This window comes from Helianthus annuus, chromosome 17 (genome assembly GCF_002127325.2).
Source record: "Helianthus annuus cultivar XRQ/B chromosome 17, HanXRQr2.0-SUNRISE, whole genome shotgun sequence".
Classification (NCBI taxonomy): Eukaryota; Viridiplantae; Streptophyta; class Magnoliopsida; order Asterales; family Asteraceae; genus Helianthus; species Helianthus annuus.
This window is the reverse complement of record NC_035449.2, coordinates 161609751-161753929: the sequence shown is the minus strand read 5'-3', so window position 1 is coordinate 161753929 and position 144179 is coordinate 161609751. Positions and strand designations below refer to the sequence as shown.

Here is a 144179-nt window from a genome sequence, read left to right as displayed (position 1 = left end):
GGTGTGACCCACTGGAAGAGGAAATTTTTTTACGTTAAAGCCTGTGCGGTCTACGCCCATATGAATTTTCGGAACGTAAATGTGGGTGTTACTGGTGAGGATATTCCTGTTGCCACCGCACAGACTGTGGATTGGTTCTCTAGGCTGCGGCCTATTGAACTCAAGAAATTGGACAAAAATCAGCTGTGGGTGTTGCAAATGATGCTCAGTAGGCCGGATAGGAGGGCAAGGCCCGTTTTGCGGGAAAAAAGTGGTGGTAAGCCCTTTATTCTTGTGCGTTTGCTTGCTTCTTTATACTCTTTATTAATTTGCATTTGTTCTATCAGAGCAAGCGGTTGGCCTGTGGAGGATGTTTGTGCCAGATTTTGAGGGGAAGGTTGAGTTGGTTGCGTGTGGGGAACTGGAAGGTTTTAATTTGGATATTGTTGGCAATTTCCGCGTTCCCACGCATCAGATATTGAATGCACCCGTGCCGGAAGGCGAAGGTATCTTCTAAGATTTCCTTTTTTGCTTAGAGTTCCCCTTTGTAATGTGCTTGCCTGATTCTTCAAATGTAGGTATCCTTGGGGATTTAGGGAAGTTTGAAGTTAAAACCTTCCCTAAGAAGCATGTGGAGAAGAAACAGGTGAAGAAACCCGTGCGGGGTCGCGGTAAGGAGAAAACTGAGGGTTCTGCTGCCCCTCCGTTGGTGTCCTAAGCCGTAGGTACCTATCGTTCTTGTTACCGCAGATATACGGATTACGTGGTAGTATTTGACACCCTTGAGGGTTTGGGTGTTCCAGGTGGTGGTGCGGCTGTAGGTGGGACTGCTGCGGGTTCCACCGTTGCTGGTGAGAAGAGGAAACCGGAGCAGACAGCTGCTGGTGCTGGTGAAATGAAACGTCGGAAGCTACAGTCCAAAAGGACTGGTCCGACACAAAAGAAACCTGTGGTCACTGCTGGTAAGTGTGTAACTTTTGCAAGTTTTTTTGTATGCACGACTTGTTTTCTGATAGTTGGTGCTTTCTTTGTATTGCAGAACTGCAAGATGCAGGCTTTTCTATTTTTGACGCTCCTTCGTCTCCCCCGCATACCACGGCTGCGGATGCGGGTGTGCCGAAGGATTCTGCGGTACCGTTTATCAATGTGGTGCCTGATCCGACCGTGCAGGCGGAGAAAACGGTGGAGAAGGTTGCATCCCAGATTTTTGATACCGTTGATTCTTCTAACAACTTGATTTCTCCAAATGACGCTGATAATTTGGATCTACGGTTTTTTGATGCTGGGAAGCAAAAATCTGGTGCTGAGCCGCAGAAGTCTCCTGCTGGTGAGAAGGTTACTGGTTCTTCTTCTGGTGGTGCGGGTTATGATGGGCCTCCAATTCAGCCTGGAGAGTCTGAGCTGGAGTATTACTACCGCACCTATACCCCGGATCGGAGTACCAGCTATCATCGACCCCCCTGGACTGTTATGCAGGGGGATGATATTTCCAACGATCCTTCCGCTTGCAAGGAGATTCTGGGTGGCCTGGGCACCCCATTTGAAACTGATCATGCCCGTTCTGCGCTCCGTGAGCTGCGCATTAATCAACTTTCCACCATGCTTGTGGGAAGTTCCATAGTGGCGAATGCCATTTTGGAAGATTACAAGGTGTTAGGCCGCAGAGAGGAGGAAGCTGTGCGCTTGCGGGCCAAGGCGGAAGAGTTAGTGAGGGCTGCTCGTTCGGGTGCGGAGCAGCTTGAAAATGATAGGGCTGCTTTTGAGAAGCAGAAATAGACCGCGGAGTGGGCTGCGACTGCTGAGCTGAAACAGGTTCGTACTCTTGCTAAGTTACTTTCTGATGAACGCAAGAGTTGGAACGAAAAACTTTCCAATGAGCGCAAGACATGGAAAGAATCTTGGGCTAAACAGAATGAAAATCTGTTTCATGCTCGTCAGGAGTTGGCCAATCTGAAGGCCGCAAATGCTGCTTTGGCCAAGGAGAAGGCTGCGGCCGAGGCAGCTGCAGGCAGGGCTAAGGAGGATGAGGCCCGGACCGCTAAGGCTCTTGATGAAGCGAATGCTGACCGCACTCGTTTAAACCAGACCATTGTGAGCCTCCAGGTATGGTTTGCTTTTCCTGTTTTATTCTTCCTTTTGCCTTTCGAGAATGTTTACTAATTTTGTGCAAACTGCTTCTTGCTATTGAAAGGCTGAGGTTCAGACTCGCGAGGCTAAGCTCGCAGACATTATTGCCCGCGTGACTGTAGCGGAAGAGCGGGCGAATGAGGCTGTCGAAGCCAGAGATGCCCTGACCTCTTCGTTTAACCAGCTTGAGGCTGACCGTGAGTGGATGCGGAGTCACAGTATTGCACATGTAAGTATCCCGTGCCTTTGTATTTACTCGGATTAGCATGTGAATCTTATCGTTCTTTTGTTGCAGATTGTTCAAGCTATCATGGATGCGCCTGAGACCGCAACTGGCATAGACTTGATCAAGCAGCGTGCACGTGATGCTGGTTTTAAAGCTGGTTACAGCCTCTGCATCGGCCATATAAACATTTTGTCTAAAGGCGGCTACACTGATGAACGGTCCGGGTTTCGTGATGTGGACAACGAAGCGCTTCTTGATGCGGCCGTTGCATCCTTTTATGACATGTCTCTCTCTTCTGTGGAGAAGCTTGATGAATGCTTAGAGGCCGCGGATTATGTAGACCGGTTGCGGATGCTATATGCCGACGCGGAAGAGGGAAATACTGCTGGTAGCGGCCAAGATGGCGCGGGTACCAGTGGTACAAAATAGGACTTAGGTTGGCCTGCGTGCCCTTTTTTCCTCTTTGTATATGTTGGAACTTTATGTAAATCCATTGTGCACCGCGTGGGTGCCTGAATTTTTTGAATATAAAGTTTGTTGCTCAATTTGTACAAGTGTTTTTACTTCTTGCATGTTTGAACGTGTGTATGCGGGACTCTACCCATTGTGAATGGGGTTGAGTATACTCTATACCGTTGTCGTATGAGTATGCGTCAATTCCATTGCTTGCCTTGTTAGGTTTTAGGAATTGTGTAAGTTTTGTAAAAACTTGTGTGTCCGGAACTCTACCCATTGTGAATGGGGTTGAGTACACTCGATACCTTTGTCGTACGAGTATGAGTCAATTCCATCGTTTGCCCTGTTAGGGTTTAGGAATTGCGTAAGTTTTGTCAAAACTTGTGTACTTGGCCGGATACACTTAATGTTTTGCCTTTGCTGGCCTATTACAATATTTGTGTGTGGTTAGCACTTTGTGTGGGTATCGCGAATGAAGATTTTGCTAATCTGTTTTTGCGGATACCGCAAAGTGGAACACGCATTTGTAATAGCAGTAACAAACAATATTGCATTGAATTGCTCGTTTATTTATTTGCAAATGGCCTGCGGCCCGATAGGTTACATGAAAATGTAAAAAACATGGCTTACATGTAGCAGCGTCTAAGCTGTTGTGCATTCCATGTGCGTGCGATAGTTTCGCCTTCTAACGTTTGTAATTTATACGCGCCTCTGCCCAAGACCTCTTTGATGAGGTAGGGTCCTTCCCACTTGGGGGCGAGTTTTCCTGGGTGCTCAGCGTTAGATGCTTCGTTATCGCGCAGGACGTAGTCTCCCGGGTTAAATGTACAAACCCGCACGCGTGAATTGTAGTATTTTTCAAGCTTGGTTTTGTACTTGGCCTCATTGATGGCAGCGTTTTCGCGCCTTTCTTCTAGGAGGTCTAAGTCAAGTCTGTGTGCTTCATCGTTGGCTATTCTATTGATAGCCAACATTCGAGGTGAAGGAAGCTCTACTTCCGCGGGGATTACCGCTTCTGAGCCATAGACCAGGCTGAAGGGTGTCTCCCCGTTGCTTGTTTTTGGGCTTGTTCGGTGAGCCCATAAGATGCTTGGGAGTTCATCGACCCAGCCACGCCAGGCTGTTCCCAACCTTGCTTTGATGCCTTCGACTAGACTTTTATTGATACTCTCAACTTGGCCATTCCCTTGCGGGTGTGCCACAGAGGAGAATATGTGTTCAATGTGTAGTTCTTCTAGCCATTTTTGAAATTCGTCAGCAGCAAAGTTGGTGCCGTTATCGGTAAGATGCACATTGATAGACCGAAACGGCAGATGATGTGTTCCCAAATGAATTTCCTTGTTATCATAGTAGTGGTTGAGGCAAGTGGTTTTGCCTCTACCCATTTTGTGAAATAATCGACGGCTACTATGATAAATTTGACTGCGCCTGGTGCGTCTGGGAATGGTCCGACCACATCGATTGCCCATTTCTGAAAGGGCCATGCGGTGGTGACCGGAATCAAGTTGTTCTTGGGGCGCAAGGTCTTAGGGGCATGCCGTTGGCAATTGATACACTTGCGCAATTCTTTGACGGCATCTAGGTGCATGTCGGGCCAGTAATACCCAGCATTCATGATTTTAGCCCCTACCATGCGTGGTCCTGCGTGTATGCCGCATATTCCCTCGTGTATCTCTCTGATGAGGTATGTGGCATCTTGGGGGTCGACACAGCGTAGGAGTGGGCCCAGGTATAATTTACGATATAGGATACCGTCTGCCATTTGATAATGGCACGCTTTGTATTGCAACTTGCGTGCCTCTAACTTGCTTTCGGGAGTCACGGCTAATTGCAGGTATGCAATGATTGGTGTCATCCAGGATGTTGTACCGTATTGGATGACATTGACTTGGCGCAAGGGTACTGAGGGATTCTGCAGAATTTCAATGCGTATCTCCTTTGCCAAGTGTTGGAAGCTGGTGGACGCGAGTTTTGACAATGCGTCCGCGGATTTGTTTTCACTTCTGTTGATATGACGTATATTGAAGGAAGTGAATTTTGATTTTAGTTGCAAGGCTTACTCGAGGTAGAGGATCATGATGTCCCCTTTTGCGGTATAGTCACCGCGTACCTGACCTGCAACTAACAAGGAGTCGACGTGTGCTTCCAGATGTTGTACGCCGAGCTTAACTGCTAGACGTAGCCCTGCCAATAGAGCTTCATACTCTGCCTCGTTATTTGTGCTTTTGAAATCAAGGCGGATTGCATAGGTAAGCTCCTGGCCGTCGGGGCTGACGAGTCGCAGACCTGCCAGGACTTACCTTCTTCGTTGGACGCACCATCGGTAAAAAGTGCCCGTATTTCTGAAGAAGGTGGCGGTGGTGCAGGGTTTTGTTCTTGTTCGCATTCTTGGATGCGATTTGCCGGTACCTCGGCGACGAAATCTGCCAGGACTTGGCCTTTGATTGCGGGGCGCGGTTTGTAGTTTAGCGTGAGTGCGCCCAGCTCGATTGCCCATTTTGCTAACCTCCCAGAGATGTCAGATTTGGATAGGATCGGGCCAATCCTGTAGTTGGTTAACACTGTGATGACATGATTTGCGAAGTAACGTCGCAACCGTCTTGATGCGTGTACTAGTGCTAGTACCAACTTTTCCATTATTGAATATCTTCTTTCTGGGTCGTTGAGCATTTTGCTGATGTAGTAGATGGGTGTTTGAACTCCCTCCCGCTCCACTATTAGCACCGCACCCACCGCATTGTCTGCGGCGGATAGGTACAATATAAGTGGTTCATCTTTGCGTGGTGCGGTTAGAGTCGGGAGTTGTATCAAACACTCCTTCATTTCCCGGAAGGCATCCTCAGCCTCTGCGGTCCACTGGAATTGTTCTTTCTTTAGGCAGTTCCGCAGGGTCTTGATGAAAGGATAAGATTTAGCTGTATGGTTGGCTAAGAATCTATTTAGTGCGGCTAGCCTGCCAGCTAGTCGTTGCATCTCTTTCATCGTTGAAGGCGATGGCATGCGGTCGATCGCCTGAACTTTTTCCGGGTTTACCTTGAATCCATCTTTGGTTACGAGGAACCCAAGGAATTTGCCTTCTTCCATTCCAAACGAGCATTTCCCTAGATTGAGCTTCATATTGACGCTTCGCAGAGTTTGGAATGTTCTTTCGATATTAGTGAGCATGGTATCTTCTTCCATGCTCATGACGACCAGGTCGTCCATGTAGATTTCGACACTTTTGCTGATTTGCCCGCGAAAAGTGTCGTTCATCAGTTTTTGATAGGTTGCGCCCGCGTTGCGCAACCTGAACGGCATTTTTGTATAACAGTAATTTCCAGTAGGGCTGCGGAATGTCGTTTTGTCTTCGTCCTCGATTGCCATCTATACCTGGTGGTAGCCCTTGTAACAATCGAGGAAGCACTTCCATCGAAATGGCGCAAGGTTATCGACCTTTTCGTCAATTTTCGAAAGTGCGTAACAAACCTTGGGACAGGCTTTGTTGAGGTCTTTGTAATCGACACACATGGGCCAGCCCCCGGATGGTTTTTCTACCATGACCGGGTTGGACAACCAAGTCTGGTACTTGACCTCCCGCAGGATGCCTGCGGAGAGCAGTTCTTCAACCTGCTCACGCATCGCCTGGTTTTTGCGGATCCAAGGTGGCGTTGGCCTTGGATCACTGGCTTGATACCTGGTAAGGTATTCAAGAAATGTTGCGCAATGTCGTGTGGGACCCCGTTCATGTCTGCGGGTGCCCACGCAAAAATATCTTAGTTTCTGAAGAGCAGCTGCTTTAGGTGCGCTTTGGTGTTGGTGGACAAGGCGTGGCCCAATGTTACCTTTTGCTCTGGGTACTTTGCGTTGAGGACCCATTTTTCTGGTTGGTTGTTGGGAGTTGGCCTTGCTATCTTGGTCGGACGCAGTTCGTCCGACGTCATAACTTCGCGACGTGCATAGATTATCGCGACCCCTGTTTCGGTTTGGAAACCGATTGCAGAATGGGGTACGGACGTAATCATGTTGAAATCACCTTGGGATTCTCTCCCAAGGAGCACGTCATATTTGGAAGTATGAGGTAAAACCATGAAGTTTACCTCTTCTGTTCGTGTGTGCCTTCCGCTGGTAAAGCGCACAGGAAACGTAATTTGGCCCAGGGGAAAGACAGTTTCCCCTGCGAATCCGGCCAACGGGTAATCCACTGCTTGCAACCGATCTTTGTCTTCGTGATCGAACTGGTTGAAGCATTGCTCGTATATGATATCAGAAGTACTGCCCGGGTCGATGAATAATCGCTCGGTGCAGTAATGAGCTTGTTGGCCGGTGATAACGACGGCGCGCCTGTCGCGCGGACCGCCTCGGACTTTTGGGAAGACGACTTGCTCGTCTTTCCAGTCATTGTCCGGTCTTCTCACCGCCTTGTGCGGCCTTCCTTTGCCTCCATTGATCATATGGGTCAAGGCCACATACATGGTCCTTTTCCCGGAGGAGGTGCCCTCGCCATGGGGGGTGATGCGTTTGGTGGCTTTGTGTCCACCTGGCAACAAGTGTTGCAGCTTCCCCTCCTTTAGGGCTTGCTCAATCTCCAGCCGGAGACGGATGCAGTTATTTATTGTGTGGCCAGAGTCCTTATGATACTCACAGTAAAGAGTGAGTTCCTGATTTTTCTTGGACTTCATTGGTTGGGCCGGTCGCAGGGTCTGCGCATCCGTAAGGAGGACTTCGCTCGGCGACTTGGTGATCTCGGTCCAGTTGCGGTCCCGAGACTCTTTCTTTGACGCCCGGTTATCCTGTTGGGCGTTAATTGTTGCCCTTACGTCAAACTGATTGGTACGCGGGAAGTACGGTTTGGAATCGCTGCCGCGATTCCCTGCGTCCCAGTTACGCTTATTGTTGCGCTTGGGTTCGTAGCGGGAGGTCTGACCTCCCGCTTGGGGCGGCGCCTTTGTGAGGTGCGGTTTAAGTGACCGCTGAGTCTGGGCGTATGTCTTGACCGCGTCATGACATCCTCCCATTTTTTCGGCAGGCCGTCTTTGTCGGAGATAGTCATAACCATCTGTTCATCTCTGACGGCTTTGATGAAGTGGTTACGTGCCATTTGGTCGGCAACGTCGCCTATCTCCAGGCATTTTTATTGTATCGGACGACGAATGCTTCGAGAGATTCGTCGTCCCATCGCCAGATATTCATGACGTCCATCGTATCGCGTACGTGACGTCGTTGCTGGCTGAAATGTGCGAGGAACTTTGCATGTAGTTTCTCAAATGAGGCCAGTGACCCTACTGGCAAAGAATCGAACCAAGCCCTGGCCAGACCCGTCAGGGTCTGTGGGAAAAAATGACACCAGGTGGGCTCGTCCCACCTGCCGTTGCACCCTGCGCCCATGAAAATCTTCATGTGATCGTCCGGGTCGGACGAACCGTTGTATTTCCCAATGTTGAATGGGAATTTTGTGGTGGTGACATGGGCGTGTGCGATTCTTCGGCCGAATTTGGAGTTTTCGGTCGCGGCCCTTGGCCTGTAGGGTTGGTTCTCGGGGCGCTTTGCAGCGCGGAGGTATGTATTGCGGGGGTGAGTGGGAGGAGAATAGTTGCGTCCTCCCGATCTGCTGCTGGTGTCATGCGAATCCCCGCAATATGTATGGTCGTCCGGGTCGGTACGGCCATAACCTTCGTATTGGGGCAACGGTCCCAGCCGGCTTTGGATGCCGTAACCGCGGTGGACTGTGGATTGCCGCCTGTTATCGCCTTGGAGCCCCAGGCGGCTTTGTATTGGGCCTCTGGTGCGAGACCCATATGAGGAATCGTACTCATTTATTGTGCGGACCTCGCAGTAAGAGGATCCGCGGTCTTCACGTCTGCTTCTGGAGGCTGGACGTGAGGGTGCCCTGCCGTCATATTGTAAAATATGACCCGAAGGTGTGTGTGGTGCCGGGGTAGGCCCGGCTTGTATCTGCGCTTCAGCGCAAGCTCGGTTATATGTTGCGGCCAGCAGGGCTGCCTGCTGGTCATACCAGGTGTGAGGGTCCATGTCCGGAGGGATCACAGATGCGTACTGTGATAGGTCGTGTCCGAACGTTAGAGATGGACCCCTTTGCGTTGATGTGTCAATGTGGCCAGGATTTAGGTCTGGAGGGGCGGTCCCCGCATTGTCTGGGTTGGTGGGGTTTAGATTATCCCCGGTAGTGTTATGTATGGGATCTGACATGATCTTTTGAGAGAGAGAGGGATGGTACAAAAAAGTGCTTAAGAGTAGCGGTGGGCGCCAATGATGAAACAATGGTTAACCGGGCAGGGTTAACACACTGGTCTCGCCAAGAAGGGTTAATCCCTTCCTCTCGAGGATCGCTGGCTGGATCGCCTGCCGGTTGATCTCCTGCACAAGGAAACAAACCGTGACTCGTAACAAGGAGGAAGGGGTGGGGGGTGCTCCTTGTTACCACTCTCCGGCGTGAGAATCAGTAGTCTGCTTGGGAAGCAAAGTATGATAGTAGTAGTAATGAGAGAATTGTGAAGAGATACCTCATACCTGGTTTAGGGTTGGTATTTATAGCCGAGGAGTGAAGGAGGAGGTGGATGGATAGATGGACGGCATGCTGCACCTTTGCAGGTGTGTCAGACATGTCGGCCGGGGAGACGACGCCACGTAAGTCTGTCGCTTACGTAGACCTGACAGGCGGCTGCCATTGGTGCTACTTGCTCTGTGGTGTCAGTCCCACTTGATGAGTAGACAGGATGCGGTGCAGGCCGCATCGCTGTTCGCGATAACTGTAGATGTTCCCGCGTCTCAATCTTTGATCAAGAAATACGCGAGATGCGGTGCCAGGCCGCATCGTCGTCTGTGGTGACTGTTGCTGTTATCCAGCTTCCCTGTATTGATAGAAGTGTTCACTGGATGCGGTGCTAGGCCGCATCGCTGTGAATACTTCCGTTTTCATACACCAGATGCGGTGCCAGCCGCATCACTATACCGTTCTCATATTCCAGGTAAGTCCTCCTTCTTCATTGGGCAAATTGGATTCAATCACTGTGTCGGCGCGTTCCCGCACGGACACAGGTAGGTTGTTAGCTAGTGGGGGTTTTGATAAGGGTAATGGTCACTCGCGGTCGATGCTGACGCGAGATCTGGGACCATACCCCTTCAATATCTCAACCGAAAGTGAATTTCTTCATTGTGCAAGTCTTGTTGGACATTTTCGAGAACGGGAGCTTGTGTGGGAGGATCCGGCACCTAATCTGGAGATATTGCACGTCCATCTTTATTTATTAGCATATTGTGCAATATGATACATGCATATACTATGCTATGGATTGTTTTTATTCATCGCACGAACCGGTCGGTTTAGCATCTCCTATCTACCCTTTAAAACACCAAAAGCCCTCTCAACATCTTTACTTTCCGATTCTTGCAACTTCTTGAACGTCTTTTCTTTAACCTCGACAAGCTTTCACAAAAACAGACCATGATGGGTAGATACCATGCACAAGAAGATAGCCTCGTCTGTAATATATTCCGTTAACAAAAGATGGACAGAAGGGTGCAATACCATCTGTTACGCTTTGAAACAACGGCGATGTGTACAAAACATTGATGTCGTTGTTTGAACAAGCAAGACCAAAATATGAATGCCAAAACCATAAATCATTCGACGTCACCGCTTCAAGTATGATGGTTGGTCTTTTGATGTCACCCCTAACATACGCCCCTCGCAACTCTCTTGGACAATTTCTCCATTCGATATGTGTACAATCGATGCTACGGAGCATCCCTGGAAAATGTCATCTAGCCTCATACACGACGTAAATACGTGGGATGTCGTGTCTCGTTGGTTTACGTAGAAACTCTCTAGCATACAATTTAATGATCACGCTACAAAAGAATTGCAAACATTCACATGAAGTTCTGTCCAACATAGCTAAGTATTCATCAAATTGATCGGGTGGGTAATCTGTCGTTAGTTGGCGAACGACGGATGTGCATTTTTGTATCGGCGTGAAACTTCGTTTGCCCCTCCCTTCGTAACGTTCTTGAAACCATTCTTCGCTTGCTTCGATGTCTCCTAAAATCTTTAAAAATAAATGTTTTGGTAAACTAAATCGATCTCTAAACGTTTCAGCATTGTAGACCGGATTCTCCACAAAATAATCCTTCATTAACACTTCGTTGGCATGTATACGATCACGATCCACAATTTTCTTCTTTGGGCGGCTCGAACCTTCAAGTTCGTTATACGCCTTCTCGAAAAAATCAAGCGTGTCATTGTAGGAAGACGTAGAGCTATCGGTGTCCACCATTTTTAAAATTGTGCAAGATTGTATTTTTGTAGATGAAAAGGATTGTATTTTTTTTTTTGAGTTTGAAGATTGTATGTATATATATAGCATGGAACACAAGGTTTTTTTTTCTTATAAAACCTCCTCCCAACGGTAAAAAACAACGGTCATAATTCACACACAACGGTGACAAAATTCAAGTTTCACGCGTGATCATGGCAACGCGTTACAAAGTCCACACGTGGAAACATGGGCGGTGTATAACGGGCAATCACGAGTGATGGGATTCTTATAACGCGGCGCCAAAGTCCACGCGTGGAAACATGGGATTTTTATACTTATATGCATATGGAACATCGTTGAAACACATTTGATGATGCACGGGTGTGTAATCATAAGCAAGAACATATGCATACAATACATAATGAGTAAAACAATGGTGCCTTTAGTAAAGTAAATTGCAGTAAAAAAAACAATCTTATAAATCTTAAGATTTTGAAGAATTAGTATGAGAAGCAAGCCATGTCTCCACAGTGACCATTAGTTCTTCTGCCTTGTAAAGTGCCACTGAATGACCCGCACCCTGTGTCGCAATACATATATATCATTTAGTCATGTTTAGTGCTATTATTTTCATCTAATTTTTGTTAATCATACGGTTCTTGTATCTTACCTTAATGGTCACATATTTCAAAGAGTATTTAGCCTTTGAGTATGTCTTCTCATATCTACATACAAACAAGAGCAAATGTTGATAATCAAGACTCGATTTCTTGAAACGGAAAAAATGTTGCAAACTTCACGTTGAGATACAAAACAATCTATGCATAAACCATTTCTAGAAAATAGTATGATGAAATCTAAAACATTAGGAACTTGAACTCACCCGGCAACTTGAGTTCGAATGAACCATGGTTTCCATGGGCTCTTGACTCTAAGATTGAGACTATTTATCCACTGCTTTGTGCCCACATATGGAAATGTCATGTCATGATCACCACTGCAAAACAATTCAAGTATTTAACATACTTTCAAATAGACTATGATAGATTGAGAGAGGGGACAATAAAAAGATTACTTGATGATCAAGGCATGGCAGTTTTTGGTAGCAAGTTGTTTATAATAGGCCAAGCTACTGATGATATCATGGGAGTAATATATGGTGTCTGGTTTCCCAGTGGAGGCACTAATAGTCAAGTTGCGGAATTGAAACTTGTCCACTGTCCCCTGCACACTCAAAATACATACATTTAAATGTTAACATGATTACTATCGGTCGCTAATAATGTCTCAACCATTGTTAGGGATGACAATAGAACCCGAACCTGATAGGTAAACCCGAAACATTTGGGACGGGTATTTGGGTATGAGATTAGTTTTAAAAAAATTTCACGGGTATGATATGGATATGGGATTAGGTGATAACCAACCTAACTACCCGAAATCATATACCCGTTTACCCAAAATACATACTCGCTGAAAATTTTATTATTTTTATATTACCTCTGTTTTAGTCTAGTAGCTGTTCATTCTACCAGACTACCTGTTTTATTATGTGAAAACATGCTTTTTTATAAAATATGCATTCAATAATGTTATTAATATATTTTTTTTTAATTCTTCTAAGTATCAATATATCTTTGCTTATAGAATATGTATTTAATAATGCTAGTAATATATTTTTTATTCTTTTAAGTATAAATTTGTCTTTCAGATTTATATCATCGACAAAAGTTACATAATTTAGATATTTCAATTTATCTTTGAGATTTATATCATCATCAAAAGTTACATGACTTAGATATTTCATACATTTTATAGTGGTGATTAATATGTGTGTAATTTATCATATTCTAATTTGTTGTAGTTGTTAAAAACGTAAGATATGCGAATGCGACGTGATTATCAATACCTGTTTCATACCTAGCCCATTCCCATTCTGGAGCATTGTTATTTAATAGCCCATGCTAGATTAAAACAGATGGTCAACATACCTCACGAATGTGGAGAGCTTGTCGGACGGATTTCTTGTCTGCCCAAATATTAAAAAATGGATAAATGGATTCCTAGAGATAATTAATTATAGAAGAAATTACTAATCTAAGATGGATAAATGGATTCCTAGAGATAATTAATTATAGAAGAAATTACTAATCTAAGATATATGTAAAACGAGGGTAAAAAATTTAGGGTCTAGAGTTAAGTTTACTCGACAAATTAGTTTTGGATCTTGTGGATTGCAAACTGGCTCTAATATGTGATTTACGTTAACCCCAGCTATGCACTACAAATGAAAAGGTTTATAAGTTAGAAGCTACTCGTATATAATTATTATAAGAGGTGATCAAATACTACAAGTAAAATTCAAGGACATTAATCGATTATCTTACTTCATTTATCGGTAGAAGACTATTCAAACACAACGTATTATTTGGATCTACAAATACATATCTACCTCCGCAAGCTTCTCTCGCTGGCTGCAAAATCAAACAAAAGTATTGTCGAGATCCTCTTCTTATCAAACATTTAATGAGGCATGTCCCTTCTGCTCGTGATTTTCCCGCTTCTTACAAAGGAAGGAAACCTTAGTGGGTAAGGTAACTCTATCATTTGGGCTTGCTCATAATTCGGCCTGCATAAGGGTAACTCAAAGCAGGTAAAATGGGCTTTCACATTGGCCCGTCGTCAAGTCATCTTTAGTCCCTGGTTCTGAGACCCGAGGCTCATGATTCGGGGCTGAATCACAACTGTTCAAAAAAGGGGGTTTTCTTTCCTTTGAGCTCTGAGTGTGGGCCCGCTCCTGATCAGTTATAATTAGCCATTCTTACTAGCCATCATGCCGCCAGATACCTATTAGCGGGAGTTAATCCCTTAGAGACACGTGCCCTCTTTTTTGAATTTTGAAAGGACTCGTGATAGGACGGTTTTCTGCATGTCAGTTATCCTCTTTAAATACCTCCTACCCCTTCAAATCTCCTATCTAAACTTTCCGGTTCCTTCTCTTTTCCGTCACCATTCCTCTTGATCACCATTCTTTCTCCGATCGTCGTTCTTTTTCCGATTATGAGTCGCTCCGGCCGTTCTGTAATCAAGTCAGTCCTGACGGCAAAGGATTTGAGGTCTTTTGTCGAGACATTTGCCATCCCTGAACAGTTCTCCCCTAATTTGCCGGATCCTAATGAACCGGCGGTGTTTACGCCGGACGTGATTCCTCTTTATACCCTGGCTTTTTCCTCTTGCGGGGTTCGATATCCTCTCTCCTCTTTCAAAGTCAATCTGCTTCGTCATTTTGGGGTTCACTTCTCTCAGTTGCATCCCTTAGGGTGGATGAGAGTGGTGCACTTCGAATTGTCTTGTGCTGCTATTTCCGGTGAACCTTCCATTCCTTTGTTCTGTATGTTTTACAAGCTGATCTCCGATGGAGATTGGTTTACCTTTGCCAAGAGACAGAACAATGTGTCAAAACCCTGCTACTCCTTCATGCCGACTTCCACTTACCCGAAGGATTGGAAAAGTAGGTTTATTTTTGTCTCTGCTGCTATGATGTCGGAATCCGCTTTGCCTAGGGATGTTGATACCCCCATCTAAGATGTTGTTCCTTCCTTATCGGCGAATGAGACCGTTCAGTGGAAGCGTATGTATGAGAATCCTACCAGGGCTTTCACTTTTTCTGAGGGTATTTTGGCTATGGGGGGGGGGGGGGTTGAGTCCCTCTTACCCTGTTCGACCCAAAGCTTTCTTTGGTAAAAAAGGTATTTTTCCGTCTTGGATCTGCATTTGTTTGTTTTTGTTTCTTTGTATCTGTGTAGTCATCTTTAGTGCCTTTCTTTTGCAGAGTTGACTTTGTGGAGGTTGCTTCAGGGAGATTCCAAGGATGTGCAGTTTGTGGTTGATGGTGAAGTTGTTCCGGGTCTGAGACAGAGTGGGGTAGTGTCCGTTACCGGGGGATCTGCCCAAGCTGGGGGTTCTATCACCGTGGGGAGTGATGAGGGGAACCCTTCTGATGAGGAGGAAAGTTCCCCTGACCTTCCCCCTATTCAACATTCTGGTCAAAGTGATGATGAAGATTTGGAAATTCGTTTAGTTCGTAAGAGAAAATCTGCAAGTCCTCAGCCAGCCCCCGCTCCCCGTGATATTCGTCAAAGGCTCCGAAGTGCCAGTGGGCAAAAGCTCCCCGTTTCTTCAAAATCTGCTTCTGAGCGTCCCCCTGTTGTGGTCAAGGGTTCTTTGTCTAAACACCTGAGGTCTTCAAGTCTTGTGAGTGCACCTTTGCTGGTGGGTCTTTTCTTCTTCTCGTCCCCTTTTTTCTACCTTTGTCTTGTCTTTGATATACTTTTTCTTATTACGCAGGGGAGCTCTCAGGATCCCATAGAGATTCCTACTGGTCCTTCTTCTTCTCGTGTTCGGGATAAGGCTTCTGAGGTGGGCATAGCCCGTTTTTCCTCAGCTTTTGTGCTTTCACCTTCTCATGCTACTGGGACCAGTAAACCCACTCTCCTTGAAGGTCCCGCTCACCGATCCCCTCTGGCTCCTCTGTTTGCTGATGCTATCACTCTCACATATGTTCCCAAATGGAAAGTTTCTCATTCTTCAGTGATAGGGACTCCTGAGGCCGCTAGGGACTTTCTTACTCATGCTGTTCCTCCCTCCCATAAGTTTGTGAATTCCGCTTTGAGGGACGATCTTTTCGAGGATCAGTACAGCATGTCCCTTTGTGAGAGCTTTTTTAGGGGTGCTGGTATGTTGCAGAGGATTGATGATCTGAGAAGGGCGAATGAAGGACTCAAGGCTGAGCTTAAGGCTTCCCAATCTGTTGCTGCCGAACTTAGGTGCCAAGTGGTTGAAGCTGAGAGGAAGTTGCAGGAGGAGAAGGTATACAATCCTTCCTCCCCCCCTTTTTTATACACTGATCTTTTGTCAGGGGGCTGGAGCCATGCTGGAGAAGAAGGAGCGAGCCTGGGAGCAGGAGATGGCGGTGCTGGTGGGAGAGAAAGAAGAGTTGGCTGCTAAGTTGAAGTATTTGAAGGAGGTTGGCTCAGTTTCCCAGGAGCAACTTAACACCATGTATGCGGACTATGTGGTAACCTCTGATGATAATCAGCGGTTGGCAAAGGAAAAGCATTGGCTAATTACTGAAGGTTTTGGAGCCTTCCTTACCGCTGTTGCCCAGTCAGAGGATTTTAAGAGTGGTTTGGAAGAGATATACATGGCTTACCGGGATGTTGGCTACCAGGCCGGTCTGAAGGATGGTTATGCTTATTCTGCTCAGGGTCTAGGCAGGAAAGAGATTCCGCTGTATAACTCCAAAGCTAAGAAGAGATTGTCCAAGTTGGATGAGGAGTTTGGAAGCAAGACCCCTGTTATCCTGAAGAAAATCCTGGAGCATCCCTTAATATCGATTGACGAATTAAAAGCCCTGTTTTCCTCTGCTGGCCCTTCCTCTCCGCCATCTTTATCTGGGGGTGCCCTCGAGTGATTTCTGAACATTTACTTTCTTCGATATGGTTGTAACTTAACTAACTACTTTCCTCCGGATACTTTTGAACTTTTTGGTGTTTGGGAAGGGGGGCCTTTGTGTGGGGGTCCTTCTTAGTAGCTAATCATGTAATTTATGATCCTGTGTTGTTGCCCTGATATTTGCATGCTTTTGTTATGTTTGTTGTTTTGCAGGGGCTTTTGCTTAGGATCATGACGGTGTTCTTCCTGGGGACTTTTGAACCATTTTGCAAGAAGTTGAGCTTTGGTTCTTTTGGTTGAACATGTTGTGCTTTGTTGTTTTGTATTTCGGCCAAAGTTATTGAGGCTTTTCTTTGTACATTTGTTTTGTAAATGCATGAAACATGATTTCCTTTTGTAGTTTAGTTTACAAAGATATATTGTGTTTGTGGTTTGTCTAGTAAACACGGATTGTCTGTTCGAGGCCAATCACTGGACAAGTTTATAATGTGGGATTATGTCTTTGGTTTACTTTTTTGTCCGTTTTCTTTGGGTTAGCTAGACCCTTTTTGCCCCACGGCCGGGCTTTTGGCATGTTTGATATGCTTTGTACACGTGTGTTTGCCTGTTGATTAGGTTTTATGGTGTTTCCAGGCACGTCTGCCTAGGTATAAGACCTTCTATTTTGTCAAAAGAGGACATGCTAACTGCCCGTTTTTCATTTGCTTTTTTGGGGATTGAACCTCCCAGCACAGAATGTTACAAAAGATCCATCCTCGGGGGGAACCGCAGATTGATGGTTACATGTTACAAAAGTGGCTCTTGCCGTTTTTTCTAGGGGTAGACCCCTTACATGTGATATTTCCTAAGCTGCATGAGGTTCCATGTCCTGGGGACCTCCTTGCCTTCGAGTGTTTCCAATTTGCAGCTCCCTTTGCCGTTTGCCCATATGACTCGGTAAGGCCCCTCCCAGTTGGGGCCTAGCTTTCCGGTGCTCTCCTGTAGGCTGGCTTCATTTGCTCTTAGGACTAGATCCCCTGGGACGAGGTTGAGCTTTTTCATCCTGGCGTTGTAATAACTTTCCAGATGCCTCTTGTATTTAGCCTCCCTGATTGCTGCTATTTCTCTTCTTTCTTCCAAGAGATGGAAGTTCATCCTGAGGTCTTGCTCATTCTCCTCCTCCCGGAGCCTCATTCGGGCAGTTGGGGATCCTATCTCAGCTGGGATGACAGCTTCTGTCCCGTAGGTTAGGCTGAAAGGAGTCTCCCCATTGCAACTTTTAGGAGTGGTCCTATATGCCCATAACACGAATGGTAGTTCCTCCAGCCACCCTTTTTGTTTTTTCCCGAGTCTTCCCTTTATTCCCTTGATGACACTTTGGTTAGCTCTTTCTACCAATCCATTACTTTGGGCATGGGTGACAGAGGTAAATACTTGTTGAATGTGCATTTGCTCGCACCATGGCTTAAAAGGTCTTCCAGCAAATTGGACGCCATTATCACTCACCAGTTCCTTTGGGACCCCGTATCTGCAGATGATATTGTCTAATACAAACCGCCTCATCTGTTCCCCAGTTATTTTGCCAAGGGCCTCGCCTCGATCCACTTGGTAAAATAATCGATGGCCACTACCACATACTTGACCCCTCCTGGACCTTCCGGGAATGGCCTGATTATGTCGATATCCCACTTTTGGAAGGGCCAGGACGTTGAGACTGGTATCATGGGGTGTTTGTGTCGGTGGGTCATTGGTGCATGTACCTGGCAATTATCACACCTCTTGATCTCCTCGGATGCGGTTTCATACATTCGCGGCCAATAGAACCCCGCATTCATTGCCCTTGTTACTATCGTCCTTGGCCCCGAATGCATTCCACAAATCCCTTCATGCATTTCCCTAATCACATACTCAGCTTCCTTCATGTCAACACACTTCAGGGATGGGCCTAGGTATGACCTCCGGTATAGTTCCTCATCAACCAGCTCATATTGGAGGGCCCTTACCCTTACTTTCCTAGCTGCCCAGTCTCCCTCGGGCAATGTTCCGTCTCTGAGGAACTTTATGATCGGTGTCATCCATGTTTCCTGCACATTCTCAATCGCGGTTACCTCCTTCGTGCTGAGGGAAGGGGAGGTCAGGACTTCCACTTTGACTTCCCTTGCTAGGTGGTCGAATGCCACCGAGGCCAGCTTACTGAGGACATCAGATTTTCTGTTTCTTCCTCGGGGGATGTATTCTAATTTGAAAGTTTTGAATGCCTTAGCTGTTTCCTTTACTTTCGCCACGTACTGAGCCATGGTGTTGTCTTTGGCTTCATACTCTCCTTGATACTGTTTAAACACCAGTTGTGATCCGGTGCTAGTTTCCACATGCCTTGCTTTCATTTTTTGTGCCAGCCTCATTCCTACTAAAAGGGCCTCATATTCTGCAGTGTTGTTGGTGTTCTCGAAGTCCAGTCTTATGGCGTAGGTCAGCTCAATCCCTTCGGGGCTTATCAATGTGATGCCTGCTCCGCTCCCTTCTTCACTAGAGGCCCCGTCGGTGAGTAACTTCCACACAGCCTCGTCCTCCTTTTCTCTTTCTTCTCTCTCCAAGGCTTCCCATTTTAAAAGTTCCCTCTCTTCATCCTCAGGGACTTCTGCTAAAAAGTCGGCCAGTATCTGCCCCTTCATGGTTGTCCTGGGCTTAAACTCTAAAGAGTGTTCCCCCAGTTCCGCAGTCCATTTAGCCAATCGTCCTGCCAGCTCCGGCCTCCTGAGTACCTTTTGGAGAGGTTGATCAGTCATCAGGGTAATCTTGTGCCCTTGGAAGTACCTCCTGAGTCTCTGAGATGCGAAAACAAGGGCTAATGCTAGCTTCTCCAGGGGCAGATAGCGTTCCTCGAGGCCTTTAAGTGTTCTGCTGATGAAATATATGGGGATCTGCTTCCCTTCCCGTTCTACCATCATGACCGCACTTATAGTCGTTTTCGAGGCGGATAAATATAGGAGCAGGAGTTCCCCGGGTACTGAGGTGGCCAATGTTGGGAGCTTGCAGATGTAAGTTTTCATTTCTTGGAAGGCAGCCTCCGCTTCTGGAGTCCACTTGAACCTATCCGTTTGGAGGCAGTCCTTCAACACTTTCATGAAGGGGAGGGTCCTGTCGGCTACCTTTGATAAGAAACGGTTTAGTGCAATTAACCTCACGTTCAGTTGTTGAATATCTTTCAGGGACCTGGGGGATCGCATTTCAGCCACAGCTTGAGTTTTCTCCGGGTTAGCTTTGATTCCTCCTTTAGTGACCACCACTCCCAAGAATCTCCCTTCTTCCACCCCAAAAGAGCACTTTCCGGGGTTTAACTTCATATTCACATCTTGCATGGTGCGGAGGGTCTCTGCTATGTCGTCTATCATGGCCATTTCTATCATGCTTTTGATAACGATGTCATCAACATATACCTCCAGGTTCCTTCCCCGTTGCTCCATGAAAAGGGTGTTCATGAATATCTGATACGTGGCCCCAACGTTTTTAAGACCGAAGGGCATTTTGGTATAGCAAAATGTCCCTTCGTCTGTAATGAAGGCGGTTTTTTCTTCGTCCTCTATTGACATCTGGATCTGATGGTATCCTTTGTAGGCATCCAGGAAGCATTTCAGGGGGTACTAAGACAAAGAGTCCACCTGGACGTCTATTTCTGGGAGGGGGTAACAGTCCTTGGGACATGCTTTGTTTAGATCCTGGAAGTCAATGCACATCCTCCATCCCCCGTCTTTCTTTTGAACCATGACCGGGTTGGCGACCCAGGATGGGTACTTGACCTCCCTGACTATACCTGCTCTGAGCAGCTTTCTGGTTTCCTCACAAGCCGCTCTTCTTTTGTTGGGCCCCATGCTTCGTTTCTTTTGTTTCACTGGTTTTGCCCATGTGTATGTGTTGATTCGATGTTCGGTTAGGCTCCTGGAGATTCCTGTCATGTCCCCGTGTTGGAATGCAAATACATCTATGTTGAGGAGGAGCAGTTCCTTGAGAGCACTCTTGCATTTGTCGCTTAGGTGACTTCCCACCTTGACTGTTTGCTCTAGGAACCTGTCGCAAAGGACCCATTCCTCGACTCCCTCTTTCCGGGGCTTCTCGGATGCTTCCCCTTCGGATACTGAAGAAATTACTTCGTATGCGGATTTTACCCAAGCCAAGCCCTTCGGCGTTTGGAACACTAAAGCTCCATGGGGGGTGGATGTCTGCGCCTGTAAGTCCCCGATTCCAGGTCTTCCTAAGATTGCATTGTACTTTGAGGGTGCCCGGACCACTGTGAAGGTCAGGTTTATTGTTCGAACCCGATCCCCCACCGCAACTGTGAATGGGAGCCTGATTTTTCCCAGTGGGTGTGATACACTGTTGTTGAATCCCACTAATGGGATGGAGTCTTCTTCAAGCCGATCTCTTACATCTCTGTCAAATCTGAGGAAACAATGCTCATATATTACCTCGACACCAGAACCTCCATCCACGTATATTCGGGATACCTTGTGACCAGCTATTATGGACGAGATGTTGAGGGGAAGCCGTTGCACTTCGTTTTCTTCCAAGTGTGGCATAAGGATGGGCGCTTTCATGCTGTCCGGGGAGCCCAGGATTCTGGCTTTTACACTCCGGCTGGTATCGAATTCATTCCTCCTTCTAATCATATCAACATCTGCCCTCCCAGGCTCCCTTGCATCTCTTCCCTTGTGATCCCCTCCCCCCTCCTTAATTTCCTTAACCAAATGGGCCAGCCTTCCCGTTTTTACTGCGGCTTCTATCTCTCTCTTTAGATACATGCAGTCATCAGTTTTGTGTCCAAAACCTTTGTGGAATTGGTTGTGCCTTTGGCCCAGGTTTTATGGGAGGTGGCCTTGGGAAGGAGTTTTTACTCTCTCAGTGGACAATATCTCACTCGGGGTCTTGGTGAGAGGGGTGAAGTTATCAGAGTGTGGAGAGGTGCCTCTACCTTGAGGTCTATATGGCGAATATGAGGGCCTTGTTCTGTCATGCAACATTCTATCAACAGTGGGTTTTCTGGAGTAAGGTGTACCTTTGTCAGGAGGCTTTACAGCTGGGGTGACTCTTCGAGGTGTGACGTTCGTCTCCTTGGCTTTGCTAACTATGTCTTTTCCTCTGACAAAGGCTCTGACCCTGTCCATGAGGTTGTCAAATGAGTGGGGGAACTCCTCCCCCAGTTTCTCTTACAGCTGTGCATGTTTTAGCCCGTTTATGAAACTGTTGATCTTCATGACCTCCGGGACATCTTTGATGTTCATGCTCTCCTTGACAAATCTCTCCATGTATTGGTCTATTCGCTCATTGTCCCTCTGCCTTATGTGTAGAATCTCGTTTGGATTCTTGACCACTTTTCTCTGCTGACCAAAGTTCCTGAGGAACTTCTCGCTTAACTCTTCATAACTGTCGATTCCCCCCGGAGGGAGGCTGTCAAACCAGAGCCGGGCTCCTTCCGTCAGAGTTTGTACAAACATGTGGCACCATACAGGCATGGGCCATCGCCCAAGTTGTCCCGCTCCCCTGAAGGCATGGAGGTGATCTTCAGGGTCTCTTGTCCCGTCATAGCGGTCAAAGTTTGGGGGTAGCTTTGTCTTGGGGGGCATCGGTGCTTCTGCGAACCTCCGTGTGAACTTTGAGACCTCAGCTAAGTCCCGTGGCAGATAGGGTTGATCCAGGCCATCATCATTTTGGTTATCCTTTTCCTTTCCCTTTTCCTTTGACTTCTTTCCTGTGATGAGGTCTTCCCTTTCTTCCGAAGACATTTGTCTAAGGGCAGTCATGAATGTTTCCAGTGGGTCACCACTGTTGCTTTTGTTTTGAAGGTCTGTCCCTTCCTGGTTGGAGGGTGTGTCAAAGGAAAGCCTAGCCCTGAGGCTGTTGAGCTTTTCTTGTCTCTCTAAATCTTCGAGACATTTCGTTAACTTTTTTCTGTGCATGGCCACAAAATCTGGTTCTGGGTTTTCCACCTGGTTCTCGTTGTTTTCTTCATGAGTTATGTCTTCCACTGTAACCCTGCCAAGGTCATTTTGTGCCTTCTGGGTGATACGTGAGCTAGGTAGGGTTGCCATGTTGTTATCGGTGAGATAAGCTACTCTTAACGTCGGAGTTTGATGTGGGAACACCGGTCAGACTGGTGTCCCACGGATGGCGCCAATGTCGAATACCCAAATACCGGATGAGGTTAGATGGATCTTCGCTGACGTCAAGAGCCTTTACCTCCGCTACTGCAAAAGAACAAACCGTTAGCCTCGCCACGGAGGGCCTCGGAGGGGGGATCTGTGACCAAGCTCCGGCGTGAGAATAAGTAAACTTGCCGGAAAGGTAGAGGAGTTTATTCCGATGAGTGAGTTCACCGGAATGTTTCCTCGAAGGTGTGAATCAAATGAATGAGATATAAGTGTTTAATGAGTGGGAATATTGGTCGGAAGTAAATGTGGGAGTACTAAATGAGAGTGGAGTAAATGAGATGGTTTTTTTATCATACCTGTGATGCCTTTTATGGTTGTTCTTATATAATACCCTGCTCTTATCTTGTGTACAAGATATTTCACATAGGTGATCCAACGGATTCTGTGAGTTCTTGGGGGGTGCAGACACCTGTCTGACCCCTAACGGTAAGATGACCATCTTATTTAATGCTCTAGTCAGAGAGGTACACTCGCCAGCCGAGATCCTCTTCTTATCAAACATTAAATGAGGCCTGTCCCTTCTGCTCGTGATTTTCCCGCTTCTTACAAAGGAAGGAAACCTTAGTGGGCAAGGTAACTCTATCATTTGGGCTTGCTCATAATTGGGCCTGCATAAGGGTAACTCAATGCGGGTAAAATGGGCCTTCCCATTGGCCCGTCGTCAAGTATTGCATTAAACCAACGTATTAATACATTTTAGGGTAAATTGCATTTTACGTCCTTTAAGTTTCCGTAAAATTTCAAGCGTTGTCCTTTAACTAACAAAATTACAATGGATGTCCTTTATGTTCAAGTTTCTTTTTAGACGGTGTTCTTTATGTTTTAATTTCTTTACATTGGATGTCCTTTAACTAATCAAATTACAGTGTGGTAACCTTATACATGAAGTTCACCATTCAACAAAAAAATAACACGCAGCAGATTTAGCGACCTGATTTTGTTATACCAGCGGCGGTTTTATTAAATCCATGCTTTTGCCTCTCTTTCTAGTAGTTAATATATATATATATATATATATATATATATAGGGTAAGGATAGTGTAAAAAGGGCCTAAAGTGTGAGAAGTGTGAGAAGTGTATTATAACACTATATATAATACTATATAACACCATATAAACACCGTATAACAATATGTAACACCATATAATACCATATAACACTATGTAACACTATATATCATTATATAACAAATATAACACTATACATCTATCATAGACATGCTATCAGACAACCTATAGTGTTATATTTGTTATATAATGATATAATGATATATAGTGTTACATAGTGTTATATGGTATTATATGGTGTTACATATTGCTATACGGTGTTTATATGGTGTTACATAGTATTATATATAGTGTTATAATATACTTCTCACACTTTGAGCACTTTTTACAGGATCCTCTACCTATATATAGTGGAGGGTTCAAATGAGAACAAATTTTTTGTAAGAATAAAAAAGAACAAATTTCAACCAATAAGAATCCTTCATTTTACTTCATTTAATTTTTGTATTTAATATTAGTGTAAGGGTATATTGGTAAACTTAGATAGATCATTAATTGTTAGTCTACCTTTTTAATAGCTAGTAAATTAAATTTGTAACTTATTTTCAAAAAATATTTTTTTTTCAAAGAAAAAAAACAATTAATTTAAAGTGTAGGATAAATTACGAGGTGTGTAGGATGAATTACGAGTTGTGTAGGATAAATTTCAATATATGTAGGATAAATTTTCAAAACGTATAGGATAAATTTTGATGTGTGTAGGCAAAAAATTTAGTGTGAAGGACAATAGTCTTTATGACTAATTAATTAGTCAAAGATAATAATAAATGAGATGTAAGAAATACTATTTAATGTTTTACAATTGTACCTTTTGTTCTTTTTCTTCTCAATTTAATTTTCTTCTCAAATGAACCTCCCCTATATATATATATATATATATATATATATATATATATATATATATTAGTTAGAGTTTAAGTTTATGCTAATAGAGTGCTAATTAATAATAGATAACACCTTACAACCACTTGTACATATATATATATATATATATATATGAGATAAAGATCTGTTAGGAACCACCCTTTATTGCGAGAACCACGAGAACCAGTGTGAACACATGGCAAAATTGTAAATATATTGAATTCTAACAAAAACACACGGTGTCATAATTGTAAATATATGGTCTGTAACATAAACACGCGTTCCCCTGGTTTAGGGTTTCTTCATCACATTTGTTCCCAATCCACAATCTGCATCATCATGATCTACACTTTGATTGAGGTTCACGGCTATTCACGGCGGCTTACCGGCAGCACACATGAGTTTACGGTGGTTCTCGCGACATTAGACAACAGTGTATCCCACAAATTTCATCCCACAAATTTCATTGTTGGGGCATTCGGGATTATTGCTACATATGGCGTCCTCTGATTCATCCCGTGTTGAAATATGTCGTGTTGAACCTACCGCATCTGATGATACTAACCCACCAATCTCTGAATGTCATCCTCATACATCTGATACTACCTATCTTGGTGGTCCATCTGCTGCCAAACCCGTATATGCTACCAATCCAATTGAAAGTTGCAAAATTGTGTACACAACATTTGATAGTCGACTTTCCCTTCATGGATTTGAAATACCTACTCTTGATTCCATGTTAATACCAGCTAATGTTACGGTATCATCTGGGAATGCATCTGGGAATGTCAATATATCTGACCAATTGTTGTCGGCGATTGACACTACTTCGACTGGTACAACACCCACAAATACAGAACAACCTCAATTGTAGTTCATTCGGTTTGAGAATAAAGGTATCCCATGTCTATTTTGTGTAATTTGTATATTATTCAATGTTATACATGTTTAAAATATGTTCACATTCATATTATGTTGTCACTAATTAATAATCAACAATATATGCACATGTGCACTGTGTTAACTGAACCATATTATAAATTATGATACATTATAAATATATGCACATGTGCATGACGACGACAATTAATTTGTTATATTGTATATTAAATTACATTGCACATGTAATTTGTTAAATTTTCTTATTAAATTCACAGGAATGGTTACGGCTGTTATACATTTTACACCCAGTGGCACCCCATATTGGATACCTGAAGTTGCAGTCCATTCGATTTGTGACTAAAGGTATTATGTTGAGTGTAATTGATGTATATACTTTGTAAATGATATTATATTAAATGATATGCACATGTGCATTATATTTACTGTAAATGATGTTGTATTAAATTATATGCACATGTGCATTATGTTGATTGTAAATGATATTGTATTAAATTATATGCAAATGTGCATTATGTTGAAAATTAGACTATGTCGTTGATGTATGGATTCTGAACAAGCGCCTTATGGATGACTATCCAATTATGTACAGGATGGCAGCAAACAAAGGGGCTTAGGTGGCGGACAACTACAAAAAAAATAGGGGAGGTGACTGTGTGGGATTGGCAATGGAAGAACAATCCGATAACCGGGGAGGCATTGGTGGAGTTTATGTAGCTTTTGGCGTTGCTGAGAGACACCAGAATGAAGACGGTCAATATGGGTTGGGTTGGCACTCGGAAAAATAAGTCGACTTTCAATGTTAAACCCGTTAGATAGGATTTGTGTGTCACAAGCGGGGGCCCGTCGAGTGGCTTTGTAATGACCTAGAACGGTTGGGCTACACCTAAAGCCAATATGTTAGCATGGAAAGGCGTCGAAGGCAGGTTACCGACAAAGACATAGCTGTAAAAAAGGGGGATTTATATCAGCAACACATTGTGCCCGGTTTGCGGATATGAGCAATAAACTGTTGAACACATCCTCATTCCGTCCTTGATGTCGAAAACGCTATGGTGGATGGTCAGAGCATGGTCGGGAGTAAAAAATTTACATTCTTACTCAACAGTGGCATACATTATCTCTTTTTTCCTGGAAGCTGAATATTTCTAAGAAGAAGAAAAAGGCAGTCAACTGCATAGTGATGGTTACATTATGGATCATATGGTCGAGCAGAAATGAGAAGGTATTCAAAGTCGTGCAGTGTTCAAATGCTAGAAGACTGGAATAAGTCAATGAGTGTACTCTGTTGTGGATGAAAGTCATAGCCAAAATGGAGAATTTAGTGATTGAATAGTGGTACACCAGTGGTGTGAATGTAATAGAAAAATAGGAGTCTATATGTTTACTGTAAGTGTACTTCTCTAGTTCATGTCTAAAGTTATGCTTTGAATATATGGCATCTTGTTATGTTAAAAAAAAATGTCGTTATATATAAATTGATAATGCTCGTGTGCATTATGTTGATAATTACATTATGCACACATGCATTATATTGACAATTACATTATGTATACATTTGAAAAAATATAGGATGATAAGGGTGATGCAGACGAGAGAAAAATTCAAAAACTGTTCTAGAGACATACGAGAGACGGACGTCTATTTATCGGTTAACGTGATTCATACATTATACTACATACAATGAAACCCCAATTTGCCAACCTCAAAGACTTTTGTTTTGATTACGTTATAGTTGATAACGAGCTACAATTGTTCTTAGATGTTCAACCAGACGTCGCAAATTGACCAAACCCAAATTTATGATTCTTGAATTAACTATTTATGACGATAAACAAATTCCAATCAGTATTCACTTTGATTCTGTATTTTTTAGTTGTCATGATGTGGATTATCAAATTTACATTTTGATTATGCTTTTTAGTTGTTTTCATGTGCATTACCAAACTTAATGTGTTGACAGAAAGATTACTAATTTTGATGTGCAATATACATGTTCTAATAATGCTCATGTGCACCCATACATATTTTTTAACAACATACCAGCACGCTTTGATACGTATGTACATTGCTTTAATATACATAATACATCCTTTGATATACATAATACATCGACATATGATTACTAATTTTGAATAATGCACATGTGCATCCATACATAATTTATCCTATACAACTATTGTCAAACAAATATACCCACACCACATCAGTTAGTCACTTACTACTGCCCAAACAAAAAAAAAAGAAAAAAAGAAAAAAACAAACACTACGTGTTTCATGTCCTTGAATCATCCACATATAACATCCATAACATCATAGTGTCTGTTCCTTTTTCCAGTTGGTGAGCACACCCCATCGTTCCTATTGCTTCAACGCCTCTTCGTTTAACATCTGCTAAACTCTTTCATCTGTTAGTCCATGTACTTTTTTCCATCGATGATCTACAATGAGGATGTGTATCAACATTAATTTATGATCAACATATAAGATATGCACACATGCATCATTATATACATGTGAATAAACATTAAATACCTTAATAACCTATGTTGACAAACTATGCACATGTGCATATTAACATATTCTGTCAATCTACGCACATGTGCATAACTATATATCACACAATTATACCTTATTAACATATTCCAAGATGAAATACACGTTCTCATAACTGTATAACACACCAAAAAACACCTAAATAAAACTAAATACCGATTACAGATCATTGATGCATAGGTGAGACTCCTATTCAAAGTCATATACATCAACATTATCTACCTTGTTAAACTATTATTGCAAACTATGCACACGTGCATATTAACCTATTATAACAATTTATGCACATGTGCATAACTATATAGATCACAAATTTAGTTTATTATCCTGTTATGTGTAATCATATTCTGTCAAGCTATGCACATGTGCATAACTGTGTATCACACAATTATACCTAATCAACATGTTCTGTGTAAGCCTGTTCTGTCAGAAGCTGCAGTCTAAAAGGACTGGTCCGACTTAAAAGAAGCCTGCGGTCGCTGCTGGTAAGTATAACTGTTGCAAGTGTTTTGTAAGCACAACTTGTTTATTGATAGTTATTGCCTTGTTTGTATTGCAGAACCCCAAGATGCAGGATATTCTTTCTTTGATGCTCTGTTGTCTCCCTCGCATACCACAGCTGCGGATGCGTGGGTACCAAAGGAGCCTGCGGCACCTTCTGTTAAGGTGGTTCCTGATCCCACCGTGCAGGTGGAGAAAACGGTGGAGAAGACTGCGTCCCAGATTTTTGATACTGTGGATTCCTCCAACAACCTAATCAGTCCAAATGATGAAGGATTGGACTTGAGGTTTTCTGATGTTGGACCGCAAAAATCTGGGGCTGGACCGCAGAAGTCTCCCAGTGCTGAGAAGTTGTCTGATTCTGCGTCCGGAGGTGCGGGTTATGAAGGACCTCCAATTCAGCCTGGAGAGTCTGAGTTGGAATGGTACTACCGTACGTACACTCCGGGTCGGAGTACCAGTTATCATCGACCCCCCTGGGCTGTTATGCAGGGGGATGATATTTCTAATGATCCTTCTGCATACAAGAAAATTTTGGGTGGTCTGGGCACCCCATTTGAAGTTGAACGTGCCCGTTCCGCACCCCGTGAGCTGCGCATCAACCAACTTTCTACCATGTTAGTAGGAAGTTCCATAGTGGCGAACGTCATTCTGGAAGATTAAAAGGTGCTAGGCCGCAGGGAGGAGGAAGCTGTTCGCTTGCGGGCCGAAGCGGAAGAGTTGGTGAAGGCTGCTCGTGCGGGTGCGGACCAGCTTGAAAGGGACCGAGCTGCTTTTGAGAAGCAGAAACAGACCGCAGAATGGGCTGCAACTGCTGAGCTAAAACAGGTTCGTACTCTTGCCAAGTTACTTTCTGATGAACGCAAGAGTTGGAACGAAAAGTTTTCCAATGAGCGCAAGAAGTGGAAAGAATCTTGGGCTAAGCAGAATGACAATCTGTTTCGTGCTCGTCAGGAGTTGACAAATGCCAAGGCAGCGAACGCTGCTTTGGGCAAGGAGAAGGCTGCGGCTGAGGCGATTGCCGTTAAAGCCCAACAGGCGGAAGCCCGGGCTGCGAAAACACTTGAAGAGGCCAAAGAAGCGGGGGCTCGTGCTGCAAAGGCCCTTGAAGAGGCCAAAGAGAGGGAGAGCCGTGCTTCTAAGGCTCTTGAAGAAGCGGATGCTGAGTGCACCCGTTTGGATCGGGTTGTTGGCAGCCTTCAGGTATGATTTGTTTCTCCTGTTTTATCTTCCCTGCCCTTTGAGAATGTTTATTGATTTCATGTAAACTGTTTCTTGCTTTTGAAAGGCCGAGGTTCAGACCCAGGAGGTCAGGGTGGCGGACCTCACGGCCCGCGTGACTGTGGCGGAAGAGCGGGCAACTGCGGCTGTCGAGGCTAGAGATGCCTTGACCTCTTCGTTTAACCAGCTTGAGGCTGACCGTGAATGGATGCGGAGTCACGGTATTGCACATGTAAGTACTTTATGCATTTGTGGTTACTCGGATTAGCATGTGAATCTTATCATTCTTTTATTGCAGATTGTTCAGGCTATCATGGATGCGCCTGAAACCGCAACTGGTTTAGACTTGGTCAAACAACGTGCCCGCGATGCTGGTTTTAAAGATGGTTATAGCCGCTGTATTGGTCAAATAAACGTTATGTCCAAAGGCAGTTATAATGAAGAACGGTCCGGGTTTCGTGACGTGGACACCGAAGCATTCCTTAACGCGGCCGTTGCCTCCTTTTACGATACGTCTCTCTCTTGCGTGGAGAAGTTGGACGAATGTTTAGAGGCCGCGGATTATGTAGACCGGTTGCGGATGCTATATGCCGATGTAGAAGAGGAAAATCCTGCTGGTGGCGGCCAAGGTGGCGCGGGTACTAGTGGTTCAAAATAGGATTTAGGTTGGCCTGTGTGCCCCTTTTTTGTGTTCCTCTTGTATATGTTGGAAACTTTATGTAAATCCATTTATGCACCGCGTGGGTGCCTGAATTTTTTGAATATAAAGTTTGTTGTTCAATTTGTACAAGTGTTTTTACTTCTTGCATGATTGAACGTGTGTATGCAGGACTCTACCAATTGTGAATAGGGTTGAGTATACTCCATACCGTTGTTGTAGGAGTATGCGTTAATTCCATTGTTTGCCTTATTAGGGTTAGGAATTGTATAAGTTTTGTAAAAACTTGTCCGGAGCTCTACCCATTGTGAATGGGGTTGAGTATACTCCATACCTTTGTCGTATGAGTATGCGTCAATTCCATTGTTTACCTTATTAGGGTTTAGGAGTTGTATAGGTTTTGTAAAAACTTGTCCGGAGCTCTACCCATTGTGAATGGGGTTGATTATACTCCATACCTTTGTCGTATGAGTATGCGTCAATTCCATTGTTTACCTTATTAGGGTTTAGGAATTGTGTGAGTTTTGTAAAAACTTGTCTATCCAGCTGGATAGACACTTAATATTTTGCCTTTTGCAGGCCTATTACAATATTTGTGTGTGGTTAGCCCTTTGTGTGGGTATCGCGAATGAAGATTTTGCCAATCTGTTTTTGCGGATACCGCAAAGTGGAACACGCATTTGTACTAGTAGTAACAAACAATATTGCATTGAATTGCTCGTTTATTTATTTGCAAATGGCCTGCGGCCCGATAGGTTACATGAAAATGTAAAAACATGGCTTACATGTAACAGCGTCTAAGCTGTTGTGCATTCCATGTACGTGCGATAGGTTCGCCTTCTAACATTTGTAATTTATACGCCCCTTTACCCAAGACCTCATTGATGAGGTAGGGTCCTTCCCACTTGGGGGCAAGTTTCCCTGGGCGTTCAGCGTTAGATGCCTCGTTGTCGCGGAGGACGTAGTCTCCTGGGTTGAAAGTACAAACGCAGACACGTGAGTTGTAGTACTTTTCATGTTTGGATTTGTACTTGGCCTCGTTGATGGCCGCGTTCTCATGCCTTTCTTCCAAGAGGTCCAAGTCAATCCTGTGTTCCATACCGTTGTCTATTTTTTCAATAGCCAACATTCTGGGAGAAGGGATGCCTACTTACGCGGGGATCACTGCTTCTGAGCCATAAACCAAGCTGAAAGGTGTCTTCCCATTCCTTGTTTTTGGGCTTGTGCGGTGAGCCCATAAGATGCTTGGGAGTTCATCGACCCAGCCACGCTTGGCTGTTCCCAACCTTGCTCTGATGCCTTCGACTAGACTTTTGTTGATACTCTCAACCTGGCCATTCCCTTGCGGATGCGCCACAGATGAGAATATGTGTTCAATGTGTAGTTCTTCTAGCCACTTTTGAAATTCATCGGCAGCAAAGTTGGTGCCGTTATCGATAACGATGCACATTGGTAGACCGAAACGGCAGATGATGTGTTCCCAAATGAATTTCCTTGTTATCATATCAGTGGTTGAGGCGAGCGGTTTCGCCTCTACCCATTTTGTGAAGTAATCAACCGCTACTATGATAAATTTGACCGCACCTGGTGCGTCTGGGAAGGGTCCGACCACGTCGATAGCCCATTTTTGAAAGGGCCATGCGGTGGTGACTGGGACCAAGTTGTTCTTGGGGTGCAAAGTTTTTGGAGCATGTCGTTGACAGTTAATACATTTGTGCAACTCTTTGACGGCATCCAGGTGCATGCCGGGCCAGTAATACCCAGCATTCATGATCTTGGCCACTACCATGCGTGGTCCTGCGTGTATGCCACACATTCCCTCGTGTATCTCTCTGATAAAGTATGTGGCATCCTGGGGGTTGACGCATCGTAGGAGTGGCCCTAGGTATGATTTACGGTATAAGATACCGTCTCCCATTTGATAATGGCACGCTTTGTATTGTAGCTTGCGTGCCTCTGACTTGCTTTCAGGAGTCACACCTGATTGCAAATATGCAATAATTGGTGTCATCCAAGATGTTGTGCCGTATTGGATGACATTGACCTGGCGCAGGGGTACCGAAGGATTCTGCAAAATTTCGATGCGTATCTCCTTTGCCAGGTGTTGGAAGCTGGTTGATGCAAGTTTTGAGAATGCATCTGCGGATTTGTTTTCACTTCTGTTGATATGTTGGATATTGAATGAAGTGAACTTTGATGTTAGTTGCAGGGCTTGCTCGAGGTAGAGGATCATGATATCCCCCTTTGCGGCATAGTCGCCGCGCATCTGTCCTGCGACCAACAAAGAGTCGACATGTGCTTCCAAATGTTGCACGCCGAGTTTGACTGCTAAACGTAGTCCTGCCAGTAAAGCCTCATATTCTGCCTCGTTATTTGTGCTTTTGAAATCGAGGCAGATTGCGTATGTAAGTTCTTGGCCATCAGGGCTGACGAGTCGCAGACCCGCGCCTGCACCTTACTCGTTGGAGGCACCATCAGTAAAAAGTGCCCAAATCTCCGAGGAAGCTGGTGTTGGCGTAGGGTTTTGTGCTGCTTCGCATTCTTGAATGCGGTCAGCCGGTACCTCGGCGGCGAAATCAGATAAGACTTAGCCTTTAATCGCGGGGCGCGGTTTATAGTTCAGTGTATGCGCGCCCAGCTCGATTGCCCATTTTGCTAATCTCCCAGAAATGTCAGGTTTAGATAGGATCGGGCCGATCCTGTAATTGGTTAGCACCGTGATGATATGGTTCGCGAAGTAGCGTCGCAACCGTCTTGATGCGTGCACTAGTGCTAATACCAACTTTTCCATTATTGAATACCTTGTTATGGGTCGTTGAGCATCTTGCTGATGTAATAGATAGGCGTTTGAACCCCCTCCCGCTCCACTATCAGTACCGCACCTACCGCGTTGTCTGCGGCAGATAGGTATAATATGAGTGGTTCATCCTTGCGTGGTGCGGTTAGAGTTGGGAGTTGTATCAAACACTCATTCATTTCCCGGAAGGCATTTTCGGCCTCTGCGGTCCACTGGAATTGTTCTTTCTTTAAACAGTTCCGTAGGGTCTTGATGAAGGGATAGGACTTAGCTGCATGGTTGGCTAAGAATCTACTTAGTGCGGCTCGCCTACCGGCCAGCCGTTGCATTTCTTGCACCGTTGAAGGCGATGGCATGCGCTCGATCGCCTGCACCTTTTCCGGGTTTACCCTGAATCCATCTTTGGTTACGATGAATCTAAGGAATTTGCATTCTTCCATTCCAAACAAGCATTTCCCTGGATTGAGCTTTATGTTAACGCTTCACAAAGTTTGGAATGTTCGTTCAATATCAGTGAGCATGGTATCTTCCTCCATGCTCATGACGACTAGGTCGTCCATGTAGATTTCGACACTTTTGCTTATTTGCCCGCGGAAAGTGTCGTTTATCAGTTTTTGATAGGTTGCGCCCGCGTTGCGCAACCCAAACGACATTTTTGTATAGCAGTAATTCCCGGTGGGAGTGCGGAATGCCGTTTTGTCTTCATCCTCGATTGCCATCTGTACTTGGTGGTATCCTTTATAGCAATCGAGGAAACACTTCCATCTGAATGGTGCGAGGTTGTCGACTTTTTCGTCGATTTCCGGAAGTGCGTAACAATCCTTGGGACAGGCTTTGTTGAGATCTTTGTAATCGACGCACATGCGCCAGCCCCCGGATGGTTTTTCTACCATGACTGGATTGGACAACCAAGTCTGGTATTTAACTTCCCGCAGGATGCCTGCGGAGAGCAGTTCTTACACCTGCTCATGCATCGCCTGGTTTTTAGCGGATCCAAGGTGGCGTTGGCCTTGAATCACCGGCTTAATACCTGGCATGGTATTTAAGCAATGTTGCGCAATTTCACGCGAGACCCCAGTCATGTATGCGGGTGTCCACGCGAAAATGTTTTGGTTCCTGAAGAGAAGCTGCTTCAGGTGCGCTTTGGTGTTGGGGGACAAGGCGTGGCCCAACGTGACCTTTTGTTCTGGGTATCTCGCGTTGAGAACCCATTTTTCTGGTTGGTTGTTGGGGGTAGGCCTTGCTATCTTGGTCGGACGTATTTCGTCCGACATCATGACGTCTCTGCGTGCGTTGATTATCGCGACCCCTGTTTCGGTTGGGAAACCGACCGCAGAGTGGGGTACGGACGTAATCATATTGAAATCACCCTGGGATTCTCTCCCAAGGAGTACGTCATATTTGGAAGTATGAGGTAAAACCATGAAGTTTACCTCTACTGTTCGTGTGTGTCTTCCGCTGGTAAAACGCACATGGAACGTAATTTGGCTTAAGGGAAAGACAGTTTCCCCTACGAACCCGGCCAACGGGTAGTCCATTGCTTGCAACCGATCTTTGTCCTCCTGATCGAACTGGTTGAAGCTTTGCTCATAGATGATATCTGAAGTACTGTCCGGTTCGATGAATAGACGCTCGGTGCAGTAATGAGCCAGTTGGCCTGTAATAACGATGGCGTGTCTGTCGCGCGGGCCGCTTCGGACTTTTGGAAAGACTACTTGCTCGTCTTTCCAGTCATTGTCCGGTCTTTTCGCCACCTTGCGCGGTCTGCCTTTTCCTCCGTTCATCATGTGGGTTGAGGCCACATACATGGTCCTCTTCCCTGAGGAGGTGCCTTCGCCATGAGGGGTGATGCGCTTGGTGGGTTTCTGCCCACCTGGCAAAAGACGTTGCAGTTTCCCCTCTTTTAAGGCTCGTTCAATCTCCAGTCGGAGACTGATGCAGTTGTTTTTGGTGTGGCCCGAGTCCTTATGATACTCACAATAGAGAGTGAGATCCTGATTTTTCTTGGACTTCATTGGTTGGGCCGGTCGCAAGAGCTGTGTGTCCGTAAGAAGGACTTCACTTGGCGACACAGTGATCTCGGTCCAGTTGCGGTCCCGAGAATCTTTCTTTGGTGCTCGGTTGTCCCGTTGGGGATTATGGTTCCTTGGGTCAAACGGGTTGGTCCGCGGGAAGTATGGCTTGGAAATGATGTCGCGATTTCCAACGTCCCGGTTGCATTTATTGTTACGCTTGGACCCCTTGTGGGAGGTTTCGGCTTGGGGCTGTGCCTTTTACATATGCGGTTCAAGGGACCGCTGCGTCTGGGCGTATGTCTTGACTGCGGCCATGACATCTTCCCATTTTTTAGGCAAGCCCTCCTTGCCAGAGAGGGTCATAACCATCTGCCTGTCCCTGACGGCCTTTATTGTATCGGACGACGAATGCTTCTAGAGATTCGTCGTCCCTGCGCCAGATATTTATGACGTCTAATGAATCGCGTTCGTGACGTCGTTGCTGGCTGAAATGAGCGAGGAACTCTGCATGCAAGTCCTCGAATGAGGCCAGTGACGCTACTGGCAATGAATCGAACCTAGCCCTGGCTAAACCTGTGAGGGTCTGGGGGAAAAAATTGCACCAAGTGGGTTCATCCCACTGGCCATTGCATCCCGCGCCCATGAAAACGTTCATGTGGTCATCCGGGTCGGACGAACCGTTGTATTTCCCCACGTTGAATGGGAATTTTTTTTGTATTAACATGGGCGTGGGCAATTCGCGGGGTGAATTTGGAGTTTTCGGCCGCAGCTTTTGGCCTGTAAGGCTGGTTTTCAGGGCGCTTTGCAGCCCTGAGGTATATGTTGCGTGGATGAGTGGGAGGAATATAGTTGCGTCCTCCCGGTCTGCTGCTGGTGTTGTGCGAATCTAAGCAATATGTATGGTCGTCCGGGTCGGTACAGCCATAACCTTCATACTGGGGCAGCGGTCCCAGCCGGCTTTGGATGCCGGAACTACGGTGGACTGTGGATTGCCGCCTATTACCACCTTGGGGGCCTAGGCGGCTTTGTATTGGTACTCTGGTGCGGGACCCATATGAGGAGTCGTCCTCATTTAATGTGCGGACCTCATAGTAAGAGGATCCGCGGTCCTCACGCCTGCTTCTAGAGGCTGGACGTGAGGGTGCCCTGCCGTCGTATTGTAAAATACGACCCGCGGGTGTGGTTGGTGCCGGGGTAGACCCGGCCTGTATTTTCGCTTCAGCGCAAGCTCGGTAATATGTTGCGGCCAGCAGGGCGGCCTGCTGGTCATACCAGGTGTGAGGGTCCATGTCCGGAGGGATCACAGATGCGTACTGTGATAGGTCGTGTCCGAACGTTAGGGATGGACCCCTTTGCGTGGAGGTGCCAATGTGGCCCGGATTTGGGTTTGGGGGAGCTGTCCCCGCATTCCCTGGGTTGGTGGGGAGTAGATTATCCCCGGTAGTGTTGTTTTGGTAATCAGTCATGATTTTTTGAGAGGGAGAAGGATGGTTGAAAAAGTGCTAAGAGTAGCGGTGGGCGCCAATGATGAAACAATGGTTAACCGGGCAGGGTTAACTCACTGGTCTTGTCAAGAAGGGTTAATCCCTTCCTCTCGAGGATCGCTGGCTGGATCACCGGTGGGTTGATCTCCTGCACAAGGAAACAAACCGTGACTCGTAACAAGGAGAATGGGGTGGGGGGTGCTCCTTGTTACCACTCTCCGGCGTGAGAATCAGTAGTCTGCTTGGGAAGCAAAGTATGATAGTAGTAGTAGTGAGAGAGTTGTGAAGAGATACCTCAAACCTGGTTTGTGGTTGGTAATTATAGCCGAGGAGTGAAGGAGGAGGTGGATGGATAGACTGACGGCATGCTGCACCTTTGCAGGTGTGTCAGACATGTTGGCCGGGGAGGCGACGCCACGTCAGTCTGTTGCTTACGTAGTCCAGACAGGCGGCTGCCATTAGTGCTACTTGCTCTGTGGTGTCAGTCCCACTTGATGAGTAGACAGGATGCGGTGCAAGCCGCATCGCTGTCTGCAGTAACTGTAGATGTTCCCGCGTCTTACTCTTTTGTTTAAGAAATACGCGAGATGCGGTGCCAGGCCGCATCGTCGGCTGTCGTGACTGTTGCTGTTATCCAGCTTCTCTGTATTGATAGAAGTGTTCACTGGATGCGGTGCCAGGCTGCATCGCTGTGAATACTTCCGTTTTCATACACCAGATGCGGTGCCAGCCGCATCGCTATGCCGTTCTCATATTCCAGGTAAGCCCTCCTCCATCACTGGACAGATTGGATTCAGCCCCTGTGTCGATGCGTTCCCGCACGGACACAAGTGGTTTGTTAGCTAATGGGGGTTTTGATAAGGGTAATGGTCACTCGCGGTCGATGCTGACGCGAGATCTGGGACCATAACCCTTCAGGTCCTATTTATAGCCGGATGGTGAAGAAGGGAGGAGCAGCTGTGCCAGCTGTGGATGCGCGCCAGCTGTCCGACCAAGGTGAATATCCTCTTGGTCTGCTATGTCACGGCTGGTGTAGTGGTACACGTGGCGCGCTTACATTTGTCCATGCTGGAAACCTTGTACTGGTGTTGTCAGCTCTGCCCCCTGATTTGTCGCAGGCCTATGTGGCGTTCTGCGAGTGGTGACACGTGTTGTCTTTTTTGTCGGGTAGAGCATATTTGGTGCCACCTGCAGATCTTCCAGAAGTTTCTAGAGGCTTCTGGATTGCTTTGCTGATGTGGTCGCCATGTATGCTCAAAAAGTGGTGTGGTCCCTGCCATGTAGGCAGGGAATTGGGACCATACCTCTTCAAGCCCCCCAGTCCAGTGTGCCTTCTAGTTGAGTTGATCGTTTAGGAGGGATTCTGGACTTATAAGAGTAGTGGTGGAGTTTGGTGATTTAAAAAGGTTGAGCCAAACGGACGTGTCGCGCATGGGTTTTGGTACTTTATAAAAAGTGAGCCAAATGGACGCATGACGCATGGGTTTTGGCATTTGGTAAAAAGTGAGCCAAATGGACGCATGACACATGGGTTTTGGCCCTTTGTGAAAAGTGAGCCAAATGGACGCATGGCGCATGGGTTTTGGACCTTTGTAAAAAGTGAGCCAAATGGACGCATGGTGCATGGGTTTTGGCCCTTTGTGAAAAGTGAGCCAAATGGACGCATGGCGCATGGGTTTTGGCCCTTTGTCAAAAGTGAGCCAAATGGACGCATGGCGCATGGGTTTTGGCCCTTTGTAAAAAGTGAGCCAAATGGACGCATGGCGCATGTGTTTTGGCCCTTTGTAAAAAGGGAACCAAATGGACGCATGGCGCATGGGTTTTGGCCCTTTGTAAAAAGTGAGCCAAATGGACGCATGACGCATGGGTTTTGGCCTCTATTGTTTCCTTCTGATGGAAGTTTTGTGGACTTGGGGAAGATTTTGATGTGACTGTCTGATGTCCCTGTCTTATCGGAGGTGAACAGGCGCCTTTTCAGTTACTTTCTGTCACGTCGTCAGGCCCTGTTATCCATGCTTCCCGAAAAAAGAGGTGACGTCTTCTCTCTCTTCTGACGTGTCACTCCCTCTTTGCTTGCTTTTCCTGGACTCTGACGGTCCCTTATGAAATGTGCGCACATCATCTTTTCGCCTACGTCTCCAATTTATAAACACTCTTTGTTATATCTTGTGATGAACTCTTCTACACTTTCATGATCTTTCCGCCATATGTTTAAACAATCACCGGGATCTCTGGTTTGTCTTCGCTGCTGAGAGAAGTGTGCGAGGAACTTCTCTCGGAAGTCAATCCATGACTTGATTTTTCCCGCCGGCAGGCTGTCGAACCATATGCGCGCTGCGCCGACGAATGTTTGAGCGAACAGGTGGCACCAGGTTGGCAAGTTCCATTCACCTGTTGCTCCTGCGCCATTAAAAACTTGGAGGTGATCATCTGGGTATGTCAACCCGTTGTATTTACCCACGTTATGTGGTAATTTCGTTTTGTTAATGGCGGCTGTAGCGATCTCTCTGATGAATTTTGAATTTTCAGCCATGTCATCTGGACGATAGCTCAAGGTGTAATCATGTTTTGCTTTTAGGTTATACCCTGCGCGCTTGGACGGCTTGTATGCTTCATGCTCTGGATGGAGTCTGCTGAATACTGTGCTCTCCCCTTTGTATGTTGGGTCGTCTTCTTCTTCATCCCATTCTGTATTCATGTTGCGCGCGCCCAAACGAGCTTGGATCGGCCTTCTTTGCAAGTTAGAGTGTTGTACAAAATTGCTTTCTGTTTCACCATAAGTGTCGCGTGTGTCATGCGCGCTCGGTCTTCTGACATTTTGCACAGGTCCTTTCTCCGGAAGCAAGTTCCACTTGTTAGTCTGCTGAGTTGTATGTGTACTCAGAGACCTTGGTTGTGGGGTTACAAATGCTGACTGGTTAGCTTGTGCTTGGAGCAAAGCTTGTTGTGCGCTGAGCTGCGTATAAACGAGGTTTATGGACGCCATTTGTTCGGCATACCAGGAAGCCATAGTTTTTCCTTCGGGTAGCCCTAAAAGTGCAGAAAAATTGAGTTGTGCTTGTTCCGATGGAGCTGAGGGGCCGGCTCCATGGCTTGGTGTCTGCATTGGTGGAGGTGTTTGGTGTAACACCCCTGATGGAGTTTGGAAGGTGGCTCCATTTGTGGTTTGAGTGATGATCCTGGTTGGGGCTTGGAAAGTGGGTCCAGTTGTGGTTTGAGTCATTGTTCATTTGCCCCTCTTTGATGGTTTCGTTCAGTTGACCCCTTTGGACGTGTGCTGTGTCCGAAACGAGTTCAAAGGAAGAAACTTCTCCATCGACTGGGTGTGAAGGATTTTGTTCAGCCATTTCTGACGAGTGTTTTTCAAAAAGAAAAGAGATGAGATTGGTTTTGCAAAAAGCGGATGGCGCCAATGATGAAACACAGCAAAGCAATCCAGAAGCCTCTAGAAACTTCTGGAAAGCAATTCCCTGGCATGGACCACACCACTTTTTGAGCATACATGGCGACCACATCAGCAAAGCAATCCAGAAGCCTCTAGAAACTTCTGGAAGATCTGCAGGTGGCACCAAAGATGCTCTACCCGACAAAAAGGACAACACGTGTCACCACTCGCAGAACGCCACATAGGCCTGCGACAAATCAGGGGGCCGAGCTGACAACACTAGTACAAGGTTTCCAGCATGGACAAATGTAAGCGCGCCACGTGTACCACTACACCAGCCGTGACAGAGCAGACCAAGAGGATATTCCCCTTGGTCGGACAGCTGGCGCGCATCCACAACTGGCACAGCTGCTCCTCCCTTCTTCACCCTCCGGCTATAAATAGGACCCTTCATCATTCAGGTTCAGGATCTTTACTCTCCTCACTCACTCTATACACACACTGTTTTATTCTCTCAGAACAGTACTTATTCTCACGCCGGAGCCTGGTTAAGAGGGAAAACTCCCATCTCCCCCTCTTAACGAGACTAACGGTGTTACAATTTTACAGGATCCGAGCTATATCACGAGCAAGGAAAGAGATTGAACCCACAGAAGAATTAACCCCACAGATTAACCTGGGTGTTAACCTGTGTTTCATCAAAATCATAAATCCCACTGTCCATTTTGGTGCTGCGCACACCATCATATTGAGTTTTAGTCAACTTTAGAATTGATTAGATTTAAATTTTTAATCGTATAAACATGATTAGATCAATATAATATACTAAAAAATCATAAATGTTATATTATATACCAGTAATATTTTAAAAATCATAAATGTTATATTATATACCAGTAATATTTTATAATATAGTGAATAAACTAATATTTGAGAGATAATTTTAATAATAAGAACCCTTTGTGTTCCAACTTAAATTTATGTCTCCGATTAAAGGGTGTTTGAACATATCATAAGTAAAATTGACTATCCTCTCCAATTGTTATGTTCTATCCTCACGGGTCTATACTTAGAGCATCTACAACAATAATATTGGTTGGTCCAAACTAGAGACTACCTAATCTGCATGTCACATCATTTCAAACAACCACCATTTCAAACCCTCACTTTTTCCTCCAACAATAAACCACTCTAAACCTCCACCTCACACCCTACTTTTTACACTAAAAAAAGATTTAGTAGTGGGTACATAGTCCCTACAATTGCCACATGAGGTCGTCTGCTCAAGCAAACCACCCACCTCCGGACCACTCCTCCAACAAGGAGGTCCGTTTCCATGTCGGTCCGCTTTGCCAAACCGCATGGTGGACTTTGTGGATTATTTTCCTCTACAACGACTTGGAAATGAATAAATAAAAAATGATGGAAGTTGGAAGAAAACAATTTAAAATTTTGGACCAAAACCAAGGTAGAAGGAAAAAAATTTGTGTGAAATAGGACTTCTGGATAGACTTTTCTCTCACCTAAGAATACGCTAAACTATTATCTATCTAGATATATAGTGTATTCACCCATGAATATCTTAAAATAAGAGACCAAAGTAGTGTACTTGTAGCCTGTAGGCGACCTTAAACTATGATCAACATTTGCAAATAGTGTATTTAAAAGTGAATACATAGTAAATTGTCATTTTAGTCTATCTGGTTTGACCAGAAATGTCATATTGGCACTTCAGTCCAAATAGGTTTTTTTTCACATTTATGTCCCTGAGATTTCCCACCACAAGTAAACAGCCACCACCTATTACTGCCTACCACCGCCATCTGCCGTCACCCACGTCCGCCACCATCACACACCTCCACGACGGAGCTAAGGTTTCGAAGATTTGGATCCGACGATGGTGTTATTGGTGATAGTTGACGACCACGATAACATTGGTGATAGCCGACGACATCGCTAGGGTTTTGAAGACTTGGATCCAATGGTGGTGTTATTGGTGATAGCCGACGGCGCCGATGGCTGTTAAGGTTTCGGTGACATGGTAGAAACGTTACAAGGGCAATCAGAGTTAATATCTGTATTTTTTTAATTAACATTTTTGGTTTATCTATATCTATACTATATATAATGCATAAGACACAACCATTTTAGGATACCTAAAAGTTAAGAACTTTTTTGTTTTTGTTTTAATCCATATGTTACAACCTAAAAAATGAGGGTGTAGTCTTTCAAACACTAATTTTATTTTAATTTCCCCATTTTAATTACACTTTAATTCTCTCATCTTTAACAAAATTATAGATAATTAGTTGGTAGTTACATTTTATCTAAAAAAACTAACTACCACAACAATTTTTAAACCGTCATAATATTTTTGTACGTTAATATTTTTTTTAAATTACACCATAAAAATTTTATTCTCTTTAATTTGAGTATGGTATTGCTATAGTTTTTAATTAAAAAAAAACTGATATGTTACGTCATTGACAGTGTCTAAGAATGAACAATAACTGAATGGTTAAGCGATACTAAACCGAAAACAGACGAAACCGAACTAAAATCAACAAAAAACTGAATTAACTGAAAACCAATTAACCAAAATCTGAATTAACCAAAACCGGTTATCGAATTTTTGTGTACTCTCGTTTAACTAAAATTAACCGAACCGAATCATTCATATTAAACTACTATCATTTTTAATTGTCTCAAGTAGTACGTGTACACCAATATACACACTAAACTACTATCATTTTTTGTGTTCTTACAGAGAATACAAATTACACATTATGCTTGAAATCTATGTAGTGTATTTACCAATGAATAAGCCAAGTAACAACTTAGAAGTAGTATATTCATTTGTAATTAAACTAAAGTCTCATAATCGATGCACTAAAGCATCGTTTGTATAGTGACAACATGCCCACTACATGCACTTTTTTTCCTATTAGGGTAGTGAGTGTGCTATAAAGCTCATAGGGGCTTTATCACGTCACGTTAGCGATACGTATGCGTCACATAAGCGAGAAGTTTTATCGTTAGCTTGCACGGTATGATACAACGCCCCTTTAAAGCCCATATTTAAACAATATAAAAAAGGAAATACAACGCTCACATGTGTTTTTTTTTTTTTTTTTTTGGGGGGGGGGGGAGGGTAGGTTTTTGGGAGGTTTAAGTTTCGGGTTTTTGGGGGGTGGGATGGGGGGTTTAGGTTTTTAGGGGGTGGTTTTTCGTAGTGTTGCACATGTGTAATACTAATTATTATTTCAATTTTTTTTCGAGTTCTCCTATATATATATATTGAAAGTGTATTGTACATTTACCTTAACGTACGAACGTACGCAATCTCAAGTTCGCAAGTTATAACCCTAGAAATGAAATCTCACATGTGGTAAAAACCAGAAATCGCATGTTAAAAAAATTCGCATGTTAAAAAAAATTTCGCATGTTCAAAAAATCCAAAGTTGCATGTTAAAAAAAATCGCATGTTGATATTGAATTTCGTATGGACAGTACATTAAGGCAATTTGTACAATAACCGGCCTATACATATATATATATATATATATATATATATATATATATATATATATATATATATATATTCTTTTTTTTACTTTATTACAGCAAATTGTTTCTTTTAAATGTAATCCATCAAATAAATATCCAGTAATCGGTCAAAATTTTTATTTAGACTTTTTTAGTTTCAATATATTTAATGGCAAAAGATCAAATACAAATAATCTTAACATACTAAACATACAAATTAAAGGAAAACCCAAAAAGACAAGGTGACATTTTTGTAATTACCACCAACTATCAAAGTTACAACCAAAAATACCTAAAAAAACACAAATTTTTTTTTAACATTTTTTATTAAAAAATCGCTACATTTCGTTAGCAAAAAAAAAAAAAAAAAAAAAAAAAATTTTTTTTTTGCTGCTACTAAAAGTAGCGATTTTTTAATAAAAATGTTAAAAAAATAAAATAAAATAATTTGTGTGTTTTTTTTTATTTTTTTAGATTTTTTTAGGTTTTTTGGGGGGTTTAGTTTTTAGCATTTTAGCTTGGGTGGGGGGAGGGGTTAGGTTTTTTTTTAGGTTTTTGGGGGGGTGGGGCGGGGGGTTAGGTTTTTGGGGGTGGGGGGGAGGGGGGGGGGTAGGTTTTTTTTAGGTTTTTGGGGGGTGGGCGGGGGTTTAGGTTTTTTTTGGGGGTGGGGGGAGTGGTTAGGTTTTTTTAGGTATATTTGTAGAGTAACTTTGATAGTTATTGATAATTACAAAAATGTCACTTTGTCTTTTTTAGGTTTTCCTTCAATTTGTATGTTTAGTATGTTAAGATTATTTGTACAAGAACTTTACCCTATATTTAATACGTCATGCAGTTACACTATACACACGTTTTCTGTTTACGGACTTGTATATTAGTTTAGTTGATAAATATTACAAAAAAAGAGACAGGTTAATTCGTTACCTATCTGATAGAAGAAAGGAAGAATTGCAGAGGTTCCCGGACCTCCAGTGAGATAAAGAAGCAATGGATCTTTGTGTGGGTTTCTTTGAGATTCAACAAAGTAGTAGAACAGTTGCACTTCTTCCAGTTTTCCCACTCCAACATATCTTTCAACCATATGTACAAAATATAAATAGTCTCATCAAACACATATATAACAGAACTTAACTAGATCTTTTAAAATGCAATCTAACATATTCATAACATACCCAAGGGGATGTCATCGTGGTTAGGTAGCGTGCTTCACAACCAAAAGATTGAAAGTTCGAATTCTAGCCGGTGGCGGACCCAAGATATATTTTCAAGGTGTACGGATGAGGGGTTTAACTAGATTTTCAAGGGGCGCGGACGAGATTTTGCCCTATAAAAATACACTAAACTTTTTTTTCAAGGAGTGCGCCCGCCAGCCCACCCACCCCATTACTAGGTCCGCTCCTGATTCTACCATATGCAGATTGTGATTTATTTATTCAAAGAAAATCTGGAAGTTGTTGTTTTTAAAAAAAACAAATAACAAAATATAATACACTAGTAATTTTACACACCCAGGGGCGGACCCACATAGAGTGGGTCGGGGTTCACGGACCCCAATGTTTTTAAAAAAAATAGTATATCCGGTATGTTAAAATTCTGAAGGATCCCATAAAATTAATTAGGTGGACACCATAGCATCAATAGTCAAGTTGGTGTAGTGGTAAGCGGTAAGCCTCTTTGTTTGGTAACAAGTAGTCACAAGTTTGAATCTTGTACTGTTCAGTTAAAATTTTGAGTAAGGGTATGTTAGTAATTTTACATGGACTTAACGGTGAAAACTAACAGCCATCCACTCTAGGGATTATCCGAGTAACAACTTGACAAACCATGAGGAGCACGGGTGTAATTTCCAAAAGTTGGGGACTAAAGGTGAAATTTCACCAAATCACAGGGACTATGCGGGCATTTTACTCTAATGTATAACTTAAGTGGACCTTATAATAGTAAGAAAAAAAACAATAAGACCATGTGTAGTGGTTTGGGTGAATAAAGGCCCTATCCTTAGGCGTTTTCCGCCATGTGGTAGTACAGTCAGCAAGGGGCATTATTGGGCATTTTTTTTTAAATGGGTGTAGTGGAGATGTGGGCATTATATTAAAAAGGGGTGTAAAACAATTAAATAAAAAAACATCCAAAAAATGGTATTGGGCAAGCATAGGAAAGAATGCATGTGATTGGCCAAACAATTGGATGTTTGGCGTGGTTTAAAAAATGCCAGGGGGCTTTTTTTGAAAAAAAAAACGCTAGAAAACGCCAGTGGGGGTGGGGGTGAAGGTGGAGCATGATTGGGCGTGTTTAGGGGAAAAAACGCCCAAAATTATACCACTACGGATCGTCAAATAGTTGTCTTTTAATATGTCTGACCAAGGAATATTAAAGATCATATTGTATTTGTTGTTAACTAGGGGTATTCCTCCGCGCGATGCGCGGAAATTCGGTAAGTATCGATTCGGTTCGTTATGATTTTGGTACGGTACTAACACTCGATATATTGGCCGAAAGGAAAAAAAAGTCGTGCTAGGTCTAAAAGAGTGACGACACATTTTTAACATCTGTCAAGTAACGTAAAAACAGATGCTAGTGCCGATGATACATTTACCGGTACTGATGTCAGTGTCGGTTCGGTTCATCAATAACATATTGGGATTCATGTTATGAACAATCAAAGTTTAATAGCAGCGGGAATTATAATTAAAAATATTATTTTCAAACATCTTAAAAGTAAAAATTCTTTTGTATGTTTTTTATCAAACATGGAACTTCAGATATATGGTCTGTTAGCATAATATACAAAAATAGGTATATCAGTTCATGACATAAGTATGTTCATAAATTTATCTTTCACATGGTAAAAAGTAAAAACACATGTCTCTTAATTGAGGGATTTCATAGTCTAACTTTAGTAAAGGAAATAAAGATCGGTGTAAAAGAAGTAACATTTTTCTTTAAAAGAACAAAAATAATGCGAAATTTATTTTATTTTGTAATAATTTAGTTTTAATTTATGAAACCACAAAATTATCAAACCGAACAAATCTCATAATCTTTTACGCTCTGTTCCCGAGTTAATTTAATAAGGGATAAGAAAAGAAAGCAAAAGTGAGAAAGGAAAGGACGAGAAAGGAAAAAAAGATGTCTTTCCCACCGTTTCCTCCAAAATCGGAAGGAAAGAAAAATAAAGAATTTAGCCTAGTTTTCCTGTCACTTTCTTTCTTTTCCTTCCTTAAATGAAACTCGGGAACACGACATGTTTTATTTTCCTTTCTTTTCCTTCCTTAAATGAAACTCTGGAACACAAAATATTTTTACTTTCTCTTTGTTTCCTTTCCTTTCCTTCTGTTAGTAAACTCTGGAACACAGTGTTAGGGTACAAAAATTCATTTATTATATTCTCTCTTTAAAGTTGCCCTCTCTCCACCACCATCACCTACCACTACCACAATAGGTTCTACATCATTCAAAGATAAAAATCAAAGCTCTGTTTGTCTCCCTTTCTCTTTTATGAACATGTAATCCTAAAGGTTTTGGTCCACTTATTTTAATTTCGGTTTTGGGTTTTGTAATCTGAACGGGTTGTTGATTTCTTTATTTAATATGTGGTTGTAGCTTTCTTCCCTGCCTGAGAATATTTGTTGCATGTCCTAGATCGGGAACGAAGAAGGAGATTCGAGTGCAGAACCACCACGGTTATGGTTCCGATGACTTCATATGTTTAGCTCGGAAGCCGAAGAGAGGGAAAGTAGATGGTGGAGCGGCTGTAGTGGTGGTGGTTCCATCGTCGATGGTCGGCCGGACTGGAGGTGGTACAACGTTATGGGCTGGTTGTGGTGATGGTGGCCCGGAACTCAAAAAAGGTTGCACCACCATTCGCTGCCGCTTTTCGTTCTACGATCTTTCAACTTTTCCGATTCAGTTTCTTAGAGTATTGCATTTGATGGTGTAATTTCTAGAGAAAGAAAAATGAAAGAGAAAAGTGGATGATGGGGGAAAGATGATTTATGCCTACTCATTATGATGCTGTTGTGTGAAGTTGTAAAATGAGAAAACAACTGTGGCCAAAAGCTAAAAGATGAAAAGCCACTGGCGCAATCATACGATGTCTTTTGATATATATAATAATATATGTATATTTTATCAAAAAATATAGTAACACTTTCCTTAGCGTTCTCGTGTCATGACTTGATGACTTGTTTGTTAGGTGCTCCACCACATATTGGCTAGTCAACAAAAACTTTATCAACCTCTACAATATTTTGTTATAAATTATGACACTAATCCGGTTATGTTTAACTAAATATAGCTCAGAAAAATCCAAATAAGGGGTGTAATGCTTTGATACTTAGGAGTGCATATAAATTATGAATTAATTATACCATAAGATTCCTAATATTTTAACTTATAACGATTTTGCTATATCTATTAAAATGTACATATTTTAAAATGTGTGATTCAGCGTTAGGTGTGCCTGACATTGTGTAGGATCGTTTTGCGACCTATATGAGTCGTTCAGAGTTAACACAAAGTTGTTTTTTGAAAGGCGGAAACAATCTAGAATCAGTGATAGAAAGGTGTAGAAACAGAGAATTATACTTAAAACACGTTTCTCATTGATATTCAACTTGATTACACGGTGAAAATTGGGCAGCACTTTGTTACACACCAACTGATTTCGTACCAAATGAGAAACACAAGTCCCCTATTTATAGGCAGACTATTTCGCACGAAATGACAACATGTCATTTCGTACGAAATGACCAATGTTGATTTCGTACGAAATGAAAACATGTCATTTCGTGTGAAATCACTTACAAACACACATAAACTTACATTTTTGACATTTAGACCCCTATTACAAGCTATCAACATGACCTAGACTGTAGACGTAGGCTATAGACATTATGCACCAACAAACTCCCCATTGGATATTGTCGGAGTCTTCAGTCAGGTCTTCAAGGCTTTCTTCACAGCGACTTAAACTTTTCTTCTCTTGGCTTAGGCTTCTTCATCAGCAACTTCCTAAGCTTCTCATTCTCTTCAACCTTTTTCTTTTCTTCAGCAGCCATTCTTTGTACAACTGTATGCCTTAGCATGTTATCTTTATCTTCACAAGCTTTTCTTTCCTTCTCAGCCTTCAACGCTTCCTCTTTCTCAATCACTCGCCACTTAGACGACCATTTATGTAACAACTCTCACTAAAATCAATACTTAGGATGTTAATTATCTATTAAGGAAACCCTAATTAAGAAACCCAAGTAATTCTGCATAAACCCTAAAATTTTCAGAACAATCAGAATCAGGATCAGGGCCCCTAAAACTCAAGAGGGGTAAACCCTAGCCAACGATTATCCTTATAATTTGTTGTAGGATGAGAATTTCGTCGAATTATGACTCACCAAGGCTATGTTGGACACGAACCTACCCTACCCTAAAAAGTAACCCGTCGCGCCACGCGACATATGCACATCTCCCTGTCGCGACACGCGAGGGAGTCAATTTTTCAGTATAAATAGAGGGCTTTGGGACTTGAATTTGGGAGTTGGAACGACGTACAAATTCTATCTATACGTTGAGTTATTGTCTGATTACTCCAAAACACACACCAATCTCGAAACGCTGCTACGATTCAGGGTATTAATTCGATCGCTATTACGATTCAACGTCCGATCGATTGAAACTATCCAACGTATGATTAAGTGCTGCTCAAATTGAGTTTATACTTTGTTATTCGTCGTGATTTCAACTTGAATATTTGAGTATTATCCAATTTCGGACTATGCTCTGTTATTCGTTGTGAATCCGCTGAATTGTTATTGCACTTTGTTAATCGTTGTGAGGGTTTAATCTCGTGAATTGTCGTAACTGCTGTATTAGTTGCTACCCCAGTTCGTGTGCATCATTGCTTAAATTAGGTTATTAGGCTTATCAGTAGGCTAAACTCTATCCCATACCCTTACAATCAAAGAAGATAAGCAAACCAAGCAAAGCAAAAGCAAAGGTGAGTTCACAAACTTTCTACAAGGCACGGCCATCCTCCAGAGGTAGGATGCCACTCCACTAATCTTCGCACACATGCCTGTAGGGCCGCGACGCGATACGGATACTAACCTTCGCACACATGTCTGGGAGACCGCGATACGGGCTAGTAAGCCAGTAAACCAACTGTGAATTCACTCAACTTTGTTGTTGACTCGTTATTACATGCCTTGCAGGTCGTTAGGTCCCTAGCTTAAGGAGCTTGCACTGGGAGGCGTGGTCGTTGTGGGAAAACTTATATTAAACTTATGTTTTGCTTCCGCTGTAAACTCAAAGTATGTTTTGACACCAATTGTATTGTGATTGGTTTTATTTACATAAATACGTTGTTCAATATGATTGGTGGTTATGATCCTGGGCATGTCACGCCTCCAAGGCGGGGTGGGGTTTTGGAGGGGTGTGACAGAGTGGTATCAGAGCCATTGGTTATAGTGAACTTGGTTTTAAAAAAAGGAAAAGCTTTTTGATAAAACCGGACTATAACCTGTACAATAATCCACAACGATGCTTCACTCCAAGTGCAAGACTCAATACTTTACTGTGTTCTATAATATTCATTTTAAGTGTTATGGCTAAGGTTAAGTCCTCCCTAAGTATTTCATGTATCCAACTTTAAGAAATATCTATCTGACGAATAGTTGGTAGTACCTCTTCAAGACATATAAGTGAATGAAAAATTTAAAGATTAGTTGAGAAACCACTTTATATAGAAGACGGAAAGGTTAAGTTTCTCAAGCACAAAAGATTAGTACTGGTCAAAGTCAAATAGGTTTCGAAGAAAGGACCGAGATATACTTAGGAACTCGAAGCAGAAATAAAGCGAAAATATCCTAACTTATTCCAATAAATCTCAAGGACGAGATTTAAATAAGGTGGGGAGAATGTAACAACTCTCACTAAAATCAACACTTAGGATGTTAATTATCTATTAAGGAAACCCTAATTAAGAAACCCAAGTAATTCTGCATAAACCCTAAAATTTTCAGAACAATCAGAATCAGGATCAGGGCCCCTAAAACTCAAGAGGTGTAAATCCTAGCCAACGATTATCCTTATAATTTGCTGTAGGATGAGAATTTCGTCGAATTATGACTCACCAAGGCTATGTTGGACACGAACCTACCCTACCCTAAAAAGTAACCCGTCGCGCCACGCGACATATGCACATCTCCCTGTCGCGACACGCGAGGGAGTCAGTTTTTCAGTATAAATAGAGGGCTTTGGGACTTGAATTTGGGAGTTGGAACAACGTACAAATTCTCTCTGTACGTTGAGTTATTGTCTGATTACTCCAAAACACACACCAATCCCGAAACGCTGCTACGATTCAGGGTATTAATTCGATCGCTATTACGATTCAACGTCCGATCGATTGAAACTATCCAACGTATGATTAAGTGCTGCTCAAATTGAGTTTATACTTTGTTATTCGTCGTGATTTCGACTTGAATATTTGAGTATTATCCAATTTCGGGCCATGCTCTGTTATTCGTTGTGAATCCGCTGAATTGTTAAGTATTGCACTTTGTTAATCGTTGTGAGGGTTTAATCTCGTGAATTGTCGTAACTGCTGTATTAGTTACTAACCCAGTTCATGTGCATCATTGTTTAAATTAGGTTATTAGGCTTATCAGTAGGCTAAACTCTATCCCATACCCTTACAATCAAAGAAGATAAGCAAACCAAGCAAAGCAAAAGCAAAGGTGAGTTCACAAACTTTCTACAAGGCACAGCTATCCTCCAGAGGTAGGATGCCACTCCACTGATCTTCGCACACATGCCTGTAGGGCCGCGACGCGATACGGATACTAACCTTCGCACACATGTCTGGGAGACCGCGATACGGGCTAGTAAGCCAGTAAACCAACTGTGAATTCACTCAACTTTGTTGTTGACTCGTTGTTACATGCCTTGCAGGTCGTTTGGTCCCTAGCTGAAGGAGCTTGCACTGGGAGGCGTGGTCGTTGTGGGAAAACTTATATTAAACTTATGTTTTGCTTCCGCTGTAAACTCAAACTATGTTTTGACACCAATTGTATTGTGATTGGTTTTATTTACATAAATACGTTGTTCAATATGATTGGTGGCTATGATCCTGGGCATGTCACGAAATCTACACAAAACTTGTTTTCGTGCGAAATAGCCAAACGGAAAGACAATTTCAAACGAAATGAGTCATTTCGTGCGAAATGAACTCAGATTTTCAAACGAAATGATGGCTCATTCAAACGAAATCAAGTTTTTGGCCCATTTTTGTCACTTTTAGACTGAATTTAGGTCTGATTCTTTCAAGGGTTTGTTAAAACTATATTTTACACGTTATATCAAAAGATCAGTCCATTTTGTCCATGAATTTGTCCAGAAGTCCAAGAATGTGTAGAAAAACAGAATTCTAAGCACGGATTCAAGTGAATTGACTCATCCTGAGCTCTGATACCACTTGTAGGATCGTTTTGCGACATATATGAGTCGTTCAGAGTCAACACAAAGCTGTTTGAAAGGCGGAAACAGTCAAACAACCTAGAATCAGTGATAGAAAGGTGTAGAAATAGAGAATTATACTTAAAACACGTTTCTCATTGATATTCAACTTGATTACACGGTGAAAATTGGGCAGCACTTCGTTACACACCAACCGATTTCGTACCAAATGAGAAACACAAGTCCCCTATTTATAGGCAGACTATTTCGCACGAAATGACAACATGTCATTTCGTACGAAATGACCAATGTTGATTTCGTACGAAATGACAACATGTCATTTCGTGCGAAATCACTTACAAACACACATAAACTTACATTTTTGACATTTAGACCCCTATTACAAGCTATCAACATGACCTAGACTGTAGACGTAGGCTATAGACATTATGCACCAACACATTGTACATAACAGTCTAACTGTTATAACGATGTGTCTACCCGTACAAGGGTGCATGAAACTTTCCAATTTGAATTTTTATAAGTTTGGATGTATTATAAATTATGAAGTTACATCAAGTTTTACAGGTCTAATTCACAAATGTAATGAGTTATATTAGTTAAGTACCAATGATTATGATTCTATACTTGGGTCCATATATTGTTTTTGATGTTTTCGAAGCATCTTTGATGTTTGTTAGTCTTCACATCAAATATCTTTACTACCTCAATAGGCAATATTGATATATGCAAACTTGCAATTAGATGTTAAATGTCAAAGAATGAGGGGGTTGAGATCCTGTACAAACAATGCTAACCGTAAGAACCGTAAGAATAGATCTGAGCCATTGATAATTTAAATTAAGGGTTGATATTGATTACAAATAAAACCCCAATAATTAATAATTAATACTATCAAGTTAGGTTATTTTAGTCATTTAGTCATTTCCTATAAAATACTAATTCCACCAAGTTTTTTAAACTAAAATAACTTTTATATATTTCATTAATTTTGGAAAAAAAGTATACGATAAAATCAAGTATTTTTTTATCTTTAATATGAGTACCATATTGCTATACTTTTTTTTATTTATAAAAATGACTTTTTAAAAAGTTACAAAAAGGTGTTTTATAATTGTGCTAGTTACGTAGTTGGAATGTGCTAATATGAAAATGTATTGTGCTAATTTTAAATCTATACGTATGTTCTTATTTTATTATGTAATTCTTATGTGTTGTTATTTTTTTTTCCTTTTGTGTTGTTATTGGGAGCATATTTATAAATAAATTTGTTTTCTACTAGTTACGTAATAGTATGTGTTATTTACAAAATTAAAACAAAAATATGAAATTGTGCTAGTATGTAACAGTATGTGTTGTTTATAAAATTAAAAAAATGAAATTGTGCTAATTATGTAATAATTATGAAATTGTGCTAGTATGTGTTTATAAAATTAAAAATAAAAAAATGTGCTAGTATGTAACAGTATGTGTTGTTTATAAAATAAAAAAATGAAATTGTGCTAGTATAGAACAATATGTGTTGTTTATAAAATTAAAAAAAATGAAATTGTGCTAGTTATGTAATAGTATCTGTTGTTATTTTTTTCCTTTTATGTTGTTATTGGGAGCCTATTTAGAAATAAATTCGTTGGAATGTCGTATTTTTATTGTGCTAATGTTGTTTTGTTGGTGTTACAGTCGGATGCCCAGACGGTGGTGTTAAGAGAGTGCTAATGTCGTTATTTGATTGTGCTAATGTCGTTTTTGATTGTGCTAATATTGTTATTTGATTGTGCTAATGTCGTTTTTTGATTGTGCTAATGTCGTTATTTGATTGTGCTAATGTCGTTTTTTGATTGTGCTAATGTCGTTAATAATGGAAGTTCCTTTTTTGATTGAAACGAGAATGATGATAATGTGGATGGTCTTACGTTATGCTAATGTCGTTTTTTGATTGTGCTAAAGTCGTTGATAATGGAAGTTCCTTTTTTTTATTGAAACGGGAGTGCTAATAATGGAAGTTCCTTTTTTGATTGTTTTAATGTCGTTTATGTGGGTGTGCTTATGTTTTTTGTATTGGTGGTTCCTGAAGGTTTGTTTATCTGAATATGTTACAAAATTTCAAATTTTGGTTTGAATTAATATGCATGGATTTAGGGATATTTTGATAATTAATTTTAATTAATTATAAATAAATAGGGTCAAAATGTCTAAATTACCCCTAAACTAATTTTTAATTGAATAACACTTGTCATTTATGTATTGGTTCTTATGGTTCTTACAAAAACAAGAGTTTGTATTTGATCCCATGCCAAGAATGAGGTATCTAATACTGATGAAGAAAAGAAGTAGAAGTATTTCGATGAAAAACAGAAAATTAGGAAGGAAAAGAATATGGTATGATTTTTCCCTGTAAATCCGTCATGTGATTTTTTGACGCCGACGGTAGTTAAGGTTTTTCATATACCCAAACAGAGATGGGTGCTTGATTTCAATATGACATCTCTAAGATACTTTTTCTGTCTTTCAGAAATTAAAAAAACAAGGCACGATACCGGTTATAATACAAGGTAAGAAAAATGCGTAAGTATTGCTAGATGAAATGCCTAAATGAAATGACCATCCGATTTTGATACCAATCTTTGTCACTCTCGAATTTTGATATTTTTATGACATCCATGGTGAATTGTCTCTATAATGTTATCATCTTGTGCTTATAATTCATACCCTGATATCCGATGGCCGGTTGAACAAACTCTGATCGGCTTTTTGGTTCTCCAAATTGATTATCATTATTATCATCATTCAATGTTGTTGTATTCATGTGTCATCACATACGTGCTATTATTGGCTTAAGTAAATTTTGTATTAAGCTTTGTACCATATGTTTAACCCCACAATGATAGTGGATTTCTATCGTGATTTCATGATTTTGTGTTTATTTGATTCTCCAAATAGTGAATTACTATATATAACATTTTATGAAAGGTCTTAACTACAGTATCTTAGTTGATTGGTCCACGTGTCATGTTATAACTAGACAATGGGTGCGTTTGCACTTTGCACGCCTGTTTCTCTCTCTCAAATGGGGCATCCTCGCTTACCGCCGCCTGTAATCTCTTCATCCCTGCTCTCCGCTGCTGTTTTTGAGTCGAACACCCCCGCAGCCACCGTTCCACACTCTGCCAAAGATTAGCACAATCTTTCAGATCTGAGAGAAATTGTTGATGGTGAAGGGTAGAAATTGTTGATGGTGAAGGGTGTGTGGTAGCGTCGTAGATGCGTGCAACGTCGTCGGTGGTGGTGGCTGTTTTGTTGTGGTGACGTGTTCGAAGAGGGCGATGGTTAGGTGGTGGTGAAGCTCCGATTGTGGTGTTGAAGCCGACGCTATCTGGTCTCTCACCAAGCTGCGATGACGATGGTGACGTTCTTCATTGTCGTCGACGGTCATGGTGGTGAGAGATCTCTCGCGGGGAAACAAAAGGTGGGGCATGGTGGTGCTCTAGAAATAATGAAACTTTAATTTACGATAAATATAATGAAAAAAAAAACCCGTTAACTTGTGATTCTGTAAGAGGTTTTTGGATTTTTATCAATTATGTTGGTTTGGAAGCAGCAAGCCAACAAAAGCTATAAAACAAGAATGGAAATAGGTAAAATAGGTGATAAAAATAAATAGTTTTATCAACACTTTACCACAATTTTACAAAATTCATCCCAATTTACGGAATGCACGGTTTTACTTTTTCCTTTTTGGTGAATGTTTCAGTTTAGATTTTCTTCAAAACGTAGTTTTACTCATAAGAAACTAATTTTTTTGGCATTGGGCGACGTTACAGTTGTGATACCGTAACGAATCCAACCGCTTATGAGCGAACATCGTTGCTGGTATTTTACCAAAAGGGAAAAGGTATCGATGTTTGCCTTTACGTTTTTCGACAAGCCAAACCGATAATGGCGAAACTCCAGCCGCTTGCATTGAGAAAAACGATCACACTCCCGTCGTGAAGCGCGGGGTAAATAACTAGTTATATATGAATTATTGTGTAACTATTTATGGTCTCTGATAATTGGGCTTCGCAAAGAACGCATAATCAGTGGGCTAAGCAAAATAGAAATACCCATCTCAAATTTCTATGGATTTGTTACAAATTATTTTAGGCTTGAACATTTCTCTAAATGGGCCATCTTGGATTTGAGCTTATTTAGACAAAAGTGGTAAGAACATAAATTACTCATATGGTTGATCTTTTTCATTTGTTTCTTTTCATCTTTTGGGTCTTGGATTATAGAGCTTAGGCTCATATGACTTCCGGTTCCTAGAGGGTTTGTAGGCTAGAGCTATTATACGATCGTATTTTTTTTTCTAAGTGGTCGAGAGTTATAGTCTCATGTGTTATTTTTAAGAGTAAAATTAGAGGGGGTATAAGTTAGCCATCTGCCATTCTAAAAATATATAAAGTCAAATTCAAATATGGTTTTTGACGTTGCATCATTCAAAGCATCTCTAGTAGTCTCTCGATTCAGACACCGTCACATAAGCATCACTTATCCCCCCCCCCCCCGGTCTCTCTCTCCTTCCTTTCACACGCTCATTTTTAAGATGTGTTGTTGTTTCTCTATTTCTCTCCTTCACTTAATAACCACACAATTATAGTAAATAACACATCCGTTTGACGGTTATGTAAAACACTAATTTTCTTTCGGGTATTACATCATTCACAAACGTGTTATATTTACAAACTATCACCAATTTTTATATTAATTTTTATTAATCAAAATGTTTTTCTAACAAACTTTTTTTTTATTTCATACTTCTAAAATTATAGATTCAAAAGGTAAATTATATATATGTTTAAAAATATTTTAAAAGTGCAGATTATAAATCATATAAACTTAAAACTATAAATAACATAACTACTCTTTTATAGATCCACGACATCCGTTTGAAATGCATATGATATGCTTAAAACTATACATTTTATAAACCTAAACAATTACAAAACATAAATACAACTACTCTTTTACAGATCCACTAAATCTATTTGAAATGCATATGATAAGCTTTCTTCTCACACAAATAGATGCAATAATATAAACTACTAGAATTCCTCTGCGCATTGGTTGGAATTCGGATTTCGATTACTACATTAGTATTACACTTGTTATAGCAATCGAAAGACAGAACCAAAAGATAAAGTCATGATACATATCTAAAATCATGATTGCAAAAGTTGGTAGGCGGTCCCTAGTCAAATTTAAGAGTACTCGGGAAGTACTCGACTTTGGCGCACAGTATTCGAGGAGTATTCGGCCTATACTTAGAGTACTCGCGCCTTGGCAGCCTACCTTGTAGCGGGTACTCGGGGTGTGCTCGGCCTTCGATGCCTTATTTTACAACCATGCCCAAAAGGATAACACCACATATTTTACATGCATCAAAAATCATAAAAATGAATATTAGTAATGGTTTCAAAACGAATATCAATATTGATACCGATACCGATACTGGTAGTGATGTTGTTCGGTTAGAATTGACGTGGTACCAATATTGTTGGGACGGTATAAGTTCGGTTCGTCACAGTACTAGTGAAGTACCGATACTCGGTATAGTTTACGATATTAAAAAGATAATATATGCCGCTACGCAAGTAGTTTGCACGTTATCACTTCAATTCGTCATGGTATAAAAATAGACGGTATAAGTTCGGTTCGTCATAATACCAGTATGGTATTGATACTCGCTATAGTTTACAATATACAAAAGATACGACATAGCGCTGCTGAGGTTGTATGCATAGTTTAATAAGAGACTAAAGGTATATGATATTATATGTATGAAAATTAAAAATAAAATTGTACCTAACTTTTACATTTAGACGTGTTTACTTAACTGTACGGCTTGCTTATTTTTGTCATCGTTTCAACGTCATTTTTTTATTGGGTGAATACTAATATACAATTTGCTGAAAATGTCACCGGATTAATACTAATGTACAAATGGTTGAAAACGAGTCTTACATATTTCTTGCGGCATCTACACGTCCGGCGCAACGCACGGGATACACCCACTAGTTATATATATATATATATATATATATATATATATATATATATATATATATATATATAGGATAATGCTAGATAAAAAACCCTAAAATTCTTAGAAAACTTTGGAAACCCAAATGGGAAGCCATTTTTACCCAACCTCCCGACATTTTTTTTTTTGAAAAAAATTACACATGTAATATACATGTTTTAGAGTGTTTTGGGCCAAAAAAAACAAAAAAGCGCCGAAGGGATTTTTTAAAAAAAAATAAACAAATTTCAGCTCCTAACACGTGTTAAGCAAAAAAAACAGAATTTCGCTGAAAATTGCTGAAACTTGTTTTTTTTTTTTTTAAATATCCCTTCGGCGCTTTTTTGATTTTTTTGGCCCAAAAGTCTTAAAAACATGTATATTACATGTGTTATTTTTTTCAAAAAAAAAAAATGTCGGGAGCTTGGGTTTTCTCGGGTTTTTTATATATATAGGGTTTTCTATCTAGCCCTACCCTATATATATATATATATATATATATATATAGGCTAATTATAAGGAGAAAACCCACTCCAGTTGACTAAACCCTGAAAACTCTAACATGTGGCTAGGATTGATCCACGTTTGAATTTAGATTGAGAGGAGTAAAGGCATGATCATCATTTTCTTTCTTACATTTTTGAGATTATGGTGATGGGCTGGTGATGTGTCTGCACACGCAGACTTGTCCATCTTTGCTTCTTCTTGTCATCTTTTTAATAAATTCAATTGTACTTGTTTAGAATTTTCAACTTTGCTTTTTCTCTCACATCTTTCTTTCACAATTTTCAACCCAGATGTCAGGACTTCTCATCTCACATCTCATTTATTTCTCTTCCTCATACACATTTGAAGAATCACCCTCCATCATCCTCATACACATTTGAAGAATCATCCTCATATTTCTCTTCCTCTAATATTTCTCTGATCTCTTTCTCTAATATGTCTAATTTCAAGAATCATCCTCATACACATTTGAAACTATACATATATCATTCTCTTCACAATCTTTCAGATCTCACATAAATTTCAGATGTTTCACACACATTTAAACCAAATCGGAACAAGTCTTGACATCTGGGTTTCAGATATGAACAAAATAAAATCGGAGGTGGTTTTGCCGGTGTGATTAGGGCTTTAAGGAGATGAAGTTGTGGGGTTTTTGCATGTGTGTTTGAACAAAAAAGATGCTCCGATCAAGATCTGAGATTTTCAAAAAATCAGACAATCGCCACACAAAAAAGATGATCGCTGCAGATCTTCAAAAAATCATCGGACAAAATCAAACATGGCTGAGTTGAACAGCCAAAAACATGGCAGATCTTCAAAAATCATCAGACAAAATCAAACATCGCTGCAGATCTTCAAAATTCATCGGACAAAATCAAACATAGCAAGAAACTACATGAAGATGCATTGGGTGAGAGTAGAGTTTCTTCAGAGTTTCCAGGTGAGTGATACTTTTTTTTCGGTTTTATTAAATGTACAGCTTTAAATACATACGAGTAGTTGTGTAAATTAAGGTTTTCTTGTTTAGATTTTGATTGGATTCTTCTTGAATTTTTTTTTTTGGTTTTTTGGTATTTTTTTATGTGTAGCCTCAGATCTACATCAAAATGGCACAAATGATGATGAGGATGGTGTTCAGAATTGTACTTTTACAGAGCTGCTATCCACAGGTCATTGTTTATGTGAAAGAATGAATTTTTTTTTTTTTTTGGTTTTTTGGTATTTTTTATGGTTAGTTTGGTTGAAAATGTGGTAAACTTGTATTAACAATACCATTTTTATTTTTTTATTTTTATGAAACAAGCTTTTATATTTAGTAGAAGGTAAAAACATGTGTGGTTACACTTGTATTAAGTTTTTATATTTTTTGGAAAGGAAAAACATTCGAGATTACATTTTTGGATCACATAAAAAATGCACCAGCATCTACACTTTTTGGTGACACAAAAAAAAATGTACCACCATTTTTGTTTGCATTGTAGCAAAACGTGTTAAACTTGTATTGACAATACAGTAAAATGCATCAGTTTGTTAGGTTTCATGTTACAAGTAATGTAACGCCCTGCGTTTTCAAACATCCTACATTTAGAAACCTTACGTGAAATTCTATCTTTGGAAATCTTGTGTTCTTATAACCATTCTTTCATCGTAATCGTTGTAAAATACGGAACTTGCTTCGTAAATAAAACTTGTACATTACACTTTTTACCTAGTTAAATCATGTTTTATTTCATATTTCACCTTGTTACAAGTTAGGGGAAACATTGTTGCATATTATTACACAACTTAACTAACAAAATTACTCATTATAATGTTTTAAAAAAATAAAAAAATAAAGAAATATGGCAGCCCAAATTCAGCCAAATTCAGCCCCATATAGTTGGGTTTTGTGGGCTAGTTTCAAGGTGTAACCCCTTCTAAACACTTCCAAAGCCCAACCCATTGAAACCCTAATCCTTCCCCCTATAAATACCACTTATAACCAGCCTCCCTACCACTTTTGCAACCCTAAAAACTCACAAAACATCCACCAAACCGTAGCTGAAAGCAAGGGTTCGAGTAGATTGACACCCCTTCACGAAAATGAGCATAACTCACTCAATTCTTATCCGATTCACTCGATTCTTTTTCCTACTTGCTTGTATAATCATGGGGTTCGATTCCTAGACTTCTCCTTGGAGAAATCAGACCTGGAAATGCCCCGAAATAGTCCATAAACTTTCTGTTTGTTTTTATGTTCATCAAAAACTTCTTTAAACCTATGCAACTTGTGTCTAACACATCTCATACCTATGTCCTAATGCTTACAACTTATCCCATGGTTGGTTAAGCTTAAAAACAAGGTTGAGACATTTAAAATCAGAGGATTAAACCTCATAAACTTGGTGTTTTGTTTAGGGTTTTTAACCCACAAGTCATGTCAAACTTTGTCTTTGATACATGAGTGATTATGGAACAACTTGGGTTGTCCAAACATACAATCCTCACATGATTTGATGATTTCTCTTAGTTAGTGTGTATATTTCTTATTCTTTATTGTATGTTCATGACCCTCCTTGGTTGTTTTTTTTACATCAAGTGTAGTGGTGAACACATAGAGGTGCCTAAATGGAAGACTTGATCTTCCTACCTCCTACATGACTTCTATGACATTTAGAGGTACCAAAATGAAGATTTTAATCTTCTACCTCATGCTTGAACTATTGGACATATATTATATAACCTAAATATATTATTCGAATAATCGAATCTTTGATGATGAACTAGTGTTCATATGTCGGGGTACTAGATTACATCATCCTAGACTATGATAACTTGTCACGATTCTAATGGAACCTTGTTCCATGAAAACATCTAAACTCCTTCGAGTTTCCTAGTGTCAAGAACAAGCATCATATGTACTAAATGATTATTTTCCATGTTATTCTCATATCTTATTTTTATGTTGTTTTAAACACCGAATCTCGACTCTAAACATACTTGAACCTTAACCCTTATACATTCGGACTCTAAATCTCTACTCGTCAACAGTTGGATAATCGGAAAACATATGCAAACTTTGTGAGTATACTCGTACTTCCCCCTTTTTTTTTTACTTTTACCACTTTTGGGGTGTAACATGTTTACCTATTGAAAAACTTACACATGAACACTTTGTTAAACACATGAACGTTCCTATAACATGCTTGTATACGTGATGACTTGATACTTTAAACTTGGGTTATTCTTATGTGTTGAACTTATCATTAACTTCGTACGAGCCAAACCTTGACATATGTAGCGCTATAGGATTAACGACCCGCCTCTACTGAAACTTTGGTTATGTCATGAGCAAGTTGCGTTTTCTTGGTTTGATATGTTAGACACATGCCATGTTTAAATGTTTATCTTGAATCACATGCTTGCTATGAGGAACTGTTCAAACTTATCTTTTGCTATGTACGTATCAAACTTGTATACTCGCATTTGCTTTTGCATTGAACTTTATTTTAAACATGTTACAGGTTGAGGACGATGATGCTATGAAATGAAGTAGCGTTGATGCCTAGATACACATATAGACGTTAGGGTTTAAAATGTTGTATCAAAATTTTGTTATGTTATCATGTTGTTTTGTTAAACTTGTCGTATTTGAATTTCTTGTAATGTTGACTATTTGAAGTTATGAAATGAAATGAAATTTGGATTTTCTAAATATTGTCACAAATAGCGTTATGATGTCTCTAGCAATCTTCACACTTCGTCTCATCCCGATGTTTCCGCCATTGGTTGGGGTGTGACAGATTGGTATCAGAGCCATAACTATAGGGAATTAGGAAAAGTAGGAATGCTTTAGCCTAGTCTATAGTTTTAGAACCTTATTCGTATGCTTTGCTTGGACTACTACATGATACTTTATTTGTTACTTATTTATGCTCTTTTAAACATGTATGTTACTCATGTGTGATATTCGACATGTTATTCTTACGCATTAATGCTTGTTTTATTATGTGCTAACACTTGTTTCGTTGTTCGATTCTTTATGTGTTATTCTTGACATATTTCTCTATGTGTTAATACTTGTTTTATTTCATTATTTAAGTATCATCCTTGATATGCTTTCTTATGTGTTTATACTTGTTTGTGTATCTCCTTCGACATACACTTCCCTCATGCATTTTACTCGATTATTCTAAATCCGACAACACTCATATTGTACAAATGAGACGAATTCACCAAAATAGGCGTGAAACCCACAATTTGGTGAACGACTCTCAATCTACATATTCTTTTTACACGAGATATCGCCATTAAGCTAGGAGTGAAATCCACATCTTAATGGTAAAACTCAAATTTCAAATTCTAGTGGACCCTCGTCAACATGTCGAAATTAAATTTTGACCCGACGAGTACCAACCACACTTAGGATACGAAATCGTCAAGTTAGGGGTGAAACCCGCACCTTGTCGACTAGTTCCACTCCTTGGTATTTTTTTTATAAATCCCGCCAAGTCTCGAAATTTCGATTGATTTGGGACATGTAGTAACCGGAAGGGTAAATACCGTTAACCGACTTGTCGGCGAGAGTATTTTACCTATTAGGCCAAAGCATGCTCCTCAAATTCAAAAGACTTTTCGACCACTTTGGTTAGTCAAAGTTCCGTTTTGGAACCATCCAAATTTTGATCAACATGTGTTCCTAATATTTATTTTATACGATGCAATCTTTCAAACTCGAGTATACTTTCGATATTCTCTTTTCATGCACACAACATATTGAACCTTTTCCATACATTTATATCTATGCATGATTTCATATAATATAATTTCATATTCCTTGTAACGACGAGTGGAGACATATCATTAAGATTGGAGTGATTTCCTTACCTTGACGACTAACTCCACTCCCCTTTTTCTTAAAAAAAAAACGACATCACCAACGAGTTAGGGGTGATTCCTTTACCTAGGTGATCGTTACCAAAACGTCTCTTCAAAATATCTTATTATGCAAACTCGATCATATTTTATACCCAAATTGTTTATCATTATTCAAAATACCCACTCATACCGATTTCAAAATGCATTGTTTTATCAAACGTACTTCTTATTCTACAATCTATTTTCATTCAACTCATATACGCGAAATTCATAATCATGTCTTAAAACGTTTTATTGCTCGAACTTCAAAACCTTACGAAATGCTACCTATCAATTTAATCGGCTCAATGAAACTCTTGCCCATGAACTTCATATTCGACTTAATCACTAAAACATGCTCACCTTCTACTTTTAATCAAAATCCAACCAACCTTTCTCAAATACTTATAAGATCTTATAGAAGTTATATGATTGTTTTACCAAATACCCTTTTCAACATCAACAAATCATTTGTTAATTTTTTTTAATCACTAAGTCCTTTTGCTAAATTTCTCTTCTAAGGATCCTAGTTTTCACAAGAACCTCCTAAATTCATAATTTCTTCTTTGATGAAACGAACTTACTTTTTAACGAAAACCCTTTTCCTACACCAATTTACAAAACACGTGGGCAAGAAGACTTCATAGGGACCGACCATTTTTCGGATTACGTAAACCCTTTTAAACAAAATTAGCATTTCTATTTGTTACAAAATACGTTATGCATAACCAACGAGTACTTTATGTTCCTTTACATATACAAACTATATTCTACCTTTCAAACCAGGCTCAATCTAATTTTGATTCGATAAACTCAACGTTTTGTTGGAACAACTATACATGCACATCGTCGTACACGTTTTAGTCGATATCTCGCGATAACACCATTTATATCGTTCGTATCTACATACTTAGCCTTTCTAATCCGCGATGCCTCAACGTACACCATATACGCAATATTTATTTTTCATACCTACACCTATGTTCATACGTTTTATGCTTGTACTCATACACATACTACTTATACGTTTTACGCTTCTGCTTGTACACATACTACTTACACGTTTTATGTTTATGCTCATACATACATGCGTATTCATACTTAAACTTATGCTCATACTTTCATCCTTACTCATGATTCATACATTCGTACCTATACGCGAGCGTAACCTGAGGGATTCGCTTGCGTGGGTCCCATACATGCTTAAACATAAACATGCTTACATACGACATTCTTCTATGTACACATTCTTATTTTCAAATTCATGTATACCTTGATTCATACATAACTAGTACAAGCTATGTGGATCATGCGACAATCAGTATAATCGCGGGTGCACACGGGATTATAGTGATAGGCGTATAAGAACCATAGAGTGTACTACTGTGTATGGTAAGACACGGAACGTAACATGACCCCGAGTAACGAAACGGACGTAATGTGGTTAAAACATGGTGGATACGCCGCTGGTACTTCCTATATATAAGTGTTTTCACCATGTTACCAAACTTTCGTAAAACGTGCCATGAGAAATTCAGTGTGTTGCAGACCTTTTGGACCTAATACAACTTCACGCAACTCACAAACGCATTATATCCGATTATTCATGACGAGACTTCATCCTTAACACACTACGTTCATCTATCCAACACTTATGCTATTCACATACTTGTACTCTTTAAGAGTCATTCGTTCATTCTATACTCGTATTATTTTATGCAAAACTCGTTCGCAATCCAGCTTGTTTAAACATTTGAGTCCTAACTTACCTCGTTACCTATAAAATAGCCTCCCTATTCTTGATTCTTGTGTAACTATACTTAGTATCTCTCTATTGCTTTATTTAAAGTAACAAACCTTTTCGTCCCTCTCAATAAACAGGTTTTACGAAAGTATGATTTTTTTATACTATCCTTAAAAACTTCCCCTTGCAAATCTACCTTGATGTTCTCCAAAATTTGGTACTTTTCAAAACTTTCAAACTTCCCAAGTTTCAATTCTTAATGATCACCTTTATGCCAAAAACTCTTTCAAGCCTTCCTCTTGAATAAATTTCGGGATGAAATTTCCTAAAGGAGGGGAGACTGTAACGCCCTGCGTTTTCAAACATCCTACATTTAGAAACCTTACGTGAAATTCTATCTTTGGAAATCTTGTGTTCTTATAACCATTCTTTCATCGTAATCGTTGTAAAATACGGAACTTGCTTCGTAAATAAAACTTGTACATTACACTTTTTACCTAGTTAAATCATGTTTTATTTCATATTTCACCTTGTTACAAGTTAGGGGAAACATTGTTGCATATTATTACACAACTTAACTAACAAAATTACTCATTATAATGTTTTAAAAAAATAAAAAAATAAAGAAATATGGCAGCCCAAATTCAGCCAAATTCAGCCCCATATAGTTGGGTTTTGTGGGCTAGTTTCAAGGTGTAACCCCTTCTAAACACTTCCAAAGCCCAACCCATTGAAACCCTAATCCTTCCCCCTATAAATACCACTTATAACCAGCCTCCCTACCACTTTTGCAACCCTAAAAACTCACAAAACATCCACCAAACCGTAGCTGAAAGCAAGGGTTCGAGTAGATTGACACCCCTTCACGAAAATGAGCATAACTCACTCAATTCTTATCCGATTCACTCGATTCTTTTTCCTACTTGCTTGTATAATCATGGGGTTCGATTCCTAGACTTCTCCTTGGAGAAATCAGACCTGGAAATGCCCCGAAATAGTCCATAAACTTTCTGTTTGTTTTTATGTTCATCAAAAACTTCTTTAAACCTATGCAACTTGTGTCTAACACATCTCATACCTATGTCCTAATGCTTACAACTTATCCCATGGTTGGTTAAGCTTAAAAACAAGGTTGAGACATTTAAAATCAGAGGATTAAACCTCATAAACTTGGTGTTTTGTTTAGGGTTTTTAACCCACAAGTCATGTCAAACTTTGTCTTTGATACATGAGTGATTATGGAACAACTTGGGTTGTCCAAACATACAATCCTCACATGATTTGATGATTTCTCTTAGTTAGTGTGTATATTTCTTATTCTTTATTGTATGTTCATGACCCTCCTTGGTTGTTTTTTTTACATCAAGTGTAGTGGTGAACACATAGAGGTGCCTAAATGGAAGACTTGATCTTCCTACCTCCTACATGACTTCTATGACATTTAGAGGTACCAAAATGAAGATTTTAATCTTCTACCTCATGCTTGAACTATTGGACATATATTATATAACCTAAATATATTATTCGAATAATCGAATCTTTGATGATGAACTAGTGTTCATATGTCGGGGTACTAGATTACATCATCCTAGACTATGATAACTTGTCACGATTCTAATGGAACCTTGTTCCATGAAAACATCTAAACTCCTTCGAGTTTCCTAGTGTCAAGAACAAGCATCATATGTACTAAATGATTATTTTCCATGTTATTCTCATATCTTATTTTTATGTTGTTTTAAACACCGAATCTCGACTCTAAACATACTTGAACCTTAACCCTTATACATTCGGACTCTAAATCTCTACTCGTCAACAGTTGGATAATCGGAAAACATATGCAAACTTTGTGAGTATACTCGTACTTCCCCCTTTTTTTTTACTTTTACCACTTTTGGGGTGTAACATGTTTACCTATTGAAAAACTTACACATGAACACTTTGTTAAACACATGAACGTTCCTATAACATGCTTGTATACGTGATGACTTGATACTTTAAACTTGGGTTATTCTTATGTGTTGAACTTATCATTAACTTCGTACGAGCCAAACCTTGACATATGTAGCGCTATAGGATTAACGACCCGCCTCTACTGAAACTTTGGTTATGTCATGAGCAAGTTGCGTTTTCTTGGTTTGATATGTTAGACACATGCCATGTTTAAATGTTTATCTTGAATCACATGCTTGCTATGAGGAACTGTTCAAACTTATCTTTTGCTATGTACGTATCAAACTTGTATACTCGCATTTGCTTTTGCATTGAACTTTATTTTAAACATGTTACAGGTTGAGGACGATGATGCTATGAAATGAAGTAGCGTTGATGCCTAGATACACATATAGACGTTAGGGTTTAAAATGTTGTATCAAAATTTTGTTATGTTATCATGTTGTTTTGTTAAACTTGTCGTATTTGAATTTCTTGTAATGTTGACTATTTGAAGTTATGAAATGAAATGAAATTTGGATTTTCTAAATATTGTCACAAATAGCGTTATGATGTCTCTAGCAATCTTCACACTTCGTCTCATCCCGATGTTTCCGCCATTGGTTGGGGTGTGACAAGTAAATTTTTTTTAACTTATACGTGTTAAAATTTATTAACAATACAACGTTTTCTAAAAGACTCGTGACCTTTTTTGTAGGTATTCATGCGGACGAGGAATTTTATGTTCACCACACACCCAATGGCACTAGAATGTGGTGTCCTAATGTTCCTATTGTTTTAAAGCCTGTTGTTGGTTGTGTATATGAAACGTAGAAGGACGTTACACATAGTGTAATACTTATTGCTCATTTTTTTGTGTAGTGGGTGTTTACATTTTTTTAAATTATACAGAAAATGTATGTTTACACGTGGTGTAACTTCATATATATGTATAATATGTGTAACATCTTTTTTTGTAGTGTACGTACCAACATGTAACATCTTTTTCTAGGAAGACGACTTTTTGTAACAATATGATGTAATATAACACTTTGTGTCAGAGGAGAAAGAAAAGAAAACGCGTTACACTCTTATGTATGTGGATATCCTTTAAATGGTAAAAAAACAAGCATTTTTTCTTGCATACTGGGTGTTTACATTTTTTGAAATTATACAGAAAATGTAACGTTATTTTTATACTTTTTTTTTTTGTAAAATGTTACATATAATGTAATACCTATTGCTCATTTTATAGAATGTAACCTTAATAAGAGGGTACATATAAAGTAACAATTTTCCTCATTGGTTACATTTTTTTGTTTTTGTTTGTAGAATGTAATCTTAATAAGATGGTACATATAAAGTAACATATAATGTAACCTTATTTAACGTGTATATCCAGTTTTTCACCTAATGCTTTTACATTTATTTGTTATATACAACACCAGTGGCCCAAACACTGATAAATTAAAAAAAAGTATCGTAAAACAACTTTATGAATGAAATACTTAAGTTACAAAATTTTGCCCCCACAAATGTTAAGGTGCAACATTATTATATAACCTAACAACGCATACAACACACTTATTCCCTAAAAAACAAAATACTTAAGTTACAAAAATACTTTTTTCTTTTCTTTCAAATCCTTTGCTGGTGTGTCCGATTCACTGCCTTCCAACACTGTTACAAAATAAATTGTCAAACATAAATGTAACAAAACATCTAACAATTTAATGTTACATACCAATTTGAGATTATTCAAAAGAAAGTAAAAACCCTAACTTAACTGATTAAAGGAAAAAATTCCAATCAACTGAATAAAACCGTATAAAACCAATAGACCGAACAACAATAATTAATACCCAAATCACCATCTATAATCATATTCCTCAAAAAAAAAACTCAATTCGCTTAAAGATCTAAAACAAAAATAAAAATAAAAAGAATAAAACAAGAATTGAATAAAAGAAACGACTTTTGGGTTTCAACAATATTAAATTTGTGATAATGACCCAATTGACCAAGCATATACATCACTATAGATTTGAAAACAAAAATCTGATGAACAACAAAGCAAAACAAATTCTATTTACTACAATTGCAACAGCATACGATTTAAAACCAACATATATATATATATATATATATATATATATATATATATATAAAGAAAACCCGAATGGGTATAAAGCAATCGAGCATTTTGAAAAGTCCTAAAAAACCCTATAATCTCTATTATAAAAGTCCCTAATTCTGAATAGCTAAAACAAAGTTGATAATTTTAGTCAACAAAGAAGCGACGCACCTGAAATCCTCTCGTTTTTAGGCTGATTTTTTTTCCGGCGGTGACCGGTTGAAATTCTCCGGCGATCGTTGATATTCTACGGCGATTTTGAAGATCTTTAAGCGATTTTTGGCCAGCGATTCTGGGTATAGTTGAACATCTTCGCTGATATGGGTATAGATGAAGAATGTTTGATGGAAATTTTTGGAGAGAGAGAATTTGTTTTGATGTTTTGAAGTTTTGATTGGTCTGTGCATATGGAGACTTTATGATTCGTACCTAAACATGTCTCTCTCTTTCTTGAAAGAGATGAAAATATGTTTCCCATATTACCCCTTAATGTACAATCAATGTATTAAATAATACTGAAAAGTGGAACTAAAGAAAGACATGGCCCAAACTTAATCTCAGCCATTCATTTAGTTTGATCAATGGTGGTTAATGGGTTTTCAGGGTTTAGTCAATTGGAGTGGGTTTTCGATTTATCCTTCCCCTACATATATATATATATATATATAGATATATATATATATATATATATAGGCCAGGATCATTTCAGAACCATAAATATTTACAGAACTCGCAGAACTCCTAATAAACAATCTTTTTATTTATATATTTTTATGTTTAGGGTAATTTTATCATTTATTATGTGTATTTGTACCATTACATACATGTTAAGAGTAATTTTATCATTTTTTATCTGTAATTTTATAATTACACATATGTAAACTAGTTTTTTTTACATATATGTAATTAGTTATGACATATATATATATATATATATATATATATATATATATATATATAATTTTGGCAATTAAACATATGTAAACTACTTTTAACATGTATGTAATCAAAGAAATATATATAATAGATGATAAAAGATCCTAAATACAAAAACTTATTATAAAATGATTGTTTATTAGGAGTTCTAAAAGTTCTGTAGTTATTTATAGTTTTGAAATGAACTCAACCCATCTACCTATTATACTAAAAGAATACACTTAATGCCACATGTCCTTTTCTTAAACCATTTTTAATTGATGTGGCATCTCTCTTTGAGGAGATAATTGGTACATGGGCGGCAAATTCATTTCCCCTCTCTCCTCATTATCCTTCTTCTCCTTATTTCAACATTTTCCTCTATTTTCCTTCTCACGTAAGTTTCTTCACACCATCATCTCTCTCTCTCTTCTTTTCCATTTTTATTTCATCCTCCTTCCTCCTAACATTCAAAAACCCTAATCTACGTCCTCTGTAGCCACCAGAATTAAAATCAAAAACCCTAGATCTGATTATATATTTCACGATGTGGATTCTTCTCTCAAAGGATTCCGGTCAGCTAGGGTTTCCTCCGCAGCAACTGGTGGTGATGATTGATGATAATAGATATGACGATAGTGGTGGTTCTGGCTACGATTATGGTGACTCTCGGTATGTATTCTTTCTAAATCATTGTAGAACTCAAGTTATAAAAATGTTGACTGAATCATCATTGACTCAAGGAATTGGCCAATTGGGGGAAGAAGACGTTGCAATTGGATTGCCCTTTGACTAAAAGGTATAATATGCTTAACTTTCTACCCTATTTGTGACCATACCTATTGTTTCTACTCGATGTGTTAGACACCGATTAGGGTTACCCTCTATTTTCTTATCTTGATTTTTGCATTTTTGTTGCTTATCAAAATTAGCCTTAAACGGGTTTCAAATAAAATTAAAGAGCGAGTACAAAGTACTATATATAATAACAATCAAGCTTATTCTAATTTCTAGATTTGATTACATGGATAAATTGTTTTGTTGAATCCAGTAAATTGTAAATTGTCTGGTCTTTTAACTTACACTTACTTGATGATGTTGGTGGGTTTTTTTTCTTATTTTTAGTTATTATCCTGAGTGTTTTGCTTTTAATCTAGGGTGAACCCATCGCGAGCCGTAATCTGACAATGAATCGTGTAAAATTGCTACCATTATTTAGGTACACACAAAGTTCAATTTCGTCATCTGTTAAGGCATGCCCACCAGGTGTTTGTGTTTATGTGTGAAAGAAATGAGTCAATGAAATTTGTCTAATTTATCCGGTTGTTGAGAAGGGATTCTCTCACCTAACTTTTCTTGATTTGGGATGTTGTTAGTTTGTTTTGATTGTGTGATCTAATGTTTTGTTGAACAAGTGGACAGTGCTACTAAACATGGTATTCTTTTCGACGTTGTGCAACTACTCACTGACCTAAACTTCATCGTTACAAAAGCAAACATTAGTTCTGATGGAGTTTTCAACACCAATGATCAAACATGTAATAGGCAGCTTGAAAGAGCCGGTTGAGGATAAAAGTCATTGAGTTCATTCAAGTTGTTAAAATCTCAAAATATGTTGTTTGGGGCGTGATGGCCAGTCATCGCAGGTATGTAAACTCATTCGCAGCAAATATTCATTTTAGTTGTTTTTCTTGCTTTTTTAATCAAGATTCCATATTTCTGTTCTCCATGGAGAAACATGATACACCTTCATTGCTGATCTTTGTTGGTTTAGCAATGATACTAATTTATATATGTATAATAACATATAAGAAATAGTAGTAAATAACTAGAACTATGAATGTAATCAAAGGCCGATTCAAGAAATAAGAGTAAATGATGTTTTCTTTTCTGTTGTGCTCTGGACTTTTAGGTCCACTTGAATTCGTTGATGCGATGACTTTAGCAGAGGCGTGGACTGTATCCATTATCTTCTTATAAGGTCCACTTGAATTTGCTGATGCAATGACTTTAGCACAGGTACGACACCTATTGTATTCACAATTTCCATTGATTTCTTTGCATTAATTGGTTGTTCACTGTTTTCATTCACTCCTATAGTTCTATGCATGTTACGTTTTAATGACACCTTTAGTGGTCCGGGTTTTTTTTCAGATATTCTTTTGCTAAGTGTTGTTTTAAAAACACACTGTTAGTTTTTTACATGTTTGAATAACAGGTTAATCTTGAGAAACTCATATTGTTACATAATCCTACATTGATTTAAATTGTTTTAACATATACCAGCAAGTAAGCTACTTTTTGAATCAATACTTTTTAGAGCTGACCTATGCTTTCAAGTTTTACGTTTTTTTTTTTTTTGAAGAAAAACTCATTTGTTCCAACAGTTGTAGTAGAAAAAAGTCACATCCGAATGCTTATAGTATTCTTTGTTGTTTATATTGCTTTTGTTTAGTTAATGTATTGCTTTTTATAAAAGCTCATTAATCATACTTTAATACTAATTTTTATTAAACTTTTGGCCATTTATATTGGGAAGATAGATTTTGTTGAACAAAATACCACATCGAACAACTTTTGACCGGTTTCTATCTAAAGATAAAATTTTAGTTCGAATCAATCAACTATAAAAGTAAGCGCATTTAATAATTTGTTTAGTTAAAATAAAAAATCATAGCATTGGTCAATGGTGGACTTTCTCCTTCATCTCAGGTCCTCAACATGCCATTGCCACCAGATTCAGTATGGTTGTTTTTGTGAATTATATATGGGTATTCATTTTTCAATCGGAAAGCTATTGGGTCGGTTAATCAGGAGTTTTGATCTTCATAACAAGTTTTCCTTCTCGGTGAGGTGGTAAATTTTTTTTTTTTTGGAAAGACCGTTGGTGTCATTCGGGTCTTAATGACGTAGTGGAGATTTGGAAGGCTCGGAATGATAAAATCTTCAAAAGCGAAAACAGTTCGACCCCAAGGGTGTTGGAATACATTAAAGACACAACCTTTTGGTGGATATCTAGAAGATTAAAGATTACGGGAGTTAGCAGCTCGAATTGGAGTTCCTTTGTGGGCATTGACTTCGGTTAGGTGCTAGGTTTTTTTTTTCTTTGTGTGGTGTGAGGTACAGTGTATTTTTTTTAGTCTGCGGATGTTGCTATGTTGTCTATTCATTTATTTTTATGTTGGGCGTTTGTAGGGTGTTAGGGGGAGTTGTCTTTTGGCTAAGCACTTTGTTTGATTTTGGTGTGGAATGAAAGGTTTAGTTTGCTTATTCAAAAAAAAAAAAAAAACATAAAAACCTATCACCACAACTTTAATGCTATTTAAAGTTTATTTCTTATGTTTTCTTCAACCTATCGTTTTTTTTTTACTGTTTTTACTTTCACATAAAAAGCTATCACCGTTTTTTTACTGTTTTTAGAATGTAAATTGATACATAAAAAGCTATCACCGTTTTTTTACTGTTTTTAGAATGTAAATTGATACTTAAGAATTAAAATTCGTTTCCCTTTTTTAAATGGTAATTCCTAATAAGTTATAACTGAATTCTAAAATTGTAATATGTTTTTTTTTCATATGATAAACGTTTAATTTTATGCATTAAAATTATCAAACAATTTAATGCTTTTTAACTCTTTTTTAATCATGACTATATTTTAAATTACATTCCATTATGGGTATGTTTATTACATTCTGTAGATGTAGATTTCTATTCTCCTTTATTATTACATTTTATGGGTATATTGACTAGCGGAATGGTTTGTGCAACCGTACAAAGCTACAAGTAAGAAAGCTGTACAACCATGTAATAGAAACAGAGATAATATCTCGTGCAAGTATTAGTAGCCGTACATATATACCTAGAATTAATTTGATCCCTTCTGCTAAAAAGATTCCTTTTGCTTTTCAAATGAGGCAATTTCCACTAGCAGTATGTTTTGCAATCACAATCAACAAAAGTCAAGACCAATCACAGTCAAGAGTTGGTTTGCATTTGAAACAACCTGTCTTCTCTCATGGTCAATTTTATGTTGCTTTATCAAGGGTGAAAACATGAGATGGGGTCAAACTACTAATACTTGATAATGACGGGAAACCTACAGATAAACAACTAATGTGATTTATAAAGAGATTTTAAACGAATTGTGATTGTTGCATATTCATGTATTTCAATTTGTCGTTGTAATATAATATATTCTGTTGTCTTTTACCGTGTATAAAATCATAGTATTTGATGTCAGCTGTATAGCTGTATTAAACCAACTGGGGTGTCCCAGTTGGCCAGTCCCACCTCTACTCTTCATAGAGACCCGGGTTCAAGTCCAGGCAGGGGGTATTCTGCCACCTTCTTCCCAGAGGGAAACAGACTCAGCTCGGGATGGGGTATTCACCGCCAGGCAGCATTGGGACGTTGCTAGCTTGTGGAGTGGGATCACTCCAGCGGCCGGGAGGTCCGTGCAATAACCCCCCCCCCCTGTATAGCTGTATTAATGAAGAAATTTTATTTTACCAAACCGCGAAGCTCGCGGGTTTTTAAACTAATATATATATATATATATATATATATATATATATATATATATATATATATATATATGAATAGAAAGTCTCCATGAACAATACCTATATATATATAGAAATTTTAATCTGGTTATAATTTTATTATTATACATAGTTATATTATAAATAAATTTATTTAATCCCTATGGTATATATAATACACACATTTAATCTATTTAATTGTTTTAGTAATTTATTTTTTCTCCCATTACTTGCATTCGTTGGCTTAAAAAAACTAAATACATAGCTGTGTTTGATTGTTTTTCTTGACGTTCCTGTATAAATTTCACTAAAAAGGGTTATGTTCGAAATAGAGTCTTTATATTGTATCGTAGGCTAGATCAAGTGTCGATGTCATAACGGTATTGTGTCGAACGAAATTGATACCAACCGGACAACAACCATACCAGTATCGGTATTACTGGATATACATTAATGTATATACGCTTTGAAACAACTTAGTTTACTTAATTTGATTTTTTATTTTTTGTTCGATAACTCGCGTCCATTATCTTTTTTTTGTAAAATTGGATATTGACTGTGTCTAATGATTTTTTATTTTTGTTGGATGACTCGCGTCCACAATATTGCTTTTGATAGGCACCCATTTACACCATTCAAAGTTAGGGGGATGACTAACTCCTCTATCCTCAATTAAAGCCAATTTGACGACCTTCACCGAGAATCCTTCCTGATTTCCATCGTTCCACATCCATAAATCTTTATTATTTGAAAGCGACATCCTATTGAGGATCACTTGACATTCCTGCCATTTCTTAAGCTCAGCATCCGACTCTGGCTATCTAGACCAATTCCACACGAATCTGCTATTTCCTTGGTTCACATCCCTTCTGTCTGCAACCCTGCATAATTTAGACAATTTCAGACCGAACAAATGTGGCCACCTTTCCACGAAAGGCGTATCACCCATCCAAGTGTCTAACCAAAAGCGAATCTCCTCCCCGTTCCCTACCTTACCCAAGATCAGACGGTTTAAACCCTTCACGTTTAGTTTCAAGATAGAAATCGAATTCACTATATTTTACCAACATCCTGTAATTTTTCCATTAAGTGGTAGGAAGCTCCTTTGGTTGTTTTTACCATGGCAAGTTTCCACCACCTTTCTCCATAAATTTTGATTTTCGACCTTGTATCTCCACCCCCATTTAAAAAGAAGAACAAAATTGATCTCTTTTAAGTTTGTTGATACCCAACCCCCCTTTTGATTTGGGCCACGTGATCCAATCCCAAGCCACCAAGTTCATTTTTTTATTTTCATTTGATGCCGCCCAAAAGAATTTTTTCAATTTCGCTTGAAGAATCTTGATAATTCCCACCGGAACCTTGTATAGCGAGAAGTAATAAATAGAAAGACTGTGAGTCTCCCCCCTATCAAAATAGTTTTAACTTTCTAAACTGATAATCTTTTATCAAAAATCTCAATAACTAGAGTACAATTATTAGTTCTTTTCATGTTTGCTGATGATTATTTTCTTTCTGTATAAACGAAATTCTAGCTAGGTAACGGCAGTCGCTTGAATTATTCACTAGTTGCATTTATTTTCGTTACAGGCAAATTACCTGAAAATATTTCTCAACATGCCATACCATTGGTTTTGCCTTTTTATTTACCACCGCCGTTATTTACTCCTTTGATTATTCCGAGGTTGATGGATTGCTTAAACCGATGCACATGCACTTCTACGCGTCACGTCCATCTCTCATCCACGTGGTTGCCCTAAGCCAACGACAGACCACGTGTCATTAGCCGCCACAAAATATCTGGTCCATAAAAGCCCGCCAAAACGTTAACTGTCATTTGAAGTAGAAAAATGGAGAAGAAACCAGAAGGAAAAAAGAATGGCTGCAAAGAAGACGATGACCTCCCTCGCATGCAACTTAACCATGTCTCTAGGCTCTGCAAGTCGGTGAAGGACTCGGTCGAGTTCTACGAAAAGGCGTTAGGGTTCGTGCCGATTGAGCGCCCGCAAGGGTTCGATTTCGATGGCGCCTGGTTGTTTAATTATGGAATTGGGATTCATCTAGTTCAGGCTAAGGATGAACAGAAGTTACCTGATAATGATGAATTGGATCCTATGGATAATCACATATCCTTCCAGGTAACTTCTTGCCTCTAGTTTTGTGTTTTTGTTGAGGTGTAATGATTTTTTTTTAAATGGCTTATTATTAATCAGCAGAAGGGTAATTTTTTGAAGTTTGTTGACAAATTATAAGTTTTTTTTTTTTTTTTACTAATTATGTTAGTTGTTATTTTTACCCGTTTTGAAGAGGTTCATTGCAGAACAGAGAACTAAGAGCATTTACAATAGAGATGTTTTTTTTTTGATCTTTTAAAATAGAGAGAGAGATGTGGAGGAGAGAGGGTGTGAGGTGGATGTGAGAGAGTGTGGTAATGTATGTGAAGAAAAATGAAAAAAATAGAGGGAAAAAGGTTATGTGAGTGTGATGCAGGAGAGAGGAGAGATAATATGTGTTTTTGTGTTGTGTGAGTAGGTCAAGAGAGAGAGAGAAGGGGATTTGTAGACACCCTTATAAACAAGAAAAAAATACCGAATTTGCTCTTAGACCATGTGTAGTGATAGTGGGTTATAATGCCCCCACCATGGGGCATTATCCGACACGTGGCGTCCTAGTCAGCGATGAAGCATTATAGCAAAAGTGGCGTAATGGGGCATTATGCCAATAACCCCCATTCAATCATTTCACAATTATTTTTTTTAATTTAAAACATAAAAAACTTCATTAATTTAAAAAAAATTACATTACTTGAAATAAAAATAAAAAAAACTGAAAATAAAAACAGAAAATAAAAAAAACCCGAAAAAAAAAACCAAAAAAAATAAAATAAAGTTAAAAAAAAATAACATGATCTAGAGTCCATATTTTTCTCTAATTTTTTGGCGACGCATTTGCGCAAGGATCAACGCATCGCCTTGTAGGTGGTCGATAGGTTTGGACAAAAACTCAATATCCTTTTCCATTTGCCTCGCCTCTTGCATCTCGTTAAATTTTTTGGTTTCGGCCACTCGTTCCTTCATAATCTCATAACGTTGGGTTGCGTCCATTTAATGATATTTTTTTGTACGCCGCGGTGCGTCTTTTTCCTTCTTCTTATGCGACCTTTTGCCGCGTTTCGATGTTTCTTGCACCGGTTCGGGTTGCGTCTCCGGCACGACTTCGACATCGGGTTCGTATTCGGGTTGTGACGGTTGAGACCCACCGGCTTTTGACCATAGCCGAAAGTGGGAGGCACAAACGGAGTGGCGCCACTCAAGTAAGCCGCGTACGTTAAAAAGCTCGGGTCCATGTCTTGAAGGTTATAAGGGTTTTGCGGTTGAGTTGTGTTCGGGTTCGTGGGTCTTGCGGGGACACCAAAAGGGGGTCGAAATGGATGCATGCTTGTATAAAAATGTAGGAGAAAGTGGGTGTTTTTTTATAAAAAATAGAGGAAAAGTGGGAGAGAAAGTAGGAGATAAAGTGGGTTTTTTTATAAAAAATGTGAGAATGTGGGATGATATATATATAGTGGGGTAATATTTTAAATTAAAAAAACAAAAAAATTAAATAATATGACCGTTGTCAACGGTAAAAAGTGGGGCCCCTCTCATTTTAAGCGTTTTAATTAAAACGCCGAACCAATTTTTTTTTTCGAAAATAACGCCCTATAACGCCGGGTGTAGTGGCTTATGGGGCGTTATAGGGCGTTTTATTTGAAAAATTTTTAAAAAACACGCCCCACTACGGGCGGTCTAATGGTGTAAGGGGTGCATTTCCATTGAAATTAGGCAAACTTTTCCTCACCCAATCATGTTGTGCCATGTCATTCCTCTCTTATTCTTGTATAATGCTCAAAAAAAAAAAAAAAAAAAAACACACACAAGTAGTGAATGTCTAAAATGAGATTAGGCAAACTAATTTTAAAAATATGTGATTGGTTGATATAAGTCTGGGCCCCACCACTTACCCTCTCCCTCTTCTAAGTCTCCTCGATTTGGGACTTCCCCGCACGGCAAACATCCTTGGCGGCGGTGTTGCCCCTTGCCGCGACCACCCCGTATACCTTATGTTTACATAGTAAAGGACAAGTAAACCACATAATTTACTTGTACCTTGTGGTTTTAATTAGAACTAAGTATGTGTTAAAGCATAAAGTGGCGGATCCAATAATTTTTTCAGGGATTCTTTTGGTAGATTTTCAATAATCCTAATTATATACAAAGTTTTTACTAATTTTTTCGGTTTTTTTTTGAACTGAGGGGTTCCTGAGAAACCCAAAAACCCCTTGGATCCGCCCCAAATGCACACTTGGGTATACTTTACTTGTAGGTTTTATGGTAAAGGACTACCGCATAATTTACTTGTAACTTGTGTTTCTGGTCAGAACTAAGTATGTGTTCAAGCACTACAAGAAAAAGTATACTTGAAGTTTTATTTTAAGTTTGATATAGAAGCCGGTGACATAACGTTTATCTCGATATCTGTTTAAATTATCAATGTAATACACACATGTAACATAAATTAAATTTGTTCTCCATGTGATCCACAAACATAAAATTAAATTTAATAATGTCTCATGTGCATTTAGGTATTTTCGTAATTCTCAACATGAATTCAAATTTTAAATAAGAAAATCTAAGCCCCTTATCCTTCAATGTTAGACAATCCGTAGTGGGTTTTTTTTTGCCCCCCCCCCCCCCAAAAAAAAAAAAAAAAAAAACGTCCAAGCATGTCTTGGAACCGCCCAAGGGCTTTCTTTTTAAGAAAATGGTGTGGTGTCCTTTTTAAACGCCTTCACTTGTTTCATTGGCCAGTAGCATTTTTTTATGTTTTTTTTTAGTTCTATTTGAATATCTAACCATCATAAGATTTCAAGCCCTATTACACCCTGTTTAACATAATGCATCACAATGCCTACATACTGACTGGATCGCCATATAACGCAAAATGCCCAAAGGTCTTCCCTCTCCCACTACACAAAGTCTCAACTGTTCTATATGTTATCTACTTTCATGTGGGAAATTAAATTTTAAATAAGAACAAGGAGGGATGAAAGTACTAAACTAGGTACATGAATTAGTATTATAGGATGATACAAATTTCATTTGGGATTAAGATTTGTAAAGTCATTTTTGAAAAAAAAAAAAAAAAAAAAACCATACTTAGGGTTTGTTATTGTTCAGTGTGAGGACATGGCAGCATTGGAGAGAAAATTGAACGAGCTGAACATCAAGTACATAAAGAGGACAGTGGGCGGGAAAGAAGACGGGGTGATCGACCAGCTGTTTTTTAAAGATCCAGATGGATTTATGATTGAGATCTGCAACTGCGAGAATGTGAAGCTGAAGCCTGCGGGTTCCATTGGCCGGCTTAAACTGCCATTTGACCGCCATAATCCGCCTGTGGAGCTCGACTCTAATGCTGCGAACGCCAGCTGAATCACGTTGATTTGTACGAGTGATTTGTATGAGCTATGTTTCTTCAACAACGCATTTCTCAACTTATATTTGCATATGTAGATGATAGTTGCGACCACAAAATTGAAGTGTTTGCTAGCCATGCATTAATTAGCTGTAAAACAAAATACACGTCTATGTATGGAAACCCGTTCTTTTTGTAACACAATACACATGTCTAAGGTAGGTAAGTAGGGTATCGTATAAGTATCTTACCCATATTGAGGGTAAGTAAGGTATCCATAAGAAACAAATAGTTAGTTCTAAGGTAAGTAGGGTATTATTTAGGGTAAGTTAGGTGTCGTATAAGTATTGTACCCATAAGAAACATGTAGTTATCGTACCCATAAGAAACATGTAGTTGGTTCTTAGCTAGCACTACACAAATTGTTTGATTATAAAAGATAATGCAAAAACTTGACATGCGTTTAAATGCTTAACATAATTAATAACCTATCACATTCCTCCTAACACTCAAGAGTCTCCATAATTATTCATTTATTCACATTGATGTTTGTTATTAATTTTACATTTATTCTTTGCCTATATGTATGATCATATTGTAACTTGTTTTGTTATAGTGAGAGTTATCATTTCCTACATGGTATAGAGCCAAAACCGATCCACCCTCCCTCATTCTTCATCATCGCTGCTATGGCCGCCTCTTCTTCCGAATCCAACCCCCTCCTGTGACAACTGTGCTCTGTAATCGATGTTCAATGTAAAACAATGTTAATTATTAATAAAACGATGTGTTTTGGTGTTTTTATGTGTGTATTTGTGTTTGATGATTTTACGATTTGATTCGAGTTAGATTTCAAGCTTTAAATCGCTTTCTGGAAAGTTATACGCAAACTTGTGCGTAAACGCAGTCAGTTTAACGCGACAAACACTCCGGGATAGTGACATAGGCTTAACATATCTTAAATAACCTAAACATAACTTAGAAATAATTTTTGGAAGATTTGGTGTGTTGAAATCAAGTTTGTTCGATCGCAGGGACTATTTGTGTCAAATTGCGAAACTATGCCGATTTGCATAGTAACGAACGTTCCGGAACTTGATCATAACTTCAACATACCCTAAATATCCTTTATATAGCTTAGAAATAGGCTTTGAGGGGTTCAGTATGCTAAAATAAACTTTTTGATCAAATAGGGACTAAAAACGTCAAAAAGTGCATAAGTTTGCATTTTCGCGCATATCTTACGTTCTGAATATATCCGGACATCCAAAAATTTTTGTAATCATTAAAATATCTTATTTTAGTGATTGGAATGCAAAAATTCCATTCGTCGCTTAATTTGGATCGTTTTTGCGTCCGTTACGATTTCCGTCGTAATTAACCGAATAACGCAACCGTATGACCAAACGAACCGACATCCGAGATATTTTTGAGCATATTTTAAGTTCCCTATACTTTAACTTCATTTTAGAGCCTTGAAATGGGGTTAACGGAGCTTAAACGTGCCGAAAACTGACTTTTAACATGAAGGGACCAATATTGACATTTCTGGAAACTGGGCTCTCGCGGGCCGCGTAAGAGAGGTCTCTCTCTCTCGCGGGCGCGACAGACACTTAGCTCAGATTCTTTGTATTTGGTCTATTTCAGCCAATTTGATGGTTCTAAACCCCTGATTTGGATACCATTTGATTGTTTTTATGTGCCCCACGTATTGTAAAACCATGTGCCCACTTGTATGGCCTAGATTGAAGCACGAAATGCGAGAAACGATCCTAACAGTTCTCCGAAAACTATATAAACCCAAGCTTTCCTTCATTTTCTGCTCACACTTTGGTTCAACCTGCTCTAAGTTGAAGTTATTACTTCATACCTGAGTTGTTTGAATCAAAACTTCCTAGCTTGGACCCTTTGTGAGTTTCTTTCGTGCTTTTATTGCTTTTCAAGTACGAAAGTCAAACATTGTTTGACTTTCTGCTTTGACCAGTCTTTGGTCAACACAAAGTTCGTTTGAACTTTGCAACGTGAGCGTAATCACGAGGGTTATAGTCCCGTATGACTATACCTACTGATTACCACGTTGATTAGGCGTAGTGACGAGTCATAGTTTCGGTCAAAATGCGTATTTATGCGTATTTTATAACCAAACTATTCTTGGGTATCAAAACCCTTTGTTTTGATATCAAAACCTGTTTTCTAACTTAACTAAACATGTTTTAACATGTTTAGCTCGTCACTTTTAGTTTAGTGCTTGTATAGAGTCGTAAGTCAAGCGGTCTAAACCACCGCTTAGACTTTCGAACTAGACCCGTTTGGTCGATCTTTAGGATCCGACCAAGCATGTTTAGTGACCATAGTTGTATAGGGAATAACCTTCCGAGGTTATACCTTATGGTCACATAGTTTAAGTAGTTGTATGATAGGTAGTTTATATGCCTTAGGAAAATGACCAAAACGCCCATTTTCATGCATAATTGAATTTTAAGCATATGTAACATAAACTTTTGTCACTTAACTGATTATGCAACACGTATAGGCATATAATACTTGTCATAGGACTAGTTAGACATCTCGAACACGCGTTTGCGTGAACGACACGTTAAAGTAGCGTAAGCTACCTTAATGGGTCGTAACGGGTCGAAAGCACTTAGTATAGGTTCCGATTTAGAATGTAGGCCTTGTTAAACCATATCATATGAGTTCCAATACTCATTTGGTTTACGAAACCCCATTCTGTCCGATCTTCCGATTTAGGTGTCGATTTATTTGACTAGGTGATCTGATTATTAGGTGCTGCTTGATTTCTCTGGTTTGCTTGAGTTTGTTGAGTTCTTTTGATTGAGGATACTTTGTACTTCGATGTGAGTACATAGTTCCTCTATTTTACCGTTTTCAATTGTTTTGGGGTGATTCATATGTGTTAAATGATTTCGAGGTTTATACGATGGTTTCAAAAACGATTAAAATGGTTTATATTAAACTAATACCGATTTCGATAATGTGAACAAATTTGTTGGTTGTAGTTACATAAAGAATAACATTCATTAACATTGATCAAGCCGACCAATATTAGGTTATGGTACCATAGGATCTGACACATCCCGTTATCAGACTGCACCCATGGTTATGTGTGGGGGTTATGTGGGTAACGACCGAATCTGTGATTGTTAACTTACCCTTTGGTGGTTTATTAATTCGAGTTGAACGATGGACGAGTTGCGAAGGTTTGGATGTTATTAGCGAGGCGACCAAAAGTAGTTTTCACAATTAAAACAAGAACGATTTTGGGATGATATAAACGGTTTTGGAAACGATTGGAACAAGTTAAACGATTTGAACAAACGATTGGTTTTGGGTGGTGATTAGGTAATGGGACGGGTATAACATGATAAAAGCATGGTAGATACGCCGCTGGTACTTCTTATATATAAGTGTTTTTATCATATTACATTCCGTGTCATTATTTAGTTCACTTGGACAAACGATTTTGAAACGATGTCACATAACGACGTTTTCTAAACGATATAAACCATAGGAGTTTTATAACGAGAACAATTTACAATTTGGATTATTTAAACAAATGTTTTTGGGTTTAGAATCATGGCTACAAGATTTTATAAACTATAACTAACTTGATTTGAGTTGGTTAATTATGTTGCAATACACTTTTCAAAACAAGGTTTGTAACTTTTGACTCTTATAGTCTAATAAGGTACTGCAACATGTAAACTAGCCATGAATCCGACACTCTTATAAAACCTATGTGCTCGCCAACATTTCTTTGCTGACTTTTTTTTTACATATGTTTCAGGTGGTGTTAAATGATGTTGATTGCTAGGATGCATGTTTATATAGGATCTGGACGAGGCCTTAGTGACATAATAACAATGATAGTCGATGTGTAACTTGTTTGTTTGGTTTTAAGACAATGTAAATATTCTAATGAATCAATAAAATGAAACTTTTGTATCCATGGTTGTGAAACAATGATTCTGCCACTCCACTCCCCGACGTATCCGCCGCCGTTTCGTTGTTTTAACGAGGTCGGGGTGTGACACTCCCCCACTCTCTTGCTAATCTCATTCCCATCAAACTCTCATCCTCCAACTACCTACTTTGGAAATCACAAATGGAGCCTCTTCTTTCCCTTCAAGGTCTCATATCACATGTTGATGGCTCAGTTGATTCCCCAATTCACACTGTTACCACTAATAATAAAACCTCCCCTAATCCTGAGTATGTTTCATGGCTTGCTGCTGATCAACGCACCATAGTGCTCATCAATGCCACGCTATCGGAGGAAGCGATGACTGTAGTGGTCGGCCAGGCCACTGCTCATCAAAGGTGGTAGTCTCTTGAAGCCGCCTATGGTAACACTTCTATTGAACGGGCCCAGAACCTCCGTGATCAGCTTTACACTCTTCTTAAAGGGTCTAAATCTGTGGCTGACTTTGGTCGTCAATTAAAGGGATTGTCGGACCAATTGGCGGCGATCGGATATCCGGTTAACCGGGATGACCAGACTCACTGGTTCCTTTTTGGTCTAGGACCCTCTTTTGAGTCATTTTCTGCCATCATCAAATCGGTTCAGCCCCCACCATCTCTTCAGGATCTTATTTCCAAAGCCGAAAGCCATGAAATGTTTTTTCGGTCGTTACATGCAAACAATCAGCCTCCATTTGCTTTCACAACCCAAGCCGATCACACCAACACTCCTGTGCGTGGTCGTCGTTCTTCTCGTTTCGCTGGATCTAGTAACCGTGGTGGTCGCAATGGTGGTCGTGGTTATAATCGGCGACTGCCCCATTGCCAACTGTGCCGTCAATCGGGCCATTATGCCTCTGCATGCCCCTCATTGTCCACTTTTGCTAATCGCCACAATTCGGTTGATGAGAGCATTGCTAATGCTTTCTTATCTAAATGTGTTGTTAATGAATCTCGTCCCGATTGGTTTGCTGATTCGGGAGCAATGGACCACATGACTCCCAATGATCAAAATGTCATCAACACCACTCCATCTTCAGGTAATCAATTGGTTATGTTTGGGAACAGTCACTCGCTAGCTGTTGCCCGAACAGGTTCCTCTACTCTCTCTAATTCATTAAAATTAAATAATGTTCTTGTTGTGCCACATCTTACGTGCAATCTTCTCTCAATTAGCAAACTTACTATGGATAATCCTGTTGATGTCCTATTTTCTTATCCTTCTTTCTTTATTCAGGATCGCAAAACAAGACATGTTCTGGCTCGCGGTCAATGTGAAGGTGGTCTTTATGTTTTGAAGCCCGCTCCTCAAGCTTGCTTTTCTACGTCCTCGTTTTCCACCGCATCTTTTGAACTTTGGCACTCCCATTTGGGACATGCCCATTTTGATGTTATTAATAATCTAAATAAACGTGGTTGTTTGTCCGTTTTTGCTTCATTACCTAAACCTCAATTATGTCAATCATGTCAAATAGCCAAATCTAAAAGGTTATCGTTTGAATCAAATAATAATTGGGCTACTAAGCCTCTTGATCTTATCCATAAAATAATCTATATTGTCATTTAAGCATAATTATCATTCAATTAGACAAAATTATAACTTGTTAACTCGACAAATTACATAAAATTATCTAGAGTAAATTACAAAAATCGTCCTTTATGTTGCCACTAGATTGCAAAGTGTGTCATTTATCTTCAAAAAGTACAAAAACGTACTCGATGTTTGCAAACCCCTACACATTATGTCCTTTATCCCTTACTTAGTTATTTTTCATTGTTAAGTGGGAGGGGGGATGGATAATGTTTGGTTGCGTAGTTGTAGGGTTTTAGAGAGAGAGAGAGAGAGGGAGGGAGGGAGGGAGGGGGGGAGGGGGGAGAGGAAGAAGAAGATGAAAGGGTGGGCCCATATGTTATTATTTTTTATATATATATTTTTTATTTTTTTTATCTGTTCATGGGCAATTTAGTCATTTCAAACACACTTAGCGGAGAAATTTAACATAGGCTAGTGATAAGGATCACATGAGTGCAAAAATTACAACCACTGGGACCAACTCTGTAATTATTAAAGCACTGAGACTAACTCTGTAATATCTGCAAACCACAAGGACCAACCGTACATTGAACTCTACAATTTGAGAGCATTCACATTGAAACCGTTATGTTTATTCATATAATTACACTAAAAAACACAACTTAATCTCTCATCTTTTTAATTAAATAATATTATTTTATACATTTTATCATTACCTTTTCTCTCATCCACTTTCAAAAATTTATAGGAATGAACAGTATTTCCCGTATATAAATATATGAACAATAACATTTTTTCTGTTCATTATTTACAACCTCTCATAGTAAACCTATGAGTCCACAGAATCCTTAAGTAAACCTATAAGCTCTTTATATGTTAGCACTTACACATACCATCTACGTTGCAATACAAAATTGGCAACTTTGGGGAACAATTTATTTTTGAATAGCAAGAATCTCACGTGTAAACTCACCCTTCTTGAGGCTATGTCTAAGGTCGACTCTTCGACCGCCATGAGACCGTGCCCCCCTCTCATGCGCGGGAACCGGATAGAATCCGTAATCCCTCGCCCTCATCAGGTTCGAACCTATAATTAAAGCACTGATTCGTCCCTTCACCCCAGATGTCCTTTGAAAATGGCTTAAACGGGAATCCAACCTGCGTCTCCACTAAGGAGAGGACATACCAATTTATCACTATACCAAGTTCTCAGGACCCGTAAAAAAAACGCAGTTGGCAAAGAGACGGATGAGACGATTAATGATAGGAGAGAAGGTGAACAAGATGATGGAGTTGGTTGAGGTTTGTGCTTTCAAGTGCTCCCACTACACCAGTTTTATATCATTAGATATATATATATAGGGAAAGGTTAACATACAAAAAGGCTTATCGTACAAAATGTACGCGACGCGCGTAACCCTTGGATCAGGCCAAAAATCACGCATGGATCAGTTAATCACGCATGGGAGCCAGTTAATCACGCATTGGAGCCATTAATCACGCATGGGATCAATTTTTTTGACCTAATCACGCATGGGATCTTAATTACGCAAGTTATGTTGAACAAAAAATTGATAATCACGCATGGGATAATAATTACGCACGTTATAATTCTGTCGCGTACGTTAACGTACGTTAATCACTTTTGTACATTATACTTTCTCTCTCTCTATATATATATTTTGTTAAAAATGATTAAAAGACAAAGTTATGTACATAACTAAACCCTTGGATCTAAGGCCGGCTCAAAATATTGTAGGCCCGGAGCGGATAACAAAATTGAGGCCCTTTACGTAAAAAATAAAAGAAAAAAAAATTGTTTTTGATCATATGATTCATATACCATCTCTATGTATACATAGTTATATATCATAAACCTCAACGCCAACAATTTTAAAGTCAAAATCACCTACATATAATATGTTATCTTAAGAATTTGGGGCCCCAGGGAAGTGGAGGCCTAAAGCGGCTTGCTTTATTTCACTCCCCCTTGAGCCGACCCTGATCTAACGCCTATTTAAACAAATGTGACAACTGAAAATAGGGGTGTGCAATAACCTAATCGTTAACTGAACCGAAAACCGACAAAACCGAACCAAAATTAACCGAAACCGAATTAACCGAAAGTCCGTTAACGGGTATTTTTTTTACCATCGGTTAACCAAAATTAACCAAACCGAACCGGATAATTTTTTTTTTTTATATATTTCTAGTTTTTATACCTCTATTTCATTTATTCATGTTTTATACTTTCATTTCATGTAATACTACATCTCTTTCATTTATTTATGCCTTCATTTCATTTATTTATACCTTCATTTCATTTATTTAAACATCTATTCATACATTTATACCTCTATTTCATTATACATCTATTCCATGTATATATGCATCTATTTCATGCATTTATACCTGCATTACATGTATTTCTAAGCAAAAAATTTAGCCTTTATTTGAATTGATTATTAACCGAAAATTAACCGATGACTTCGGTTACGGATAATGCTAATAACCGAACCGAACCGAACCGTGCACACCCCTAACTGACAAGATGATATAAGTTTTTTTTTTAAATGGCAAGAAACGACGTGCTAAACAACATAACATCGGGCGCTGTGGCCAAGGTCGACTACTCGACCGCCGCCAGCCCTTGGCTCTCTCCAAGATGCGCGGAAACCCGACCTTCACCCGCCCGAAGGCACGACCGTGGAATTATCGGTAAAACCTTGCCTCCCATCCAAGACGAACCGGTGCCACTCGTATTCGCCCTTCACCCGGATGCCACAGAAAATAATGGGGACAATGAGAGTCTAACCTAGATCACAAGTAACACCAAATTTTTCCCCAACCACATCACCATTAACTCATTGCCACAAGATGATATAAAGAATAAAAAAATGTGATTATTCTAAATATATTAAATCTTGTTATAAATTATTAATTATTAATTTGAAAACAATGTAATTTACTCAATTTTTATTAAATTTTGATGTTGAATCATGCTACTCAATCTTCCGACAACACCATATGGTTGGATATATACTATTTTTGGCAAGATAAGGATCAAGGATGTTTGGCACTCACTTCGCGACTTCTATGTTTAGACGTCCGATCAAAAAACCAACGGCCCGATTTAAAACATACCTAATGTATCTAAGCTAACGTATAATTGACCCTGCACCAACTATATGTAAATTACTAATTACGCATCATTCAATCACTCAACCCATTTGATATATTCCACTCTGAAGATACATATCCGAAGACCGGACATAATCCTTTGGGACGAACCGGACTCACCTGAACGGGTTTCCTAGATACGCCCGTTCCCCCATGGCTCCGAGGACGAACTTCCTTTCAAGTGCGTCTGGATGAATGACGTAATCCCAGTTGACCATTATAAATACCCCTTCAAGTACAAGGCCAAGTACGATTTTCTGAACCTCCGTCCTTACTTTCTCTCTCTATTTTCTCTCTCTACCAATACTTATCTTCACGCCTGAGGGTGGTCGCAGAGGGGCCCTCCCATATCTGCGACGAGCCTAACGGTTTTCTGTTTTGCAGGAACCTTTTCCAAGCTTTCTTACAAGACCCAAACCCTCGATTACAGACTCCGGCCTGGATTCGATTCTTTGGTTCTTCAATTGGCGCCATCCGATCTCACAGCTCACAGTCCTTCACTTTGGTGAATTTCTTGAGCAACGAACTGACAAATGGCGGCCTCAGGTTCTATGAATCTGGGATCCATGGTTGCTAGTACAGAACCAGCAAGCACTGTTTCCGCAATCTCAGCCCCTTTAGGCTCGGGACCAGTAACAACCTTGCCTTTTATTCTAATTCCCACTTCACAAACTTCAGAGTTTGATGCGGAATTTCTCTCTAAAAATGCAAGTCTTCTACGAAGATTAAAAGCACAACAGGCTAGAGATGAACAGATCCTCAGTTTACGAACCAGGCTCTTTCATGAGGAAACTCCGGTAAGGACTATGGGTCCTACGATGTTCACTCATCCTACTTTCTCCACAGTTGTTACCTCGGAAACTTATAATGAATATGTGCAGGGTTCCTCCGGACCATCTCCAGCAATGGCAGTACGAAATGAAACACAAATGGAAGCAATTAATGATCCGGAACTTACGAAGCCGTATCATCCGGTCTCCATGACTGCTAAGTCCAAATTCAGCGCTCGTATCACTCACGCTAAGCTCCCTCCGAAGCTTAAAATGCCTACTACCGTCAAGAAATATGACGGTACCACCGATCCGGACGATCACATGTTTGATTTCGATAGGGCCGCACGCGTGGAACAATGGCCGATGCCGGCATGGTGTTTCATGTTCGCACAGACACTAACCGGAGCTGCTTGGGTATGGTTTGACGCGCTAAATGAAGGAGAGATCAACAATTTCGAAGAATTCCGAAGATTATTCCTCCAGAACTTTAGCCAACAACGGCACTACTCCAAAGAAATCACCGAGGTTCACAACATTCGGAGAAAGGATGGAGAATCTTTGGATAGTTTCATCGACCGGTTCAACCGGGAAAGTATGCAGATCAGTGGGGTAGTTGACCAGCTAAGGATCTCCGGATTCTGTCATGGTGTCTGGAACAACCAGCTAGTCGAAAAGTTGCACGAAAATCTTCCGAAGACAATGGAAGTACTCATGGAACGAGCCAGAGCTTTCGCTCGAGGAAAAAACGCTTGTAATCCAGCACCGGAGTCAGATCATAAGATGTCCTCTTGGAAGAAAAATGGTGGGTCTGTATTTGATAAAGCTCCATCCGGAAGCAGGGGGCGAACCCATTCTTACATCAGAAACGATAGGCCTCAACGAGGACGAAGCTCTGGATCAAGATTTTACAACCTATCAGATCTTTCTAAAACTCCGAGTGAAATTCTCAGCGCCGAAGGAGCAAACTTCCCAGCTCCGCCAAAGCTCCGAAATCCAGGCGACAAGAACTCCAAGAAATATTGCGAATTTCATCATGCGTGGGGCCACAACACAGATGATTGCTGGTCCCTAAAACAAGAAATAGAGAAAGCAGTGCGGTCCGGTAAACTGTCACATTTAGTGAAAGAAGTTAAAGAAGGGAAGTCCGCAGGGAACACGATGGACAACCCGAATAATCAACCAGCAATCTGCATGATCAGGAAAGTAAATAGCCAAGGCATTAAGCGGTCAAATCAACATATGGCCGCTTGGATGCTGTAGCCAATCGCTTTCCCCCCACTTACCTCTGGAGAGGTTAAAGACGGACCAATTATAGCATCAGCAGTAATAGCAGGTCAATAAGTTCCGAAGAATCTATGTTGATAGCAGAAGTGCCACGGAGATTATGTATCAACAATGTTTTCAACAGCTAGCTCCGCAAACCAAAGCAAAATTGATACGAGTCTCTATACCGTTGATAAGTTTCTCTGGAGAAGTGGTACAGCCTATTGGGCAAATCACTTTGCCGACAACATTGGGAGAAGGAAGCATGGTCCGAACCGTCAATTTAACATATCTGGTGGTGGAAGCAAGATCCGTCCACAACGTCATACTAGGGAGACCAGGCATGTGCGTTTTCGGCATCATCAGTTCTACCATACATGGCTCTTTAAAATTCCCCACCGAAGCAGGGGTGGCGACTTTGCATTCTGAGTCAACAGTCTGCGTAGCTGAAATACGACAAAGCAACAGCAACATACAACCTCCGAACCTCCTTACGGAAGTATGGGCCATACACCCACATTTTCCGGAGCAAAAAATTGTAATTGGGGCCCAGCTCCATGAACGTACCAAGAAGAAATTGTGGAAGCTTTTGTCAAGTTCACTTGATGTGTTTGCATGGCAAACCTCTGACATGGTCGGAGTACCCCGATGTTTGGCCGAACATAAACTGAAAGTGTCACATTCAGTAAAGCCTATAGCTCAAAGAAAAAGAAATATGGCCCCAGCCCGAAACAAAGCCATCTCCGAGGATGTACGAAAGTTACTCAGCGTCGAAATTATCAGAGAAGTGCGGTATCAAACATGGGTCTCCAATCCTGTGATGGTAACCAAGAAAGACAAAACTTGGAGGATGTGCGTCGATTTTTCTGATCTAAACAATGCATGTCCAAAGGATTGCTATCCTCTGCCGGAGATTGATATGAAGATCGATTCTCTTTCCAGCTTTTGTCTTAAATGCTTCTTGGACGCATACAAAGGTTACCACCAAATTCAGATGGCTTTAGAAGACGAAGATAAGACAGCATTTGTAACAAATGAGGGGCTCTTCTGTTATAACAAAATGCCGTTTGGACTGAAAAACGCCGGAGCTACATATCAAAGGCTGATGGATAAAGCATTCAAAGACCAAATCGGAAGAAACTTAGAAATTTACGTGGATGATCTGGTCATCAAAAGTAAAGCCGAAGACAACATGATCGATGACATACTCGAAACCTTCACCAGGCTTCGGAGTATCAATCTCAAGCTTAATCCCAAAAAATGTTCTTTCGGTTTAGAAGAAGGAAAGTTCCTGGGCGTATGGATAACACAGTCCGGAATACAGGCGCACCCTGATAAAATCAAAGCTGTAATCTCCATGCAGCCTCCTAAAACAGTTAAGGAAATCCAATCATTGAATGGTAAGTTGGTAGCGCTTCATCGTTTCGTCTCAAAAGCAGCCGATCGCACCATTCCCTTCATGAATGTGTTGAAAAAGCGAACTGGAAAAGGTCAGATAGAGTGGACACCGGAGGCTGATTCGGCATTCCAAGAATTAAAAGTTTGTCTTGGGTCATTACCCACTCTGACCGCCTCAATCACCGGTGAAACTGTCACTGTTTATCTCTCTGCCTCACACTTCGCTATAAGTGCGGTACTTGTGGTGCATCGGAATCAAGCGCAAATACCGGTTTACTATGTAAGCCGCATCTTGAAATACTATGAAACTCGATATCCGATGATAGAAAAATTAGCACTCGCATTGGTACATGCTTCCCGACGCCTCCGAAGATATTTTCAGGCTTTCAATATAGAACTACTGACTGATCTTCAGATCCAGCAAATTCTCAGGAAGCCGGAGGTTTCCGGACGCCTTACCAAGTGGGCAATTGAACTCAGCGCTTTTGACATCACCTACCGAACCCGAGGTCCGGTGAAAGGCCAGGCTGTGGCCGATTTCCTCACAGAGGTACCAACCGGAGAAAGCGTCAAAGAAAAGTCCGCATTACCAAGGGTATGGAACCTGTATACAGACAGAGCCTCCAGCAAAGAAGGATCGGGAGCTGGTTTAATCTTAATAGATCCGGAAGGGATAGAGTATACTTATGCTCTATGTTTCGAGTTCAAAACTTCTAACAATGAAGCAGAGTATGAGGCTCTTCTCGCAGGACTCCAAACCGCGGCTAAGGCCGGTGCGACCTCCGTACTAGCACATGTTGATTCACTATTAGTCGCTAATCAGGTCAGTGGAGAGTACGAGGCACGGGAAGAAAACATGGTTCGGTATCTCAACCAAGTTAACAGCCTAATCTCCTCCTTTGACTCTTGCAAGATAGTACACATACCGCGAAGCAAGAACAAGAAAGCCGATGCTTTAAGTAAGCTTGCCTCCGTAGCTTTCTGTCATTTATCCAAAGAAGTGTTAGTTGAAACTTTACAAGCTCCGGCCATCCAACAGGCGGTTTCTGTTATGACAGTCTCCATGCAAGAAAAATCGTGGATGACTCCGATCTTGGAATACTTGAAAGAAGGAACGCTCCCAGAAGATAAGGCTCAGGCCCGGAAGTTAAAGGTAAAAGCGTTGCAATATCAGATTCACGATGGGCAACTTTACTGAAAGACCTTCTTAGGTCCGCTCCTAAAATGTTTAACGCCGGACGAAGCCAGCCACGTTATAAGAGAAATTCACTGGGGAATATGTGGTATCCATTCCGGACCCAGGATGGTGATAGCCAAGGTCATGAACGCTGGTTACTTTTGGCCAGGCATGCACCAAAGTGCGGTTAACGAGTTATAATCATGTGAAGACTGTCAGCGGCACGCTCCCGTCAGTCACCGAGCAAAAAATAATTTGGTCCCCGTAACCTCCACATGGCCGTTCCAAAAATGGGGGATTGACATCGTTGGTCCATTTCCAGTTTCCACCGGAGGAGTAAGGTTTCTACTGGTGGCCATCGATTATTTCACAAAGTGGATAGAGGCCAAACCCCTCCAAACCATCACAGGGGACCAAATACTAAGGTTTGTCTGGGAGAATATAGTATGCAGGTATGAGATGCCGCTCTGTATCGTCAGCGAGAACGGGAAACAATTTGCAGAGAAACCATTTAAAACATGGTGCGAAAGGATGCATATAGAACAAAGTTTCACGTCGGTCGCCCACCCTCAGGCCAACGGGCAGGTAGAAAGAGCCAACCACAGCATTGTGGAAGGCATCAAAAAACGGTTGGGGAAGGAAGGCGTCTCCTGGGCGGATGAACTACCGCACGTTTTGTGGGCTCACAGGACGATGCTGAAGACAAGCACCAAGGAAACCCCTTTCAGCCTGACGTATGGCACGGAAGCAGTCATTCCTGCCAAAGTAGGAGTGCCCACCCTCCGCATGCAGCTAAACCAAGAGGAAAACGAACAAGAACTCTGACAGAACCTTGACCTGGTCGAAGAAAGGAGAGAGCTTGCGGCCATTCGAGAAGCGAAATATAAAAAAGAGTTGGAAAAACACTACAACTCCAAAATAAAAGAGGTCCGGTTCAAAGTGGGAGATTATGTCATGCGGAGTAACGAAGCAAGCTTGGCCGAGGGGATCAGAAAAATGGCCCCAAAGTGGGAGGGCCCTTACCAGATCAAAACAGCAGGAAAAGACAGTGTATACACTCTGAGCAAAATGGATGGAATCTCCGTTCCTCGCACTTAGAACGGAGTGCACCTTAAGAAGTGTTTTCTTTGAAAAAACTTTATGTTTCGAAATAAGTTTGTAAAACGGAGGATACGAGCTCCGTCCCTTTTATTTCCTTGTAATGCAGATGTTTTTGCCCGCACTAAACAATTTTATAATTCCAAGAACCGCAGAGGGTTTTACCTGCGGACTATTTAAAATGTTTTTTACCTTGTGTTAACCGGAGAAACTTAACTCCGGACTAATAAATAGAATGACAAAATTTTCTATCACTAACAAAGTTGCAACACAAAAATATTTTCGGCCAAACTAGGGACGCTAACCCTAAAAGGAAAGTATGAATTGGTTTCGTTTGTACTCTTCCCTTTACTTAAAATTATCCCAAAAAGAAAAGCAAATCAGATCCGTATCACAAAAAAGAACATTCTTAAAAAGTAGAAACGTAAACACAAGCATGGACGCATGTACAAAAGTGATTACATCATAATCAACCGGACTAAATATAGCCAGACGATACAAAAAAACATTTACACTTCAAAAGGATAATTGTCAAAACACAAGTAAAAGCATCATTACATTCATTCCGAATCAAAAAAATAAGGTGCATATCCCAAACAACCGGACATGTCCACCCCCTAAAATGTTAAACAAAATAAAACTATCCAGGTGCATACCCCAAAGAGCCGGGCATGTCCACCTCATTCTTTCGAAGAACCACCACTTGCAAAGAAAAGAGCTTTCTTGATTTCAGAAAGCCGCTCATTGACAAGCTTTGTGAGGTCCTCCACAACCGGAAAGGCAAGGGAATCAAAACAGGCAATCGCCGCATCCAGTTCCTCCTTGGCATTGTGGTTCAGCAACGGAACATCCGCATAAGGGGTCTTCTTCTTCAAGGCATGAACATAACCACTATGAAGACCGGAGTTAACACCTACGGCGCTCATTGCATTGTTAATAGCGGCTACGGTAGCAGTCATCTCCGGCCCCTTGTGAATGTTTTTAGCCAGCAGCTTGGCCCCTTCCAAAAGCATCCAGGTTTTTGGTTGCTTGAAGCTCCTCCACTTTAGCCTTCAAGGAAAGATTCTCAGCTTCAATATCTTCTTCGTGCACCTTCATCTCCTCAATCCGCGCCTTCAAATCAGCTTCCCCTGATTTGAACACGTCCCGCTCTGGCCAAGGTGTTAGAAAAAATAGGAAAATAAAAATGTTTAAGCCAAAGTAAGGTGCGTATCGGCCATCATATTTGCGTAAGCTATACGAGCATTTTCAAAAGACGCCTCCATCTTCGCCATAACCTCCTTGTGCTGATCATCCTTCTGCTTCATGGACTCGGAAAAATTCTTCAACTCAGCTGATATCCTATCACGGTCCTCCGCAGCAGAAGCGGCAGCCGCTTGAGACGATTGATTCTGAGCAATCAAAGACTTAACTTTTTCTTGCTGAGCTTGAAGATCCTGAGTAAGCTGAGTTATTCTTTTTTCTGCATCCGGGCTCTTTTGAATCTTACGTTTTAAAGATCGAGTCTCTCTCTCCAAATTCTCCCGTACCGACTCCGCCTCAACCCACCTCTGATAAAGCTCCGTCACGAAAATATTTGACTGAGCCTGATTAGTTAAAACCGCGGCACTCAGATCCGGGTTCTTCATTTTTCGGCTCTTGGCATGGTCAAGCAGAGTGTTTATGTTGAAGAGGAGAGTTCTTGCAACCAACTCATCCATCACCGAATCCTTGTTCCGAATATCCCACTCAGGAATGAATTTGTCTTCAGCCGTCGCCGGATCGATCTCCATATCGTCCGAGAAAACATCTGCATATTGAAAAAAGGACATTAACTCAGGTCCGAACCAAGATGATGGAAGAGAAGACACTTGGTCTTCCTCATCTTCAATGATGCGGTCCAGACCTAAAGACGAGTCCAACATCGTACCTGAAAAAGTTACCATTTTCGGTTCGTCATGAGCTTTCTCTTTCTCCTTACTTGTAATTTCCGGAACTTCCGTTTCCATGTTCTCTACTTCGTTACTGGGGAGAAAACCTCCGGAAAAGGTAGGGGTCGGTTTATTGCGGGCTAATGCGGCTTCTTCCCTGGAAAACTTGCCATCGGTAAGATGCTCATCAAATTCGTTCATCACATCACCCTCAGAATAAGAGAATCCTTTCTTGTTCTTCTTTAACTTCGGCATATGAAGAGGGTCGGATGACCGGATCTGTACAGTTTCATTTTTCCTTTTCCGAATAAGAGGTTTTGAGGCAAGGTCGGGAGCAGCACCTTTACTTGTCAGGGAAGCAGAAGAAGGATGGAGTTGAAAAGCTTCATCCAACTTGTGAATCTCCGGATCGTCCTCCACGTCATCTAAAATAGATCTCTTTCCAGCTTGAGATCCTGAAGAACCAGCCGTTTCTTTCGTAGGAGTAGGTACAGAAGAAGCTCCATCAGCATCGGATGGTTCAACTACATCCGTAACAACCAATGGACGAATTTCTTGAGCCGAAGAGGCTACCTGCTTCATCAGGGGAACTTCATCCTCACCTTGATCTTCCAAATCAAAGTCCAAAACATCAAAACTCGGCACCTTCAGAGCATCCCTCAGAGACATGATAACACCTGAAATTTTTTCAAAACAAAGGAAAGTGTCAAAAGGATATTACAAGTAAAAAGTGCCAAAGGGGAGGTAAAAGGCCGGAACTTATGATCACGCTTTCGGCGAATAACCGGCTAAACCCTATCTCCTTGGCTCCAGGAAAAGCAAAGATGGCCCAATAAAAGAAAGTGTTCATGAAGAGGCCGGACAGGGGACTTATGCTCAATCAAGGCATGGGCCAGTTCGTGGTCGAAGACGAAGTCTTCTCCCAAATCAAAAGACATCGTCTGGTCCTTGAGCCGCCACCTCATATCCTCTGGAAGACAACGATCATCTAGCCAGAAAAAGTTGTCCTTCCAATTCTTTAGGCTAGACCGTTCATCGGAGGAGGGGGGAGGTATGCCCTTCCGATGGGCAAACGTATACCAGTCTCCGGCCGTAATAAATTCGTAAAAATACCGGAAGACATTCAGATTTGGTTTACGGTCTTGGGCCCTACAGGATATTTCAAAGTGGCTCACACGGCTCAGGCCGAACGGGTTCACTTGGCTAATATGAACTCGGAAAAACTGAAGCACTTTTATCAAAAATTTTGAAAATGGAACCCGGTAGTTTGCAAAATTACAAACACGGGTATAAAGAGGAAACTTCCCTTGACGGAAGGGACGAATGGTTTCATCCTTTAAGGGAAGGGCTGGATCTAAATCTAATGGAATATCATACTCACGGACGAACTTATTCAACTGACGTTGAGTAAGCACGCTCACACTCGCTGACATGTTATCTTTACCAGGTGCCATAGTAAAAAGAACGCACCTTACTCTTTAGAAGAAGAAGATCAGAAAGTAAAAGAGGATAACAATGAAGAAGAAAATGAGAGGAAAAAGTGAAAATGGCAAAGTGAAAAGCGAATTTATAGAAAAAATAAGTCGGTTAGGAGCCATCAAGTCGAAGACGTCACTTCAACTGACGCCCACGATTCCCAATATGGGGTTCCGTAACAGTCACAGGTGGGTGACTGACAGTCAAACAAATTGAGTCACGCACGCCACGTCTGCACCATTCATAACACGCCACGACACCACCTCGGCCCACTCCAACGATGGCACGTCATCCAAACGAGGCAAATTTGAATTAACATTTTGCTAAGTCTCGAACGAAACTTAACAAACTGGGGGACTTGAAGATACATATCTGAAGACCGGACATAATCCTTTGGGACGAACCGGACTCACCTGAACGGGTTTCCTAGATACGCCCGTTCCCCCATGGCTCCTAGGACGAACTTCCTTTCAAGTGCGTCTGGATGAATGACGTAATTCCAGCTGACCATTATAAATACCCCTTCAAGTACAAGGCCAAGGACGATTTTCTGAACCTCCATCCTTACTTTCTCTCTCTATTTTCTCTCTCTACCAATACTTATCCTCACGCCAGAGGGTGGTCGCAGAGGGGCCCTCCCATCTCTGCGACGAGCCTAATGGTTTTCTGTTTTGCAGGAACCTTTTCCAAGCTTTCTTACAAGACCCAAACCCTCGATTACAGGCTCCGGCCTGGATTCGATTCTTTGGTTCTTCACACTCCAAAGTTTCTTAGACTTCTTCTACAATGACCACTTGGTCGGACCTTCTGCCGGAGATTCTCAATAGGATCGCCGGAAAGTTAGAATTCTACGAAGATTACATCAACTTTCTTTGTGTTTGCACTTCATGGAAATCTTTTGCCACCACCACAACCAAAAACTTAATTCAACATCTTCCTTTTCGGTTGCCCATGTTGATGCTTGCAGAATCCGACAAAGATGAAGACAATAACAACGAACAACACGAACAACACCGTAGATTCTTTCTTCTTTCCAACGGTGGCACCATACGTAAGCTGCCACTACTGGAGGTGCACTGGCAGCGATGTATATCGACTCACGGGTGGTTGATAACCACCGGAGAACAAGAGTTCTATGCCAAGCTCGTTAACCCGGTTTCTCGTACTCAACTTGAGCTCCCAGAGCTGTATATGTTTGATGAATTATACACTGATCAAGATGAATGGATGTACTACGGGTCTTGCATGAGAAAAGCTGTGTTTACATCACCTAACCCTTTATCATCAGACCCCTCCTTTCGTGTTATCATCATTTGGGGGGAAACAATTGGGTTTTGTCGGCCGGGCGATGTTTCTTGGACTCATACGGCTGGGAAGGATGCTTGTTTGATATTGCGTATCATAGAATGCGAAAACGACTCTATGTAGTAGCCACCATGGGAACTGTGTGAAAGTAGGGAATGAAGAGAATAGTTGTATCATTGATCACAAATGAAAGGTACACACCTATTTATATACATAAACTCAACCACCTCAACTAACTCTAACAACTTAACTAACTATCCAACCTGTCCAACTATACACCACACATATCACACACTCATATACACTAATACGCCCCCTCAAGCTAAACGGGGAGTGTGACAACTCGTATTTCAAACCATCCATTGTACTTTAATATAACACGCTTGAACACTATGTGACTAGGTGACGTGCTGATATTAATGAAATGTTATGACATTATGATATGTGATTGTATGTATTGCATGTATGTATGTATGTTATGTAGTCGCACCACACAACTCAAACGCACAATACTAGTGCAATCGCATAAGCCCAAGTTAGGGTTCGGCCCACGGGTTCGGCTTACTCCCCTTTCTCCTCTTATTTGCGCACACATGCCCATTAGTGGGGTTGGTCTCTCATTATTTGCAAAATCACCCAAATACACAAAACCCTAGTTCTCTCTTCTCCTCTCTTGTTCGACGGCAACAACTCCTTCAACCAAAGCTTCGTATCTTGATCCACTGAACATGCACACTTCGGTTAGTTTTATACTTTTGATTAGTTGCCATGATGTTACAATTTCTATGATATTAAGTTAGTTGATGTTGTGATCTTATGCTAAGTGATATTGCGATTGCTATGATTTCACATAATGGTTCAGGACTCTTGATTCGTAGGATTAGGAATGATTGTGTGTCCATGAGTTTAAATGATAAAGTGGTATAATGTTAATATTGATCTAGAGTCAAACATAGGATAAATCGGCTGTATGTGAGCATAATCAGATAGATTGTATGGCCGAACATGAATTATGGTATGATGATTTGAAACCTTTAATCGGATGGTTTAATATTGTAAGTTGTTTGAATTCCTTAAACATGATTAGGGTTCATATGGATTATGTGATAAGAACTATGATTTGATCCATCGGAATAGAGATAGAAACTGTTGATGTTGTTGATTGACTTTGTGTAAATATGGAAACTGTTGAATGATTGAAACTGATGGCATGAAATTAGGGGATTAGTAACTGACTTACAAGATTTAAGGAAATGTATGATGAATCTCACAAGTCCTTTGGTCGCACAAGAGCTGAACGTACAAGCTCTTGGATCGCACAAGGACAACCGCACAAGCTAGGTACAATTGGGTGCAGCACATAGTACAATCTAGTCTTGCATGACCGCACAATATATTGTGGATCGCACAAGAGGGTGCCGATCGCACAATATATTGGGCCGCACTATACATTCAACCTTATTACGTTGTTGGGCCGTATAACCCAAAACTCAATCGCACAAGTCATTCTTAATCGCACAAGTTAAATGGACACACAGGATTAGTTAACAGTTAAAGTGTTTGATTAAATGTTGGGCCGCCTAACGTAATTTATTGTGATAAGCAGTTGGGCCTATCAGCCCAAACCCGATCACACAAGTCTAACTGGGACGCACAAGATACCTAATTGTTATTAACTGGGCCGAGTATACTGTTGGACTGCTTTACTATTCGGGCCGGGTTTGTGATGGATCGCACAACATGTTGGGCTGGGTACTAATTGGACTTCTTTGATAAATCGCATAAGCTAGAACTGTTACATGACTGTTAACGTATTTGCCATGATTCATATGTGCTCAAAACCTGTTAGTTATGTGTAAACATACGTGCATTACTTGAACCTAGACCTGACTTGTACGGTAACCAATGTTAGGACGTGGTTGACCACTTATAACTCAAGCAACCTTTTGTGTATCTGCCGAGCGAACCAAGGCGAGTTCACACTCTTACCAAGGCATGGGATTCCCAGGGTTGGGAATGGGTTTGGATGATTACTTGTACTTAAATTGTTATCGGGCTTACGTACCGTAGGCCTCGGGAGAGGAAGGTTACTTGTAGATACTTCTAGACTAGTGATACAAATACTTCTCTTCGCACACACGCCAGGGAATGGCTGCGATAATAGAACCAATCTTCGCACACATGCCTGGAATGGCTGCGAACCATACACTAAACTTCGCACACATGCCGGGAGGGCTGCGATACAAATATACCTAGTCTAGAATACATGGGAAACCCCCTCCAATCTTCGTAAACATGCCTGAAAGGCCGCGATACAAATATACACGATACATGGGCACTAAACGAACATACGATTTACAATACGTATACTATAACTAAACAACCAATATTTCACGAGGGAAACCCCCCCCCCCCCCACCATCTATGGATATGTTTGGGAAACAGGGTAAACTGGTTAATCATATTTTCAACTATGGGAAACCCCCACGGCATGTAAGCCAACTAAAGACAAACTATGTTTTCGTAAAACACTTAAAACGAACACCCAACTTTGAACTCGCTCAACATTGTTGTTGATTAGTTGTTACATGCCTTGCAGGCCTTTAGGTGCATATCAAAGGAACTTGCTGTCTGGGAAGCTGGAGTGGTCATGGGTCGGGACACAAGGAAACGCAACACAAGACTAAGAGCTTACATGTGATTTTATAAATACTTATTAAGTTGAATATGCTTCCGCTGTAAACTGTGAAATGTGGTACACTGTTGTTAATAAATGAAAGTTTATTTAAATATACTCGTGATGTTCAATGTGATTAGTGGCTAAGATCCTGGTCAGTCACGCCTCCAAGCGGTGGTACTCCGCATGTGGATTTTGGGGGTGTGACAGATTGGTATTAGAGCCATTGGTTATAGTGAACTTGGTTTTAAAAAGGGAAACTGTTTTTGTAAAACCAGACTATAACCGGACAGTTCTGAAAACGGGAATACGACCATGACACTCAGCTCCAGATTGCAAGGTTCGTCTCTCTTATACTCATTGTACTACATAACTGGTGAACACCTACATACGATATTGCATGTGATTGCACGTTAGCACACCGGTATGAATTCATGTACACTTTTACGTAATAAGTGACCGATAGGGTGGTCATTCCCTAAAACTTCATGACCTACGCTATGTGATACTCTTTGATTTCTACTTGATTTTGGGGAACCATTTGACATGAGTTAAGAGGAGCTGAGATGAACATGCAAATCACAATATTATTGTGGGTGCACACATAATAATAATGTGGGGTGCATGTGAGTCCCAGTAAGGCTTAACAAGTGGAAAAGGGGTTCTGTCCCGTTATTTGATCAACATGGAACATAACCAACCTATAGGGGCCATAGCAGTAATTGTCTCCCTACTTAAACTTAAACGTGAACTTCTCATTTATCGTTGGATTCTTTCGAAACTCGATGCTGTCGAGTGTTACCTGAACACCCATCAGAACACCTAGCGAACCGTGTAGAATGTTAGGTGCTTATACAAACGTCCCTGAGTTGGATGTCCCCGCGTCGAATGATTGAACGATACCTTTCTACTCCTCCTCGTCTTCTGAAACTCATGGATTGACGTCTCCGATCCCGAGGTGTGATCACTTCTGCAACACTCTCGTATCAGACAGTGAACTACTCGAACCACTCGCAACGACGACGGGCAGAAGAATGAGCGTAGCACCTTACCGACCTCAGTACGGGTTAAGTTCAAACGTTATCAACCCAAGGAACAAAGACAGTTTTGGGAGATCTAGTAGCAGTAACAACAACACTGGATGTGGTACTCGCGATGGGCATTTAGGATTGGTGTGGACAACGCCAAGATTGTAACAACATGGTGGCCTTCATGCTCTTAGTAATAAATCACTTCGTCGCTGTTCAGCTCAACCCCGGTACATCTCGAAACCGAACCTGCTGTGGAAACGGCAGATGGCGAGCCTATTGAAACCTCATATGGGTGTTGGAATGCAACCTCGACCTTGTGGGACAAGTGATCGACGTCGACCATCCTTTTGCTACCCTTGATAGATTTGATGCAGTAGCCGTGTGGATTGGCTACCCAGATATCGTGTACATACACCCAGTGAGGAGAAAACTTTGTGCGGAAAAATGTTACCCATTTGCAGCATGTCAGAGTGGCACAATGGTTAACTTCATTTCAGCAAGAAAGGCCAGGAGTGTCTACGGAAGGATTACCCCGCAATGCAAACCCTCAACACGGATGTCAAGACTAAGGAAAGAAGGATCGAGGATCCACCAATTATTCGTGACTTCTCCCTAAATGTTACCAGAAGAACTGTCAGGTTTATCTACACATCGACAGGAACTGCCTAATCAACTTCAGGAATTATTGGACTCGAGCTTCGTCGGACCTATTTTTCGCTTTAAGGAGCCCCATTATACCCGGGAAGAGAGGTTTTTCCGCTTGTGTAACGATTATCAAGAACTCAACAAGGTGATTGTGAAGAACTGCTATCTTCTTCCACGTATTGATGATTTATTCGACCAGTTGCAAGGGCCGAGCTACTACTCAAAGATAGATCTGAGGTCAGGCTACCAACAGCTGAGAGTCCGGGATGAGGACGTCTCCAAAACAGCATTCAGAACTCGTTATGGCCATTATGAGTTTCTAGCCATGCCATTCGGGCTAACGAACGAACCTGCCGTCTTCGTGGATCTCATGAACAGGGTGTGCAAGCCCTACCTGGACAAATTTGTGAATGTTTTCATTGACGACATCTTGATCTATTCCAAGAGTCAAGAGGAACACGAGCAGCAATTACGACAGATTTTGGAACTTCTTCGAACAAAAACAGCTGAACGCCAAAATGCGACTTCTGGCTTCGTGAAGTCCACTTTCTAGGCCATGTGGTAAGCAAGGATGGGATTCATGTTGATCCATCCAAGGTAGATTCGAATATAAACTGGCCTGCGCCGCGTACACCAACGGAAATACGCCAATTCTTGGGATTGGCGGGTTATTACAGGCGACTCATTTAAGACTTCTCAAAGATTGCACCGCCGCTTACACTACTGGCACAGGAGGGTGTCACTTATCGTTGGGGGTAATACTCAGGAGTCAGCTTTTCAACAGTTAAAGGATAGGCTCTACGGCGCACTTATTCTTTCATTGCCAGAGAGCATGGACGATTTTGTGGTCTATTGTGACGCATCGATACAGGGGCTTGGTTGTGTATTGACACAACGGGATAAAGTTATTGCTTACGCTTCACGCCAACTTAAAGTTCATGAACGGAACTACACTACGCACGACTTAGAGCTGGGAGCTGTTGTTTTCGTGCTTAAGATATGGCGACATTACCTGTACAGTACCAAGTGCACCATCTACACCGATCACAGGAGTCTCGAGCATATCTTCAAGCAGAAGGAATTGAGCATGCGTCAACGTCGATAGGTTGAACTACTGAATGATTACGAATGCGCCATCAAGTACCATCCAGGCAAAGCCAATGTTGTGACTAACGCTCTCAGTCGGAAAGGCACTACTCCTAGACGCGTACGAGCATTGCAACTCCCAATCCAATCCAGTCTTCCTGCACAAATACGAGATGCTCAAGTAGAAGCATTGAAACCAGAAAACGTCAGGGATGAAGCCTTATGCGGTTCAGGGCAGCGATTAGAACAAAAGGAATACGGAGCTTACTATGTAACGGGACGTATTTGGGTCCCACTGTATGGCGGTATACGAGAACTTGTGATGGATGAAGCACCCAAGTCTCGCTACTCGGTACATTCTGGTTCGGATAAGATGTACCACGATATCAGAACAACGTATTGGTGGCCTAGCATGAAAGCCCACATAGCAACTAACGTCGGTAAGTGTTTGACTTGTGCGAGAGTCAAGACGGAATATCAGAAACCATCAGGCCTACTTCAGCAACCCAAGATACCACAATGGAAATGGGAAGAAATTTCCATGGATTTTGTTACTGGCCTGCCTAGATCTCAGCGTGGAAACGATACTATTTGGGTGATCGTGGATCGACTCACAAAGCCTGCTCACCTCCTGGCTATCAAAGAAACAAACAAGTTCTCTACTTTAGTAGACATCTACTTAAAAGGAGTGGTCTTGAGGCACGGGGTGCCAACCTCCACTATTTCCGATCATGATGCACGATTCACTTCAGAACTGTGGCAAGTAATACACAAATTTTTGGCTCACGATTAGACGTGAGCACAGCTTATCACCCTCAGACGGATGGACAGTCTGAGCGCACGATCCAGACTCTAGAAGACATGCCTCGGGCATGCGTTATCGACTTCGGCAACAGCTGGGAAAAACATCTCCCTTTAGTGGAGTTTTCATACAATAACAGTTACCACACCAACATTCAAACCGCTCCATTTGAGGCATAGTACGGGCGTAAATGCCGATCACCTCTCTGTTGGGCAGAGGTGGGCGATAGTCAGATCACAGGTCCAGAACTTGTAGTTGATGCTACAGAAAGAATTGCTCAGATACGACAACGAATGGAGGCGGCTCGTGACCGTCAGAAAAGCTACGCTGATAAGCGTAGGAAACCACTCGAGTTCCAGGTTGGGAATCGAGTGCTACTCAAAGTCTCACCTTGGAAAGGTGCAGTTCGTTTTGACAAACGAGGCAAGCTCAATCCGCGGTACCGTTCGAAATCATAGAAAGAATAGGCAAAGTGGCCTAGAAACAGAACCTACCAGCAGAACTTGGTGCAGTTCACAACGTCTTTCACGTGTCGAATCTGAAGAAGTGTCTGTCAGATGAGACCCTCATAGTTCCTTTGAAGGAGCTCACTATCGACGAGCAGTTGCGATTCGTCGAGGAACCTGTTGAAATCATGGACCGGGATGTTACGGTCCTCAAGCACACTAGAATACCTCTTGTTCGAGTTCGTTGGAACTCCCGTCGTGGCCCAGAGTTCACCTAGGAACGAGAAGATCAAATGAAACTCAAGTATCCCCAGCTGTTCGAAAACAATGCAACCACTACTGAGGCTGAAGCTACTACAGAATTTCGGGACGAAATTCCAAATCAACGGGGGATGATGTGACACTCCAGGAAAACCAGTAAACTACACAACACAACTAGCTTCCTCAGTAACCGCATGCTAAATTTCAGGATGAAATTTCTTTCAACTTGGGGATAATGTGACAACTCGTATTTCAAACCATCCATTGTACTTTAATATAACACGCTTGAACACTATGTGACTAGGTGACGTGCTGATATTAATTAAATGTTATGACATTATGATATGGGATTGTATGTATTGCATGTATGTATGTTATGTAGTCGCACCACACAACTCAAACGCACAATACTAGTGCAATCGCATAAGCCCAAGTTAGGGTTCGGCCCACGGGTTCGGCTCACTCCCCTTTCTCCTCTTATTTGCGCACACATGCCCATTAGTGGGGTTGGTCTCTCATTATTTGCAAAATCACCCAAATACACAAAACCCTAGTTCTCTTTTCTCCACTCTTGTTCGACGGCAACAACTCCTTCAACCAAAGCTTCGTATCTTGATCCACTGCACATGCACACTTCGGTTAGTTTTATACTTTTGATTAGTTGCCATGATGTTAAGATTTCTATGATATTATGTTAATTGATGTTGTGATCTTATGCTAAGTGATATTGCGATTGCTATGATTTCACATAATGGTTCAGGACTCTTGATTCGTAGGATTAGGAATGATTGTGTGTCCATGAGTTTAAATGATAAAGTGGTATAATGTTAATATTGATCTAGAGTCGAACATAGGATAAATCGGCTGTATGTGAGCATAATCGGATCGATTGTATGGCCGAACATGAAGTATGGTATGATGATTTGAAACCTTTAATCGGATGGTTTAATATTATAAGTTGTTTGAATGCCTTAAACATGAGTAGGGTTCATATGGATTATGTGATAAGAACTATGATTTGATCGATCGGAATAGAGATAGAAACTGTTGATGTTGTTGATTGACTTTGTGTAAATATGGAAACTGTTGAATGATTGAAACTGATGGCATGAAATTAGGGGATTATTAACTGACTTACCAGATTTAAGGAAATGTATGATGAATCGCACAAGTCCTTTGGTCGCACAAGAGCTGAACGTACAAGCTCTTGGATCGCACAAGGAAAACCGCATAAGCTAGGTACAATTGGGTGCAGCACATAGTACAATCTAGTCTTGCATGACCGCACAATATATTGTGGATCGCACAAGAGGGTGCCGATCGCACAATATATTGGGCCGCACTATACATTCAACCTTATAACGTTGTTGGGCCGTATAACCCAAAACTCAATCGCACAAGTCATTCTTAATCGCACAAGTTAAATGGACGCACAAGATTAGTTAACAGTTAAAGTGTTTGATTAAATGTTGGGCCGCCCAACGTAATTTATTGTGATAAGCAGTTGGGCCTATCAGCCCAAACCCGATCGCACAAGTCTAACCGGGACGCACAAGATACCTAATTGTTATTAATTGGGCCGAGTAAACTATTGGACTGCTTTACTATTCGGGCCGGGTTTGTGATGGATCGCACAACATGTTAGGCTGGTTACTAATTGGACTTCTTTGATAAATCGCATAAGCTAGAACTGTTACATGACTGTTAACGTATTTGCCATGATTCATATGTGCTCGAAACCTGTTAGTTATGTGTAAACATACGTGCATTACTTGAACCTAGACCTGGCTTGTACGGTAACCAATGTTAGGACGTGGTTGACCACTTATAACTCAAACAAGCTTTTGTGTATCTGCCGAGCGAACCAAGGTGAGTTCACACTCTTACCAAGGCATGGGATTCCCAGGGTTGGGAATGGGTTTGGATGATTACTTGTACTTAAATTGTTATCGGGCTTACGTACCGTAGGCCTCGGGAGAGGAAGGTTACTTGTAGATACTGCTAGACTAGTGATACAAATACTTCTCTTCGCACACACGCCAGGGAATGGCTGCGATAATAGAACCAATCTTCGCACACATGCCTGGAATGGCTGCGAACCATACACTAAACTTCGCACACATGCCGGGAGGGCTGCGATACAAATATACCTAGTCTAGAATACATGGGAAACCCCCACCAATCTTCGTAAACATGCCTGAAAGGCCGCAATACAAATATATACGATACATGGGTACTAAACGAACATACAGTTTACAATACGTATACTATAACTAAACAACCAATATTTCACGAGGGAAACCACCCCCCACCATCTATGGATATGTTTGGGAAACAGGGTAAACTGGTTAATCATATTTTCAACTATGGGAAACCCCCACGGAAAGTAAGCCAACTAAAGACAAACTATGTTTTCGTAAAACACTTAAAACGAACACCCAATTGTGAACTCGCTCAACATTGTTGTTGATTGGTTGTTACATGCCTTGCAGGCCTTTAGGTGCATATCAAAGGAACTTGCTGTCTGGGAAGCTGGAGTGGTCATGGGTCGGGACACAAGGAAACGCAACACTAGACTAAGAGCTTACATGTGATTTTATAAATACTTATTAAGTTGAATATGCTTCCGCTGTAAACTGTGAAATGTGGTACACTGTTGTTAATAAATGAAAGTTTATTTAAATATACTCGTGATGTTCAATGTGATTGGTAGCTAAGATCCTGGTCAGTCACGCCTCCAAGCGGTGGTACTCCGCATGTGGATTTTGGGGGTGTGACAGGGAGAATCCACGTGAAGCTTGGACCTCAGACTATAAAAACGAACACTAGACAATCCTTTGGTCAAAATATCTGCAAGCTGAAGCATAGTAGAAACATATCGAACACGTAAAGTACCTGCCAAAACCATGTCACAAATAAAGTGCAAGTCAATCTCTAAGTGTTTGGTGCGCTGATGAAACACTGGGTTGACTGCAAGATATGTGGTCCCAATATTGTCACACCAAAGAGAAGGTGGACAAGTCATCGTGATATGTAACTCCTGTAATATAGATGTAATCCAACATAACTCAGCAGCTGTATGAGCAAGAGCTCGATACTCAGCCTCTGTACTCGACCTAGCAACAGTATGCTGTTTCTTGGAACTCCAACTGATAAGGTTGGGCCCAAGAAAAACACAATATCCTGTAGTAGAACGACGATCATCGGGGCATCCAGCCCAGTCAGCATCACTATAAGCATGTAAATCAACACAAGTAGATCGACGTATGCACAATCCATGAGAGATGGTACCCTTAAGATACCGTAAAATACGCTTGAGAGCGACCCAGTGTCGATCAGTAGGTGTCTGAAGAAACTGTGACACCTTACTGACCGCATAGGCAATCTCAGGTCGTGTCAAAACAACATACTGTAATGCTCCAACAGTGCTCCGATACATAGTGGGATCGGATAGAGGATCACCAGTGTGCCGAGAAAGCTATCTACCAGAAGAGACAGGAGTAGATAATGGTCGGAAATTAGCAAGACCAGTGCGCTGTAGTAAATTAAGTAAATAGCGCTGCTGAGACAAGTGTAAAACATCCTCGGAGAAGGTAGCCTGAACACCCAGAAAATATGACAACTGTCCCAAATCCTTGAGTGCAAACTGAGAGTGTAAGCGCTCAATCAAACCAGTGACAAAAACTGAAGAACTCCTAGTGATAATAATGTCATCAACATGTATCAAGACATAACAGAGTATCGAATCCTGACTATAAACAAAGAGAGATACATCTGAAATACATTGGGTAAAACCACCAGCAATAAGAGCTGCGGATAGCTTGGAAAACCAAGCTTGAGGTGCCTGCTTCAGGCCATAGAGAGCCTTTTGCAGACGACATATATAATGGGGTCTAGATGTGTCAACAACGCCTGGAGGTTGTGCCATGTACACAGTCTCCAAAAGATCTCCATGTAAAAAAGGCATTATTGACATCAACCTGACGAATAGACCATCCATGGTTGACGAATAGACCATCCACGAGAAAAGGCGACCGAAAAAACAAGTCGAATAGTAGTGGGTTTGACTACAATACTAAAAGTCTCAGTGTAGTCTATACCCTCAGTCTGATGAAAGCCCTTAGCAACAAGCCGGGCTTTATAGCGACTCACCGAACCATCATGATTACGCTTAATCATGTACACCCACTTACACCCAACAATGTTGGCATCAGCAGGAGCCTGAACCAGACGCCAAGTCTGGTTGGCATGAAGAGCATCAATCTCAGCACGCATCGCATCCCACCAAACAGGGTGCTGCTGTGCCTGTCTAAATGTGGAAGGCTCAGTGGTGGGAGCAGTAGAAACATGAAAAAGAACGTGATCCGGAAACTGGCGAGACTCTCGTGTGTGATCACAAGTACGTGTAATCATCGGGTGAGTCAGAATAGAAGGAGGAGGAGGAGGAGGAGAAGGAGGAGGAGAATGAGAAGAAGTAGGAGGATGAGGAGAATAAGAAAAAGGATGAGAAGAAGGAGTAGAAAGAGAGGGAGAAGAGGGAATAACAAGTGGATGAGTAGAAGAATCTCCAGACAAAGAAGATGACGGAGTGGAAGGAAAAACATAAACGGAAACGGAGAAGAAGGAATATCAAAAGAAGTAGGAATGGGAATAGAAGAAGATGTGGAAGTAGTGGAACTCCCTGGAATATAAAAAATCGTCTCATGAAACCGAACATGACGAGATGTATATGTACGAGACGTATAAGGATTATAACAGAGATATCCAAGATGAGAAGGTGCATAACCAACAAAGATACATGGAGTAGACTTGGGTGAGAGTTTATCCGCTCGTGTGTCACCAAGAAACGGATAACACAAACACCCAAACGTGCGAAGAATAGAATAGTCTGGTCGAGAACCGAATAATGTCTCAAAAGGAGAAGAATAGTGAAGAACCGGTGTAGGTAACCGGTTAATGAGATAAGCTGCAGTAGCATAAGCATCATACCAAAATTTCTTTGGTAGACGTGCATGAAACAATAATGCACGAGCAATCTCAGAAAGATGGCAGTTTTTCCGCTCAACAACCCCGTTTTGTTAGGGTGTATATGGACATGAAATACGATAAGCAATTCCTGATTCAGTAAGATATCGGGCCATCTGTCCATGTATAAGCTCGGGAGCACCATCACACTGAAGGTGTTTAATGGTGCATGAAAATAGATTCTCAACAAGCGGTTTAAAATGACGAAATGAATCAACCGCTTGTGAGCGACGTGTCAACGGATAAATCCACGTGAATCTGCTAAAATCATCAATAAACGTAATGAATTATCTGAAACCATCACGAGACATAACAGGGGATGGACCCCAAATATCACAATGAATCACATGTAATGGTACAATAGAATGTGTAACAGTAGTCTCAAACGGTAAACGTTTTGATTTCAAGATACTACAAGCAGTACAATGGGACATGGATTTATTCGTGAAATGTAAAAACGAAAATCTAGCTAACACAACATCCGAAGGGTGTCCAAGTCGAGAATGCCACGTCTCTCGAGAACCTAAAGCAATGGCAGTCAATGAGTACAGCTGATGTGGGCTACCACGCGTGCTGTGGAGGAGCTGTCCCTCGAGCGTCTGAATAGATAACCCAAAATGTGAGAATATGACTGCAATAGGATGATCAATAACAAGCTGTGTAATAGATAGTAAGTTCTTGGCAATGCCAGGAACTACTAGAACGTGTTTAAGAAAAATAATACGACTAGATAAATGAAGATATGCATAACCAACGTGAGAAATAGCTAGTGACGTACTATTGCCGACAACAACACGTTCAGAACCAGTGTAAGGAATGGCTCCAAAAACAAGAGAAGAATCAGACGTCATATGAGCAGTCGCTCCAGAATCGGGTACCCATGAGTCCACTTTATCACAAATGCTCGAAAGATCTGCCATAAGCCCGTAATGTGGTGTTTGCATGTTTGCATCCCAATTTGCAAGGTGTGTTGGCCCAAAACCATTTGTATTATTCATTTCATTCTGAGTAAAATGAGGTGGAATAGTAGGCTGAATAACAGCAGATCCATTTTGTGACAGATTTGGACCTGGGCCCAACAAACCACTCATAGAGTTTGAACCAGTATTTCCAAGGCCCACATTAGACGCAATTCCTAATCTGGTTTGAACAATTATGCGTGAATCATAAGAACCAAATTGACCTGATACATCTTCTCCATCCATTGAAACCCTAGCACCACTATAATCAGCCACATGCGCCGAATAACCTCCTGATTGACGTCGTTTTGCCATCTAACACCGCCATAACTTTGATTGTTCCGACCACCATAACCCTGATTGTTGTGCCGACCACCTGAACAGCCACCAGAATTGCGACCACCACGCCACCGACCACCGCCGGAGCGTCCACCATTACCACAGGAGAAATGAAAATAGCATATTGAAGCTTTGTGCTCTGATTTTTCACAAATCTGACAAACTACAGAAGATTTATTTGAGGAATCATGTGGTGAATTATTGATATGCATCGCAGCCATGGCAGAAATCGATACAGAGGATGTGAACTGAGATGCAGACAGTTTCAACCGAGATTCATGAGTAAGTAATTTTGTCCTTAACTGAGAGAAATTAGGTTTCAAATCACTGTTTTCAATGTTTGTTACAAACATCTGATAATCAGTGTGCAATCCGTTTAGAATCTGTAATACAAGACTTTCTTCGGTGATTGGATCTCCAATAGCTTGTAAAGAATCAAACAAATTCTTTGCTTCATCACAAAATTCTAAAATTGATTTGGATTCTTGTCGTAGGGAATGAAATTGAGATCGATACAAGTTCTAATTAGCAAAGACCTGCTGATTGAACAATTCTTCAATTTTTCGCCATAACTCAGATGATGAAACAGTACCTCTAGCCAGATGTATCAGAGATGGTGAGAGATTTGCAGTAATGAAAGCTGATACATACGTATCTGACCGTTCCCAAGCAGATTTGGCTTCAACATCTTCAGGCGGTGTAATTTCACGATTTAGAAAGTGAAGAAGCCCTAATGTCTTCAAAATTGTCAATGTCTGATGTTGCCAGTTTAAAAAATTGGTGTTATCAAGTTTAATAGGCATCAGGTTTATGATATTTGGAAGATTGTTGTTCGAATTAGTGAAATTGTTACTCATAGTTGATGATGATGGTGACTGTGTTGCAGATGACGCCATAGAAACACAGATCTGAAGATGATATCACCGAAAGATGATGATATCAATGAAGAAAAGAAGAAGAGGAAGAAGATAGAATGAAGAGAAGAAAGAACTGTCTATATAGAAGTAGAAACAGAGTAGCCGGAATCCGGCCAGAGTTGCCAGAAAGCACGTCGGATTAGATGATCAATCACAGGTTCAGAAGTAGCTCTGATACCATGTGTGAAAGTAGAGAATGAAGAGAATAGTTGTATCATTGATCACAAATGAAAGGTACACACCTATTTATATACACAAACTCAACCACCTCAACTAACTCTAACAACTTAACTAACTATCCAGCCTGTCCAACTATACACCACACATATCACACACTCATATACACTAATAGGAACAATCTATGAATGTGATATGATTAACGGTGTGTTATGTCCTTTAACGTTGTCTCGAGTGACGACGTTCCCAGGAAAAGAGTTTGGGTGCTTAACTGTTTCGTGGGCGTATTTACTCGAGTGGGGGTATGACAATTTGCTAATGGTTACTCGTGAACATTATTATTTCAAGAAACAAGATGTTGAGTACAGGCTTATGGGGCGTATAGGACTAGTAGGTTTCAATGTTTTGTGTTCGAATTATACAATGGAAAGTGGTCGAAAATCACAAGTTTGGGGAATAAAGCGATCTTTATAGGGTTCAATTCGTCGTTTGCTATCGATGGTGGTGAAGGTGTGAAGCCGAATTGTATTTATTTCACTGATGATCTTTATGAACCGTACCATCTTCTACCAAATGGTGGTGGTGGAGACGTGGGGATATATCATATGCTTAACGGTAGAACTGAAAACGTCTTTGAGTCACAAGAATCAGTTTTCCGGTCTAGTCCTCCTTTATGGCTTCAAACAAGCACTCCTTCGGTAATTGAGAAAATTGAGTAGTTGTTTAAGGCTAGAAATTAGGCTACTTGTATGGTACTATGGGATAAACCGTCATGTCAACGATTAATTGATGAATCCGAACACTATTCATACTCATTCATGTGAAATACATCTACACCTCACATCTAGCGAATGTTCATTATTAACAACTCATAATGATTTGTGCCAAAAATTTAACAATGGTGCACATAGTGTGGATGTGCAAGCAACCCGCTATGTATGGATTGCATGACTTTGGGATACGCACCAAGAGAAGGGCTTCACACCCATGAGATGGACATTGTTATTGACAAAGTTTTGTCTAATTTACCGTTGATAAACTTAGGGTGTACGGGGTGGAGTCGGCAAGAGGGATCAGCAATCCCTTTGCCGATTGGCAACACTGCCACCACCTAAGTTTGCCGCACGGGATCAAGGTAATTCAGGAAAGTATGCCGTTTCTGGAAAGAAGAGGGAGTAGGTAAGTGGTGGGGCCTATATCCACATCAACCAATCACATGTTAAAAAAAAAACAGTTTGCCTAATATGAATTTAGGCATGCACCCCTTATGTTTTTTGGGTAATATGCAAAAATGAGGCAAATTACAAGACACAACATGATTAGGTAGGGGGAAACTTTGCCTAATCCACTTAAGCTGGAAGGTATGGTGTGGGGAGGATGGGCCGCCACATCACCCACCACGTAAACGGGAGTGAGGATGGGCCTAAAAGGAATGGACCAAGGGGGTGGGGGATGGGGCTGTACGTACGTACGTATGTATGTACGTACGTACATACGTACGTATGTATGTACGTACGCACGTACTACCACCCTAAATGGTATCAGAGCCACCGATATTTCTTTTGCGGGGGCTCTACAGCTACGCCAACAATTATTAGAGACTGATTTTGATAACTTAATTTACTTAAACATAAAATTGATAGATAATGAAATTAGATTTATTAAGCTAAATAACCAGACCAATTTTATTGAAAACGAAGTTTTGGGTACAAATACTGATTTTGATGATGATTATATTTCTGATGAAGATTTTAATTTTAGCAATTATGGAATTACTAGAATTTGCCTATCCTAGTAGGAAAGATAAAGAAACAATAACTAAATTACAGGACCCTTTGGTTCAACTTTTGCAAAATATGAAGATACCTAAAGGTTATAAGAATAATTAAAATGAATTCAGATACGGAAAGCGAAAATAATATAATTCCTAAGATAGACGATTCTGATGTAGAAAATTTAATAACAAAGATAGGATGTATGGAATTAAATGATAATTTTATTAATACTAAAACTCAAGAAAATTTTAAAATAAATGATACAGCTAGTACAAGTACTGATAAAAAATTACCAATAAGAAATTAATTTCAAAGACAATCCGTAGGATACGCCGCTATAAAATCAACTATGAGACCAGAAGATAATTATAGGCCTTATCCTTCAATGAAAAATGAACCAATAAATCCTTTTGGAATATATTTAGATTTAGATTGTGTTAATAACACGGAAGAAGCAATTGATAAATGGGAAACCGCTTTTAGAATAGCCGTTTCTGTTAATAAAATGGATATTGAAACAATAAAAGTTTTTTTAGAAAGAACTCTATTAAATAGTGCTTTAAGATATTGGAAAAATATAAGTCCTGATGCTAAACAATATATATTTAATTCAGATAAAGATTTGGCCAACATAATAACAAGAGCTGTAGAAGCTTTTAGAATAGAGTTTTGTGGAGAGGGTAATATAATAAGAGACCCAACAACTATACAAAAATATTTAACAGCTTTACTAAGATTACAATTATGTGATATTTGTGAAATAGATAGGTATATCTGTGTTTTTCAAGATTATTATTACCATATCTATAATCAAGTACCTGATACGGGTAATTATTTACCCTTATTTTTTGCAAAATACCTGATCCGTGGGGACAAAAACAAATAAATACTTATAACCCAGGAATATTAGATACCTTAGGAAAAAGGATAACTCATGTCAGAGACAAATTAAGCGAGTGGTGTGGGGATGCAATATTAGCTAAATTGAGGAAAGGATTAAAAAGAAAAATATCTTTATGCTGTAGTAACCCAAAAATGCCTTTAATGATAGGTTGTGATAGTTCTTATTATTACGGAAAGATAAAAAGAAAATATAAGAAAAGAACTCATTTTTGAAAAAGATTTTTCAAAAAGCGTAAAACAAAATTTTATAAAAGAAAAGGATATAAAAAGACTTTTAAACCTACATATAAAAGAAAACAAAGTCCTAAAAAGTGTAGATGTTTTCTTTTTCATGAAGAAGGACATTATGCAAATAAATGTCCTAAGAAATTTAATAAAAACCTCAAGATATTTGAAATAGATGAAGACATTGAAAAAATGATGAATGAAGGAGAATTTATACAAATGAATGATTTTCATAATGAAGATTCTGATGAAAGCATATTCATATTAACTGAAACAGAATACACATCATCCGGAGATGAGTAGATTAGATATAGCCACCACTAGTAAAATAGACGATGAAATAATTGATTGCCAAAATGAACAATTTGGAGAATATAAACAAGAAGTATTAATAGATAAGAAAAAACTTAAACAAATACAACATGAAAATTTCTCATTATCAAACCACTTAGGATTCAAAATGAATACTTTACAAAAACTAGGAATAAAACCTAGGGATCATCATCTATATTATGGGCTAATTATTCAAGAAAGAGCTTTAGATATTAACATAACATCTAACAAAGTTATGATACCTTTATTATCTAAAAAAGATATCCAAGAAAAATTACAAAAGATAAAACCAGAAATAAGAAACACTTTAGGATGGATACATGTAAGAGCTATTCAAATAATAATAAAATCCACCTTTAAAGAAGGTATAGATACCCCTATAGAATTAGCTGTTATGGATAATAGAATACAAAATAGAGAAGAAGCATGCCTTGGAATATTAAGAGGAAATTTACAATATGGAAAACTGAAATTTAATATCTTTCCTACAATTTCCTATAATATTCAAGATAAAGATTTTGATAAAACTCTAAGTCTATTACAAGATTTTAAGAGAAAAGATTTCTTTAGACAACAAAATAGACCTTATTCTATTACATATGCTATTTCTTGTGCAGTGTCAAATACTCATCATTCTGAATGTTTTAGTATAAAAGACACTATTGATTTTCCTTATTTATTCAACGATGTTTGTCAAATACAAATACCAACCTTACCCAAAATAGAAGAAATAGATTCAAGACCTTTAAGTCTTGATCTACGAGATAAACCAATGATGCCATCTAACCAGATAGCCCCTGGATTGTTGTTCTCAAACAAAGAGGAAATAAGCCATCCTCTAAGAATAACTAATTCAAGTAGATATAATGATATAATTAGTGAAAAAGAAGATAATGTAAGGAATTACAAAATTCAAGGAGAATATTTCAATGGAAAAAGATTTTCGGCAGTAAATATGCTAATAGATACAGGTACTAATGGGAATTACATAAACCATAAAATTTTTAAATATTTACAAAAATATCCATTAGAAGAACCCCATCAATACACAAACTTTAATGGTGAATTACATGAAATTAATGAAGCTGTAGAAACCATAATAAAGTTTGGAGAAGAAAAAATTCCTTTAAGACTCTTAATAGGTAATGAAGATGAAAACGATTCATTAGAAATCATGTTAGGATTAACTTTCTTAGAAAGTGTAAAACCATATCAAATAACCTCCTATGGATTAAAAATTACATACAATGGCAAAATGATTTATATACCAAAATGACAAGCCCTAAAAGCATATACATCCCAATAGGTATTACTTATAAAGATTACAAAGCTGAATACTTTGCTGCTTATATAGATAGTGGCTCAGGATTATGTATATGTAAACCAGATTGTTTTCCAAAGGACTATCATGAGGATTTAACACCATGTAATGGAGTTAGATTTTTAAAAACTATAGATCCTCTAAAAAGAGGAATAAAAAATCCAATAATAATAATCGGATCATATATGGTTAAATGTCCACCATTTTACTTTTATAATTCTGGATCAGATGTATTATTAGGAAATGATTTTTTAGAAAGATTTAACAAAATTACTTTTGACATAGTAGCCTACCAAATTATACTAAAAACTCCATGTCATCACTTGATAGTAGTTAAAAGAATAAAAAATGCATATGGAAGAAAATTTCCAATCAACTTTACAACACGGGCAAGCCAGCGTGGTGATATTGGATACAAACAAAATCCAAAATTAGAAAAATGGATACCAGTCTTAGAATATTACTTAAAAGAACCCTTAGATTATCAAGTAAATCTAAGAAAATTGGATAACCATATAGAAAACATAAAAGATAAGTTAAAACAATGTTATACAAGTAACCCGTTACAATTTTGGGATAAAAATAAGATAACAACAAAATTAGAAATGAAAGATAAAGATAAGGAAATTAGTGTAAAACCAATGAGATACAATCCAGAAGACCAAAAAGAATTTAGGTCCCAGATAAAAGAACTCTTAGATCCAAAGTTGATCAGAGCTAGTCATAGCCCACACAGCTCTCCGGTCTTCTTGGTACGAAAACACGCTGAGGTTACAAGAGGTAAACCTAGAATGGTAATAAATTATAAGAAACTAAATGATAATACTCTTTTTAATGGATATTTTTTACCTCATAAAGAAAGTTTAATAAATTCGACTAGAAGCAAAAAGATATTTTCAAAATTTGATTGCAAAAGTGGATTTTAGCAAATAAAAATGCATCTTGATAGTATTGCATACACAACAGTTTTTTTACTCCTCAAGGGCAATATGAATGGCTTGTAATGCCTTTTGGATTGAAAAATGCTCCTCAAATATTTCAAAGAAAAATGAATATTATATTTAGAAATTATGACTTTATTTTTGTATATACAAATGATGTTCTAATCCTATCAGATGATATTAATTCACATTTAAAACATCTTGACACTTTTACAGATTTATGTATAAAACATGGATTAGCTCTTTTGGAAAGAAAAACTAGTTTGTTACAAGAAACTATAGATTTTTTGGGAATGAAGATAGATGGCCAGGGGATAGAACATTAAAGCCATATTTTGGAAAAAATAACTGCCTTCCCAAATAAACTGATTGATAAAAAACAAGTTCTAAGTTTTCTTGGAATATTTAATTATGCTTCTGATTTCATAGAAAATCTTGCAGCTCTAAGAAAACCCTTTCAAGTTCTACTTAAAAAGGATAAAGTATTTAGTTTTGATAGAGGTCTAGAAGAACAAGTAAAAAAGATAAAAGAATATTGTAAAAAATTACCAAAATTACAATTACCCAAAGAAAAGGATGATTTAATTTTAGAAACTGATGCTTAAGAATATTATTGGAGTGGGATACTTAAAAGGATAATTATAACTTTGAAAAAGAAAAAAATTGGTGAAAGCATTTGTAGATATTATTCAGGGACTTTTAGTGACACTGAAACAAGATATCATATTAATGAAAAAGAATTACTAGCAGTTATTAGTAGCTGCCAAAAGTTTTATTATTTCTTATTACCTAACAAATTTCTTTTAAGAACTGATAATACCCAGGTAAAAGCTTTTATAAAGAATAATTTGCCTTCTAAACCTGAGTATAAAAGGCTCATAAGATGGCAAACCCTTTTATCTGAATATAATTTTGATATTGAAATAAATCTGGTAAAAATGTTTTGGCAGATTTCTTGACTAGAGATGGAAGAATTAGGACAACAACTTGATAGCCGTCTAAAGATGATGGACGAACAGATACAAGCAATTAAAGAAATTGCAACTGATATGGGAGAACTTATAGATATAATTGAAACCATTCCTTAACACATTGCAGAGATAAAAAATCTTGTGAAAAGCCACTTCAGGATAATAAGTAACAAAGTTACCATGTATGAGTTCGATAGTATAAAGATGAAGCTTATGCTAAAACATCAAATGATAGAAAAAGTAGATATGTCATTTATTTTAGAAAAAACAGATATTCCATCTACTTCTTCTGGTGATCATGTTATGGAAACTGCTCCAGATCCTGAAGAAGAGGTAAGAGAAAAATTTCCTTTTAAACCTCATTCAGATAAAACAACCACCTTTGAAAAAGTCTTCCAACAGATTCCTCTCCAACCACAGATTCCTCCCCAACAACAACCTTTTTTATTAGATCCTGTTTCTAGGCAAGAAATAAAATGATAGAACTATATAGCCTTGCTCAAACTGAGTCAATGTATATTGATTTCACAGGGGTATACCCTAGATTAAATTATCTGCAAGGTTCACCAGTAGATGAGATAAGATATTGGTACTATTTTGGTGCCATCAATATGATTTATCTTACCTTACCCGATTTTCCTGAATTATCAGATTTACCAAGATGGGTCATAACTTCAGTAAAAAATTGTTATCAAAACAACCCAACTATGACCCCTAGAGATACTTTAGCCCTAAAGTTTTTATCTGCAGGACCAGATTTCTACAATGATTACTATTACCCTGCTTATCATTTTTTACATCTTGAAAAATGTGAAGCATTCTCCTGCAAAATCAATTCCAAAAGAAGAGAATTTACAAACTTTAATGAAAATGATATTCACTATAGAAGGGGTATTGGGATAAGAGTAGTAATTTAGGGAATGGAATCTACTCTTAAAAAACCATTTAGAACTTATGGAGGAGAATATAAAAATTCTCCAGTTATGATTGCTCCGGCCCAAAAATCACCAGATGCAGCGATAAAATTTTTAAATAGCAAGATAAATTTGTTAGAAACTGGTTCAGTCAGATCAAGTCCGGAGGCACATTATAAGATTTGTCAATATAGGAAACACCCTCCTGGAACCTGCCCGTCATGTTCTCCTAATAAAACCAATATGAGTACCAACTCATCAAGAGATAGCATAAATTCAAATGAATAGGCATTAAGCATAGATTAAAGGGTTTAAACATATGAGTTTAAACACCTAATTAGCAAGAAAGATTCTCTTCTAAATTTATAAACGATATGTACAAAATTTTGATATTTGGCCTTGGGAAAGGAGAAGATAAGATTCACATGACCATAAAGACAAAAGATGCAGATGTCTCCCCAAGACAACTTTGTAAAAAGAGATGGGACACTTCAAGGCAAGAAGACACCTAGCTAAGAAAAAGGCAAAAGAAGACACATATATTGCAACCTGAAGACTCATCATAAAGAAAGCCTATAAAAAAGGGAGAAGGGAGAGAAGAAAAGATCATCGGTCTTCACTCAAGTCTTAAAATGTTTTCTTTCATGTAATAAAAGTCTTTGGTATTTTCAAGAGTGTTTAGAGTGTTTTTATTTTTCCTTTTGTAAGATATTTCTCCTTTGTAAGATTTCCATCATGGAATTAAAGTCTTTGATTTCCTTATAAATTCTGAGAGTATTCATACTTATTTAGAGATATTTTTCTCTTAATAAGAAAAATCCTCCAACCTCAAACTGTCTCTTTTTTCCTTACACCGGAGGTAGGAAATGAAACCAGGTTGTGCTGAATATTGCTGAAGGAGCCAAAGAGGAGTTACCTAAGATAACTTAGGTTTGGTCTGAAAGAGCCTACTAAAAAGACTCTTGGTATAACCCGGCGATATCTTGGTCAAAACGGGAAATAGGTACGGAAGCATGTTGGATCCTTTTTCTTTTTAATTTTGAAATATCACTAAATAATTGTTACTCTTAGTTTTTGTAAGGAAATATTTTACAAACAAAAGTAAATCTTAATAAAATTTTAGGATCTTTTTTGATGATAATATAAATATTAATCTTGTTATGAATGTATCATTTATTTGGTGACTCTCCACATACATAAATCATATCTCTTCAATTTCTTTTGTATTAATGTATGTGCCTATATATATAGAGACATTTGTATATGGTGTATATAGATCAATGAATAAGAATTCTTCATGTTCTATTCTCTACATGATTTTATAGTTTTGCTCTCATGTTTATATACTTATATATTGTTTGCTAATAGACCGTTGTTTTACAACACGTTATCAGCACGACGCAACGTGTCCCCTATGGTGTTACGTCATCGTTAATGAACCACTGTTGGTGAAGGCCTCACGATAAGTTATGGGTCTCTTTACCAAACCAGGTAAATAAACTATTCCTATAAACATTTATGAATCATATGTTACTCTGTAGTTGTTTGTTTTGCTAAAATAATTTCAACTGAAGTGTAAGCCAAATATTTAATTGATGTGTTCGTATTGTCTTAATGAGTTGTGTGTTGTTCTGTTTAAATAATATTTCATTGTGTTTCATTTGTGTAAGAATTATTTTATTATGTGTTTGTAAATCTGTTTATTGTTTTTGCTTTAATAAATCTGCTACTTTTTCTTTATACTAATATTTGTTTGTTGTAAACTCACTTTTAAGTTGTGCATAGGTATGTATTCTATATTGTGCTACTCTAGGTTATATCAACTAAATGTTTATATAATTTGTTTTCAGATTGAAATGTTTTTAGAATACTGTATGAGCTTAATATTGTTATCTTATTGTTTCTGTGACAACCCGACTTCTTGAGGTTAGTATTATCCTATTTTCCAACTCCTGTGTTGTATTTACATATCCTAGATCTTTGTGTTAGTGGGTATATGTGCAAACTTGTATTTGTTTATGAGTAACTTATTCGAATAATGGATTTACACTAGGGCATCTTTCAAGTTGGGATCCTTCGACCGAAAGGTCTAACCTTCGAAGGATCATTCAACCTTCAAAGGATCACGAAACATATCCTTCGACCTAGGAAGGATCCTTCGAGACAATAATCGATCCTTCGATCGATCCTTCGATGTGGGGCCTTAACTTTCGGCCCAACTAGTCACCGGCCCAAAACCTTACCTATATTAACAGCAGTTACGTAGTATGACTGCACAGAATCATTCGAACATCCCAAACCCTAGAAACCTTTTTGGGCGACGGCAGAACTCAGGAAACTCCCTGTCGTGATCATCAACATCGTATCATCATCCATCATTCGGTTAGTATGATTCTTTGCATATTGTTTCTATGTGATACTCTCGATTACATGATCTTATTCGATGGAGAATTCATGCATAAAACTAGGGTTCAACTGATAGGTGATTGATTGACGATTCTGTGTTATGATGTTGATTGGTGTTATTGTTTGATAGATAATTCATGCATAGAACTAGGGTTCAATCGATTAGGGTTAATGGATGAATGGTTTCGGGTTGGGGAATCGGACTAGGGTTAATCGGTTACATTCTAGTCAATCGGATAGGCTATTAATCATTGTTGTTCGGTAATCATGATCTGTTTGAACGTTACAGCACCTATATGCATTCACTCACACACTTTCACAGACTGATTCCTGGTGAAAACACAAAACGTGATTGCTGATCGTATGATTAGGGTTTCTGTTTCTGTTGACCGAAAGATAGTGTGTTGACCGAAAGATAGTTGTGTTGACCGAAACATAATCTGTGTGTCGAAAGATAACTATGTCGAAACATAGCTGATGTGTCGAAAGATAACTATGCCGAAACATAGCTGATGTGTCGAAAGATAACCATGAATCGAAAGATGATAACTGTGTATCGAAAGATGTGTCGAAACATAATTGTGATAATTGTTAGACCGAAAGATGAGCAATGTATCGAAGGATGTGTAATGTGAATCGAAAGATAGTTGATGATTAAATGTGAAAGAATATGTGGTGTGCTTGTATGCAAACTGACTATTAAATGTGAATATCATAGGGCTTGGTAAATCACTGTGGTTAAACGAATAATTAATTCTACCGAGCAATCCCAGGTGAGTTCACTACATTCGAGCATGCGTCCCAGTGGTTGGGGACAGTCAGTGGGTATCCCATGGGGGGAATGAGTCTTTGGGTAAAAACGAGTATATTGGTTAATATTCTCACCTATCATCTTTTGTAAGTCCCTCATCGGGTATTAGTTAGTAGCGCTACTTAGGTTTGGCACCCTCACCCCGTGCCTGTAGAGGACGGAGGTGAACTAATGACCCAGTCTGGCCCAGTACTAGATAGGAGTACGTGGGAAGGGCAGTCCGTGAGCCGTCCGTGTTTGGAAATGAGATATTAACAATATTACTTGCATTGGGTATTAAACTGTTTTACATACACCGGGTAACAAACGTTTTCTAAAACTGTGAACTCGCCAGCTTTGTCTGATACGTGTGTTACATGCTCGCAGGTCCTTAGGTGCGTTGAAAGCAGGAACTTGCTGGCTGGAGGGCGCGAGTGGTCATGGTTGCTTGATGGATTTAATATTAGACATTTATTTACTATGATTGATTGGATAACATTTATATTACGATACATTAACGCTTCCGCTAAACTTATGGTTTTTGAATAACTTATGTTGGGATTTCAGTATCTTTAAATAATGAAGTTTTATTTCAAACTTGTGTTTCAATGTAATTGGTGGCTCATTGCTAGTCGTCACACGCCTAGCAGGGACACTCCCTAGGTGGTAATTTTGGGGGTGTGACAGTTTGGTATCAGAGCCACTGGTTATAGTGAATTGGTTTTAAAAATGTTTTATAAAACCAGACTATAACTGAACTGATACGACATACCGATACGACATGAACCATGACACTCAGCTCCAGGCAGCAAGGATCGTCTCTTGTTTACTATTGTAGGGCATAGTTAGTATATACTCATGATTGGTATCACACTCGAACGCACATATGATGTTACGATATGAATTGCTATGCTACCTGTCTATACTACGTGTTTTAAGAGTAGGACTCTACTTGTGTTTGCATGCGCTATGTTGTGATATCGACGGTCGTACTGTATGAATTAGGGGAAACCTTCTAACATGAGTAGGGAGGAACTGAGATAAGCATGCAAATCAGGTTATTATTATGGGTGCACACATAATAACAACGTGAGGTGCATGTGAGTCCCAGTAAATCTCGACTAGTGTGAAAAAGGAATCCCGCGTTGTTAGTCAGTGTTGTATTAGAACTTCGAAAACTGTGAATACTATAGCAATACTTGACATCTGCTTGAAATGGTCTGTTAATTTGTTACTTCTTCCCATACTTATAGAATCATGAACGGACGTGGAGGAGGTCGTCGTGGTGGACACGGTGGACGTGGTGGAGGCCGCGGTGGAGGACAAGGCGAAATCCATATGACTCAAGCTGAGCTAGAGGCATTACTCAATGCCCAGGTGGCTGCAGCCTTGGCAGCTTATCAGGCCGGTATGACATGTACCAGACATTCCTTCCTTTGAATCGTGAACTTGAGTCTTACTTGTTGGTTTATTCTCTCTCGTTAATAGGTCAGCCGGCGCCACAAAACCAGCCTCACCCACCGGTCTGCACTTTTAAAACTTTCATGGATTGCAAGCCACAGACCTTCAGTGGCACTGAAGGGGCTGTAGGACTTATACGCTGGTTCGAAAAGGCGGAGTCAGTGTTTGCGATATGTAACTGCCCAGTTGGGGATAGAGTAAAGTTTGCAGCAGGCACGCTTCAGGATGGTGCCTTGACCTGGTGGAATGCCCAGGTCCAACTGCTAGGTATTGAGGCGGCGAACGCCACTACGTGGGATGATTTTAAAGAACTGATGAGGGAAGAATACTGTCCTCGAGATGAAATAGCGAAGTTAGAGAATGAGTACTATCATCTGACAATGGTGGGGTCTGAAATCGAGGCGTATGTGAAGCGGTCATATGAGTTAGCTGATTTGTGTCCAAACTTGTCCCGACCCATGCCACGAAGAATCGAGTTGTTTATTAAGGGGTTACCTCCACGGGTGAAGGGTTTAGTTACAGCAGCGAACCTCAATAACCTAACCCAGATTGTTAGACTGACACATAAAATCGTTGACCAGGAGGTGGAGAGCGACTCATTGCCACCTCGTATTTCTAGCACTACCACAGCTGCCACTACTTCCACTGCATCTGCTGCTGATGGCAAACGTAAGTGGAACGAAGCGGACAAGGGGTCCAACTCTGCACCGCCTCAGAAGAAGACGGATACTGGCAGCACCCGCAGTTTCAGCCAGACAGCATCAGTAAATCAGAACTCGAGTAACAGATCGGGGCAGGGATCATATGCGGGGAAGCTACCCTTGTGCAGCAAGTGTGATCTTCATCACAAGGGGCAGTGTACTCGAGTTTGTTATCGGTGTAATCGACCGGGGCACAAGGCCAGGGATTGTAGGACCACACTTCCAGCTCAGCAGCAGCCAGCGCAGCAGGCGGGTAGGCAACAGCCTCAGCAAACTCAGGGTAATCAGAAAGGGTGTTATCAGTGTGGGGCTGAGGGGCACTTCAAGCGAGACTGCCCTCAGCTAAGACAGAACACAGGGGGTGGTAACGGGAATAACAATGCGGGGAACAACGGGGGTAATGTTGCGCGTGGGCGCGGATTTGTGCTGGGAGCTGGGGAAGCGCGGAACGACGGCAACGTGGTTACTGGTACGTTTTCGGTAAACGGTGTTATTGCTTCTATTTTATTTGATTCTGGTGCCGACTGGAGTTACGTGTCTTTAGAGTTTAGCTCTCAATTAGGGTTAAGTCCTACACCTCTTGTAATGAAACACATAGTAGAAATCGCAAATGGTAAAACAATCGAAGCTACACATGTTCTGTTTGGGTGTAAAATCGATCTTCTGGGTCAAGTCTTCGACATTGACTTGATTCCTATTACTCTTGGAAGCTTCGACGTGATTGTTGGTATGGACTGGTTGTCCAAGTATCAAGCGGAGATTCTCTGTAAGGAGAAGATCATACGTGTTCCCCTTCCCAGTGGGGAATTTCTATCAGTTCAGGGTCATCGCAGCGGGACCCCAGTCAGTATTGTTTCGGCAATGAAGGCTCAGAAGTATTTACGTAAGGGCTATCCTGCTATATTAGCTCTTGTCACCGATTCACCGTCTGACGAAAGGAAGATTGAGGATCTTCCAGTTGTTCGTGAATATCCTGACGTATTTCCTGAGGAACTCCCTGGTTTACCTCCACATCGGCAGGTGGAATTCCAGATTGACCTCGCCCCAGCGGCATCCCCAGTTGCTCGTGCTCCTTATCGTCTTGCGCCAGGAGAACTGCAGGAATTATCAAACCAACTCCAAGAGCTGTTGGATAGGGGTTTCATCCGACCTAGCTCTTCCCCCTGGGGAGCCCCAGTCTTATTTGTGAAGAAGAAGGACGGGTCCCTACGAATGTGTATAGATTATCGCGAGCTCAACAAGATGACGATCAAAAACCGTTATCCTTTGCCTCGTATTGACGACCTGTTTGACCAGCTACAAGGGTCGAGCTTTTACTCTAAGATCGACTTAAGGTCTGGTTATCATCAAGTGCGAGTCAGAGAGGAAGACGTTCCCAAAACCGCGTTTCGGACGCGATACGGTCACTATGAATTCTTGGTTATGCCATTCGGGTTAACCAACGCACCAGCGGTTTTCATGGACCTCATGAACCGCGTGTGCAAGCCATACCTTGACGACTTCGTTATCGTTTTTATTGACGACATTCTAATTTACTCCAAGAACAAGGAGGATCACGAGCGGCACCTACGCCTTATCCTAGAACTCCTGAGGAGGGAGCAGTTGTACGCAAAGTTTTCTAAGTGTGATTTTTGGATACGGGAGGTACATTTTCTGGGGCATATAGTCAATGAGGTAGGCATACATGTGGATCCTGCCAAAGTTGACGCCATTAGAAATTGGGCGGCACCAAAGAACCCTTCGGAGGTGCGGCAATTTCTCGGTCTAGCAGGGTATTATCGCCGTTTCATTCAGAACTTCTCAAAGATTGCACAGCCACTCACCTCGTTAACACAGAAGAAAGTAGTTTACTCTTGGGGGACGAAACAGGAGGATGCTTTCCAGCTTTTGAAACAAAGGTTATGCAGCGCGCCAATCTTATCTCTGCCAGATGGTACTGAGGATTTTGTAGTTTATTGTGATGCTTCGATTCAGGGTCTCGGTTGCGTGTTGATGCAACGCGAGAAGGTGATAGCTTATGCCTCTCGACAATTGAAAGTTCATGAGAAAAACTATACGACACACGACTTGGAGTTAGGAGCAGTGGTGTTTGCTCTGAAGATTTGGAGACACTATTTATACGGTACGAAATGCACAATCTACACCGACCACAAGAGCCTTCAGCATATCTTCGACCAAAAGGAATTGAATATGCGACAGCGTCGCTGGGTAGAGTTGTTCAATGATTACGAGTGTGCCATCAAATATCACCCAGGTAAAGCTAACGTTGTGGCAGATGCACTTAGCCGCAAAGAAACGAAACCTAAACGCGTTCGCGCATTACAGCTCACTATCCATTCCAGCCTTCCTGATAGGATTCGTACGGCTCAGACTGAAGCATTGAAGGAAGAAAACATCGAAGCTGAGGGTTTACGCGGTATGGAAAAGCAGCTTGAGCAGAAATCTGATGGTATCTACTACATCATGGAAAGAGTATGGGTTCCTCTGTTTGGTGATCTTAGAGAACTTGTGATGGATGAAGCACACAAGTCACGATATTCTATCCACCCGGGATCGGACAAGATGTATCATGATCTTAAGGTTATGTATTGGTGGCCGAACATGAAAGCCCTCATAGCCACGTACGTGAGTAAATGCTTAACTTGTGCTAGAGTTAAAGCGGAACACCAGAAGCCTTCGGGTCTACTACAGCAGCCAGAAATACCTAAGTGGAAGTGGGAACAGATCGCTATGGATTTCGTTACTGGATTACCAAGAACTCAGGCTGGAAACGACACTATATGGGTGATTGTTGATCGACTCACGAAATCGGCACATTTTCTAGCAATCAAGGAAACAGATAAGTTTTCGCAGCTTGCAGCGGTATATCTTAAGGAGGTAGTTGCTCGACACGGAGTGCCAACTTCTATCATCTCAGATCGAGATCCGCGCTTTACTTCTGAATTATGGCAGTCTATGCACAAATTGTTTGGTTCGAAACTTGATATGAGCACCGCTTACCACCCACAGACGGATGGTCAGAGTGAGCGCACTATTCAGACACTTGAAGACATGCTGCGGGCATGTGTGATCGATTTTGGGAAGGGATGGGAAAGACACTTGCCGTTAATAGAGTTTTCCTACAACAACAGCTACCACACAAGTATTCAGGCAGCTCCGTTCGAAGCATTGTATGGGCGGAAATGTCGTTCTCCTCTCTGTTGGGCGGAAGTAGGTGACAGTCAACTCACAGGTCCTGAACTCATTCTGGAAACTTCGCAAAATATAGCTCGCATAAGGGATCGTATGGCAGCAGCGCGGGATCGTCAGAAAAGTTATGCTAACAAGCGTAGAAAGCCTTTAGAATTCGAAGTTAATGATCGGGTTATGTTGAAAGTTTCACCGTGGAAGGGCGTTGTACGCTTTGGAAAGCGTGGCAAGCTTAATCCACGTTACGTTGGGCCATTCAAAATCTTAGAGCGGATCGGTAAGGTCGCTTACAGACTCGAGTTACCTGCAGAATTAGGCAATGTTCACGATGTGTTTCACGTTTCCCAACTAAAGAAGTGTCTGGTTGATGAGACACTGGTTGTGCCATTTCAAGAGCTCACGTTGGATGACAAGCTGCAGTTTGTTGAAGAGCCTATTGAAATCATGGATCGGGAGGTCAAGGTGCGTAAGCACAGTCGAATTCCGATTGTTAGAGTTCGTTGGAATTCAAGGCGTGGACCGGAGTTCACGTGGGAACGCGAGGATCAGATGAAACTAAAGTACCCTCACCTCTTTCCCAAAGACAAGGCAGAGTCAAGCAAAACTAGTGAATCTCGGGACGAGATTCCCCTTCAAGTTGGGGATGATGTAACACCTGGGGAAAATCCGCAACAATCTTGAATTGTCACTTCACCCTCTCGTACCTACTTGCTAAATTTCGGGACGAAATTTCTTTCAAGTTGGGGATGATGTGACAACCCGACTTCTTGAGGTTAGTATTATCCTATTTTCCAACTCCTGTGTTGTATTTACATATCCTAGATCTTTGTGTTAGTGGGTATATGTGCAAACTTGTATTTGTTTATGAGTAACGTATTCGAATAATGGATTTACACTAGGGCATCTTTCAAGTTGGGATCCTTCGACCGAAAGGTCTAACCTTCGAAGGATCATTCAACCTTCAAAGGATCACGAAACATATCCTTCGACCTAGGAAGGATCCTTCGAGACAATAATCGATCCTTCGATCGATCCTTCGATGTGGGGCCTTAACTTTCGGCCCAACTAGTCACCGGCCCAAAACCTTACCTATATTAACAGCAGTTACGTAGTATGACTGCACAGAATCATTCGAACATCCCAAACCCTAGAAGCCTTTTTGGGCGACGGCAGAACTCAGGAAACTCCCTGTCGTGATCATCAACATCGTATCATCATCCATCATTCGGTTAGTATGATTCTTTGCATATTGTTTCTATGTGATACTCTCGATTACATGATCTTATTCGATGGAGAATTCATGCATAAAACTAGGGTTCAACTGATAGGTGATTGATTGACGATTCTGTGTTATGATGTTGATTGGTGTTATTGTTTGATAGATAATTCATGCATAGAACTAGGGTTCAATCGATTAGGGTTAATGGATGAATGGTTTCGGGTTGGGGAATCGGACTAGGGTTAATCGGTTACATTCTAGTCAATCGGATAGGCTATTAATCATTGTTGTTCGGTAATCATGATCTGTTTGAACGTTACAGCACCTATATGCATTCACTCACACACTTTCACAGACTGATTCCTGGTGAAAACACAAAACGTGATTGCTGATCGTATGATTAGGGTTTCTGTTTCTGTTGACCGAAAGATAGTGTGTTGACCGAAAGATAGTTGTGTTGACCGAAACATAATCTGTGTGTCGAAAGATAACTATGTCGAAACATAGCTGATGTGTCGAAAGATAACTATGCCGAAACATAGCTGATGTGTCGAAAGATAACCATGAATCGAAAGATGATAACTGTGTATCGAAAGATGTGTCGAAACATAATTGTGATAATTGTGATAATTGTTAGACCGAAAGATGAGCAATGTATCGAAGGATGTGTAATGTGAATCGAAAGATAGTTGATGATTAAATGTGAAAGAATATGTGGTGTGCTTGTATGCAAACTGACTATTAAATGTGAATATCATAGGGCTTGGTAAATCACTGTGGTTAAACGAATAATTAATTCTACCGAGCAATCCCAGGTGAGTTCACTACATTCGAGCATGCGTCCCAGTGGTTGGGGACAGTCAGTGGGTATCCCATGGGGGGAATGAGTCTTTGGGTAAAAACGAGTATATTGGTTAATATTCTCACCTATCATCTTTTGTAAGTCCCTCATCGGGTATTAGTTAGTAGCGCTACTTAGGTTTGGCACCCTCACCCCGTGCCTGTAGAGGACGGAGGTGAACTAATGACCCAGTCTGGCCCAGTACTAGATAGGAGTACGTGGGAAGGGCAGTCCGTGAGCCGTCCGTGTTTGGAAATGAGATATTAACAATATTACTTGCATTGGGTATTAAACTGTTTTACATACACCGGGTAACAAACGTTTTCTAAAACTGTGAACTCGCCAGCTTTGTCTGATACGTGTGTTACATGCTCGCAGGTCCTTAGGTGCGTTGAAAGCAGGAACTTGCTGGCTGGAGGGCGCGAGTGGTCATGGTTGCTTGATGGATTTAATATTAGACATTTATTTACTATGATTGATTGGATAACATTTATATTACGATACATTAACGCTTCCGCTAAACTTATGGTTTTTGAATAACTTATGTTGGGATTTCAGTATCTTTAAATAATGAAGTTTTATTTCAAACTTGTGTTTCAATGTAATTGGTGGCTCATTGCTAGTCGTCACACGCCTAGCAGGGACACTCCCTAGGTGGTAATTTTGGGGGTGTGACAGTTTCTTCATCCATCAAATTAGTAATAAACTTTGAAGTTAGTGTTAATGTAAATATTGTCTTTTACCATGTCCTACATATAATACAATACAATACAATATGGTTATTTAGGTATGCTATATTCCCGAATGAATAACAAAAGGTTTATGTTAATGTACATATTTTAGATCATAGATTTTGATGTCACAAGTTTGATAACAGATTTAATAAAACCAATTTTGCATGATATTGATATGTAATATTATATTGTTATTAACTGAAAGTAATTTTATCGAAATTTGTATCAATCAACTATATTTATAATTAAATTCAATGTTGACTATTGAGTTTATTTTTTAACTTTTTCCTAATAATATGCTTTTGTTGAAAAATAAGTTTATGGTATTGATTGATATTAAATGTATATTCAAATACTACGTTTATTCATGTTATAAGGATATGTATTTGGTTGGATACTTACATGTAAACAAGGTTTATGATAAAACTAAATTAGAGGGATTCATTCAAATATAAATGAGATTTGAGAATATTATTTTTTTATAATGTTGGGGTTATATAATTTTTGGTATATATGTTCCTTATATGATATTATAATCTCCAATCTTAAAAAAAAAACCTAAAATAAATTCATGGAGATATTTGTTTATTTTTTAAGTTAGAGTGACAAAACCATGTATGGATATTTGTGATTGGTTATATCGCGACGAGTTACTACATAATATTCATGTTTCATAAATAAATACATATTTCATAAAACTGATGAACACATGTAATATCATAAGGTTGTGTCATAAGTCATTTCTCCTAGTAACATAATATAAAGTGATGCATTGTATAATCATCACCTTTAAATATTACCGTAAACCTTTTTAATAGTTTTCTTGATATATTTTAATATTCAATCATGACAGTAAAGCAAATTAATTATATGTATTTTGTTACACTTGATAAGAAGGCATCTTATATCAATTATATATTATACAATTTGACTTTGCACATTATATTTCATATGCCATTGTTTATGTATATAGACAGTCTTCAATAAAGCAACTAAATTAAAGTTGTTTATATGATCACACGTTATAAACATGATTGAATAGTGATCAAGATCCATTTATAATATGACATTCGAAGTTCAAACTCACTAAAGCTTATTGTAAATTTATTGATGCTTATAAGATTTTGGACTGATAAATCTTAATGATTCGATCATATAATTGATATTATGTGGTGAAAAGATTAGTTATACATGTGGAATAAAACAAGTTCCATTGTCAAACCTCAAATATGCTCTTGAAGAAGCAAGATTGTTAAAGAATATGTAAGGTTTGAAACGACCACCATGAAAATTGTGTGATTCTAATCCATTCATGAAGTGAATGTGATGATATAATGACTAGTGTAAAGGTGAAGATCATGTACACAACTAAGAAAATTGTAATGATGTCACCATGATAGTTGTTTGGGTATAATCCATTCCTTGAAGTGAATGTGATGATATAATAATTGGTGAAAAGTTCGTAATCATGGTAATTGAGGAAATTGTTTTGATGCTCATGTAATGAGATCAACCATGTTAATAAGGTGATGACTATACGATGATCGTTACAAAGGTCGTAAGATATAAGATTGATAAGTCTTATACTACTCAACTACTTCTCAATTGATGGTAAGCAAAAAGAACATTATTTACAAGGAAAAATCAATTAAATTCTTTTCATTTGTCACACTTGAGACATATGCTCCTAAAGTAGCAATATCATTATAAGAGTTATGAAAAAATGAAATGATTTTATACTCATGTGACCGAGTAAATAATGAAAAGCTATGAAACTTGTTTTGGTTCTTCTCCATTCACAAAAGAGAATGTGATTATATATTAATCATTGTAAATGTAATGGTAGACCTAACTGAGAAACTTGTAATGATGAGACTGACTATAAGAATTGTAATGATGGCCATTTTAATAATGAGATGGACCACCAAAAGTGGCAAACTAAGGAGTGATTGCATAACGTGATGGTTTTAACTTTGAAGATATAATATATTCTCTCGTATCATACGTTTTGTATTACATACGAGCAACTAATACACATACGATCATAAACCAGAAGTTTATGAATTATAATTATTTAATTAGTTGGCATGACCGGTTAGACCACACCGAGTCAATGATGATGTGAAACATAATGAAGAACTAAAAGATTCTTCAAGATAATAATTATCATGTAATGTTTGCTCTCAAGGGAAATTATATATTTGCAAAATTAACGAGTATACCTAAATATTCTGGAAGCGATTAAAGGATATGCATATCCCAACATGATACCATTTAATTTTTTTAAATCGATGCATCGTCTAAATGGTTATCAAATCCACAACCTGAAGCTTGTGTGATTGTGGCTTAGCTAATGTGATAGCAAGCATATTAATCCAGATTAATATATTTATTTGATAATAGTGAATTTGATTCCCAAGTTATTAACGATTATTGGAATAAGTGTTATTGTGATCACTAAACGTCTACTATTGGTTACAAAGCCAATAATCATGAGAGGAGTAAAAGTTCATTTAGGTACATGTAATTTTTTATATATAGTACCATCAATTCACATCAAGCCAATCAGTTATAGTTCTCCCCCATACAATTGGTATTTGGTCAGGAACCAAAGATGTCTCATCAAATATTTTGGTTGTGCGACATATATTGGAACTCATCCACCACACCGCACAAAGATGGGACTTCTAAAAAGTTTGAGAATATGTTGGGTATAAATAATCTTCTATGATTAAATACTTAAAGCCATTAGTCAGAAATTTGTTTATGGCTCATTGGTTTTTACTTTAGTGAATGAATGTTCCCAACATTAGGGGAAGATAACAAGCAGTTGGAAAGTGAACAGTGAAATGAATTATCATGTCATCTTGATCCTCAAACTATAAACTATGAACTAGAAGTTTAAAGTATAATTCATTTACCAATATCAAAGAACAAATTACCAGACAAGTTCACTGACCTAAATAGAATGACTAAGTATGTTACATAATCAACTGCTTATGCTCCAGTTATATTTGTATCCCATGAGGACATAACATATTTTTGTAATGAGTCTATTGCAAGCCTAAAGCGTGGTAGACTAGTTGATTCCAATACTAAAATTCCTCGAAAATTGGAGCTAGTAATTAAGATGGTCAAGTCGAGATTATAGTAATAAGATCTCCTGAAGATACAATAGACATGATGGTTCAAGAAGAACCTCAGGTACCTGAAAATAAAAAGATCTCGATAAGTTGTATCATGTCTAAGATATGTATGGAATCGAAATAAAAATCGACGTCGTTATACTTTTGTATATAATGTAGCGCTTAAAATGATTAAATGATGAGGATCAAGATTTAAGATGTGCCTATGAATGAATATTAAGAAATGATTGGCCAAAATGGAAAGAAGCAAATAAAGCAAAGCTGAATTCTCTAAAGACATGGAAAGTATCTGGACCAACAGTACATACAACTGAAGTTGTAAAATATGTTGGATATAAACATATCTTTTAAGTGAATTATGTGAAAATTAAATTGAGTGATATAAGGAAAAATTGGTGGCACAATTCGCAAAGACCTATGATTGATTATGAGGAGACGTATTCTCCAGTGGTGGATGCATTGACTTTCCAATATTTTATTAGTCTGGTAATATAAAGAGAGAATTGATATTCGTCTTATGAATATTATGTATCATTTGATACTGAGAGTTTACATAAAAGTCCCGAAGGATTAAATTATGTAGGTCATGTAAAGTAAGTTCTCGAGAACAATGTGATCATTGTATACATATTCGGATTCTGAATAGGTTATGAAATTTACATGTTGGATATAATTGAAACTCCTGATGAGTTTCTAAAGCAATTGGGTGCTTAAAAGGTTAATTAAAGCATCTTATCGATGTAATACTTGTGCACCAAGAAACGTACATAGAAACTTGTACCCAGTGATTGTGATATCTCAATAAATAGTGTACACGCATGGTACAATATGGATTTTGAAGATAAAAGCAAGTGTTTATGACATTTTTGCATATGATATAGATATCTATGTGTTAAATGGGCAAATTTATGTAGCAAAACTTCTAAAGAGTGAATGCACATACATATTTGGATAAGATAGAAAGAATTCCCTCATGGATTGATAATGCTAGAAGCATTAATGATGTCAAAACCTCAAGAACGTATTATATGAAGTTGACAAAATACATATGGACTAAATAGTCGAAACGAGTGGTGTACAACTCGAGATGTTCGCATAAAGAGGGATATAAGTTTGATTAAATTAGCCATGTTTTATGAGCATTCTACTTTTAAAAGTTCACTATAACCGCAATTTACAGTAATGATGTCTAGGCATCATTGAGAGAAATTGCCGAGCTTTTAGAGGGAGAATTTTTGAATGACCTTGGCACGGTCTAATTATTACTCGAATTGCAGTTCGAGTATATATGTAATTATATTTTACTAATCCCTCAAGTACATCTAGAAGATGATGTTTAGATATTTTAGTATGGACATAGTTGAACCTTAAAGTATGTTAAAGGTTTTTAAGTCATTTGTTATAAGAAATGTCTATTATCATCTCCTACCAAAGTAGAGATTCTCATTCTAGAAGTACCATCGTTAAATGCATAAGTGCATTAATATGTTTTGGTAGTTATGTATGGTTATAATATCTTTCACTTGAGCTTATTGTCATGATATAACCTTTGCCAAGCGAAGAGACATTAGAATGAGTTCAAAGAAATATTTTAGGTATAAACGATATTTGATTATATTTTACTAACCCATCAAAACAAGTTTGGTTAGTCTTGTAGATGCAGGAATGTTACGAAACACAGTCGTGGACATTTGATAATTTTTGCAAGGAGGCACCTAAAATCTCGTTAGAAGATTATACAACATTGCTCAACATAAAGGATTGAACATTAAGGGACCAAGCGACAAATCATTCGCTACAAAAGCTTTATTCGACTTTCAAGGAAGATCGACACACGTCACTTAAAGGATACATGTTAAAATGAGGGGGAGACTTATTCAAGTTGCACTCTTTTTCCCTTAACTAAGTTTTGTCCCATTGGGTTTTCTTAGTAAGGTTTTTAACGAGGCAACATACCTAATCCAGAAGTATCAGAATAAGAAAATACGCGCTGCACTCTTTTTCCCTTAGCTGAGGTTTTGTCCCATTGGGTTTTCCTAGCAAGGTTTTTAATGAGACAGCATCACCAAGCGTATTAAAGGTATGTGGATAGTCAAGGGGGAGTGTTATGAATGTATCATTTATTTGGTGACTCTCCACATACATAACTCATATCTCTTCAATTTCTTTTGTATTAATGTATGTGCCTATATATATAGAGGCATTTGTATATGGTGTATATAGATCAATGAATAAGAATTCTCCATGTTCTATTCTCTACATGATTTTATAGTTTTGCTCTCATGTTTATATACTTATATATTGTTTGCTAATAGACCGTTGTTTTACAACAAATCTCAAATTAAGGTGTACTATGTCTTTTGGTTTTTCTAAGATTTAAATTAATTATACAATATGTGGATAATAAAAATAACAACTATAGGTACTTTTGATGTGGTTTTAAATTATTTTGATAATTGCTTACATGAAGTAATGATTTTGAACCGACAAAATATTTCGGCTACTACCACCCTAAATGGTATCAGAGCCACCGATATTTCTTTTGCGGGGGCTCTACAGCTACGCCAACAATTATTAGAGACTGATTTTGATAACTTAATTTACTTAAACATAAAATTGATAGATAATGAAATTAGATTTATTAAGCTAAATAACCAGACGAATTTTATTAAAAACGAAGTTTTGGGTACAAATACTGATTTTGATGATGATTATATTTCTGATGAAGATTTTAATTTTAGCAATTATGAATGGACAAGTTCTGATTTTATATATGATGATACTGATTGGCAATATAGTTCTCCTTAATGGAAAACAAAAATTTTAATAAACTAAAAGAAAGTGAAAATTCTTTAAAAATAGATAAAGATATAATAGAAATACAAAAAACAATTATTTTTTATGGAGATAAAATAATATTTAGACTAGATAAAATTATGGAATTACTAGAATCTGCCTATCCTAGTAGGAAAGATAAAGAAACAATAACTAAATTACAGGACCCTTTGGTTCAACTTTTGCAAAATATGAAGATACCTAAAGGGTATATGAATAATTAAAATGAATTCAGATACGGAAAGTGAAAATAATATAATTCCTAAGATAGACGATTCGGATGTAGAAAATTTAATAACAAAGATAGGAGGTATGGAATTAAATGATAATTTTATTAATATTAAAACTCAAGAAAATTTTAATATAAATGATACAGCTTGTACAAGTACTGATAAAAGATTATCAATGAGAAATGAATTTCAAAGACCATCCCTATGATACGCTGCTATAAAATCAACTATGAGACCAGAAGATAACTATAGGCTTCATCCTTCAATGAAAAATGAACCAATAAATCCTTTTGGAATATATTTAGATTTAGATTGTGTTAATAACACGGAAGAAGCAATTGATAAATGGTAAACCGCTTTTAGAATAGCCGTTTCTGTTAATAAAATGGATATTGAAACAATAAAAGGATTTTTAGAAAGAACTCTATTAAATAGTGCTTTAAGATATTGGCAAAATATAAGTCCTGATGCTAAACAATATATATTTAATTAAGATGAAGATTTGGCCAACATAATAACAAGAGCTGTAGAAGCTTTTAGAATAGAGTTTTGTGGAGAGGGTAATATAATAAGAGACCCAGCAACGATACAAAAATATTTAACAGCTTTACTAAGATTACAATTATGTGATATTTGTGAAACAGATAGGTATATTTGTGTTTTTCAAGATTATTAATGCCATATCTATAATCAAGTACCCGATACGGGTAATTATTTACCCTTATTTTTTGCAAAAATACCTGATCCGTGGGGACAAAAACTAATAAATACTTATAACTCAGGAACATCAGATACCTTAGGAAAAATGATAACTCATGTCAGAGACAAATTAAGCGAGTGGTGTGGGGATGCAATATTAGCTAAATTGAGCAAAGGATTAAAAAGAAAAATATCTTTATGCTGTAGTAACCCAAAAATGCCTTTAATGATAGGTTGTGATAGTTCTTATTATTACAGAAAGATAAAAAGAAAATATAAGAAAAGAACTCATTTTAGAAAAAGATTTTTCAAAAAGCGTAAAAAAAAATTTTATAAAAGAAAAGGATATAAAAAGACTTTTAAACCTACATATAAAAGAAAACAAAGTCCTAAAAAGTGTAGATGTTTTCTTTGTCATGAAGAAGGTCATTATGCAAATAAATGTCCTAAGAAATTTAATAAAAACCTCAAGATATTTGAAAGAGATGAAGACATTGAAAAACAAATTAATGATTTTCATAATGAAGATTCTGATGAAAGCATATTTATATTAACTGAAACAGAATACACATCATCCGGAGATGAATAGATTAGATATAGCCACCACTAGTAAAATAGACGATGATATAATTGATTGCCAAAATGAACAATTTGGAGAATATAAACAAGAAGTATTAATAGATAAGAAAAAACTTAAACAAATACAACATGAAAATTTCTCATTATCAAACCACTCAGGATTCAAAATGAATACTTTACAAAAACTAGGAATAAAACCTAGAGATCATCATCTATATTATGGGCTACATATTCAAGAAAGAGCTTTAGATATTAACATAACATCTAACAAAGTTATGATACCTTTATTATCTAAAAAAGATATCCAAGAAAAATTACAAAATATAAAACCAGAAATAAGAAACACTTTAGGATGTGTACATGTAGGAGCTATTCAAATAATAATAAAATCCACCTTTAAAGAAGGTATAGATACCCCTATAGAATTAGCTGTTATGGATAATAGAATACAAAATAGAGAAGAAGCATGCCTTGGAATATTAAGAGGAAATTTACAATATGGAAAACTGAAATTTAATATCTTTCCTACAATTTCCTATAATATTCAAGAGAAAAATTTTGATAAAACTCTAAGTCTATTACAAGATTTTAAGAGAAAAGATTTCTTTAGACAACAAAATAGACCTTATTTTATTACACATGCTATTTCTTATGCAGTGTCAAATACTCATCATTCTGAATGTTTTAGTATAAAAGACACTATTGATTTTCCTTATTTATTCAACGATGTTTGTCAAATACAAATTCCAACCTTACCCAAAATAGAAGAAATATATTCAAGACCTTTAAGTCTTGATCTACGAGATAAACCAATGATGTCATCTAACCAGATAGCCCCTAGATTGTTGTTCTCAAACAAAGAGGTAATAAGCCATCCTCTAAGAATAACTAATTCAAGTAGATATAATGATATAATTCGTGAAAAAGAAGATAATGTAAGGAATTACAAAATTCAAGGAGAATATTTCAATGGAAAAAGATTTTTGGCAGTAAATATGCTAATAGACACAGGTGCTAATGAGAATTACATAAACCATAAAATTTTTTAATATTTACAAAAATATCCATTAGAAGAACCCCATAAATACACAAACTTTAATGGTGAACTACATGAAATTAATGAAGCTGTAGAAACCATAATAAAGTTTGGAGAAGAAAAAATTCCTTTAAGACTCTTAATAGGTAATGAATATGAAAACGATTCATTAGAAATCATGTTAGGATTAACTTTCTTAGAAAATGTAAAACCATATCAAATAACCTCCTATGGATTAAAAATTACATACAATGGCAAAATGATTTATATACCAAAATGACAAGCCCTAAAAGCATATACATCACAATAGGTATTACTTATAAGGATTACAAAGCTGAATATTTTGCTGCTTATATAGATAGTGGCTCAGGGTTATGTATATGTAAACCAGATTGTTTTCCAAAGGAATATCATGAGGATTTAACACCATGTAATGGAGTTAGCTTTTCAAAAACTATAGTTCCTCTAAAAAGAGGAATAAAAAATCCAATAATAATAATCGGATCATATATGGTTAAATGTCCACCATTTTACTTTTATAATTCTGGATCAGATGTATTATTAGGAAATGGTTTTTTAAAAAGATTTAACAAAATTACTTTTGACATAGTAGCCTACCAAATTATACTAAAAACTCCATGTCATCACTTGATAGTAGTTAAAAGAATAAAAAATGCATATGGGAGAACTTATAGATATAATTGAAACCATTCCTGAACACATTGCAGAGATAAAAAATCTTGTGAAAAGCCACTTCAGGATGATAAGTAACAAAGTTACCATGTATGAGTTCGATAGTATGAAGATGAAGCCTATGATAAAACATCAAATGATAGAAAAAGTAGAAATGTCATTTATTTTAGAAAAAAACAGATATTCCATCTACTTCTTCTGGTGATCATGTTATGGAAACTGCTCCAGATCCTGAAGAAGAGGTAAGAGAAAATTTTATGTAACACCTCGAAAATTCATGTCCAATAATATATCGACACGTGTCATGGACGTTAAACGTGTAAAGAATTGATTTAGAGGGACTAAAGTTGACAAACGAAGAAAGTATGTGAATAAAAGGGTTCAAAATGTCAACAATGGATGAATGTACCTTTAACTAACCCTACATGATGTTTATACCCTTAAACGAATAAATCATGGGTCATACGAAGCTAATTGTGAAAGAAAGTGATAGATTACAAACTACAGGGGTTAAATGTGTCAACATGTTTAAAGTATACCTCTGAGTGACCTTTTAGCATACCCGAAGCTTTGTAACGATTAATTATGCTCACTAGAATAAGTGATAAAAATTTCACATGGTTTCGATAAAGTAGGAGAAAGTTATGACAATATTCGTATACGAGGGGTTAAAAGCGTCAACGTTGAAATTTATGACTTTTCAGGTGATCAAAAAGTTAACCAAGGACTTAACAAAGTTTGGTTAAGTCCTAAGGTCCTTAGAAATCAAGTTAGAAGGTTAAAAGTGCAATTTTGGAACTTAAAACCACTTTATAAAGGATCAGGGGCCAAATTGCAATTAGCTGAAACTTTTTGACCTGAACCGGGGCCTCATACCGGCCGCGTAAGACCCATGTGGTCTGTCACGCGGGCCGCGTGAGCACTACAGCGACAGAAAACACAGGCAGGTGCCTGTTAAAGCTGATAACCGACTTAAAACTCTTGTTTTACATACCAGGGGCTGCCCCAATGGTTTAACATGCAATAGGGGCACTTGTCTAGATCTGGAAACATCAGTAGACTACCTTGGCATGATCCTATGTGATTTAATTCACTATATAAGAGCTCCCAACTTTGCAACATTGGACACATTCACTTGCAAACTTCACAACTTCACTTCTGGAGAATTTTGGAGCTCAAGCACCCTTCTTAGGAGTCACTAGTCGTGCTTAGGACCTTTGTAAGTGTCCTTAACTTTCCTTAATTCAGTTTTGCTTAGTTAATTAGCTTAAAGTCAAACTGTGGTAATTAAGGTTTGACTTCGTGATTATTTGAAATTTGTCCAGTCAAATTTCGAATTGAAAGTACCTATGAGTTGGTAATTATGTGGGTAATAAACCCTTAAAAGGGTACTCTCTGATTCCCACTCTAAGTAGGTCAATTGTCGGGTCAAAGATAATTATAAAAAGTCAACAGGAAGCTTATTTTCAAATAAATGCATAATTAGCAATGTAGGAGCCATACAACCCATTTTATCATTAATATAACTTGGTAATTAATGTAAGAACATGTCTAAACATGTTCAACCCGACAATTTTCAGTTTAAGCTCGGTTCGGAACCAAAAGTCGCATAATTTGACTTTTGCTTTGACTTTCAGTTCTGACCCATTAGAGCATAGTTTAGAAATGCCTTAGAGCTTTATTAGGACCAGGTTTCATATAAGTATAACCCTCTGTGATTATACAACTTGGTTCATTAGTTATCCGATTCATATGCATGTTTCCGTTAAATGCTTAAATGTTGACTATTATGCCCTTTTCACCTTAAAACGTGATTTTTGAAAAAGTAAAAGAGTAGAAACCTTCATTACTGATTTATAAACTTGTCCCTAAAATTTGACATCAGTTTGAGGTCTAGATTAGGAGTTATGCTCATTAGCGTAAATGAAAAGCTTTTTATTAATTAAACGGCATAATTAGCATATAGCATATCTAAACCCAATTTTTAATACCAAACTTTTTACCTACTGATGTAAAATAACATTTTGAGATTTTTAAAGATTTTTATTTATTTTTAGGCTGAGCATAACATAGAGTTCTAAGCTTGATTCGGTTATTGCCGGTTTTGCCCTTTTGACCGATAAAACGAGTTTTACAAATCATTTTGACCCCAAACCTTTTGCTACTGATTTTATATGATTAATAAAGTATGTTAAGCTTTCTGGAATAATAAAAATATCAGCTTTTTATATAAAACCCGGAATTAGCCAAAAATCGCCTTTTTAAGTGTTTTTAACGCATAGTATGTATTAAAACTATTTTAAACATATAAGGTTTGGTACCTACTGATATTTTTATTAAATTTTCATAACTAAACAGTAAGCAGAAGTTTTAAACTCAGATTTCCAGATCTGACCTTTAAGCCTATGTGAAATTACCAAAATGCCCTTTCTGTGTATAGT

The 144179-nt window shown here is 39.4% G+C and overlaps 8 protein-coding genes and 1 long non-coding RNA gene across 12 annotated transcripts; 5 read left to right on the top strand and 4 right to left on the bottom strand.

The window, feature by feature from the left end:
- Positions 1-10545: 10545 nt before the first annotated feature.
- LOC118488918 lies at positions 10546-11061 on the bottom strand. The gene has a single exon (XM_035986348.1). The coding sequence runs from the start codon at positions 11059-11061 to the stop codon at positions 10546-10548; it is 516 nt and encodes a 171-aa protein (XP_035842241.1).
- A 374-nt stretch (positions 11062-11435) lies between these two features.
- Positions 11436-14072, bottom strand: LOC110925058 (serine carboxypeptidase-like 17). The gene is made up of 6 exons (XM_022169029.2): positions 13997-14072; positions 13035-13072; positions 12119-12267; positions 11927-12040; positions 11714-11768; positions 11436-11623 (listed from the first exon to the last, which is right to left on the bottom strand). Exons 1-6 carry the CDS (start codon positions 14070-14072, stop codon positions 11528-11530), a joined length of 528 nt encoding a protein of 175 aa, XP_022024721.1. The 3' UTR covers positions 11436-11527.
- Positions 14073-17325: 3253 nt separating this feature from the next.
- On the bottom strand, positions 17326-20066 carry LOC110925059. The gene is made up of 2 exons (XM_022169030.1): positions 18115-20066; positions 17326-18004 (listed from the first exon to the last, which is right to left on the bottom strand). Exons 1-2 carry the CDS (start codon positions 20064-20066, stop codon positions 17326-17328), a joined length of 2631 nt encoding a protein of 876 aa, XP_022024722.1.
- A 39394-nt stretch (positions 20067-59460) lies between these two features.
- Positions 59461-68127, top strand: LOC118489009. Its single transcript, XM_035986514.1, has 3 exons — positions 59461-59657; positions 59806-59886; positions 68008-68127. The coding sequence occupies exons 1-3, from the start codon at positions 59496-59498 to the stop codon at positions 68089-68091; spliced, it is 327 nt and encodes a 108-aa protein (XP_035842407.1). The 5' UTR covers positions 59461-59495; the 3' UTR covers positions 68092-68127.
- Positions 68128-70741: 2614 nt separating this feature from the next.
- LOC110925540 lies at positions 70742-73587 on the top strand. 3 transcript variants are annotated; one of them, XR_002584538.2, is made up of 4 exons: positions 70742-71010; positions 71082-71984; positions 72251-72357; positions 73051-73587. It is a non-coding gene; the product is annotated as an uncharacterized LOC110925540 (long non-coding RNA). The 3 variants fall into 3 exon arrangements; XR_004885737.1 differs by lacking the exon at positions 73051-73587 and having other exon boundaries at positions 71082-71137; positions 71496-71984; positions 72251-72437; XR_004885736.1 differs by lacking the exon at positions 73051-73587 and having other exon boundaries at positions 72251-72437.
- Positions 73588-76707: 3120 nt separating this feature from the next.
- LOC110925522 lies at positions 76708-81136 on the top strand. Of its 2 annotated transcripts, XM_022169465.2 has the most exons (3): positions 76708-77017; positions 80099-80366; positions 80953-81136. In XM_022169465.2, exons 1-2 carry the CDS (start codon positions 76730-76732, stop codon positions 80351-80353), a joined length of 543 nt encoding a protein of 180 aa, XP_022025157.1. In that variant the 5' UTR covers positions 76708-76729; the 3' UTR covers positions 80354-80366; positions 80953-81136. The 2 variants fall into 2 exon arrangements, with proteins under 2 accessions (XP_022025157.1, XP_022025156.1); XM_022169464.2 differs by lacking the exon at positions 80953-81136 and having other exon boundaries at positions 80099-80532.
- Positions 81137-84462: 3326 nt separating this feature from the next.
- On the top strand, positions 84463-89540 carry LOC110925061. Its single transcript, XM_022169032.1, has 3 exons — positions 84463-84645; positions 84730-85357; positions 89416-89540. The coding sequence occupies exons 1-3, from the start codon at positions 84463-84465 to the stop codon at positions 89538-89540; spliced, it is 936 nt and encodes a 311-aa protein (XP_022024724.1).
- A 9372-nt stretch (positions 89541-98912) lies between these two features.
- On the top strand, positions 98913-99554 carry LOC110925062 (putative F-box protein At5g55150). Its single transcript, XM_022169033.1, has one exon. The coding sequence runs from the start codon at positions 98913-98915 to the stop codon at positions 99552-99554; it is 642 nt and encodes a 213-aa protein (XP_022024725.1).
- Positions 99555-110354: 10800 nt separating this feature from the next.
- LOC110925063 (uncharacterized mitochondrial protein AtMg00820-like) lies at positions 110355-110792 on the bottom strand. Its single transcript, XM_022169034.1, has one exon. The coding sequence runs from the start codon at positions 110790-110792 to the stop codon at positions 110355-110357; it is 438 nt and encodes a 145-aa protein (XP_022024726.1).
- Between the last annotated feature and the right edge of the window lie 33387 nt (positions 110793-144179).

What these genes read in the sequence shown, in the direction of transcription:
- LOC118488918 (XM_035986348.1), bottom strand. Translation starts at nt 11,061, where the DNA reads ATGGTGGACACCGATAGCTCTACGTCTTCCTACAATGACACGCTTGAT.
- LOC110925058 (XM_022169029.2), bottom strand. Translation starts at nt 14,072, where the DNA reads ATGGTGATCAAGAGGAATGGTGACGGAAAAGAGAAGGAACCGGAAAGT. An exon ending in ATTCGAACTCAAGTTGCCGG is followed by an intron (nt 11,769 to 11,926) that starts GTGAGTTCAAGT and finishes GTTTGTATGTAG; the next exon opens with ATATGAGAAGACATACTCAA. An exon ending in TGAAATATGTGACCATTAAG is followed by an intron (nt 11,624 to 11,713) that starts GTAAGATACAAG and finishes ATTGCGACACAG; the next exon opens with GGTGCGGGTCATTCAGTGGC.
- LOC110925059 (XM_022169030.1), bottom strand. Translation starts at nt 20,066, where the DNA reads ATGTCAATAGAGGACGAAGAAAAAACCGCCTTCATTACAGACGAAGGG. An exon ending in GAAGGTCCAGGAGGGGTCAA is followed by an intron (nt 18,005 to 18,114) that starts GTATGTGGTAGT and finishes TATCATCTGCAG; the next exon opens with ATACGGGGTCCCAAAGGAAC.
- LOC118489009 (XM_035986514.1), top strand. Translation starts at nt 59,496, where the DNA reads ATGGCTGAGTTGAACAGCCAAAAACATGGCAGATCTTCAAAAATCATC. An exon ending in AGTTTCTTCAGAGTTTCCAG is followed by an intron (nt 59,658 to 59,805) that starts GTGAGTGATACT and finishes TTTTATGTGTAG; the next exon opens with CCTCAGATCTACATCAAAAT. An exon ending in TACAGAGCTGCTATCCACAG is followed by an intron (nt 59,887 to 68,007) that starts GTCATTGTTTAT and finishes CCTTTTTTGTAG; the next exon opens with GTATTCATGCGGACGAGGAA.
- LOC110925522 (XM_022169465.2), top strand. Translation starts at nt 76,730, where the DNA reads ATGGAGAAGAAACCAGAAGGAAAAAAGAATGGCTGCAAAGAAGACGAT. An exon ending in ATAATCACATATCCTTCCAG is followed by an intron (nt 77,018 to 80,098) that starts GTAACTTCTTGC and finishes GTTATTGTTCAG; the next exon opens with TGTGAGGACATGGCAGCATT.
- LOC110925061 (XM_022169032.1), top strand. Translation starts at nt 84,463, where the DNA reads ATGGAGCCTCTTCTTTCCCTTCAAGGTCTCATATCACATGTTGATGGC. An exon ending in TATCGGAGGAAGCGATGACT is followed by an intron (nt 84,646 to 84,729) that starts GTAGTGGTCGGC and finishes GAACGGGCCCAG; the next exon opens with AACCTCCGTGATCAGCTTTA. An exon ending in CAACACCACTCCATCTTCAG is followed by an intron (nt 85,358 to 89,415) that starts GTAATCAATTGG and finishes TCTGTTTTGCAG; the next exon opens with GAACCTTTTCCAAGCTTTCT.
- LOC110925062 (XM_022169033.1), top strand. Translation starts at nt 98,913, where the DNA reads ATGACCACTTGGTCGGACCTTCTGCCGGAGATTCTCAATAGGATCGCC.
- LOC110925063 (XM_022169034.1), bottom strand. Translation starts at nt 110,792, where the DNA reads ATGATTACACGTACTTGTGATCACACACGAGAGTCTCGCCAGTTTCCG.